At 43.7% G+C, this 106,851-nt stretch overlaps 1 protein-coding gene across 1 annotated transcript; it reads left to right on the plus strand.

Moving 5' to 3' along the window:
* The first annotated feature begins 1,225 nt into the window (after positions 1-1,225).
* Positions 1,226-84,756, plus strand: LOC141108510 (uncharacterized). The gene is made up of 11 exons (XM_073600181.1): positions 1,226-1,357; positions 24,666-24,946; positions 28,746-28,919; positions 31,206-31,363; positions 33,605-33,803; positions 38,645-38,741; positions 52,653-52,824; positions 54,112-54,261; positions 56,701-56,825; positions 58,825-58,923; positions 84,643-84,756. Exons 1-10 carry the CDS (start codon positions 1,352-1,354, stop codon positions 58,882-58,884), a joined length of 1,422 nt encoding a protein of 473 aa, XP_073456282.1. The 5' UTR covers positions 1,226-1,351; the 3' UTR covers positions 58,885-58,923; positions 84,643-84,756.
* The last annotated feature ends 22,095 nt before the right edge of the window (positions 84,757-106,851 follow it).

Raw genomic sequence — 106,851 nt, forward strand, 5'->3', positions numbered from 1 at the left:
TTTGGCTATGGGACAGGAAGTGGAGAGAAATCTTCCTAATGGGACACAGATGGCAAAAAAAAAAAAAAAAAAAAAATCTTACAGGGGTTATAACCCTCCCTTACTCTACACAAAATGAATAAACAGTACAATATTAATCTCTTTTGTGTTAATATGTGTTGTAAACGAAATAACATTTGCAATGTTAAAATGTAGCTAATAATGTTTGAGTGTGAGTCGGCTCTTTATGGCTTGTTTAGACTTGTCGTTGGGGAGGGTGGAAAATACTGTTGGGCTGCATTTTTACCTCCTCCCTTAGCTCTGGTTCAAACATGTCAAATCGGCATCAATTGCCGTCAATGGCACCATATTAATCGGTGTGATGCCACATCTGTGGCACTGCACCAATTACAAAAAGTAGTTTCTGTGCTACTTTTTGCGATTTCGGGCTGCGAAACCTGCACAGATGTCTCTGAAATCGCGGCCTAAATCGGGACTGACATGCAGGAGTGAAATAGCTGAACTCGGCTTCATTCCCGCAGTTAAGTGTGAACCTGGGCTCCGACCCCTTTCACACTGAGGACGTTTTCAGGCGTTTTAGCGTTTGAAATAGCCTTTAAAAAGTACCTGAAAACTGCCTCCCATTCTGTGCAATGAGTGCTTTAACACTGGGGCAGTGCGCTTGCGGGACGTTAAGAAAAAAGTCCTGCAAGCAGCATCTTTGGGGCGGCTTGGGAGCGCTATAAATAGCGCTCCCAAAACGCCCCTACCCATTGCAACAAATAGGCAGCGCTTCCAAAGCGCCTTAAAAGCTCTGCAAAAACTGGACTTTTTTAAAGACTTTTTTTAAAAATCCACCTCGCTAGCGGCCTTAAAGCGCCGCAAAAGCACAGCAAAAACAACCGGCGCTGTAGTGTGAAAGGGGTCTAAAACTGCAAAGGCAGTGGATGGGGGTGTTCAAATATCTCAACAAAAACTATCCCCCCTGTGGTGTTAAACAGCCAGTAGCAACACCATGTGCAACCCATTTAAGCGAATGGGGCCACCCCCACAATCATGTCCAATGAACGCAGTTGCGGAGCAGTAACGTAGTATTTACGAGGTCAAAATGTGTGGCAAGGAGGCAATATTTCACCCCCTGTCAAACGCCTCTGAAACTTTTTGGAGCTATTAAAAATCTTGCTGCACATCTAAATTTGATCTCGCTGTCATGTTCTTTCCTTGTGTTCCAGGTGCCCCAGTCCAACACGGTGTCTACAGATTTCCAGGTTTTTGTCTTGATCGTGAGAGCAGAGGACACACCTACATGTTATCAGGATTTGATTACTTCACCTGTGATCAGGTTGCTACCAAGAAATAGACATCAGAGGATATGAAGGTACATAGTGAGGCTTAAAGCTGGACACACACTATACAATTTTCTATGTTTTTCCTTCAGATTTACCAAAATCATATAATATGAGGTTAAACCTTAAGAGTTTCAATTTGTATGCCATCAGGCAGGCTCCTGCAAAACATGGTGTTTTGGTAAATCTGAAGGAAACCAGACAACAACAAAAGTTGTATGGGGTCTTAATCCATGCAAACCATGGTATGTGCATTGAAATGCACTTACGTTGGCATGCGTTTGTATTCTGTGTTGTGTCATGTTTTAGGATGTGCTGCAATACTTTTTTTTTTAATTATTATTATTTATTTATATTCTATTTAAACTGCTTTAAGCTTTATTTGTATGGGAAAGTTCAACTGACTGTTTTGACTCTTGTATTTATGTGCTTTGTGTCTCAAAAATTTAAATAGGGCATGTTGTTTATTATTATATACTGTAATGTGTGTGTATATAATATTATTATTATAATACAGGATTTATATAGCGCCGACAGTTTACGCAGCGCTTTACAACATTAGGGCAGACAGTACAATACAATACAGGAGGAATCAGAGGGCCCTGCTCATTAGAGCTTACAATGTGTGTGTGTGTGTGTGTCCGCCAATTTTCCACCAATATCCAATAGAATAAACGACGGGACACGTTCTCCAATGCAAAAATGTATCTTTATCTGATTGCTCTTCAAGGCATAACAATATAATACAGATACATTTTTGCATTGGAGAACGTGTCCCATCCTTTTTTATTTATAATATTTATAATATATACATACATTTTTTTTTTTTTCTCAGAGCAGTGTAGCGCACAACACTGGTATGAACTGCTCTTATTGAAATGCATTGCTTTTGCAATGGATGTGTGCTGCCATACATTGATCAGCACATGCCACAGTGGTGTGAATGGATCCTGCACATTGGCAGAAAAGTTGCCGCTTTTAAAGGCATCTGCCTTCCTCCCCCTCTTTCCTTCTTCTTTTTTTTTTTTTTTTTTATATGAATAGTGTAGGACCCACTGAAAATGAGGTGCAGTGGTGGGCTTAAGCATGGTATGGCCATATGATGTGATTAAGGCTGGGTTCACACCTATGCGAATTGGATGTGGATTTTCTCCGCATCCAACAAGCATAGCAGGAGAATGTGACTGGCTCCCTCTGGAGCCCCTTCACATATCGCCGCAGCAGGTCCGGTGTGTTTTGCACGAAAAACGTGTGCCTTTTTTTTTTTTTTTTTTTTTGGTCCGTTTCAGGTCCAAATTCAGTCCAAAATTCTGACTGAAATCGGACCTGAAACGGTGAACCAGCACACACCGGACCCCTGCTGTGTGATGGATGCGGCGATGGTGTGAACCAAGCCTAAATCCCCATATTTACTCATTAAGATTAGGTGCTTTTAAGCAGCCTTGAAAGATTTAATAGTTACTGCTCTTGTATTTTTGTATGTGTGCGCTATTCTCTGTGGTTATATATATCACACACACACAACTCTTAAAGCAGCTCTAGGTTATGTAATGGGCATATGCACTTGTGTCATTTTTACAGGTGTATTTAAGAGCAGAAAAAAAAAATGCCCCAAACCTGCATCCAGAAAGTATTTTATTTTTTATTTAACATAGTTTACGCTTCAGTGTGCAAAAAAATGTGTGCATACATCTGTAAATGAATTCTAGGGGGTAGAATAAATTAATATTCTAGCCAATAGTATGAGCTTGGTCTTTTGCGCTGGGAGTACACATTGAACACGTTAAAGACCCCATATTTTGTTGAAAAGCAGTGCTGTGGTTCTACTGCAGCTATACAACTGTTTGTGTTTTTTTTTTTTTTTTTTTTTTTTTTGGGGGGTGGTTAAGAGAGCGCTGCACATTTAGCCTAGGTTTCCACTATTGCGACCTGAAAGTCGTGCTTTTTTTTTTTTTTTTGCCGCAATTTTGATGAGACTTGAAGCATTGTTTGTGTATTCTTGAGGTCTATGGATCTCAAGTCACACCAAAGTAGTGCAGGGACTACTTTGAAGTTGCTGCGACTTGAAGCTGCACAGATATGAACGGTACTCATTGGAAATCATGGGGTACGACTTGCAAATCGCATGACAAGTCGCACTGGTGGAAACGTAGCCTTATGCCCCGTACACACGATCAGAAAATCGTACGGAAAATACCGCTTTCGAAGCGATCGTACGATAATCGGATCGTTAGTACAGAGCTTTCGAGAGCCGATCAGGACAGTTCATCCGATTAGCATTCTATCGGACATGCAGGAAATTTTTTTTTCGTACGATGCCAGATCGTACGATTTTCGTTTAATCAGTACAGCTATCGTTTCGAAAATGCAATACAAATGCACTACAACACATGACATCACTTCCGAATTTTATTTCTGTCGTGCGGGAATTTTCGTGACTTTAGTAAACTCATCAGATTCGATTTGAAATCAGCATGCAATAAAAAACGGACGATCATTCGTCCGATAATCTCATCGTGTGTATGGGGTATTAAAGTATAAAGTATACCATATACTCTACATGTGTATTGTGCTATGTTCGGGTCAGGCATCCAAGACCAGAGTAGAGCTCAAACACGCTATGAGTGAACCGTAAGATGCAATTGTAATGTGTCTCTGGGAAGTACAACAGAGGGCAGATAATATGCCCTCTCCATTATAAATGAGCCCTAACCTCTTGCGCACAGGTGCCAAAAACGGCACACTTTTAGACATTCAGGTGTGGGTTTTTTTCCCAATCTGAATGCAACCCAGAGCGGCACGGCCATTCAAACAGCTGGAAGAAGGAAGCTGTTCTAGCTTGCTGCTGGAGAGCTTTTTTTTTTTTTTTTTTTTAAGTGAAGTCTGTCATAATGTGCTAGTATGCAGTTCATACTAGCAAATTCTGACTAAACTGCCTGGGGGGCCCACATTTTTTTTTTTGTACCGCTTTAACAAACATTTTAGCGCTCCCCTTCTTCTGTTGTGAAAGGAAAGGGAGCATTGAATGTCTGTACATATAGGCAGAAAAGAGGATTGCAATAGACAGAGCCGGAGGGGGGGGGGGGTTAAAGTGCCAGTGGACAACAATAAATGTGGATTTTGTTTTGTGGGTATTGGGGGGGGGGGGGAGGGGAGGGGGTGTTTTTTTTCGTAGCAGAGTCCCGAGTCCCTTGAGGCCTAATGGGGACCTCCAGAGTCAGGGACAGCTGACATCCTTCTGTGCAGATTGGGTTACAAGGCATGGTGGGTGTACTGCAAGATGAAATGGTGGGCGCCAGACACTTTTTGAATATAAAAAGATTTGTCTCTTGAACAGAACTGGGGGGAGAGAGGGTTAGGGCCAGGACACCCTTAACCACTTCCCACCCAGCTTATAACAGATTGATGTCCGGGAAGTGGTTCTGTTATCCTGACTGGGCGTCATATGACGTGCAACAGGATAACATGCCGGCGTGCGCCCATCGCAGCGTGTCAGTCTGACACGCCGCATCTCTGATCATGATTAGAAGCCTCTAAAATAGGCTTCTTACCACGTGATCAGCTGTGACCAATCACAGCTGATCATCGCATGAACCAGGAAGTGCCGGTAAACTGCATTCCTCGGTTCGCGCTGACAGGGAGAGCCAATCAGCGTCTGTGCTGATAATTAGCACGCTGATTATCAGCACAGCCCTCTTAAAATGTACCCATAAGCTGCCAATAGGTGCCCAGTCAGTGCCCCATCATAACCCCCTGCCAGTGCCCACCACAGTGCCATTCAGTACCTGCCCAATCATTGCTGCCCATCAGTGCCATCTATCAGTGCTGCATATGAGTGCCACCTATCGGTGCCCATCAGTGCTGCATATCAGTGCCCATCAATTTTACATATCAGTGCCAATTGGTGCAACCTCATCAGTGCCCATCGGTGCCACCTCATCAGCGCCCGTCAGTGAAGGAGAAAACAAAATTTTATAACAGAAACAAAGAAAAACGTTTTTCATTTCAAAAATGTCGGTCTTTTTTTAGTTTGTTTAGCAAAAAATAAAAAACGTAGAGGTGAACAAATGCCACCAAAAGAAAGCTCTATTTGTGGGAAGAAAATGATAAAAATTTAGTTTGGGTACAGTGTTGTATGACCGTGCAATTGTCATTCAAAGTGCTACTGCACTGAAAGCTCAAACTTGTCCTGGGCAGGAAGGGGTGAAAGTGCCGGTATTGAAGTAGTTAAGTAGATGCAATGACAATTGGCAGACTCCGAGACTTCTAAAGACGTAGACAGTTATACAGGTGAAGGCCTCCAGCCGGACACCGCTTCTGTATAGGTAGGACCGCTGTCTCCTATGGCAACAATCTCGTGTAGCAGTTGCTAACGGTAGTTGTATTCAACTATTGGCAATACAAACAATTCTCCGCTTACTCCAGTCACTCACTGTGGGCCTTCACTCAACAAACTTCCAGTCTTTCACTAGACTTCAGATCCAACAGTCCCTGGATCCCCTGAGCTCTACCACTTTTAGCACTCAATATCTTCCTCAAGCGCCACCCCTGCTGACCTGCTAGGTCCCTGGCTTGGCACCCACTGATGCTCCGCAAGCGTCACCTCTGCTGCCCCGCTGGGTCCCTGGATTGGCACTCACTGAAATTTTCCCACCACCGTCCCCAGTTGGTGAGAAGACTGCTCTGGTACTGGCTTCAGCTTACTCACAGTGGTCTCTGGTAACGAGGTGGATGATCCCTTAGTGGTGACAGCTTCCCCTCTACCCCCGACCACAGGTGGTTCCCCGTCCGGCTGAACCGCTACTTCTCTTTTATTGATTTAAAAAAAAAAAATTATTGTAAAATCAGAAAAGTAACAATTGTACAGTAATCATGTCTTTGTATATATAGATTGAACACAGTACATTCAGCGATACGTAAACATGTTACATCATTAGAGCTCATGTGATGGTAATCATTTAAACCAAGGCTATATTCCTAACCAGTTACCAACCGGCCCATAGCCGAATGACGGCTGCAGGGCGGTTGGATAACTCTGGGAGGACATACTATGACGTCCTCCCAGAATTTCCCTCTCGTGCGCCCCCTGGGGCGCGCACCCGAACACATCCGTGACCGCCTGGTCCAGAGGACCCGGCGCATCACGGATCCCGGTAAATGGCCGCTGATCGCGGCCGTTTACCATGTGATCGCGCCGTCAAATGACGGCGCGATCACATGTAAACAGACCGGCGTCATCTGATGACGCTGGTTCCTCTCCTCCCCTCCTGTGTACCGATCGGTACACAGTGAGCGGGGAGGGGGATGGATGGATGTCTGCAGCGCTGTGGGCTGTATGTGTAGTGCCCACAGCGCTGCACAGAGACATCCATCCATCCATCCATCCATCCATGCTCAGCCATCCCTCACTACTATGCAATACCCCCACAATACTCTGCAATACCCCCACAATACTCTGCAATGCTGTGCAATACTCTGCAATACCCCCACAATACTCTGCAATGCTGTGCAATACTCTGCAATACCCCCACAATACTCTGCAATGCTGTGCAATACTCTGCAATGCCCCCACAATACTCTGCAATGCTGTGCAATACTCTGCAATGCCCCCACAATACTCTGCAATGCCCCCACAATACTCTGCAATGCCCCCACAATACTCTGCAATGCCCCCACAATACTCTGCAATGCCCCCACAATACTCTGCAATGCCCCCACAATACTCTGCAATGCCCCCACAATACACTGCAATGCCCCCACAATACACTGCAATGCCCCCACAATACTCTGCAATGCCCCCACAATACTCTGCAATGCCCCCGCCATACTCTGCCATGCCCCCGCCATACCCCGCCATACTCCGCAATACCCCGCCGTACCCCGCCGTACTCCCCCGTACTCCGCAATACCCCGCCATACCCTGCAATACCCCGCCATGCCATGCTCAGCTGTACTCGCCCTCTGTATGTGGCCAGGCTGTGGAAGTCTCACACATGTGGTATCGCCGTACTCAGGAGGAGTAGGAGAATCTATTTTGGGGTGTCATTTTTGGTATGTACATGCTATGTGTTAGAAATATTGTATAAATGGACAACTTTGTGTTAAAAAAAAAAAAAGCGTTTTAACCACTTCCCGCCCGCCGGCCGTCATACAACATCCTTGACTTTGTGCGGGGATATCTGAATGATGGTTGCAGCTACAGGCATCATTCAGATATCAGCTTTTTCAGCCGGCGATTCCCTACACCATGAGAATGATCATAGCAGCTGTTCCACTGCTTGATCGTTCTTACGGGAGGCGAGAGGGGATGACCCCCCCTCCCGCGCGTCTACCGACTCACCGCTACGATCGAAGCCAGGATCGTTTTTTTTTTTTTTTTTTTTTTAAATTTCAGGCTTCCCAGCCTAGAGGTGAGATGTGGGGTCTTATTGACCCCATATCTCACTGTAAAGAGGACCTGTCATGCCATATTCCTATTACAAGGATGTTTATATTCCTTGTAATAGGAATAAAAGTGATCAAAAATTTTTTTTTTGGAAAAAAGCATCAAACTAAAATAAAGTAAAATGAACAATAAAAAAAAAAAAAAAAAAAATTTTTAAAGCGCCCCTGTCCCTGTGTGCTCGCATGCAGAAGCGAACGCATACGTAAGTCCCGCCCACATATGAAAACGGCGTCGCCTATGGGGATTTTTGAGTAGCAAAGTTTGGCGCCATTCCACAAGCGCGTGCAATTTTGAAAGGTGACATGTTGGGTATCTATTTACTCGGCGTAACTTCATCTTTCACATTATGCAAAAACATTAGGCTAACTTTACTGTTTTGGTTTTTGTAAAGCACAAAACAGTTTTTTTTTCCAAAAAAAACGCGTTAAAAAAATTGCTGCGCAAATACCGTGCGAGATAAAAAGTTGCAACGACCGCCATTGTATTCTCTAGGGTCTTTGCTAAAAAAACATATATAATGTTTTGGGGTTCTATGTAATTTTCTAGCTAATAAATGATGATTTTTACATGTAGGAGAGAAATGTCAGAATTGCCCTGGGTGCTCCAGAACGCCTGAAGGTGCTCCCCTGCATGTTGGGCCTCTGTATGTGGCCGCGCTGTGTAAAAGTCTCACACATGTGGTATCACCGTACTCGGGAGTAATAGCAGAATGTGTTTTGGGGTGTAATTTGTGGTATGCATATGCGGTGTGTGAGAAATAACCTGCTAATATGACAATTTTGTGGGAAAAAAAAAAAAGTAAAAAAAAAACCTTGATTTTGCAAAGGATTGTGGGAAAAAATGACAACTTCAAAAAACTCACCATGCATCTTTCTAAATACCTTGGAATGTCTTCTTTCCAAAAAGGGGTCATTTGGGGGGTATTTGTACTTTTCTGGAATGTTGGGGTCTCAAGAAATTAGATAGGCCGTCAGTAATTCAGGTGTGATCAATTTTCAGATTCCAAATAGAGCAGTGATAAACAAATGAAGTGCTAGGTGATACACATACAGCCCTCTACAGTGCATGTGGATATAGCCAAGATAAATGATAGTCCCAAAATGCAGAGAATGCAAGGAAAAACAAAACAGTTCCTGGGTGTAGTTAGATACGAAAAACCACTATCAGCGGGCTACACAGCATTAATCATGCTCTGCTACTTCCTCACGCTCCTCCTCTTAATTCCCCCAATCACAGAAATACATTCATGGAATAAAAGAAATACATCATTGCGCAATGATCAGCATGAAAAGCATCAAAGGCACAGGTGGAACCACTCACATGTACTTCTATGATAACCAGCGCTTAAGAGCAGTCAGACGCTCACAGCGAGTTCCTCTCCTCCTACCGCATCCAGTGTGCTTCGTACAGACACATCAGATATTGTCACTGGCTCCTCCCGATGCGTTACGTCACATGTCACATTTGCCATCTGTTGTATCTTGTAAAGGGTTCAATGCTATGTTGAAGTCTCCTCCCAATACAATGCAACCTGAAGCAAAACTCTTCAGCTCGTCAACTATGTGTTGGCAAAAGGTGACTTGTGCAGAGTTGGGGAAATATACATTCGCCAATGCGATAGGGATCCCTGCCCAATGCCCCTTGAGGAACAGATATCTCACCTCTGTGTCTGCCTGTTGTTGAGATATGGTGAAATCTACGTTTTTGGTTTTTTTTGGTTTGTTTTTTTTTTTTTTTTTTAATGGAGTAGGATAGACTCCTTTTGACTTGGATGTGGGGTTTCTATAGCATGGAAGACGCGTGGGTAGTGTTTGTCGTGCAATTTTGGTACTGTACCTGTTTTGAAGTGCGTCTCCTGGAGAAATACTACAGCTGGTTTCGTTTTGTGGAGTTCTCTGAGTATCGAGATTCCTTTCTCTGGTGTGTTTAAAACCCTAACATTATGAGAGATCACAAAAGGGTGTTTATCAATCAATGAATAAGACATGGTTAATACCGTAAGAGATCTACCTTATTTAGTAGAGTAGTTTCAAGTTGTTCCTAGGCAATTGGAAAAGAGAGCAGAAATGAAAGGATAGAGGAAATAATAGAGAGGTAGTCTGGTGACACTCTCTCTAGGGAAGTATCACACAAATTGAGGTTCTAGAGCAGTGGTTCTCAACCTTTCTAATGCCGTGACCCCTTGATAAAATTTCCCAAGTTGTGGGGACCCCTAACAGTAAAATTATTTTCATAGTGTGGGTTGCCAGCACCCAAGGCAAGACAAGTCATTTGCGCCCCTAACCCACAGACATTTAGTGCCCCCCGATTCCCTTCCACTTGTACAGTATTGAAACCCCTTATGGTACATTTTAGGATGTACCACTCTTTCTCTTTGTTCTCCTTTCTTTCCCTTTTCGCTCTCTCTATCCTAATTTCTTGTTTTTTTTTCCCCATCTCTCTCTAGAGCCGTCTTTCTTGTTCTTTCTCTTATTCTTTCTCTCCCTTTTTCTTTGTTCATCCCCCTCTTTTCCTCTCCCTTCCATGTATTCTCTATTTATTTGGTGGAGGGTGGGGGAATGGGATGAGTGACAGTGCTGGCGGGGAGTTGGGATGAGTGGCAGTTCTGGTGGGGGGTGGGTTCAGTGGCAGCGCCGGGGGGAGTTCTGATCAGACAACTTAGGTGCTCTTGATCAAGGTAATCTGCTGATCTGAGAACTGTAGTGGGGACTTTTAATGGCAACTCTAATAACAGGTAGTGTTACTCACTTTGTCTCCGGCTTCACTGTATCTCCAGCTCTGTGGTGTCTCGTAGCCATGACACCTATGCCGAAATCAGTAGATAGGGTCTCCCCCAGCCCCTCCCACTTCACATTCCTCACCAGTCAGCTGATCCCTAGTCTCTGCCCCCCAACCATGCCGTGAACTGAATGGGTGGCTGCAAAGAGCCCGAGTGGGCGGCCGCAGGCTTCAGAGGCAGCCCTGCTGGGCAGCTGCAGGCTTCAGAGGCAGCCCTGCTGGGCGGCCGCAGGCTTCAGAGACAGCCCTGCTGGGCGGCCGCAGGCTTCAGAGACAGCCCTGCTGGGCGGCCGCAGGCTTCAGAGACAGCCCTGCTGGGCGGCCGCAGGCTTCAGAGACAGCCCTGCTGGGCGGCCGCAGGCTTCAGAGACAGCCCTGCTGGGCGGCCGCAGGCTTCAGAGACAGCCCTGCTGGGCGGCCGCAGGCTTCAGAGACAGCCCTGCTGGGCGGTGGCGAACAGGCTGTAAGAGTGGCGCGGGCTTCAGGAACAGCCCAGGATTTGGTGACCCCTGGCAAATCATCATTCGACTCCCGAGAGGGTCCCGACCCCCAGGTTGAGAACCACTGTTCTAGAGAATGTCTTCTGGTGTCAACTTCAAGGAGAAAACGAAATGGATTTGTGTTTGGTTATATGCCAATCAGAATCCACTGTTGGGAGCAGTGGGAGGTTATTGCCACAGGGATGGCTATAACGTAGATAACAGACCCTATTGCAACAAAAAGGGTGAGCAAAGCCTCCCGCGGCTTTGGGTAAAGCATTTGGAGTGAAAATTCATGCACCCCTTCCAGCCATTTAAGTGGTAACATGAGTCAAAAATGAAGCTCACATTAATAACTAGCTTTAGTGGAGTAATAGTCAGGGCTTTTTTTCAGCGGGAACACGGGGGAATGCAGTTCCGGCACCTCTTGGACTGACTGTATGTAATGGCAAGGGGGTGCTGTGATGTGCTGCAGGGTATTGATGCTCACTGCTGGGGATCTATTTTTGCAAGGGGGGTCTATTGTTGCTGGGGAGGTCTATTGTTGCTGGTGGGGGACCTATTGTTGCTGGGGGGGGGTCTTATGTTGCTGGGGGGTCAGTTGTTGCTGAAAGAGATCTACTGTTGGGGGAGGGGTCTATTGTTGATAGCAGCCAGAGAGACTATTAATGCTGGCTGTGCGGAGATCTGTTGATGCTGCTTGGAGTCTATTGTTGCTGGCGGGGAAATTTTGTTGTGGTTGGTCCATTGTTGTTAGGGTGATCTATTGTTGCTGGCTGCAGGGGATCTATTTTACTGCTTTTCTTGATATCATTACCAAATTCCATACAAATTACTTAGCACCTCAAAATGATACTTGGTTCTATATTGTCTAAAAGGGACGGTACTGGGAGGTGGGTAGGGGCAGAGAAAAGGAGTGACTCGGAAAGAGGGAGTTCCTGCATCTATTGTCTGAGAAAAAAAGCCGTGACTTTAGTATGCGTTCTCATTTGAGCACTTTAAAATGTATTTCTTATTTAAACTGTTCCTTTGGAGGTTTTTTTTTTTTTTTGATCAACTGATTCCTATCATAAGGGATGAACAACAACTCTTGCAAAAGCATGGGCCATGACAGGTCCTCTTTATGGAGAGATCTAGGGTGTAATAAAATCCCTTTGAGAGTATGGAGTTAGGATGTCTGACAAGGCTCTGTTATTTCTTAACTATTGTAAGTACCTACAGCGGTGTCGCAGTGAAGTTTTAACGTGGGGTCATGAGTTCGGATCCCTGCGATCTGCTAGTTTTGTTATGTGTGGTGCGATTACCATTTACATCCGTGTACGTGACTTAAGTATGCGTTCTCATTTGACCAAGAGAAATATATAAAAAAATTACCGCGCTTCCCTACACCCCCCAAGCTGCAGTCCTAATCCTCAGGTATAAGAATCAAGTAAGTAAAGCAATTAGGAGAACCGCGCTAAAGAATTACAAGGTTAAATAGACTCACGAATACCTCAAAAAAGGTGATACCCTCAACCTATAAATTTAAATTGCAAACCCAAAATGACAACACAGTATGAATGTGATACCCCGAATAATCAGAAAAATGTGTAAACACTTAATACAGATATATATAAAAAGTGACAGAAAAAATAGAGTCCGTGACTTTAAAATTAACTCTAAAAATCAACAGTCCTTATTGTAAAGAATCCACCGATAGTGATTGTAGACTTGTAATGAATGAAAACATCTCGTGAACAGAATCCACCACCTATACAAATATGTGTTTACCAGAGGTAAGCTTTAATAGAGCTTATGCCCGAAATCCACTCTGTGGGGACACCAACATGCTGAGATCGATGTTGGTGTCCCCACAGAGTGGATTTCGGGCATAAGCTCTATTAAAGCTTACCTCTGGTAAACACATATTTGTATAGGTGGTGGATTCTGTTCACGAGATGTTTTCATTCATTACAAGTCTACAATCACTATCGGTGGATTCTTTACAATAAGGACTGTTGATTTTTAGAGTTAATTTTAAAGTCACGGACTCTATTTTTTCTGTCACTTTTTATATATATCTGTATTAAGTGTTTACACATTTTTCTGATTATTCGGGGTATCACATTCATACTGTGTTGTCATTTTGGGTTTGCAATTTAAATTTATAGGTTGAGGGTATCACCTTTTTTGAGGTATTCGTGAGTCTATTTAACCTTGTAATTCTTTAGCGCGGTTCTCCTAATTGCTGTTCTCATTTGACCACTTTAAAATTTATTTCTTATGTAAACTGTTCCTTTGGAGGTTTTTTTTTTTTTGATCAACTGCATTCCTATCATAAGGAATGAACAACAACTCTTGCGAAAGCATGGGCCATAACAGGTCCTCTTTATGGAGCGATCTAGGGTGTAATAAAATCCCTTTAAGAGTAAGTAGTTAGGATGTCTGACAAGGGCCCATTTTTTCTGCCCTATTGTAAGTACCTACAGAGGTGGCGCAGTGGCTAAAGCACAGGCTCTGTTAACGTGGGGTTGTGAGTTCAAATCCCAGTACCGGCTTGATTTGATTCAAAAATTGGGTAAAGAAAATGACCTACCTGCCCAAGTATGAGGCTGATGATATGGGTGACATTGGTTGGCACCATAAGGGGACCTGCAACTTGGGGTGAGGTGATAGGAAGTGACTGGTAATAAGGGTGTGGAGATGGGAACTGATGGGGGAAGAGACTGGTAAAAAGGGCAAACAAAGTCTCACAACTGGTTGGGTAACTGCTGGACAGAGGAGTGGGCCAGAAGCTGTGTGGTTGGTAGAATGCTGACAGGGCACATCAGTGGGTATGGGAGTGCCCCAAAAAGGGGTGTGGTATAGGGGGATGCTGAAAATGGATGGGGGAGAGGGATTGGGGTGAAGGTACCTCAAGAGCACAGGTAGATAAGGGAATGCTGAAAGTGGGGTGCAGTGGGCAAGGAAGAGCAGAGTGCTTGTGGAAAGAAGGGAATTGGGGGGAGCAGGGATTCAAGTGGGGGGGGGGGGTAGATAAGGGAATGCAGAAAGTGGGGGGAAAGTGCTTGTGGGAAGACTGAGAAGAGGTTTGGGGGGGGGGGGAACAGGGGTTCAAGTGGGGGGGGGTGTAGATAAAGGAATGGTGGGCAAGGAAGAGCAAAGTGCTTGTGGAAAGGGGGGTGTGGGGATAGGGGTGGAGGAAAAACAAAAATAGGTTCTGCAAGGGAAACCTCCCTTGTGCTTTATCCATTAATGGCAGGGGATCTATTTTACTGCTTTTCTTGATATCATTACCAAATTCCATACAAATTACCTCAAAATGATAAGAAGATTGCTCTCCCTCTCATATTCTGGAGATCTGTCCCTGCTGTTGGTGTGTGAAGGGATCTGTTAGATCTGGGAGTCTCTGAGAGCAAAGCTGTCCCTTGCAAACACAGAAGGCTTCAGTGTTGACAAGTGACAGCGGGGAGGGGGAGAGCCAGAGGTGGCGGAATGGAGTTCTGGCTGCAAAACTGCATGTGAGGGCCACATTACAAGGCCCTGGGGGGCCGGATTTGGCCTGCGGTTCCTGTGTTTGACATGTGTTGCAGATGATCCAGCTCTAGCCGTACACATGTGTATGTATAGTATTATTTATTATTATTATTATTATTATTATTATTATTATTATTATTATTATGCATTGGCTGTTTGAAGTTGTAGAATACCAGGGTGAAGATGCAATTTGTTGATCAGAATGTAATGCAGGTGTCCAGACAGAGCTTCGACTTTTTTGGTGGAGGGGCCACTTTAGGACAAAAAGGCTTTGATGGAGCAACAAGGTGTAGGCTGGAACTCGCAAAACCTGATTCTGTCGGAAACCAGCTTAGTTTACTGCTACAACCCTAAACTTGGTTTCACTTTCTTCTACAGAACAGGCCACCTTGACCATTACCTGTGTGTAGCACTAACTCTCGGTGGAGCTGCTGGTTTAAATGGGGTTGTTACCTTCACTCTCGACACCCCTGCTTCACCGGCACCGGGTCTAGGGTTCCGTTGAGTTTACCTCTGGACGATAAAAGTACCAACACTTGAATACGTTTTCAATGCTTTATTGAACCAAGTAACGAAGGAAGTAGCAGGAAAGAGGCAGGAGGGAAGCTACAGGGAAGCTCAAATACCTTTCTTTAGGATTCTTGAGAATGTCCTTTAAAGTTGAATATTGTAATCAGATGCAATCCCCTTGTGGGACACAATCTTTGCTCGCCTGGATAGGCCTCTCTCACCTGCCTAGCAGCCAGTACGTAGCACGAACAAAAGTCTCTGCCACAGACTTGCTTGAAATAAATCTGTACAATCCTCTGCCACAGGATGTAATAAAATATGCGGTGAATGTCAGACACAGTACTTGGACCTCTAAGCCAACCCGGCAGTACTATGCTGTGAAACTACTTTAGGATACGTCCTCCAACCAAGTCACCAGGCCCCTCTCCAGACCAGCACTCTGCGTGATCCTTCCATGACGGGTCCTCCCTCCCCTGGGATCTTCTCGGTTGTCCAGCTTCTTCACTCTGGATAGACAGCTCAGGACCATTCCTCGGCTGCTGTGGTAGGCCCCAGACCTACTTCTGGGCCCACCCACGCGCCGCAGCGGCGCGGGCCTCCGAAACAGAGGACCACGAGGTAGCACTCTAACGCATACCTGTCGGCCAGGAGGGCCAGCAGGTGGCTGAAAACGAACCCCAAAACATGGCGTCTGTCCCATAAATACCCTCTCCCAGAATGCAACTCGGAGGACCACTTCCACCGAGTTGTCTCCGGGACAGAGGAGCACCCACACACCTCGACATGTTGCCTTTCCAACACTAGCCAATGGTCGCAGCGACACCCACCGTCTCAGTGTGGAACCACACGCAACGTCAGCCAAGCTGGAACAGAGGCAAATCTAACTCGCCTAACGAGCAAGTTACTAAATTTACCTATCAGTTGGTAGATCATAAATCTACCAGCGCTACATGTGTTTTTCCTGGATGTTTAAAACTGAATTCCAAACCAAAACTATTAAAGTTCTGATCTACACTACTTCCTTCAGTGCCATTTCCATTCCACCAGTGTCCTAGTAGCTTCTTAACAGAAGCATAAAGATAAAAAAAAAATTCCAAATGGAAAGCAGGAAGTTTTTCACATGGTCAAGTCAGAGGTGGCCACCAAGATCTTGGACCTCAAAAAAGGCCCACAAAGGTTCAACCCTTGTCCGACTCTACTGAATATGAAAGTGAAGAGTTGAGTCATTTTTACTTCAAGTAAACTTTTCCTGAGAGAGTCATGGAGGCTTCCATGTCTACTTCTTATTCTTTAGATACTAGTTTTCTGGGTACGTAGTTCATCTTCTTTGTTCAGCACTTTGTGACTCTAATGTGGAACAAATATGAAAATAAGGATGACTGACTTGACAGATAATACTTATTCCAGGTCAGTGACTCAGACCTTGCTGAACACATCTGGTCAGTGTGCTAGCCAAACAAATGGCACCTTCAAAAGAGGATCGGCAATGGTGGTCCACATGTGTCTCCCAGCTAAAGGCAATCAAATTTCCAATACTCCTATTGCAATCAGTACTGATACAGAATTTAAACATTGTCACCCACAACGGCCAATCATAAGTCAGCTATCATTTCTCTAGTTTGCAATGGAAAAATTTGGTTGGAATGTGATTGGAAACTCTCGTCCCCACCACCTTTCCTTCCTCTATATATCACAAATGGGCCCCCCTACATCTACACATTCAAGTTCCAGGTATTTAGAGTTCTGGTTTTCATAATAAAAACTATAAAAATCTAAATGAGGAACAAAATAAACCCACAGCAGTAAAAGCAAGGCTGTAGCTTTTCCCCGCTGCTAGACATATTAGGTGGTTGTCATAAATTTGGAGAAGTTGTCGACAGGTTAAGCACGACTTGGTTTAAATCCTGCACGGCTGCCTACAATGCATCAGCTCATGGGCTCGGGCGCTAAAAAATTCTCTCGCTGTAGATTAAAAATATATAAGGAAAAAAATGGTGTTTGTTATGCTTCTTTATAGCCTGCATGCCGGTTTGTCCAATCCCATATATAAATTTTTTTTTTTACTTTTTTGTCCAAAACTTTTCAGAGTTAAAAGTTTAAAATATGACGAGAGGATCCGCTGTCAGACTTTCAGTGACATAATACAAATTCTTCAGTCGGGTTTTATGTGAAGAGCCTGAAGGAATCTTGTATTCCTTGTTTCTTGACTGTTTGTCACTTACTTTACCCTACAGAAAACGTTGACCAATACAGAAAAAAAATGTCAGGCCGTATGCAATGGGCTCTGCTGGGCTACCTGACCCAATGCAGTCCTAATGGCAACGCAGAGACTGGGAACGATGAGCTGCCCCGGACTGAACTAGTTGCGTCCGCAGCCTGATGTAACCACTTGGTTGTGTGTACAGCCACAACATCTGCCAGCCTGTCATTGAATTGTACAGGCTGCTGGCCATGGCTGTATGCATGTGACCCCTGAGCACAGAAATAGGCTTAAAGTATGAACCCTCTCACCTTGTAAAGCAAACCATTCAGTTTGTATACATTTGTGTATACATATCAAAAATGTTACAAATACTTTTTTCCAGGGCTTTTTTTCAGCGGGAACGCGGGGGAATGCAGTTCCGGCACCTCTTGGACAGACTGCATGTAATGGCAAGGGGGTGCTGTGCTGTGCTGCAGGGTATTGATGTTCACTGCTGGGGATCTATTGTTGCTGGTGGGGGACCTATTGTTGCTGGGGGGTCAGTTGTTGCTGGAAGAGATCTACTGCTGGGGGAGGGGTCTATTGTTGATGGCAGCCAGACAGACTATTAATGCTGGCTTTGTGGAGATCTGTTGATGCTGCTGGGAGTCTATTGTTGCTGGCTGCAGGGGATCTATTTTACTGCTTTTCTTGATATCATTACCAAATTCCATACAAATTACTTAGCACCTTCAAATGATACTTGGTTCTATATTGTCTAAAAGGGACGGTACTGGGAGGTGGGTAGGGGCAGAGAAAAGGGGTGACTCGGAAAGAGAGAGTTCCTGCACCTATTGTCTGAGAAAAAAAGCCCTGGCAATTACCATTTACATCCGTTGGAAGTTTTTTTTTTTTTTTTTTTGATCAAAAAAGCCCTGGTAATAGTAATACGAGCCCAGAGTTTATCTAAGATCTGAGGGGTCTGTGAGGTTCAGTCACAGACTCCAACATATCAAAACTTTTATGGAAACTATTAAAACTACGTGGTATTGTATAAACTTTAGAAGCTTGAAATCGGTTAACTGTTGATATGCAATATCTCCAATTTAGATGTGTTGGGGATATAGTCATGTCAACGGTATAACTAACCCCCTAAGGGGGCATCACCTGATATGGTTCCACAGCTCAAACCAGGTGAACAAATGACCCGGTTTGACCTGAGTGGAACACACCGAAGGATCATTTGTTTCTCCGCCATGCAAGGCCCGGGTCATCCTAGCATGAAAAAAGATACATTTATGTTGCGTATACAATTATCAAATATATTTTGGATATAGAGGTACCAAACGTCTGGGGTCAGACCAGACTGTGAGGTTAGTGTTCTCTTCGGATTGCAGGGGGATCTGTGTTTTGTCTGCTGTAAAACAGTCATCATCATGTCATTCCGATTTTTGCCACAAGATGGTGCCCCGAAGTAAGGGATCGCTGTGTGGGGGAAAAAGAGTTATCACAGACATAGGACAAACCTGTGGGGAGCATGTTATCTCAAGGGGAAGGCAATAGCCATCACATCCATTAATGGAGGTGTTGAGATCTGCTGTTGAGCCTATTAATGTCAATGGCTGTGTGTCCTTTCCAGCATGGGACCTCTCACGGGGTGGCAAGGGGCATTGTAGGTCAGCTTAAAGACAGTGTATAGTTCATCAGTATGTTCTCAAGAAGATGGCGGTGAATAAGTGACCCTGGGCATCCCTGATACCAGCATCTGTTATAGAAGGTAAGATTGTAACAGAGGTACCGGAAGGCCAAAGTTTTATCCGCGTTTAAAGTTGGCAACTCCTCTACAGAGTGAGGTTGTAAATTCTGGTCTCCGTGTCAAAGTTCGTGTCCCCCATTATGCCAGTTTTTGTCGCTAAGGTGATATCCAAATGTTTCTCAGTCACTGTATAGACAAAACTATAGCACATGTGGGAAAAGCTCTGTGGCAAGTCTGGAGTCGAGTAGAATGCATGGAGAGATAAAGACATCATGGGTCGCCCTGTAGAATGAGAGCAGGATCGTATAGGCTGACATGGTGTTATCGATTGTCTATCCTACGATCCGTAACAAAAGAGGGCATAATATGAAGGAAGCTGTATTTCAAAACTCAGATGGTGTCTTGAGGTCTAAATCCTTTGTTGGAGTTGGGTGATTTGCTAAAGCTGGGACCTGGGTATTTGCTGAGCATTAATATCTTAGTGGAGGGGGTTTTGGAGGGTGATGATAGTGGAGTATGAGGAAGAGATGCTCCCTGTGACGGAACACGAAAATCCCTGTACCACTCCGGGAGGTCAATCAGAGGGAGTTGTAATTGATCACAAAAGGCCGGAATGTCTTGTGGCATCCTTGGGTAATATTGTTTGCCCAGGAATGTGGCGTTTAAGGTGAAAGGGAAGCGCCAGCGATATGGAATTCCTTTCTCTCTTAAGGCAGCAAGCATGGGACGCATGGCTCAACTTCAGCGTTCGACACAGTGGACCACAATACTCTATTCACCCGCCTCACAGAAGTAGCAGGAGTCACAGATGCAGATTTACCATGGTTCGCATCCTTTTTAGGAAATCGCTCACAGATAGTGAAACTAGGAGCCTTCACCTCTGAACCTTGCGCAATTTCTTATGGAGTCCCTCAAGGATCACTCTTGTCACCCGTGCTCTTCAACATTTACATCCGCCCACTTCTCAAAATCATCAGGAAATCGAACCTATGCTTCCACTCATACGCGGATGACACTCAACTCTACTTTCGCATCACCGGACAAAAAGACCAATATCAAGGACTAGAAAAATGCCTCTCATCGATTTGATGACTGGATGACCGCGAGTTCCCTCAAACTCAATGGATCCAAAACAGAGTTTCTTCTCCTCCACGCAAACCAAAATACAAAAACCAAGCTCCCATGGACACCACCCACCATCCTTGGACAGACCATCTGCCCAAGCACCAAAGCTAAAAGTCTCGGAGTCATCTTCCACTCAGCGATGTCAATGGATGCACAAATAGGATCGGTAGTCAGCGGATCTCACCATCTCCTCCGCCTGCTACGTAGACTCATCCCCTTCATTCCAGAAAAGGAGAAAGCAGTAGTAGTTGGAACCATCATCAACTCCCATCTCGACTACGCAAACTCCCTCTACATAGTTTACCTAAATACCAGATTCGACGCCTTCAAGTCATCCAAAACACGGCAGTGGTAATGGGAAAAAAACCCTGGGAATTCATCTCCCCATCGCTGAGGACCCTACATTGGCTAACCGTGAAGGATCGGATCACTTTCAAGACCCTCTGCCTCACCCACAAATGCACACAAGGAAATGCACCTCGAAATCCTCTGCGAGAAAATCAAACACTACACACCCAATCGCAGCCTCCGCTCAACCAACGAAAACCTCCTCCTCATTCCCAAGTTCCGCTACAAATCAAAAGGAGAACGACGATTCGCAGTCCAAGGACCTCGGCTATGGAACGCTCTACCCACTAACATCCGCATGGAAGAAAACAATTGGGCCTTCAGAAAAAAACTCAAGACCCACCTCTTCTAAATATACGGGACAACACAGGACGGATCAGCGCCTTGAGGTGATTCTGTTCGCATTTGTAGCGCTATACAAGTCTTTAATATATTCATTCATTCAACTATTTTGCAAGGTAATGTGGGAGAGATCCTGGAACAGGGAAATGGTATGCTCATTAAAGAGGATCTGATTGTTTCGCCTGGCTTTATTCAGGATCTCTTCTTTCAAACGGAAGCTGTGTAGACAGCATATGATATCTCTCGGGGATGGTGCGTCTGCTGGGCGAGGGTTCAAGGCCCTATGGGCCCTCACAAAATCAATGTCCGTGTCCTTAGGGCATTCAAGCAGCCCATTAAAAACTGCCTGCAGGGCCTGCTTAATTTGATTTGGTTTGATCTTCTCTGGGATCCCTCTCACCCTGATATTCTGCCTCCGACCCCTATTGTTCAGATCCTCCAGGTGTCTGCTAATAAGGATTAGGTGAGTGGCATGGGAAGAAACTGTGCATGTCAGTCTTTCAATAGCCCTGTCCCATTTGATTTCTGCCCTCTCTGTGTGGGAAAGGAGGTCTGATAGGACTAACAGATTCCCTTTGAGATCATTGATAGCGGATGAAAAAGTGTTTTTTGATATCCGCAGCTATCTTGGTCGTTTCTGACAGCTGCAGTGGGTGGTCTGAGTACTCTGGGTCCCTTAACGTTTCCTCGGAGGCCGACATGGAGTCCTCACTGTGTTCTGCCTCGTGTCCCAGCAGCGCCATCATGGCTGTGGAGCGGCCCCGAGTCCTGTGTGTTTGGAACTCAATGCTGCGCGATCCGGGTGTAGAATGTGAGCGGTGTTGTTTGATTGTTGTTATTTGATAGCAGCCCTGCCTAAACATCACGGTGCTACATCTTTATAGAGGTACAGAAAGATTTTTTATCATTTTATTTTCAGTCAGCCATATTGTATGTAGCGCCACCCCCGTTGGGCCACTAGGTATTGTTTGTCATCTTGTGCAGCCCTGACCTTGAGAACTTTCCAGCCCATCTGACACTCTAAGTTCAGACATGGTGTATACCCCTTTAAATGATACACAGACACAATGTAAACCTAGTCTTTCTGTATTAACCAAACAGCAGAAAGAGTGTATAAGAGCATCAATCAGCCAAATCCTGGGATAATACTCAACAACTGGTTGAATTGAACACTCAACATTCTGGTATATACAAAAAACAATAAGACAGTGAATAACAATACTCAAAGTATGAAGATGGAACAGACACTTAGCAATGGAATGGTCAAGGTGACATAGATGGATTATGCTGCTACTAAGAGGGAAAGGGCCGGTCTAATGTAACCCTAATCCTAATGAGAGATTGAACTGTAAAGGAACCAGTCCCACTTCCCTAAGTTTCCAGAGGAGGAGTAGCCCAAATGTTAGACCTGAAGTCTGTCTGTCTTCACCGGCAGCGTTGGAGCTTAAAGATGTGAAGAACAAAAGTGTCAATCACCAGCAGGGGAATGCTAGGTGTGGCAGGTTCTGTGACCATCCAGGATATGTTGTCTGCATGTAGTGCCCATGTGTTGTATGTTACTGACAAGCAGGGGAGGGTTTGGGCATGAGCCCACCCCCAGATCCTGATGACAGCTGGCACTCACACAGGAAGCAATGCAGGGCCTTTACATCGCTCAGCAGGGAGCTGGATGCTGTGGATCGGTCAGATGTGGATTCAGCGGTCTGGACTTTCATCTGCTGTGCAGTCTCCATATCGGCGAGGGGCACAGTGGGCCCTCGGTGTAGCCATGCATCGCAGGTCCTCTTGGGCAGGAACAACAGTGCCTCCTTAAGTTGTGGTAGGCCACAACTCCAGCAGCTGGGCAGCGAGACTGGAGCTCACTCAATCAGTCCCGGAGAATAGAGAGTGTGGGCCTGCTGAGAAACTCCTTTTTATAGCTCCTCCCATAATTCTCCCATGGAGAGGGTAGCTTGCTGGGAGATGTAGTTTGCAATGGGTTCAGCAATTCAGTAATGGCTGCGCAGAGGACTACAACTCCCACAATGCTTCTCTCAGGGCTCAGAAATGTGATGCAGATAATCAGAGTCCAGCACTAGGGGGAAACAGGAATAGCCTGCAGGGTTGGAGATAAAGTCTGCTACTTCATATTACAGTATTCTGCTCATGGCTACAACTGTATCACAGAATACTGGGCACAAATTATATGATAGGCATAGAGGACCTCTGGAGTTTAATGTATGAACACTTTCCCGCCCATTCCCGGCATTCCTTTTAAAAGGGTCTTTACACCCAGGGAGCATGTAGACCACCGACTCATGTGACCACCGTGATTGCCTATCATTACTGGAGCATGGAAGCTATTTCGACAGCTCAGTTACTGTGCTGGGAGTGTGCAATTACTGTGCTCTCCGTGCAGAAACCTCAACCACCCATGGGCACATATGTGAAGCATGTGGACAGCAAGGGAACCTACAAAACAGCCTTTCTGATACATTTCACCTCTAGGCCTTGCAGGTCCAAACCTGGAAAAAAGCCCTGTGAAATTTGTGCTTTCAATCAATGATGTTGAAGGAAGAGGCATAGACCAAGGGACTGACTAAAGCCATAGCAGACTGCATCTGTTCCGGGGTCAAGGGGGACCCAGCACTGTCTGGCTACGTAGCTGTAGCAGATAGAAAATAGGTTTGTATACAATAAATGTATTCAGTTTGTGTACCTCCTATATGATTGTTTTGAAAGCAAGACCCCCCCCCCCCTTTTCTGCTAGGTGGATGCATAAGAGCTAGGTGGTCCCTGAAAGCCCAAATATGGCCTCTGACCTTCCCCCATTCCCTCAAAATTGATTACCGACTCCTTGTAGTCACCACTGCGGGGGGTTTTCTTTTTTCCTTGTTTTATTTTTTGTACTGGCCTGTTCTGAAGGCTTAAGCCCGGTAATGCAAACCTGCAGGGTCCCCTTCATCATTGACTCTCCTCTTTGCTGGTCATTCATATAGGATGCATGCCACTCTGCACCGGTTTACTGTAAATCAGTGGTCTCTAAACAGCGGCCCGGGGACCAGATGTGGCCCTTTGCTTGCCTTTATCCAGCCCTTAGGGCACTATTCTTCCCACTGATAAAAAAGCACCATTCATTCCAATGATAAGGCACCATTCCTTCCACTGATACCAATAATAAGGCACCATTCCTTCCACTGACACCAACAGTGGGGCATAATGCCTACCACTGACACCAACAATGGGGCACTATTCTTTTTACTGACACCACTGATGGGGTACTAGTACTCCTGCTGACACAAAGGATGGAACACTATCCCTCCTACCAGTACCAACAATACCAAAGGGTCACTATTCCTTCTATAGAACACAGGTACTAAGTAATTTGTACTCCAACTGACCACCAAGCCTGAGAAATTGTTTACTCCCACAGATGTGGGGAATTTTCTATTCTCGTTGGTTACAGTCTGGCCCCCCTAAGGTATGAAGGACAGCAAACTGGCACTTTGTTTAGAAAGTTTGGAGACCCCTACTGTAAATGAAGGGCACCACAATGACTCCCTTCATAGGGCAGGGCCAGGATACTCTACATTCACTGTAGAGTCATTGGTCTTCTGTGTTGTGTAATTTTGGACATCGTTCAGCCATAAGCCTGGGAACATCTTGTGGTAAAATAAGATGGTTTTTGGGAGATGGCTCTGGATTGAAGGTGAGAACGGTAAATTAAAAACATTTAGCTCAGAGCTGGGCTTTAACATTTTTACTAGGGGTTTTCTTCACACATAGCTATGACTCTGGCACACAGATTTAAATGTAGGGTCTCAGGGTCAAGCTTTGGTTAACTTTTTTTTTTTTTTTTTTTCTTTTTTTTACACTTGAGGTGGCTGTTTGTGATAACCAGGAAACAATGGCTAATGCGGGTCACATAAAAATCCTGGTATTGTCAGCCTTTTTTCTGTGGAGTGTCAGGAGTGATCCAGATGCCAGCGTCATGGAGAAGGGGAAGACCCAGCTGCTGGCTCTTCAGAACTTTGCTCAGCACCCCCGCTATGGAGACTGCTGGCGTAGAGCCCTGCACAGGGTAGATGTGGGCTGCAAGCAGTTGAATGAAGAGGAGCAAAGCCGCATCGCTCTGGCATTCACTCACTGCCATCTAGAAAGGTAAAGACCCATCTATAAATAAAGTAGATGTGTTTAAAATTCCAAGACTTATACATGTGTATTAGAGCCGCATGATTCTGGAAAAAATGAGCCTCGTGGTTTTTTTGCTTAGAATGAAGATTATGATTCTTTCTTTCTTTCTTTCTTTCTTTCTTTCTTTCTTTCTTTCTTTCTTTCTTTCTTTCTTTCTTTCTTTCTTTCTTTCTTTCTTTCTTTCTTTCTTTCTTTCTTTCTTTCTTTCTTTCTTTCTTTCTTTCTTTCTTTCTTTCTTTCTTTCTTTCTTTCTTTCTTTCTTTCTTTCTTTCTTTCTTTCTTTCTTTCTTTCTTTCTTTCTCCTTTGCTTCAATCAAATTTAAAGAAGTGTAATGAAAAATAATGTAATGTGTTAAAGAAAGGAAAACAAAAAAACAGCAGGAAAATAATAATTAAATGGAGAAGGAGAATTAGGAGATAATAAGGCCGATTAGTGTAAATTAAAGGGGATGTAAACCTTGTGCTTTTTCACCTTCTGACAGTGACCGGTGTCTTGCCGAGAAAGTTCCCTCGGCGGATAAGGACCCCCCTGTACTGCGCAAGCGTTGCGCTTGCGCAGTACGAATGACTAGGAGCCGCCGAAAATAGCCGAAGAAGAAAATCTTCAATCAGCTGTACACGGCGCCTGCGCCCTGGGTCCATGTTCAAGCCCCACTATCCAAGTGGACCTAGAAGGAGAATAAAAAAGTGCCGAGCGCAGCGAGGCCGTGCCCGAAACGTGGTGAGCGAAACGAGCCCGCGAGGGGCCCTCTTACAGGCGCCGTGTACATCTGATTTCTTCTCTGTTTCGCTTCGGCTATTTCCGCCGGCTACTACTGCGCAGGCGCTGCGCCTGCGCAGTAGAGGGGGGTCCTTATCCGCCGAGAGGAACTTTCTCGGCAGAACACCGGCACCCCCCCTCCCCAGTGAACTCACCTGAGCCCGTTCGTTCCCTCGGCGGAGATGCGCTCTACCTCTCTGCCTGGAGTTCTCGGGTCTTGATTAGATAGATTGATAGCAGCGCAGCCATTGGCTTCCACTGCTGTTGATCAAATCCAATGACGCGGGGGGCGGGGCCGAGTCCGGCATTCTGTGCCTATGCATGCAAATGCTGGACTCGGGAGCGTGCCCGCAAGGTAACCCCCAGGCTGAGCGCTTCTCCTAGGGGGTTATCTGATGTGGGGAGGAGCCGCAAGAGCCACCAGGAGACCCCAGAAGATGAGGTTCGGGGCCACTCTGTTCAAAACGAACTGCACAGTGGAGGTAAATATGATATGTTTGTTATTTAAAAAAAACAAAAAAACGAAGGTTTACAATCACTTTAAGGGGTTAAACAGAGGAACAATTTGACAAAATCAGAAAAAAAAATGTATATTTTTTTTTACTTGACAAGGTCTGGGTCTGGGGCACATGTGACGCTGGCAACCAGCTCCCGCTGTGACACAGCAGGAGCCAATCGAGGCAGACAGAACGGCGGTCTGTCTATGTAAACAAGGTAGATTGCCGTTCTGTGACAAGGGAGAAGACCGAGATCTTGTGTTAAGCAGGAACACAGATCTCTGTCCTCTTACAGTACAAGCACACCCCCCCACAGTTAGAAAGCACTCCCTAGGAACACCTTTAACCCTTTGATCGCCCCTGATGTTAATGATGCTGCCAGAGCCATTAGTGCAGTGACAGTGCATATTATTTAGCATTAATCACTGTATTAATGTTGCGGGTTCCTTAGTGTCCAATTTGTCCGCCGCAATGTTGCAGTCCCGCTATAAGTCGCTGATCACCCCATTACTACTAAAATAAATGAATAAATATTCTATAAAAATATTCCATACTTTGTAGACCCTATAACTTTTGCGCAAACCAATCAATATACGCTTGTTGGGATTTTTTTAACCAAAAATATGTAGCAGAATACATATTGATCTAAACTGATAAAGAAATTTGATTTTTTACTTTATTTATTTTTCTTGGATGTGTTTTATAGCAGAAAGCAAAACACTTTTTTTTAAAAAAATTTTCAAAATTGTCGGTCTTTTTTGTTTTATAGCGCAAAAAAATAAAAACCGCGGAGGTAATCAAATACCACCAAATAAAGCTATGTGTGGGAAAAAGACATACATTTTATAATAGTGGACAATTTTTAATAGTGGTATAGGTCTCCACTATTTTTTGGTGTGCACCCCAAGGTGAGGTCTATCCCTTGCTCCCCCGGAGGTTGTGGTGGAAGTTTAAACCTTCAATTTTCATCTTCGCTTTCTCTCTTCACTCTGGAATTGGACTCGGTACTTTCTTTATGTGGACTTTGCAGACATTGTTTTATTATTTATATATATTTTTTGCACTATATGAATCCTTTTATATGGACTTTTTCCAATCGTATAATGTTTTTGGATGTTTATTAGGTAATTTTTTTTCACTCAGGTAATGTCATATGGACTTTGAATTATATATATCAGTATGATTTTTTTTTTTGGAAATTAATTTTTTCAAATAGCTCAACCTTTTTCTCTTTTTGCACCCATGATATGCATATTGCAGGCTCCTAGTTAAAAAAAAAAAATGCACATTTTCTTTATACCTGCAAAAAGATATGCATTTATTGTGGGGTGTTTGTGTTGTGTGTGTGTGTGTGTGTGTATTGTTTTTTTTTTTTTTTTTTATTACACAAAGGTGAACCTCTCCTTTTAAATGTATATCTAAGAAGCATTGAACTGTTTTTTTTTTCTTAACCTTTTTAACGTGGAGGAACCCTTGAAGTAAGACAAAACCAGAGAAAATTCCCAGCTCAACTCACCAACCAGTCAAATTAACCTGCTTACCCATCAAATTAACCTGTCCAACAGTATACGCTAAAAACAGGGGTTTAGCCTGCACACATTTGCAAACACTTGCGTAAGCTGCAGAGCCACTTTACAGCACCCTGTATTACCTGCAGTCCTAACCCTTGTAAATTTATGAGAGTCTCCACAGTGGGAGCATATGCATTCTAATGGGTAGCTAAGGGGCAGGGGGGCCTGGAGGTAGCCCAATCCTCCTTAAAGGTACAGGGGCACATTGGACACCAGTTATAGGTTGGGGCAGAAGCGGTCTGTTCGTGTTTGGAACCCTTGGAGTAACTTTTTGGCTTTAGGGAACCCCTGCTAATCATAAATTTACAGCTCACAGTACATTAGTGTGATGGTCAGTCAGAAGAATGCCTCTTGCATTGCAGTCATTGGTAACAATTACCCACTTACAGACAGCTAAAAAAAAACGATTATTGGTGTCAGTGGCTACCTGAGAGGCAGAAATCACATTTTGCTCAAGGAACCCCCAGCAACCTCTGACGGAACCCTGGTTGAGAATCCCAGCTCTAAAATATGAAGGTGAGGCTAGAATTGGAGGCGTTCTGGAATGTGAGATGTGTACCAATTATTTATACCAATAAAGTTCATGTTAGACCAAATTTATTGATCATTATGCTGTGTATGGCTTGTACCTGTTTCAAGATTTTGAGTGCCCAGAAGGTACAAAGCCTGTATATGGTCCCTCTGGTGGTTTCTTCGCTGGTCCCATGTCCGATTGGAGGTATAGGCAGACAGTCTGTAGGTCTGTGGCATTGCACCCACGATCTATTGATCATGGGAGCAATGCTTTACAGGCTCCTAACAAAAAAAAATGTATATTTTTGAACCTACAAAAAAAAGTAGTAGTTATTTATAATTTATTATTATTATTAGTTTAATATTCAATCTTTTTTTTTTTTTCAAGTATTCTGCTATTACAAGGAACATATATCTTCTTTCAGATCAGGGAGAGACTACCCAGCCTGTACAGAACGCAGCACTATCCGCCATTGTACACGTGGTATGGATTCGGTGGCTTTTAACACCTATACAGAGTTCTTTACCCATGCTCACAGTATTTGTTACTACCTACAGAATGAGCTGTGGCAGGAGAAGACCCAGGACATCATTCTCAGGTATGTGACCCAGCACTGTGATCTGGTATGATTAATTCTTCAGGATACAGTTGTGCCCGTGAAGCCCTATCATTTATCAAAACCTCTGGCAGACTTGCTATATAGTCATAATATCTTTTAAGATGGCGTGTTTCTGCAACATTGAGTAGACTGATTGTATAATTGTAGTAATTCTGTTACGATAAAAGATAGCCCTAGGCAATATTGTGTGTAGTTTAGGTGTTTTTCTTTTTTTAAGCCTACTACCCTGCTGAATAAGGATGCCCCTTAGGACTGATTTTAAATCCTTCCAATGGAGGGGTAGTGAAGAGGGATCAGAAAAACGATCTGTGAGAGTTTATGATGGTGATGGCTTGTAAGGTCATTTAGAAGTGAGCCATTCAGGCACAATGTCCATTCACAAGTCAGGGATGTGGAATGTATGGTGGAAACTGATCAGAGGTCAAATTGCACTATGGTTTCAAAAAAGCATTGAGGGTTCTGTTGCACCCTAGGGCATGTTGGTTCAGAAAAAGTAGTCCTATTCCTGCTAAGCCTGGTGGGTGCTAAAGAAGAAAGTGTAGTTTCTAGACTGTTATATCTACAAGTTGTTGCCTGAAGAGGATTATCTTCATTATATTTGGTTTGTTGGATTGGCAGAGCATTGGATTTCCATATGGAGGAATCTAGGGTAGGTTTTAAAATCAACACACTAACCTGTACCAGAAAATGTGTATTTTGCCAAGTAAAGTGTATAAAGCTTTAATAAAATCACATTCTATTTAAAAAAAAAAAAATAAAAAATTCAGGGTTTGTTGATCTTTCTTCCCTCTGGAGAGATTACTCCTCACTTTCTGTGTTGGTGTCACAACAGAAAGTGAGGTAAAAACTAGTTGAGTGTGACACCGCAACTAAAATTTGACAGGGATGGAACTTCTCCCCTTTTATATGAAAGTTTAGCTGGAGTTTAGCAGAGTACCCAAAGACATAGGGTGATTGTCACCTGATCTGTCTGATAATAAGACCTTCTTAGATGGGAAATAAGTGCCATGGATCGTGCTGATTTGGTCAGTCACTCCAGGCTGACTGACGTTGAATTACTCAGCAATTGGCCAATTTTAGCAAAGCTGCTGTTCAGAAAAGATGAACTGATGAATGAAGGTCTAAAAAGAGGCCTTTATGACAACTTCATCTCACTTCACAAGATGGCTGTAGCTCTATAAAGTAGGCACCCTGGGCATCTGCTCGCTAACTTTGTGTTACCTCCTTGGAGTTACACACAGTAGGCGAGGTTGAAAAAAGACACAAGTTCATCAAGTCCAATCCTATGTGTGTGATTTTATGTCAGGATTACATTGTGTATCCCTGTATGTTGTCATCGTTGAGGTGCTTATCTAATAGTTTTTATTTTATTAAATGCCTACCACTGAAACCCCTGCCTGTGGAAGAGAATTCCACATCCTAACTGCACTTACAGTAAAGAACTCTCTATGAAGTTTAAGGTTAAACCGCTTTTCTTCTGGTTTTAGTGAATGGCCGCATGTCTTATTAAATTCACTTTTATATCTATTGTGGGGTCAACAATATGGTATTTGTACATTGAAATCATATCTCCTCTCAAGCGTCTCTTGTCCAGAGAGAATAAGTTCAGTGCTCGTAACCTATCCTCATAACTAAGATCCTCCAGACCCTTTATTAGTTTTGTTGCCCTTCTGTGGACTCTGTCCAGTTTCAGCACATCCTTCCTGAGAACTGGTGCCCAGAACTGGACAGCAAACTCCAGGTGCGGCCGGACCAGAGTGCCCAAGAAACATCAAGCACTGCACTTTCCTAATCAATAACTGGCCTCTTCCGCTACTACCTCCTACCACCACCTTTCTATCAGCTACTAAACGAGGAGGGTTTGGCAACTCTGAAAATTAACTTGAGCATAGGGACCACTTTATTTTTGATCTTAAAATAAATCTATTGGCTCACCCTACCTTTTTAATGTCACTTCCAGATTTAGAAGGGTAGTCAGGTGTGCAGAAGTGAGACAGCTGTATGCATGTCTAGATTAACAACTCTTGCATTAAAATGTGTTTGACTGCTACAAACTAACCGTAATTTTTTTTTTTTGGCAAACTGACCTAAACTGAACATACTACAAACATGGAGAAGGGGCATGATATTTATTTACCCTGCAGGGCGAAAGAAATTGGTCTTCTTCCCTGCCCAAAACTTAAAATGAAATGGCATTTCTGTCCCAAAATTATGCTTTAAACAGAATTCTTCTCTGTAGTATATGAACATATTATCTGCCTTCAGGCTGACCGTCAACTCTGACAGTGTAGCTCGCCAACTGGAAGCTACAAATATAATGGCTGAAGAAATGATGCAGACACAAAATGCAACTCTGCAGTCTCAGGAGGAAATTTTACGCACTGGAAACCTTCTGAAGCAAACCCTGCAAGAATCCACCACTGGTGAGTCGCTGGGTATAAAATGCACTTGCATGCAGTGGGGTTTCAGCGAGAGATGGAAAGTGGGAATTAGCCCCTAGAGAAATGTATCTTGGTATATTCATAGGAACATTGGGAGCCTCTCCATAGTGTCTTTGCCTGCAATCTTCACCTGATCCCCAGAGTTTGCATGGGCCACTGGAAGCCTCTGCACTTAAATAAACTACATACACACCATTGATGGGATTATTTGGTTGTATCAGCAGAGCTGTCCAGAATCAAAAATTCCAACCTGCTGACTATGATATTGGCTTATCAGATTGTTACTTGTGATCAGTAATGTTACCAGCCCCACAAACCATGGAATGGAACATGCGCAGACGTTTGGAAACCCAGACAAGGTTTGAGTAAGAAAGTGATGAGCAAATTTGTCAAATACAGAGAATCCTATACTTTGTAAATACATGATCGTTTGTCTGGATTCCTAAATGGTATCAAACTGCTGCGCCATGACTTTGCATATCATAACAAATGTACAGTGCTTTGAAAAAGTATTCATACCCCTTTTGACATTTTCCAAATGTTGTCATGTTACAACCAAAAACCTAAATGGATTTTATTGGGATTTTACGTGATAGACCAACACAAAGTGGCACATAATTGTAAAATAATAAATGTTCAAATTTTTTTACAAATACCTGAAAAGTGTGGTGTGCATTTGTATTCAGCCCTCTTTTTACTCTGATACCCCTAACTAAAATCTAGTGGAACCAATTTCCTTCAGAAGTCACCTAAGTAGTAACTAGAGTCCACCTGTGTATCTGCTTAATCTTGGTATAAGCACTGCTCTTCTGTGAAGCCCTCAGAGGTTTGTTAGAGAACCTTAGTGAACAAGCAGCATTATGAAGTCCAAGGAACACACCAGACAGGTTAGGGATAAGGTTGTAGAGAAGTTTTAAAAGCAGTGTTAGGTTCTAAAAAACTATCCCAAGCTTGGAACATCTCATGGAGCACTGTTCCATCCATCATCCGAAAATGGAAAGAGTATGGCAAGACCGCAAACCTACCAAGACACGGCCGTCCATCTAAACTGACCTGCCGGGCAAGCAGACCAATAATCAGAGAAGCAGCCAAGAGGCCCATGTTAACTCTGGAGGAGCTGCAGAGATCCACAGATCAGGTGGGAGAATCTGTCCACAGGACAACTATTAGTCGTGCTCTCAACAAATCTGGCCTTAATGGAAGAGTGGCAAAAAGAAAGCCATTGTTGAAAGAAAGCCATAAGAAGTCCCGTTTGCAGTTTGCAAGAAGCCATGTGGGGGACACAGCAAACGTGTGGAAGAAGGCGCTCTGGTCAGATGAGACCAAAATTTAACTTTTTGGCCTAAAAGCAAAATGCTATGTGTGGTGGAAAACTAACACTGTACATCACCCTGAACACACCATCCCCACCGTGAAACATGGTGGCAGCATCATGTTGTGAGAATGCTTTTCTTCAGCAGGGGCAGGGAAGCTGGTCAGAGTTGATGGGAAGATGGATGGAGCCAAATACAGGGCAATCTTAGAAGAAAACATGTTGGTGTCTGCAAAAGACTTGAAATTGGGGCGGAGGTTCACCGTCCAGCAGGACAATGACCCTAAACAATACAGCCAGAGCTACAATAGAAACCAAATCAAAGCAGATTCATGGGTTAGAATGGCCCAGTCACTATCCAGACCTAAATCCAATTGAAAATTTGTGGCACGACTTAAATTGCTGTTCACAGACGCTCTCCATCCAATATGACAGAGCTTGAGATATTTTTGAAAGAAGAATGGGCAAAAATGTCACTCTAGATGTACTAAGATGGTGAGCCATCCCCAAAAAGACTTGCAGCTGTAAAAGATTGTTCTTCTTCAAAGGGGGGGGCGCTGAATACAAATGCACGCCACACTTTTCACACAGCCACACTTTTCACACATTTATTTGTAAAAAAATGATGAAAACCATTTATCATTTTCCTTCTACTTCACAATTTTGTGCCACTTTGTGTTGGTCTATCACATAAAATCCCAATAAAACACGTTTACGTTATTGGCTGTAACCTGACAAAATGTGGAAAATGTCAAGGGGTATGAATACGTTTTCACTACATACGTTTTTATAATCTACATATAATAATTTTATTTTTTCTATTTCGTAGTCTGACTGTAGCCCTTTTTTCTGAAATGCATTTTAGTGCTTTTCTCCAGCATTGTGAAATCATCTCCTCTTTTGTGCATTAGGGGTGAAGCAAGCTTTTGAGGAAATGCAGCAGTCTGCCAGCGAGCAGCGCCTGCTGTTCTCCGAAATCTTCAACCGCATCACCTACCTTCACCAGTTTGTTGTAGGGGAATCCAACACACTCTACTCCTTCATGTACAACCTGATGGGCTGTGCTGCTGCCTTCTTGCTGACCTCCACCCAAAGAACTTCCGGTGCCAGGTATGTCCACATCCAAGACTGTGCTTCTTTGCATAATAGTAGGGGGAGCAATTACTTTAAGTACCTGCTGCAAATGTACCTCCATTTAACTTTTTTACGGTATATGTGTAGCATCACCCCTGTAGGAGCTGCTAAGTAGATTGGCCAGATCCCTTTCCCAGTAGTTTCCTTGCAGCAAAACGCACAGTCCCAGTCACTCTTCAGGCTCAATAACCAGTCTAGGGGTATGCTTGGACAGGTGGTAGTTAATAGTCGGATACTCCAATGACTCTTAGTAACAGTTTGAAGACACTGAACTTTTTCTTGCAGAACTTGGAACCAAGTCCTTACACAAGTAAAGAATGGACTGGGCTTTGTAGTAGCAACTTAAGATTACTCTTTCTCTCTGGACTGTCCGAGCAGAGTCCTTTTTACTAAACATTAAATAGACTGAGCTCTTCAGGACACTAGGTCCTCTTTAAACACACTGACTTTAGCACAAGAGGGATGGCAACAGCACACATTGTCTAGGTTCTCTGCCACCAGGCTGTACTCACAAATGTCCTTGGAAACATTGGTTGCCTCCTTCCAATATCCTCAAGACACTTTCACCCTGTGGTACCAGGCTAGATAGCCCAACGAAGGCTTCGCAAATCCACAGGCGCATGGCAGAATGGCCTAGGAGGCCAACAGCCCTCATAGGCTGTGATCTCCTCAGGAAAAAAGACCAGGCTGCTCGAAGTCTTGAGTATTTATACAGACTCCCAGTTACCGTCTGGGCACCTCTCCCCAAGTATTGGCCAGAGCTGTATGAATATTCAGCTGCTGATTAGAATCTTCTTGCCCACTAACTTCCAGAACATTTTTGGACCAACCAGGGGGAAGCGGTCAGTTCTGCAGCCATTGAAACATAGAACAGGCCAGAACAATCAACAAGGCTTCACTGGTTACAGTGAGCCAAAACTAAATTTACCTAATCCTAGCACCTACAGTATCTCACAAAAGTGAGTAAACCCCTCACATTTTTGTAAATATTTTATCTTTTCATGTGACAACACTGAAGAAATGACACTTTGCTACAATGTAAAGTAGTGAGTGTACAGCTTGTATAACAGTGTAAATTTGCTGTCCCCTCAAAATAACTCAACACACAGCCATTAATGTCTAAACCGCTGGCAACAAAAGTGAGTACACCCCTAAGTGAAAATGTCCAAATTGGGTCCCATTAGTCATTTTCCCTCCCCGGTGTCATGTGACTCGTTAGTGTTACAATGTCTCAGGTGTGAATGGGGAGCAGGTGTGGTAAATTTGGTGTTCTCGCTCTCCCACTTGTCACTGGGAGTTCAACATGGCACCTCATAGCAAAGAACTCTCTGAGGATCTGAAAAAAATAATTGTTGCTGTACATAAAGATGGCCTAGGCTATAAGAAGATTGCCAAAACCCTGAAACTGAGCTGCAGCACGGTGGCCAAGACCATACAGCAATTTAATAGGACATGTTCCACTCAGAACAGGCCTAGCCATGGACCACCAAAGAAGTTGAGTGCACGTGCTCAGCGTCATATCCAGAGGTTCTCTTTGGAAAATAGATGTATGAGTGCTGCCAGCATTGCTGCAGAGGTTGAAGGGGTGGGGGGGTCAGCCTGTCAGTGCTCTGACCATACGCCGCACACTGCATCAAATTGGTCTGCATGGCTGTCATCCCAGAAGGAGGCCTCTTCTAAAGATGATGCACAAGAAAGCCCGCAACCAGCTTGCTGAAGACAAGCAGACTAAGGACATGGATTACTGGAACCATGTCCTGTGGTCTGATGAGACCAAGATAAACTTATTTGGTTCAGATGGTGTCAAGCGTGTGTGGCGGCAACCAGATGAGGAGTACAAAGACAAGTGTGTCTTGCCTACAGTCCAACATGGTGGTGGGAGTGTCATGGACTGGGGCTGCTTCAGTGCTTCTGGCACTGGGGAGCTACAGTTCATTGAGGGAACCATGAATGCCAACATGTACTGTGACATACTGAAGCAGAGCATGATCCCCTCCCTTCAGAGACTGGGCCGCAGGGCAGTATTCCAACATAACATACCCAAACACACCTCCAAGACGACCACTGCCTTGCTAAAGAAGCTGAGGGTAAAGGTGATGGACTGGCCAAGCATGTCTCCAGACCTAAACCCTATTGAGCATCTGTGGGGCATCCTCAAATGAAAGGTGGAGGAGCGCAAGGTCTCTAACATCTAACAGCTCTGTAATGTCGTCATGGAGGAATGGAAGAGGACTCCAGTGGCAACCTGTGAAGCTCTGGTGAATTCCATGCCCAAGAGGCTTAGGGCAGTGCTGGAAAATAATGATGGCCACACAAAATATTGACACTTTGGGCCCAATTTGGACATTTTCACTTAGGGGTGTTCTCACTTTTGTTGCCAGCGGTTTAGACATTAATGGCTGTGTGTTGAGTTATTTTGAGGGGACAGCACATTTACACTGTTATACAAGCTGTACACACACTACTTTACATTGTAGCAAAGTGTAATTTCTTCAGTGTTGTCACATGAAAAGATATAATAAAATGTTTATAAAAATGTGAGGGGTGTACTCACTTTTGTGAGATACTGTATTTAGGTGGGTGCTACACATGATATTGGTTTGCTATAACCCATACTAACTGCAACCAACCCACTTTCACTATTCTGACCACAAAATCTGCTGCAGTCCTGCCTGCTTATAAAGGTATTGCATGTAAATACCCTTCACATAATGTTGTTAATGAAAAAAGTTACTGGTAATTGATTAGTGGAATGCTTGGAGAAGAGTGTTAACATCATTCAGAAAGTCCTTGTCCAATCTGTGGTGGCTGTATTGGTTTTAATTTCTTCAGGCCAAAAAAATTTTAAGCAAGCAAAAGACCTGTTGATTCTGCCAAAAATGCAGCATTACTGTCTTTTCCTAGGAGTTGCATTAGAAGTAAAAGCAATCTTACCTTTCTTCTGTAAACTACTAATCTCCCCCTCCCCAATCCCCTATGTAAAGGAGATGAAACAAGGAATATATTCATACTCCAGCCTGGGTGGCAACCATGGCCTCTTCTATGGATATGAGTCAATGTAGCCACCCAGGAACATGAAGTGGTGTTGCCAGTATTACCAGGTAAAATAAAAGGGGGGGGACTAATGCAGCCACCTCCATAAGGACTGATGCAATATTATACTTTCTTTGGGCTTGATACACTTTTTAGAGGTGTCCCCTTTACCCCTTGTTTAAACGTTGAAGTATATTTACTTCTGTTATTCTGTTCTGTTACTGTTCTAATTTTTACATATTTGTCTTTAGACCAATTTGTGAGATTCCCTGCACTTCCTGCCCCAGAGACAGAATAGGAAGCAAGTGAAAATCTCAATGAGAGAATATTCTCTCCCTGACAGCTGTCTTAGGCCCCTTTTCACACGGGTGCCTCTGCTAAGCGGAATTCGCTTACTCAGAGGGGATCTCTCTGCAGACTGCATAGCAGAGTGGACATGGACACAGTCCCGCTCTCCTCTATGGGGCTATTAACAGACCACCTGTTCTTTTCCATCCGATCCGCCGGACAATAGGACCACCATCCGTCTGTTTTTGGCGGACCGGATCGGATGGCGGTGGGTATCATGACATCCGCCACTCCATAGAAGAGACTGGAGGGTTTGATCAGGTCCGTCTGAAAAACTGACAGGCAGACCTGATCGGACAGCTTGTGTAAAAGGGGCCTATTTCCAGGGAGAGCTATGACATTTTGCATCCCCTTTCCCTCTTTCTCATTGTGGCAGTGATCATCAGGACAAACAGTGGGGGTAAATCTCCTTAAAAGGCATACAGAGTAAAAAAAGCATAAAGACCTAATCCTTTCTCACTCTTATCCAAAAGTAGACTATAAAGCTTTGGCTGGAATTCTACGTTGAAGGCCAAAATGACTGTGTCTCTGCAAAGGGCACCCCAACCCATATATATAGGGCTTAACAGTTCCTCCCAGCAGTTCTCTTCTGCTCTGCAGCTGATGAAAATACCTGGCTCTTTTGGGTAGTGTAGTGACAAGGTCATCCAGTGCCCATGGCGAAGCTGGTAAACTGGGCTAAATTTTTACCTGATCTGGGGGCCCCCCAATAGTCTTCTGCAGCTGGGATCTATGATACTACAGAATGGGCAAAATAAATTTGGGCAGCCTGCATCCCCAGAGTGTCAGTGGACTGCACCTCCATCCCACTTGTGCAGACAATGGACCTAACCATTGGAGACATCGCTTCGCCTCCACTTGAGCTCCTAAAGTTAGGTAAGGCAGCCCCTGACAGCAAGACATGTCAGTAAAGGATGGGCAGGCTGAGTATATGCTCTCAGCTCAGTTAAATATGTTCTACGAGGTTGCAGCCTCATGACGTTGCCCCCCAGTACATAAAGACTCTGCACCCAGGGCAGCTGCTCCTCCTGCCAAGCATCCCACCTCCCCCTCCAGTGCAAGCACTGCTTCCTGGTAATGGGGGGCGTTTGATCTGCTTCCTTATGATGGTTCCCCAGCCCAGCAGCCAATTGCTAGGCCTTGGCACTGTCGCATGTCTACAGGAGTGATGTCAACACAGCCGGTTTTTAGCATCCACTAGGGATCGCAGGTAAGGAGAATATATGGGGGGTTATAGATGCTTTTTCAGAGAGACTGTCCCTTTTGACCTGCATGAGCAAAATTGTGCCTTAACGTGGTGGGATGGGCCACATGGTGGTCTCTGCATGCTGTTCTTGCTCCACTCCTCCACTCCATTCTATGTGGAGTCATCATTTTTAATGATAGATTTTCTGTTGCTGGATATATTGGTTCCTGATGTGATGCTCTTTCCACAGGCTGGTCCTGTTTACACTGGTTACTGCTAATGTCTATGTGGAGAGGACGATCTGTTCCTATATCTTGGGCAATACCCACCCTAGTTATGATCAGACGGTGAGTTCCTTGTTCCTAAAGCATGTAATATTTCATTTTAATGTAGGTTGAGGAGTAAATGAAAGTGGCTGGTGTGAGCAATAAAGTGTGTTTGTTTTTTGTGGTGTGTTTTTTGATTATTTGCAGTGAATATAAACCCAGAAATTTTGTGGTGGCCATTGATGACCTTCTCTAAAAAATACTAGCTGCTATGCTTATCAACTAGCTTCAGAACTTTTCAATTGTTGACCTAGGTTGAAAATAAAGGCGGAATACCAGTTTTATTTTTTAATCAGCATTGCAATATAAAAATAAGCATTAAAAGCAAACAGACAGCTGATCCAGCGCTTCTGGACAAATGACACTTTAAAACAATAAATAAATGAAATATGTGAGCTGCTGCTATAATAAACTATTACTGATAAAAAGCATGTATGTAATTCATAGGTTGAAGCAGCGCTTAAAGGTGATAAAGGTAAAGGTAAAGGTTTGGATAAAATCTATCCACTGTGCCTCCTATGGCTCTTCTCTCACCCACAGAGCTTGTACAGCTCACTTCTGACCGCTGGCAGAAGCGGATCCCTGCATTCCTGCCGCAATCGGAGTCGATCCACTAGCTCCGTCATCCACACGTGGCATTCCGCAGCACTCCCTGCCTGCACGAGGCCTTATGGGTGGGCTTGGGGACACCTGAATAAGGGCAGGAAATCAGGAATGGCGGTTAGCAAGGGTAAGCGGATTAAATTCCCACCGACCCAGGGGAGCCCCCAGGCAGTCTTAGAGGAAGCGGAGGAACACCGTGCCACCTGCAGTCTTCACAGGGCTTCACAAATAAGCCCAATGGAGTCGGCCGACTCCAGACCCCCCTGGCTAGCAGAAATGATGACGGCCACAGCCACCTATATATTAGTATTCCGCGCTCAGGACAGACACCAATACGAACTGCAGCCCCCCCCAGAAAAGGAAAACACCTAGGTGAAGTCCAAATGCTATAAACTATAAAAAAAATAGGGGATTGGCGCTGTTCACTGTTAAAATAATAGTAAAACCTCTCACCACAAGGGAAAAACTGTGTTACAAATCTGAGTAAATAAATTCGTGAAAAAACGGTGAAAAAGTATACTTCAATACGTATAATCCCATAAAATGGTATATATATATCCACGAATATGACTGAGGCTACCAATAAACATACAAACTACTTATAGTAAAAAACTAAAATATATACAGAAAATAGAAATGAAAAATAAATTAAAATATACAAGAATAACGAAAAAAAACAAAAAATAAAAAAAATGTATGTATATTAAAGGAGTGCCCTGAAAAACAATAAGTGATAAACAATCCAAATGGTGTTATACCAATTATGTGTTTTGGAATCTAAATTGTGATCATGCAAAAAGTGAAACAAAAAATTCTTTGTAAAAAATTTTTTGTGCATTTGGCGCCTCAGATGACGTCTTGATGACGAAACGCGTAAGGCGTGGCCACTTGGAATTTTATCCTGGTGGATGCCATTAAGATCACATTGGTGACACAAGTGGAGAGAAGTCGGTGAAGGGGACATCGATCGCTTGGACCATCGGATTCACGTCTATGTGCCTATTACCCCTGCAGGGGTTGGGCGTTCCGGTGAGTGGGGACACTAGTGGGGGTTCCATATAGGACGGTTCACACCAATCTCAACAGATACATCCAGAACCACTTGGGATGATCAGATTTCTGCACAAGGATTTTTTATATACACAGGACTATTTTTTTGATATATGCATCACACTTTTGATACTTTTGTAATTTTTTTGTATGCACGGACATTTTTTTGGAATTTTTTTAATTTTGTATGCACGGACTATCATCGCTGTTTTTTAGATTTTCTAATATTTTTTATTTTTTTACCATTGCTTAACTTGGTATGTGATCACAATTTCAGATTTTAAATGCACAAAACAATTTTTACAAAGAATTTTTTGTTTCACTTTTTGCATGATCACAATTTAGATTCCAAAACACATAATTGGTATAACACCATTTGGATTGTTTATCACTTATTGTTTTTCAGGGCACTCCTTTAATATACATAAATTTTTTTTTTTTTTCGTTATTCTTGTATATTTTAATTTATTTTTCATTTCTATTTTCTGTATATATTTTAGTTTTTTACTATAAGTAGTTCGTATGTTTATTGGTAGCCTCAGTCATATTCGTGGATATATATATACCATTTTATGGGATTATACGTATTGAAGTATACTTTTTCACCGTTTTTTCACGAATTTATTCAGATTTGTAACGCAGTTTTTCCCTTGTGGTGAGATGTTTTACTATTATTTTAACAGTGAACAGCGCCTATTTTTTATAGTTTTTAGGCCATAGCCACCTGCCAATCCACCCTCACAGCCAAAATTGAAGCAGTGCAGATGGATGTGGGTCTCCTGAGGCAGGATATGGATAAACTCTGCACCAGAGTGGCAGATACTGAGCAGAGAGTTAGCAACAGTGAAGACACCATTGCTGACCATGGCGCAGCACTCCACACGCTTCAAACTAAAGTGATGGCCCTGGAGTACGGAGCGGAGGATGCTGAAAATAGAAACAGACACAACAATCTCCGCATAGTGGGCCTGGCTGAGGCCTCCGGGAGCCCCCCCCCCCCCCGCGCAAACCTTCATTCTACGCCTCCTTAACTTCAGGGACAGAGACGAGATTCTCCGTGCATCCAGAGGGGTAGGAGACCTGCGTTATCAGAATAACAATCTGATGATTTTTCCTGATTATTCTATGGAAACCTAGAAGCTTAGAAAATCGTTTGACCATGTCAAGGCAGCTATGAGGGCGCACAATATTCGCTACAGTGTCCTCTTTCCTGCTCATCTGTGGGTTCAGGATGAAGAGTCGACCCCCCTTTTTCAACTCTCCCAGGGAGGCCTCCGCCTGGCTGGACTCGCTACCCCGGGACCGCTGATCAGGGGAATAGTACTTGAGTACCTGTTAACACCCCTAGAGATGTCATAGGTTTGGGCCTCGGCCTGTCAATTCTTCCAGCACAGCCCCTTGGAAGTAACTACTAGATCACTGCCTGTTGCAGTTGCACCTGTTGTGCCAAGTACACATGTTTGGGGCCGAATGCACCATGTAAGTGGGTTCGCCCCTCTGGTGTGGCTAAGAAAGTGCCCCTGGCAAAGACAAGGCCAGGAGATCCCTGCAACCGCTTGTTTTGTTATTCTTCCATATCCCTCTTTTCCTCAGGGTTGCAGGAAGTCTACCGGACATACCAATGCACCGATGGATTCTTATTTCCCTTTACTGCTGGGACTTTTTATTTGCCCTCGAAGTCTCCCTCTGACCTCTGGGTCCAGGCAGTGCATTTTCACAAGTGGCGGATGTCTCGGCCGTTGAAGAGCCGCTCATCTTTCTCCTTGACCCCCCCAGATACTGTCCGGAGTGGTGGGGATCGCCACTTGCACAGGACCCCCCTTTGCAGCCGGCGAGCTGATTATGTTTGGGTTGGATACCCGCCTCAGTTCTAGGGGGTTGGATGGGGAGGGGGGTGGGAAAGATTGCCCCAGCGAGGCTGTTATATGGTTTTTGTTTGTCTGTGTAAAAAAGATATGCTAATGTCATCTCTCTTTATTGCACTACAAATGTCAGCATTGCATTTTTGTTTTTACTGTCTCCTCCGAGTCCTGCAGGTAGTCCCAGGGTGGCTGCACCCTTCTAATCCTCTTAATGCTAACTAGATAGTTGATCATGCCGAACCTTAACATTTTGTCCTGGAACACCAGGGGTCTGAACTCCCCGGTCAAGAGGTCTCTGGTGTTTCAGTTCATTAATGCCTATAACCCCCATATTTGTATTCTACAAAAGACTCACTTAGTGGGCAGTAGAACTATGGCCCTTAAAAAGCCCTAGATTGGATACCATTACCACTCCACGTACTCTAATTTTGCAAGGGGCGTTGGCATACTGGTACATAAATCTATCCCCTTTAGACTACTGGATTTAGTGCTGGACTCGGAGGGCAGATATGTGCTCGTTCACGCTCAAGTCTGTTCAATGAAATGGGTTGTAGCGGATTTATATTTGCCTCCCCCAGCATCTTTGTCTCTTTTGAATCAGATCACCTCAAAAATCTCCACCTGGTCCCTGATCCTGACATGGATAGAATGTCTGTCTGCAAGTGGTAGTTCGCACTCAGGTCTGGAGGAATGGGCGGAGACATAAGGCCTGACAGATGTGTGGCGATGGAGGCATCCTCAAACTTGGGCCTACACCTGTCACTCTGCATCTCACTGCTCCTTCTCTAGGATTGACCTGGCTTATGCTGGAAGAGCGGCCTTGCCTAGAGCCACAGAAATTAAAATACTCCCTAGGGGTATATCTGACCATGCACCGCTGCTGCTGATCATGGACCTGTCCTCGGGCCCCCGGAGGCCACATTGTGGAGGCTCTCCAGGTTCTGGGTGTCAGATGAGGCGGTGGATGGACAGTTCAGGGAGGCACTTCGGGAGTTCTGGGTGACTAACCTGGGGTCGGCACCCGCGCTGGTAGTATGGGACTCTTTTAAAGCCTACACGCGGGGACAATATCAGTCCATTATTGCCAAAGTACATAGGGAAAGGAGGGCTGAACTGCACAGTGCAGAAAGGCAGGCGGGCCTGCAGGAAGCAAGATTTGTTAGATCAAGGGATCCCCAGGGCTATGTCAAATTACAGTCTCTGACTGGGGAGGTGCTGCGAATTCGTACCTCTCTCACTCAGAAACGAATGCTAGCCCAATCGCACCGTATTTTTGAGCAGGGAGAGAGGTCGGGGAAACTGCTGGCTTGGCTATCACAGGAGCAGGCGGGGGATTTGTGTATCTCACATACAGGGCCATAGTGGAGAGATTCTTTACACTCCTTATGAACTGGCCTCCTACCTAGATCCCACTGACTTTCCAGTTCTGACCTGGAAATACCATGACGCGCTTGGCGCACCCATTACGATAGTGGAAATTTTGAAGGCGCTTAAAACAATCCAATCGGGCAAGACTCCAGGCCCGGACGGTATACCGGTTGAATTTTACAAGCAGTATGCCAAGGAACTAGCTGTCAGACTGCACACTATGTTGCTAGAGGCACAAACGAAAGAGGAACTCCCGCCCTCCCTGAGCGACGCGGTAGTGGTGGTGATTCCTAAGCCTGGAAAGGACCCCTCCCTATGCTCCTCATACCATCCTATCTCATTGATAAATGTGGATGCGAAACTGTTGGCCGAAGTTCTGGCCAACAGGCTGAGCACAGTTATACTAGCATTAGTCCACCTGGACCAAACTGGGTTTATGTCTGGGAGAGGCACGGACATTAATATTAAGAGACTTTTCACACACATGGCCAGGGCCGATTCTGAATCGGCAGGCGTGGTGACCTCCCTTGATGCTGAAAAAGCATTTGATTCGGTGGAGTGGGGCTACCTCTGGGGGGTTCTTTCCAGGTTTGGATTTGGTTCTGGGTTCATGACCTGGCTCCGCATGCTCTATGCTGATCCGAGAGCCAGAGTCCACATGAATGGCTGCCTTTCGGATAGTTTCCCTCCAGGGAGAGGGGTTGTGAGTTCAAATCCCAGTACCGGCATGATTTGATTCAAAAATTAAATGACCTACCTGCCCAAGTATGAGGCTGATGATATGGGTGACATTGGTTGGCACCATAAGGGGACCTGCAACTTGGGGTGGGGTGATAGGAAGTGACTGGTAAAAAGGGTGTGGAGATGGGAACTGATGGGGGAAGTGACTGGTAAAAAGGGCAAGCAAAGTCTCACAATTGGTTGGGTAACTGCTGGACAGAGGAGTGGGCCAGAAGCTGCATGGTTGGGAGAATGCTGAACTGGGGTTTGGGAGACAGGGCACATCAGTGGGTATGGGAGGGCCCCAAAAAAGGAGTGCAGGATAGGGGGGATGCTGAAAATGGATGGGGGAGAGGGATTGGGGTGAAGGAGTCTCAAGAGCAAGGGTAGATAAGGGAATGCTGAAAGTGGGGTGCAGTGGGCAAGGAAGAGCTTGTGGAAAGAAGGGAATTGGGGGGAACAGGGGTTCAAGGGGGTGGGCGGTAGATAAGGGAATGCAGAAAGTGGGGGGGAAACTGCTTCTGGAAAGACTGAGAAGAGGATTGGGGGGGGGGGAGGGGTTCAAGGAGGGGGGTGTAGATAAAGGAATGGTGGGCAAGGACGGGAAAGGGGGGGGTGTGGGGTTAGGGGTGGAGGAATGACAAAAATGGGTCGAGGGAGGGGAACCTCCCTTGTGGTTTGTCCCTAAATAGCCCACCTCCTAATCTATTGCTGCAGGGAATCTATTTTACTGCTTTTCTTGATATCATTACCAAATGCCATACAAATTACCTCAAAATAATTGGTTCTATATTGTCTAAAAGGGACGGGTAGAAGGGAATTTGGGCGAGTAGGGGTTCAAGTGGGGGGGGGGGGGTAGATAAGGAAATGCAGAAAGTGGGGGGGGGGGGGTGCTTGTGGAAAGACTGAGAAGAGGATTGGGGGGGGGGGTGCAGATAAGGGAATGGTGGGCAAGGAAGAGCAAAGTGTTTGTGGAAAGGGGAAAGGGGGGGTGTGCGGATAGGGGTGGAGGAAAAACAAAAATGGGTTGCTGCTTTTCTTGATATCATTACCAAATGTCATACAAATTGGGGAGGTCGATTGTTGCTGGTGGGGGACCTATTGTTGCTGGGGGGGGGGGTCTTATGTTGCTGGGGGGTCAGTTGTTGCTGAAAGAGATCTACTGTTGGGGGAGGGGTCTATTGCTGATGGCAGCCAGACAGACTATTAATGCTGGGTGTGCGGAGATCTGTTGATGCTGCTGGGAGTCTATTGTTGCTGGCGGGGAAATTTTGTTGTGGTTGGTCCATTGTTGTTAGGGGGATCTATTGTTGCTGGCTGCAGGGGATCAATTTTACTGCTTTTCTTGATATCTTTACCAAATTCCATACAAATTACTTAGCACCTCAAAATGATACTTGGTTCTAGATTGTCTAAAAGGGACGGTACTGTGAGGTGGGTAGGGGCGAAGAAAAGGGGTGACTCGGAAAGGGGGAGTTCCTGCACCTATTGTCTGAGAAAAAAAGCCCTGTTCAGGAGTATGCGGTGTGCAGAGTTCAGGAGTATGCAGTGTACAGCACGCAGAGCTCAGGGGTGTGCTGTGCAGAGTTCAGGGCCCTATCTCTCCTTGCAAGAAGATTGTTCTCCCTCTCATATTCTGGAGATCTGTCCCTGCTGTTAGTGTGTGAAGGGAACTGTTAGATCTGGGAGTCTCTGAGAGCAAAGCTGTCCCTTGCAAACACAGAAGGCTTCAGTGTTGACAAGTGACAGCGGGGAGGGGGAGAGCCAGAGGTGGCGGAATGGAATTCTGGCTGCAAAACTGCATGTGAGGGCCACATTACAAGGCCCTGGGGGGCCGGATTTGGCCTGTGGTTCTTGTGTTTGACATGTGTTGCAGATGATCCAGCTATATCCGTACACATGTGTAGGTATAGTATTATCTATTATTATTATTATTATTATTATGCATTGGCTGTTTGAAGTTGTAGAATACCCAGGGTGAAGATGCAATTTGTTGATCAGAATATATGCAGGTGTCCAGACAGAGCTTCCACTTTTTTGGTGGAGGGCCACTTTAGGACAAAAAGGCTTTGATGGAGCAACAAGGTGTAGACTGGAACTCTCGAAACCTGATTCTGTCGGAAACCGGCTTAGTTTACTGCTACAACCCTAAACTTGGTTTCACTTTCTTCTACAGAACAGACCACCTTGACTATTACCTGTGTTTTTCTTCTCTATTAAAGTTCTGATCTACACTACTGGCTCTCCATTTCATCCCTTCCTTCAGTGCCATTTCCATTCCACCAGTGTCCTAGTAGCTTCTTAACAGGAGCATACAGATAAAAAAAAAATTCCAAATGGGAAGCAGGAAGTTTTTCACATGGTCAAGTCAGAGGTAGCCACCAAGATCTTGGACCTCAAAAAAGGCCCACAAAGGTTCAACCCTTGTCCGGCTCTACTGAATATGAAAGTGAAGAGTTGAGTCATTTTTACTTCAAGTAAACTTTTCCATGATTACCATTTACATCCGTGTACGTGACTTAAGTATGCATTCTCATTTGAGCACTTTAAAATGTATTTCTTATTTAAACTGTTCCTATGGAGGTTTTTTTTATTATCAACTGCATTCCTATCATAAGAGATGAACAACAACTCTTGCGAAAGCATGGGCCATGACAGGTCCTCTTTATGGAGAGATCTAGGGTGTAATAAAATCCCTTTGAGAGTATGGAGTTAGGATGTCTGACAAGGCTCCGTTATTTCTTAACTATTGTAAGTACCTACAGCGGTGGCGCAGTGGGTAAAGTGCCTGAAGTTTTAACGTGGGGTCATGAGTTTGAATCCCTGCCGTCTGCTAGTTTTGTTATGTGTGGTGCGATTACCATTTACATCCGTGTACGTGACTTAAGTATGCGTTCTCATTTGAGCACTTTAAAATGTATTTCTTATGTAAACTGTTCCTTTTTGGAGATTTTTTTTTTTGATCAACTGCATTCCTATCATAAGGGATGAACAACAACTCTTGCGAACGCAAAGGCCATGACAGGTCCTCTTTATGGAGTGATCTATGGTGTAATAAAATCCCTTTGAGAGTAAGTAGTTAGGATGTCTGACAAGGCCCCATTTTTTCTTCCCTATTGTAAGTACCTACAGAGGTGGCGCAGTGGCAAAAGCACAGGCTGTGTTAACGTGGGGTTGTGAGTTCAAATCCCAGTACCGGCTTGATTTGATTCAAAAATTGGGTAAAGAAAATGACCTACCTGCCCAAGTATGAGGCTGATGATATGGGTGACATTGGTTGGCACCATAAGGGGACCTGCAACTTGGGGTGGGGCGATAGGAAGTGACTGGTAAAAAGGGTGTGGAGATGGGAACTGATGGGGGAAGTGACTGCTAAAAAGGGCAAGAAAAGTCTCACAACTGGTTGGGTAACTGCTGGACAGAGGAGTGAGCCAGGAGCTTCATGGTTCTGAGAATGCTGAACTCGGGTTTGGGAGACAGGGCACATCAGTGGGTATGGGAAAGCCCCAAAAAGGGGTGTGCTGAGATGCTGAAAATGGGTGGAAGAGAGGGATTGGGGTGAAGGAACCTCAAGAGCACAGGTAGATAAGGGAATGCTGAAAGTGGGGTGCAGTGGGCAAGGAAGAGCAGAGTGTGTGTGTGTGGAAAGAAGGGAATTGGGGGGAGCAGGGGTTCAAGTGGGGGGGGGTGGTAGATAAGGGAATGCAGAAAGTGGGGGGAAAGTGCTTGTGGGAAGACTGAGAAGAGGATGTAGATAAAGGAATGGTGGGCCTAATCTATTTCTGCAGGGGATCTATTTTACTGCTTTTCTTGATATCATTACCAAATGCCATACAAATTACTTCAAAATGATTGGTTCTATATTGTCTAAAAGGGACGGTACTGGGAGGTGGGTAGGGGGCGGAGAAAAGGGGTGACTCGGAAAGGGGGACTTCCTGCACCTATTGTCTGAGAAAAAAAAAGCCCTGGTGGTAGGTATGGTGGAGGAGAAGGTGTCCCTCTATGCAGACGACACCCTGCTCTATCTTGCAGACACCTCCTGATCATTGCAGAGGGCTTTAGATTTATTTGAGAGGTTTTGTAGATTCTTGGGTATCCATATAAACTGGGGCAAGTCGGTCCTATTCCCACTACATTCTTCCTCTCCTAGGTTGGACACAGGCACCCCTCTCAAGTGGGTTGAGGAATTCACCTACTTGGGTATAAAGATTACGGGTATTACACGAGAATTCATAGAGAAGAATGTACAACCCCTTATGTCCCAACTAACGGCCAAATGTGCAGCATGGCGTACCCTTCCACTGACACCGGTGGGCAGAGTCAATCTCCTGAAAATGATTTTCCTTCCGAAATTTTTATATTTTTTTTTCCGCAACACCCCATCACATATACCCAAGGCCTTTTTTAGGCGTCTTGAGGGCGTTTTGACCACGTTTGTTTGGGCTGCGAGACCACCTAGAGTGACAAAGTGCATAACCTTCCCCTATCGGGTGGAAGTTTGGCGATGCCTAACTTCCTCATATACTACTGGGTGGCTGTCCTTGTCACGGTACGCTGGTGGTTCTCCCAGCCCAGGCAAAATCCGGCGGTGAGACTGGAGGCGGCTGTCCTGGGGTCCTACACGGCACTGAGCAATCTGGTGTTTCCGGGGAACAAAGCTCCCCACTCCCTGATGGCTCCCATGAAGACAACAATCAGGGTTTGGCAGGAGGCTAGAGCGATATACCACAAACCAAGCTGCATATCCCCACACACGCCAATTTGGGGGAATATCACACTTTCCCATCTATACGACATACCGGATCCATCCCAATGGGCTAAGTGGGGGATTACCACTCTAAACCATATTGTGCATTACGGGACGATTATGCCCTTCTCGGAACTGAAACGTCTATACTCATTGCCCAACTCTTTTGAATTCAGGTACTGGCAACTGAGACATGCTATGAGGGCTCAGTTTGCAGAAATGCTGACACTTGAACCTGACTCTATTGAATGCCTGCTGATCTCCAGTGTAATGGGGAAACCCCTCTCCACCCTTTATCTCTGATGGTAGCCCATGACAAAAAATCCACCCGTTCCCTAGATAAATGGAGGGAGGACATTCCAGCCCTGGGGGAGGAGGAATGGGAAGACTGTATCTACCTACATCCCAACTATGATAGCGGCTAAAGACAGGTTCATTCAACTAAAGTTAATTCACAGGGCGTACTACACCCCGCATAGAATGACCAGCATATACCTGCACCTTGAGCCCGGCTGTCCTAGATGTGCTACAGAGGTTGGGACATTCTGGCATATGGTTTGGGCATGTCCTAAAATCCGGACTTACTGGGAAGACGTAACCGGGAAATTGAGCGAACTGCAAGGGACACGAGTGCCAGCGGAAACTTTGGTGCTCCTATTGAGCTACCTGGGGGAGGTTGAAGGGGACAGGTACACCAAACTCTGTATCACCTTTTCACTGTTTTATGCCAGGAGGGAGATAATGCTGCATTGGAAATCAGCCAATCCCCCCACCCTTGAATCCTGGCAAAAGGCGGTCGATCTAGTATTACCTCTGTACAAACTTACCTATGAAAGTAGGCAATGTCCAGGTAAATTCGACAAGGTATGGTCAGCGTGGGTGGATATTGGGGGTAGGGGATCGGGGAGGGGTGGGACCGTGTGATGGATCTCCCCCCCGCCTCGCATAACCTTCCAACATGCTTATTAAAGAGTATCCCACATAGCGCTGGCATAATTCTGTTTGTCCCCCCCCCCCAGGCTTTGGCACCCTTTTTAGAATTGAGAGCAAGACAATGGGAAAATCATAGCTGGTAATTCACCCTGAATTAAAAAGATCTTATCGATTGCACCATGGATAATGGGATAGGATAATGACCTCAGGATGTAGATCACATCTATTGTTGTAATATGCTTGAACATGTATGAAAATATGTTGCTGACTATGATGTAATGCTAATTTGTCAATAAACATTTTTCTGTTAAAAAAAAAAAAAAAAAGCTGCATGGTTGTTTGTCTCCTCTTACCCATTCCCAAGAGGGGTGGAAAAATACCACTGTGGCCCTCGTGTAAAAGCCGCAGCTCTCAAAGCCGCTCTCACCATACCTTTTGGCCTCAGTGAAAGTATTAGACTTTACAATCACACTTAGTAGCATACACCTCCTTAAAGTGGAGGGCCACCCTGAAAAAAAAAAATCACCAAAAATCCTAAAAAAAAATAAATTTAAACTTACCTAAACCCTTGTTGCTAGGCAGTCTTCCTAATCTGCCTCTTCGTATTCCGCGGTGAGTTCTTCTCCTCGGTGAGCGGCCCCGTTGTCTTCTGGGAACTGTGTGTGTTCCCAGAACACCACGGGGCCATTCACAGAACGGAGCGCCGCTCGCGCATGCGCAGTAGGAAACTGGCAGTGAAGCCGCAAGGCTCCACTGCTTGTTTCCCTTTCCTAGGATGGCGGTGCCGGGACCCGAGAGCCGAGGGACGGGTCGGCCTCGGGTGGCCAACATCGTGGGCACCCAGGACAGGTAAGTACTTATTTAAAGTCAGCAGCTACAGTGTTAGTAGCTGCTGACTTTAATTTTTTTTTTTTTTTTTTAGGACGGAATCCCGCTTTAAGGCATAAAGTAAAAACTAAAGACGCAACTTTTTTTTTTCTTCCTCCTCTTACTGTTTGGGTGTAACCCAACATTTGGGATTTTCAGTGATAATGGTAATCATGATAAGTAGAGAGTCTCAATAACTGGGCTGCACAGCCATATAAACCTGACAGGCTTTCTAATCCCTTTCTAAAGTTTTGCCGCGTTGGTTATACTTTAATTTATATTTACACTGCAGCTGTGGCCCTGTGGTTGGGAACCCTTGCAGAGACTCTGGGCTATGGGCCCCAGATTGTGGGCTTTTGCCCCAAAGCGATGCCACTGTGCAGAGTAGACACGGACACAGTCCTGCTCTCCTCTATGGGGCTATCGGATGGAAACAGACCACCCATTCATTTCCATCCGATCCGCCGGACAATAGGACCACCATCCGTCTGTTTTTGGCGGACCGGATCGGATGGCGTTGGGTATCATGACATCCGCCACTCCATAGAAGAGACTGGAGGGTTCGATCAGGTCCGCCTGAAAAACCGAGACTGCAGCTCTGACCAAAGTTGAATAATGCCCTTGCTATAGGTGTGGGTAATTTACTTAACTCAGCAAGCCTGACCTGAATACTTCCAGAACGTTGCTAAGTAGCAGCGGCCCATCCATTATGGGTGCCCCCCCCCCCCCCCCCTCTCCTCGCCACCCACTATATGTAGTGGATGGATTCATGCATAGCATGAATTTATCCACTGCCGCCCCCTATTCATATGTCCGGCCCCTTTAAGGGCATCGGGCGCATTGATTACAGTGGCCGCCAGGGGTTTTTTTTCAACCGATTTTTAGAGCCGGGGGTGGCAGTTGTGCTAGTGCCCCCCCCAAAAAAAAACCCCACCAGCAGCCACTGTTAAGAGGCCTAGCTATTACTGTTTATCTCCACCATCCCTGAAACAAGCTCTTTCTCTGATCCAAATCGTCTTTCATGCACATTTTCTGCCCCGATACAGTAACTCAGAGTTTGAGAGCCCACTCCTTTGGTGAAGGTGAACTGTAATAGCTAGGCCTCTCTTTGCAATGTCCTGGGAATTTTCAGGTCGGGCTTCATGAGGAACGTAAATGGCCTACACCTATAGCAAGGGCATTTTTCACCTTTAGTCAGAGCTGCACAGTTTTTTTTTTTTTTTTTTATACTCTACAGACACCCCTTATCTGCATATGTAGTGTGTGTTTTTTTTTTTTTTTTGGTTTGGTAAAGGTGAACTAACACATTTAAGTCACATGAGGAGCAAGAAATTAATTTAGGTGGCCGCATTAGAGCATATCAGCAGTTATTCCCAAAACTTCTATAGCCATAAACTTCCAGGGAATAATTTGCATCCGCTCCTTTAACTGCAGAGTTGGGAAACGCTATGGGGGAGATTTACGAAAGCTGGTGCACACAAAATCTGGTGCAGCTATGCAAAGTAACCAATTGGCTTTTAGATTTTGTCAAAGTTTAATTGAACAAGCTGAAGTTAGAAGCTCATTGGTTACTATAAACTGCTGCACCAGATTCTGTGTGCACAAGCTTTAGTAAATATCCCCCCTTTGTGGCTTTGTCATCTCCATTCTCCCTCCATTGTGTATTTTGAAGGAAATCTATAGCTTTTTCAGTGTGGTGTGCATTTTTATTATTTATTTTTACTAAATGCTTTATTAGGACCTCCATAGAAGTCTATGTTCACTTCTCTGGCTGTTTCCCAGGAGAATGTTGCTTTCTGGATTGGAATAGCCCGCAAGATCTCCATTTCACTTGGTCTATTGGTCCTCCTCTACTTCTCTGTGACTTACCGTGATGTACAGCGACAGAGCCTGGAAGTGCTCCAGGGGCTGCAGGAAACAAAAGCTGAACTGCAGACTATTATACGGGAGGCAGGTATGTACTCTACCTCTCATTTACTCCATTTTTAATATTTCAGTAGCACTACTTGAATTGTGAAATAAAGTCTTCCTTGACTTCGGATTTATGGAAAAATGTACAAAGGTGCATTAGGGTGACATTTATGAATGGCATGCCACTAACGCTCGGTTACATGTGAAGGAATGTCAACCTTACAGCTGTGCAATGGTGTAAGCAAGCCATAAGGTTTAGCTCCTCTGCCAGGGTTTTTATTGCTATCTACCATCCCACAGCAGAGATTCCCATTTGTCACCTCCAGATATGAGAATTTCTTCTACAGAGGAACACAAAGTAAAAACACGCTAATTCTGTTAGTAGGGTTAGGAACCACTGTTAGAGGTGTGTGTGTGGTTTTTTTTATTTATTTATTTATTTTTTCACTATTTCCATCGAGAGAAGTCCTTGAAGGAAAAAGTGAAGAAAGGTCACCCCAATGGGGATATAGACCACAATAAAAACCTGAGTTTTGCAGAAACACACTACAGCTCATTTAACATGCTTTCCTATGGCTGTAGTTCACATCTGTGTATTTTATGGAAAGGTCCAGGGACTTGTTTTTTGGTTTCATAGACTTCAATGGATCAAAAGCGTGTATTGCAAAATGCACCTGCAATATGCAAACTGCAACCTGAATAGGTGTGAATCAGGCTTTAAAACGAAATGATGGACAGCAGTTAGTAGGACCTCTCCTCTCACCAGCTGTCAGGTGCACTATAAAATATTATGGACACCTGACCTTCACACCTACTATATGTCCAAAAGATATGGCCACCCCACCAGATTGGAGTTTGGTTAATCCCAGTGAAAGGTACTATTGGTGCTCCAGCATACAAAGATGTTTTAGATGATTGTGCCCTTTTAATATTTTGACAACACTTTGGAGAAGGTTAACTTATGTTCCAGCACAGGGGGCCCAGCTCCATAAAAATATGGTTTGAGGGCTAAGTACAGAGGAAATAGTGGCCTGCACAGAGCTTTGACCTCAACAGTGTAAATTGCAAGCTAGATCTTCACATTCAATGTCCGTATCTGACTTCCTAAAGGCTCTTAGGTCTGCTTTACCTGTATCCTTCCCAGGCAGAGTGGGCAAAAGATCCAGCTGCTCTACAGTACACGGTACACACTGTCTTTTTTTTTTTTTCTTGAGGTTTGTAAAGAGATCTTACAGGTTAATTCTAAACCTTTGTGCTATTATGGAATTTATACAAGTCAGAATTCTACTATCATAGAAACAGCTTGTTGTACATTCTGTGTCCTCTGCAGAGAAGTTGCTGAACAAACCCGAGTATTTTTCGGACAAGATTCTGATGAAGGAAGAGCTGTTTGGGGATTCTGGGATTCCAGATCCTTCATTTCTCAATGAGCTCCCTGTGAAGGGCAGTGTACTGGATTCAATATGCAGTGTACAGCTTGGTGAGTTTTGGCTTAATACTATTGTACTGTCCTTTCATAATTGGAAACCTGGTTCTGATCTCATATTTTGTTTTGACATCAAGGGGGAGATTTACTAAAACTGGAGCACTCAGAATCTGGTGCAGCCGTGCATGATAGCCAATCGGCTTTTAATTTCAGCTTGTTCAATTCAACTTTGACAAAAAAAAAACTGGAACCTGATTGGTTTCTATGCAGAGCTGCACAAGATTTGCAGTCTCCAGGGTTAGTAAATCAATTTCCAAAAGTCTACATGCAATCCTTTACTAATGGTGTGAGGGCCACATTGCAGGTGTTGAAGTCTCTCAATTTTTTTTCTTTTTTCCTGCCAAATGCTAGGTTTTTAGCTGATTTAACTGGAAATGGCATACAGTGTGTTCAGAGGCATACAATGTGTTCAGCGTTAGTAAGAGGTAGAGTCCCCAAAGGACTAAAAGCTCTTATTCATTGTGTATTCATTGACAGCTAGATAGACGTGAGCCATTTCCAGGTCTGTGTGACAGTGGCAGAGATGGCAGCACCAAATTTACCCACATCTAGTAACGACAGGCTTTGGGTTTGTGTCCGTGACATCACTTTTATAACATTTAGACACCGAAAACATTTAAAATTCATTGACAGTGTAATTGATCTGCAGTTGTCATTCTTTTGGCCTGCATTTGACCTGCTTCCAAAATTGCTGTAGACTTGTATGGTAACTCATCTGATGCTAAGAGAAGCCCATAAATACAGCCCCCAAATTTTGGAGGTGGCCCTGTGTAGTTGCAAACTCAAATAATAATTTGGCCCTTTCATTCATGGGGTGTCCTGGCATAGGTGAGTACCAGCCGCATCCCTTATCACAGTTATCCAGAGTGTATCTGAACAGGTCTGTTGGGATGCACTGGGACTGCACAGTAATATTTGGACCTTCTGCACAACTGCTGTACGATATATGGAGATAAGTCTGTGAGTATAGAAGTTATGTTAGTACATTATCTTTCCGAATGGATATTTCCAGGACACTAACTGCTTGCTGTTGGGAGGCAGTTGAGTGACTTTTGGCAGACCCTTAAGGGTGTTGCTAGGATCATGAAAGTTCTGCAGCCCACTTAAACGGAGAACCCTGTGAACGTATGGCGATGTCACACCTTACCTTTCACCCAGTTTGGGCTTCATTTGGATTGGACTTGTCAACTAAGTCAGTCATCCTGGTCATTAAACTACAATTCCGATAAACTTTGAGCGGACCTTACTGGTATCAGATAGAGACACAAATTTAAAATATTATAATTTTTATTGATATCAATATTTTAAAACATATTGGACCAAATGGTCCTAAGAAAAAAAGCACGAATTGGTACAATATATTAATACCTATGTGTAGATTCCATTCCTCATGGTAAGTCTAATGTCCTTCTCAGACTAAACATGTGTTACAAATTTCAGCAAAATGTAACCTAAAAATGTAGGTTTCTCAATGATTTAGTAAGTGATGGATCGGGTTTCCATAGCATTGGCAAGCTTTGCAGAGTCCACTTCCTCAGGATAGAACAGTATCGCAGTGATTGCAAGTCATATGTGTGGGCAGAACAGCCAGTGCAGGTATAAACTACTCCTGGGTGGGCATATGGACAAAGAGGAGACACAGCCAGGAACAGGACACGGCAAGTTGGGGTCCTTCCTTCCCTCAGCTCCTCGCACAGCAGATCGAGGGCCCTTCCTTCTCTCAGCTGTTCTCTCTGTGGGTTCTCATGATGTTTTTGCTCCACTGTCTACTCTCTTCTGTGTCGGAGCTCTGACAGAACAGTAGTGATAAAGTTGGGGCAGGTTCCTGGGTCTATAGATGCCCATGGGCTTACCATACACCTTGGTCCCAATTGTGGAAGCTCCTCTTTTTTACCTGGGTCCTATCAATCAGGTCTTTGTATTGTACTGCTAGGAATGTAACCCAACAATAAAAGATGTCTTCTTTGTTTTAGTAGTCCTTCACCCTCTCTCCTCTGCCTCCTATTTGGTGTATTGCCAGCAGTGCAGTCTGCACCTTGCTGCCAATTATCACATTTAATGAACAGTGAGGGCCCCAGGGTGTTCTTTTGTGCTTTAGCAAATATCCTCTAGCACCCAACCAGTAGACCGCTTGCCTAATGTGAACCAGCTCAGGGCAGCCTACACCATGCTCCCATAATCTTTCATCAGTTGGTTCTTTCAGTGGTTTTCACAACTCTGATCTCCTGCTCTCTGCTCCTCGCAAGCAGCAGAGAGCTCTGTAGTTGTCCCCTCTTTCCAGAGATGAGAGTGACCCAATGATCCTCCTGGTCGGTACATAGTTATAGCGAGGCATTATTTAATTTTGTGAGTAACCTCTAGAAATGGACCTGTGAATGTCAAAAGTGTAAAGTGCTTTTCTAATACACCTCACTCTCATTGTTCTCTGTACAGAGATACAGCAGGTGACCAGCACACCGAAGAGAAGAGCTCGCTCTCCATCCCGCAGTGGAGGACGAAGGAGGAGCAGCAGAATCGCGGAACCAGGGGTCTACAAAATTGAAGTCCCCCAACCAACAGTAAGTGAGGATTAGCCAACAAATTGTCATTGGGTTTCCCTATTGTTAGCGTTGCCCTTAGAGATGACAGACCAGGAAAAGAATATCTAAAGAGACCTGTGATTACAAAAATATTCCCTCTCGTACTAATAATCTCCTCCTAAAAATGCTAGTTGCCTGGCTGCCATAGTCATTCAGTTGCTGTCCTGGAGAAGGTATGCAGATCAGGCATTTTGCGCTTACTTGCTGCTTGTTTGTATCACGACAGCATAGGGTACATCATTTAGTTTACTTTGTATTTGTAGAAGTCCAGTAGTGACAAGCTGGGATACATCTGTTTTTCTGACTCTGCACCTCACTGCAATATCATAGATCTTGCTGTTGCATTTTGAGTATTGATTAGAAGCCAGCGATGAGAATTGAACATCCTTGATATGGCCACTGTAGGTGTGTGTGGTGTTGGGAACTCTGGAATGAAATACATGTACTAAAGGAAACCTGTTCTGAAAGAAACATGGGGCCTGCCGTGGCTTTGTGTTATCTGGACATTCTAGTTGCCAGCCTGTCATACTGATGGCAGTTAGGATCTTTAACCCGGAATAAGTTGAAGATTGGGAGTTCCTTGTGACTTTTCTGATCTGTGTGCTTGTTTACAGATCAGTGACTTGGATAGTATTTAAACCAAAGATCATCAAGATATCGTTTTGTAGGTGTTCAGCAATGGCAACCTCCATATAGTTCTCAGGACAGGTTTCTATTTAAAGGCCAGTTTTACCAAGAGAAATAGGAAGGTGACTAATGGCTGCTGCTCCTCTGAAAATACCAGCTGCCTGGCTCCCATGACACTTTTTAAAGCTGAATTTCAGGTATGGATTTTATTGTAAGCAGATATCACCTCTGGGGAAGCGGAGAACTACTCTAGTAGGCACCACTACTACAGTGATCAATGCCGTCTTGTGCCAAGCCTCCCCACCTCGTCTAGTCACTTTGAATTATTTGAGAACAATGCAAGGCATTCTATGAATGGCATCTGTGCTGAGTGAGCGCCCCCTGTGGTTACTATGCAGCAGGGCACAGGGACCTGAAGACTATGGCTATCGCTGTAGTAGCAGCACCTGCTACAGCGATCCTCTACTAATGCAGCAGTCCTACAGCTATAAAATATGAACACCTACGTTGATCCAGGTGCGCTAACATAACTGCAATAAGATCCATACCTGGAATTTGGCTTTAAAGTGATGCTAAAGGATCATTTTTAAAAAATTTTTTTAAATAACAAACTTGTCATACGTACCTCCACTGTGCAGCTCGTTTTGCACAGAGTGGCCCCGAACATCCATTTCTGGGGTCCCTCGGCTGTTCTTGCGGCTCCCCCCTGCATTAGATAACCCCCTTGAAAAAGCGCTCTCCCGATGGGGGTTACCTTGCGGGCCCGCTCCCGAGTCCAGCCTTCGGCGTCCATAGAGACCGAATGCAGGACTCGGCCACACCCCCCCCCGGCGCCCGCGTCATTGGATTTGATTGATGGCAGCGGGAGCCAATGGCTGCGCTGCTATCAATCTATCCAATCAAGAGCCGGGAACCCGTGGAAACAGGGACGGTGGGAACGCGCCAACCAAAATTCGGGGCTCAGGTAAGAAAAACAGGGGGCTAGGGGGCTGGTGATTGCAAGGTGTTTTTTCACCTTAATGCATAGGATGCATTAAGGTGAAAAAACACAAAGGTTTACAACCCCTTTAACAATTTCAGAGTTGCTACCATAGAACAGGTATTCTAATGAATTCTGCCCTCACTTGTTGCATGCTAGTTCCAGGTGTCAATCGCTAAATGCACCAAAGGCTGAAAATTTGAATTTTCAGATGTTGGCATTGGAAATTGCTGTATTTCTCTCAGTACATTTTTCAATAAAAAAACCCCAAAAAACTCTAGTTTAGGATCATTCAATTTTTCATGTCTATATGTGGAATAAGAGAAGCGGAGCTGGCTCCTAAAAATGCTTCTTTGTGTCTCTTCATTTCAGACTCCACGATACAACCTCCGCAGTAGCATGTTAATGAACAAGTCCTCATCTGCTTTGTAAATGTACCAGAGAATAGCCTGGCATGTCACTGCTGACAAGGTCATTGATTACTCACATTACATATTTTTAATTGTGTGAAATAAATGTGTTTTTGTAAACTTATATCATGACAACATAACATTTTTATATTGTAGTAAATAGTGATGAGTTGAACTTGCCTGGGTTTGTTTTGGGCAGGGTTCAGCAAACTTCAAAGAAGTTCAGATGCCAAATCCAAACCCCATTGAAATCAATGGGAGCTGAATGTGTCAAGTTAAAAATGTTCATTTTCTGGGCTAATAACGGGGGGGGGGGGGGGGGCTGCCCTAGAAAACCTTTTACCAATGAACAATAAATTCAGCCAGGAGTGTATGTGTGTGTATATGTATATATGTGTATGTGTGTGTGTGTATGTGTATATATGTATATATAAAATTAACAGTCCAGAGGATCGCTGCTCTTTAAATTCCTTTATTGAACCTAAGTTCAAACAATCCTTACATAATGTGTAAGTTCATTACATTTTTGGGCTCACAAGCAATGCTTCTTCAGACCAAACACACATCTAAAGTCAAAGTTTCACACATGGCTTAAAAACCATAATTTTACACATTTGGAATCAATTATGTGATTAGTAATCTATCAATTACAAATTGGATCCTTTTCTTATACATCCTTATATCACACATGGGGAAATGGTTAGCAAATCATAGAGCCCTCCCATATTTCAACAGAAGCCTTCAACTCGTTTAATCTGCCAAAAAGAAAACCTGTACACAATGTATCACTATCTGGCCATCACATCGAATGAATTATCACCTATCTAAACAAATATAAATCCAGATCTGTATTCAACCCTTTAGGGGCAATAGTATCAAGAAAATTAATCCAATGTACCTCTGGCTTTTTTAGAATGGATTCTTGGTTACCACCCCTCCTATTCTTATTAATTCCCTCCAGTACCATAAATTTTAATTTGGAAATTGAATGTCCTTTCTCCAAATAATGTCTTGCTAAAGGCAACTGTACCAATTTGTCTCTGATTGAATATTTGTGCCTTGCTATCCTATCTTTAACTTTCTGAATGGTCTCTCCTATGTAAAGTAACCCACATGGACATTTTATTGCATGTATTACATATGATGATTGGCAAGTGTAATAAACTTTGATTCTAATATCATACCCCTTATGTGGATGGGATATACTCTTGCCTTTTTATCATGGAGTTACATTGTATACACGATAGACATGGGTATGACCCTGTATTATGGGATTCTAAAAAGTTACTAATGGGCAAGGAGGGGTATCTTGGTCAGATCTGACCAATCCATCCCTTAGTGTTCTACCTTTTCTATATGAGGACAAGGGGGGAGCTTGGAATTCACTAATATTCAGATAATTCTTTCAATGTTTAAGGATATTATGGATACAAAGTGAATATGGATGATACTGTGACACAAATGGAATTCTCCTATCATTTCTATAGTGATGCCTTCTCTGCTAAATGTATACAGTGGGGACGGAAAGTATTCAGACCCCCTTACATTTTTCACTCTTTGTTATATTGCAGCCATTTGCTAAAATCATTTAAGTTCATTTTTTTCCTCATTATTGTACACACAGCACCCCATATTGACAGAAAAACACAGAATTGTTGACATTTTTGCACATTTATTAAAAAAGAAAAACTGAAATATCACATGGTCCTAAGTAATCAGACCCTTTGCTGTGACACTCATAATTTTAATTTAGGTGCTTTCCATTTCTTCTGATCATCCTTGAGATGGTTCTACACCTTCGAGTCCAGCTGTGTTTGATTATACTGACTGGACTTGATTAGGAAAGCCACACACCTGTCTATATAAGACCTTACAGCTCACAGTGCATGTCAGAGCAAATGAGAATCATGAAGTCAAAGGAACTGCCTGAAGAGCTCATAGACAGAATTGTGGCAAGCCACAGATCTGGCCAAGGTTACAAAAAAATTTCTGCTGCACTTAAGGTTCCTAAGATCACAGTGGCCTCCATAATCCTTAAATGGAAGATGTTTGGGATGACCAGGACCCTCCCTAGAGCTGGCCGTCCGGCCAAACTGAGCTATTGGGGGAGAAGAGCCTTGGTGAGAGAGGTAAAGAAGAACCCAAAGATCACTGTGGCTGAGCTCCAGAGATGCAGTCGGGAGATGGGAGAAAGTTGTAGAAAGTCAACCATCACTGCAGCCTTCTACCAGTTTGGGCTATATGGCAGAGTGGCCCGACTGAAGCCTCTCCTCAGTGCAAGACACATGAAAGCCCGCATGGAGTTTGCTAAAAAAAAAACACCTGAAGGACTCCAAGATGGTGAGAAATAAGATTCTCTGGTCTGATTAAATCAAGATAGAACTTTTTGGCCTTAATTCTAAGCGGTATGTGTGGAGAAAACCAGGCACTGCTCATCACCTGTCCAATACAGTCCCAACAGTGAAGCATGGTGGTGGCAGCATCATGCTATGGGGGTGTTTTTCAGCTGCAGGGACAGGACAACTGGTTGCAATTGAGGGAAAGATGAATGTGGCCAAGTACAGGGATATCCTAGACGAAAACCTTCTCCCGAGTGCTCAGGACCTCAGACTGGGCTGAAGGTTTACCGTCCAACAAGACAATGACCCTAAGCACATAGCTAAAATAACAAAGGAGTGGCTTTTCTTGAATGGCCCAGCCAAAGCCCTGACTTAAACCCAATTGAGCATCTCTGGAGAGACCTAAAAATGGCTGTTCAGCAACGTTTACCATCCAACATGACAGAACTGGAGAGGATCTGCAAGGAGGAATGGCAGAGGATCCCCAAATCCAGGTGTGAAAAACTTGTTGCATCTTTCCCAAAAAGACTCATGGCTGTATTAGATCAAAAGGGGCTTCTACTAAATACTGAGCAAAGGGTCTGAATACTAAGGACCATGTGATATTTCAGTTTTTCTTTTTTAATAAATGTGCAAAAATGTCAACAATTCTGTGTTTTTCTGTCAATATGGGGTGCTGTGTGTACATTGAGGAAAAAAATGAACTTAAATGATTTTTAGCAAATGGCTGCAATATAACAAAGAGTGAAAAATTTAAGGGGGTCTGAATACTTTCCATCCCCACTGTACGTTCCTTTTTTAACTAATGAAACTGGATAACCTCACAAGCCTGGTTTCCATTTCATTTAATCTTGCTTCACATTGTTGTGGATCACTAACGATTATTTTAACCCTATGCAGCTGGCTCCTAGGTATCGAATTAAACACCCCATGGGGGTGAAAACTCTGATAGTGTAATAACTGATTAAGCTCAGTACTTTTTATAAACAGATCACTCTCTATGTTCATACCATTTTCTTTATCGTACACCATGGGACACAGAGCACCATATTAATGACTATCTGGGTTATACGCTACCTTTAAGTGGTTGGACACTGGCAACCAATAGAAAGAAAGTTTTCCCCCATATAACCCCTCCCATACAGGAAGTACCTCAGTTTTTTTGCCACTGTCTTGAAGGTGATGGTCATGGCTGTTTGAAGCTCTTCAAAACTTAATGATGTTTTAGTAAAGGGCATTATGATCGGATCCATTCGGATTGCGTGAAGGCTAAAATGGATGGTACCTGAGCCTCATGGTAAGGAGAGAAGATTCCTTGAGGTTTTGCCTGTAATGCAGCCTTACGGCGTTGGACCCTGCGTAATGGAAACCTGTGCAGTGTTTGTCTTGACTAAGGTGCTTTCCTGCAGGGTGCTATACAGATCCAGGGGAGTGGACCCCAGATTAAAGGGGGACCCAGTCTCCTGCGGTCTTTTATGACAAAGCTTGCCGTGATGGGTGAAGATTGGACTCCTGTTATGTTCAGAGTCCTGCAGCCGGAATGGTAAGTCTGCATTTGTTTGCATTTGCTCTTTTTTTTTTTTTTTTTTTTTTTTTTTTAAAAAGAGAGAAATCTGACTGTTCTCCCGGTGGCCACTGGGAGCAGTGTGCCGTTTAACCACCTCAATACAGGGCATTTTCACCCCCTTCCTGCCCAAGCCATTTTTTAGCTTTTAGCGCTGTCGCACTTTGAATGAGACTTGCGCGGTCATGCAACACTGTACCCAAATGAAATTGTTATCTTTTTTTCGCCACAAATAGAGCTTTTTTTTGGTGGTATTTGATCACCTCTGCGGTTTTTATTTTTTGCGCTATAAACAAAACAAGACTGACAAGTTTGAAAAAAACACAATTTTTTTATTTTTGCTATAATAAATATCCAATTTTTTTTTTAAACAATTTTTTTCCTCAGTTTAGGCCAATATGTATTCTTCTACATATTCCTGGAAAAAAAAAAAAAAACGGAATAAGCATATATTGATTGGTTTGGGCAAAAGATATAGCGTCTACACAATAGGGGATAGATTTATAGCATTTTTATAATTTTTTTTTTTTTTTTTTTTTTAACTAGTAATGGCGGCGATCTGTGATATTTTTATTTTATTTTATTTTTTTATCATGACTGCGATATTGCGGTGGACATATCGGACACTTTTGACACATTTTTGAGACCATTCACATTTATACAGCGATCCATGCTATAAAAATGCACTGATTACTGTATAAATATGACTGGCAGGGTTAACACTAGAGGGTGATTCTAACTGTAGGGGGAGGTGACTAACAAGGGGAGGAGACTGATCAGTGTTCCTCTGTACTGAGAATACACCATCGGTCTCCTCTCCTCTGACAGGACGTGCATCTGTGTTTTTACATACACAGATCCATGGTCCTGCTGTGATCACGGGCAATCGCGGGGGCCTGTCGGACATCAAAGCCGCCGGGCACGCGCATCGGGTCCTCATTGACACGGCGGGCGAGTGCTGCTGGCAGCGCACGCACGCCCCCTGGTGGACCGGGTAGGCGAGGACGTCATATGACGCCCTCCGAGAACGAGAGCCGTGCCACCTGGCCGTCATAAGATGGGCGGCAAGCGGTTAATCATGCTATATACTCTTACTCATGTGGACTGCGGTTTATCCTCCAGCCACTAGAGGGTGCAGGCTCACTCAGTATGGCCTATTTTTATATAGGTAGGAAGTGGAAGGGCGGCCATGCCATGTGGCAACAGGATTAGTAGGCCTCTGGAGACATGGCAGCAGATACTAAGTGTGAGTACTTACTATGGGAGAACCATGTGAAGACAAGTTAAGATTTTATGTTTCATACTTACTGCTTATCCGGGGGGACTGTGCACCTGAAAGTTAAAACACCCCTGAATGGTTAGCAGTTCACTTTAAAGTGTTGACTGCTCTATAAGCAGGTGCAGCGTAGTATACATGCTTGCAATCTTGTTACTTAAATGCATGTTTAAATATACACGTTTGGGTAAATGTGGGCATAGCTCCAGTATAGTGCATACGTGCTTGGCTAGAGCCTGCAGGTCTAGTGTGGGGCCCAACTTCAGTTAAGCAGGTGCTTGCAAAACCTGCTGAAGCAGCACGGTTGCTAAAGACGCACGGTTGCTGGAATGCACGGTTGATAAAAACGCACGGAATGCATGATTGCACAAAGATGCATGTTTTTGTCATGTTTTGCATAAATATACATGGTTATACATGTTTGCATAGAGATACATGATCATGGTTGCACAAGAATGCATCTTTGCTTAAGCATGCATGGATGTACAAAGATGCATGTTTATTCGTGTTTGCAAAAATGTACATGTTTGCATTGAGATGCATGTTCAAGCATAGAATGCATAATCGCATAGAGATGCATGGTTATTTAATGCTTGCATAAAGATGCAGGTTTGGACATGTTTATATAAATGGACATTGATTATTCATGGTTGCATAAAGATGCATGGTCGCATAAAGATGCATGGTTAGACATGTTTGTATTGATATGCAGGATTTTACATAAAGTCACATAAAGATGCATGGTCGAATAGAAATGCTTGATTGCGTAAAGATGTTTGATTGCATAAAGATACATTATTATACATGTTTGCTTGAATATATACATGTTCACATAGGATACATGGGGAGTTGTTTGCGGAGGGCAGATCCACTTTGCACTGCGGGTGCACTTGGGGGTGCAGTCGTTCTGAATCTAGGAGGTAGATCTGAAATAAGGGGAAGCTCTGCTGATTTTGTCATCCAAACATGTGCAGGCTAAAATGCTGTTTTTTATTTTCCTTGCATATTCTCCATGGATCTCTGGTGACTTTACTTCCGAGTGCACTTGCGGTACACTTGTGGTGCGGGGTGGGTTTGCCCTTGGTGAATAACTCCCATGGTTGCACAAGAATACTTGATCACTTAGAGCTGCTTGATCACATAAAGCTGCTTGATCGCATAAGGATGCTTGATCATATAAAAATGTTGGATCTCATATAGATGCTGGATCATATAAAAAATACATGGTTGCATAAAGATGCATGTTTATACATGTCTACATAGATACATCTTGTATAAACAAGTTTCATAAATGCATGCTTGCTTATTGCGAGAATGCCTGTTTCCATGGGCACGTGTTGCATGAATGCGTGTATACAATGCACACTTTCATATTTTGCCAAAATGCATGTTTGCATGCACACATGCTTCCATAGAAGCATATTGCTTAAACACATGCTGGCATGTTTTCATTTGTACTGCATACACATGTTTATTACATTAAGCTGTTTACATATGTACTTGTTTTCTCCGGGACTATTTACCTATGTACTTATTTACATAGGACTACGTGCGTATGGGCCTATTTGCCAGGGTGTTGGTTGCCTGAGGTTACATCCGTATGAACGTATTGACCCTGTACTGCATACATGAATGCATGAATGGCAAGAGCACTTTTATACCTGCATGTTTGCATGCCTAGGTACTTGCATACCTAAGGGCTTGTATAGAGTTAAACCAACATTGGTTTAGGCCTGCATCCTTGGAGGACTGTTTATTGGGATACCAGTTAAACAGTTCCAAAAAGAAAAAAGAGAGGCAGCCGGGGGAAGCAGGAGCACAGCTCTCAGGTTCAGTGATCTGGCAGGTATCCACATCCCCTGATGGACAGTGGTTTCGGGTGCATCTGAACCACTGTGGTGCTTGGCATTGCAGTGTGTCCTGGCGCATTCATTTTTCATCAGACTGCGGCCACATCACCTTGTTCATGCCTGATCTCGGTTGATTGAAGCCTAAGCAGGATCAAGCCTGGTTCGTATACAGATGGGAGACTGCCTGGGGATACCAGATGCTGTAAGCTATTCCCCAACGGTGTGAGGGAAGCATCTGAGGCTGCTGGGTTTTTTGAGAGTATCTCAGGCCAGTAAGACTTAGGGCAGTCTCTGAGGTGGTTTGTTCCATCTTTTGCCAGCAGAAACCTGGTAGATTAAGGGCACCTCTTGGGTGGGGGTCTGTCACAGAGTCGTCAGTCTTTGCTTTACGTTTGCTCTTGGAGCAGAAGTAATGGGCTCATTATTGTGAGACAATTAAATGGTGGCAGTTCCGAAGTCAAATAGGAACATGACGTCTATTTTAAGATCTCAACCCACTGAACATCCTTCTGTTTTCATAAAGGTTAGACCAGTGGTTCTCAACTCCTGTCCTCAGGACCCACTAACAGGCCAGATTTTAAGTGTTACCTTGGGGAGATGCAGACTAGATTACTGCAATCACTGAGCAACAAATGATATCACCTGTGATGTATTTCAGTTATCTTGCAAACCTGACCTGTTGGTGGGTCCCGAGGACAGGAGATGAGAACCACTGGGTTAGACGATTCAGTGATGACCTATCTGCAAGAGGTAGGTTTCATGTGGCGGTTTGTTTCCAAGCTCATCAAGGATGCTCTTTACCTCAATCTTTGCTCAAGAAGCAGTCAATTCGAGGGGTTCCTTTGATATATTTCTACAGAAGGAAGCTGGGTTTGGGTCAAAGCACTTTCTCTACATGCAGCCCCTACGCCAGGTCTTGGTAGAGGTTCATTCTGTGTCGGGAACTTGAGGATCCAGGCATTGCTTTGCCAGAAGGCTCGGTTTCCGGCGTGTTGCAGAGCAAAGATGATGATTGATATTCTTCCTTTTTAGGAATCTGGAAGATAACCACTGATGCCAGTCTCTGTAAGTTGACTTAAGGCTGGCTACAGTTCAGTAGGCTTGATCTTCACAGGAGAAAATGCTGTCCAATAGCTGGTAATTATTTGGCCAGTATGCCTTGCTCTGGATTATAGGACAAACCTGTTGTAGGTTCAATCTGGTGGAAATGCCTTTGCAGGTCTGTCTGTCTATCAACCACCAGGGCGGCACCAGAGGTCATGCGACTCGGAGGTGTACCACATTCTGTCTGGGGCTGTACAAGTGCTGTCTCCATTACCAATACATATTCCAGGTATAGGATATTGGCAAGGGGAACTCTGCAGGGGAATCTACTAGATTCCAAGTTCTACAAAAGTTGGGACAGGTGTGTCCAAGACAAGAGTCCCACTGCCAATGGTGGTACATACACTGGTAATACCTTAAGGTCTGGTTCTCCCTTATTTGACGCTTTATCGTACATCACGGGACACAGAGCCACAGTAATTACTGTATGGGTTATATAGGCACCTTTAGGTGATGGACACTGGCACAACCTAGACAGGAAGTTTAGCTCTCTGTATAACCCCTCCCATTACTGGGAGTACCTCAGTTTTTTCGCCAGTGCCTTAGGTGTTGGGCACTAGTAAAGATGTGCTGTGCTGAGCTCCATGAGGCAAAATCTTGCTGGAGCAAGCCATGCACCCGGACCCATTCCAAGTGTCTTATCAGGCCGAATTTGATGGTACCCGGGCCTTGTGTCGGAAGAAACAAGGTTCTGCCTGTAACGCTTTTCTTTTTAGAGAGCTTGACCTGGGGATCCAGTGTTTGGTTTTTTTCAGCCACATTTTCCTGGCGGGGTGCTTTACAGGTCCAGGGGTGTGGAACTCCTGATAAAAAGGGGTCCCGACTCCTGAAGGTTTTTTAACGGAGCCCACCATGAGTGGTGAAGATTGGGTCTGTCTGGTTTACCACAGAACCCTGCAGCTGGATAAGGTAAGGGAGATTCCTAAGGAATTTTTCGAATTCTTGTGTTGTCATGCCTAAAGTCGCCACCAGGGGGCTGTCAAGAGCACATACCTGATTCCATGCTTGTCAGTCTCGCTCTGTGTCACAAGCTGCATGCTTCCTCCAGTCCAAGCCCCAGGTAGGATGTGGAAAGGGTTTTTTTTTTTCTCTTTTGACTGCCCCTCCCACCTTTTTTCCAGCAGGCAGAGGGAGCATGGGTCAGTAGGCGGTATCCCGCCATTATGGCGGTTCTCCTCTCCTCCACCCGGATTGGAGCCTGCTCGCGCGGTAAAACAGTCTCGTTTGAAAAAGATGAGGGGGGCACGGTTGGAGGAAAGGGCCGGGGGTCTTAACGCGGCATCAGCATGATTCTGCATCCACAATGCGGGCTGTGTAAAGCTATAAGGTGCACTTTTTGCAGGTGCATACAGGTGAAGGAGGGACACAGAGCAGATGGGTGGCATGTGAGTGTGGGTGACACAGGCATTCCCAGGGCACGTTTACTTAGCATCAGACTGAGCCTTGATAGCAGCAGCAGTTGCTGGACTATTTTGCTTAGCAGTGGGTGCATTTTCTGGTAGTACCTCTTCATTTGTGCTTGGCACTATGGGCAGAAGGGGAGGTACAAATACTCCAAAAAGCAGGGGCTCAAAGGGATCTCCCTCAGGCTCTGAGGACCCTCCCCCCCGAAAGACCTAGGGAGGCTGGTCAGAGCGAGCCATCGGGGTTGTCTGGGGCTGCAACTGCTTCTGGCATTTCAGCCCCTGTATATATTACTCAGGAGGTTTTCTCCTCAGGCATGATTGGATTGGAGGAAAGATTAGCGGCTTTAATTGCATCTTCACAGAGTAGAATAAAAACGCATTAGGTCCCCTTCTACCACCCAGGACCCTCAAACAGAGGAATAGTGGGAGAGGGAAGATGATTCTCCCTCAGGGGACCATGAAGAGACTGACTCCTCTTCCGAGGAATCAAGTGGGGAAGGACCTTCAGCTTCACAGGCTGAGAAATTGCTGGTGCAATTTCTTACTGAAATGGTCCGCTTCACATTTAAGTTACCCTTAACTGAGTCGGTTGAAAAACCCACTTTGGGTTCACTGAAGCCTCCTCAAGCTTTGCGTGCTTTTCCTGTCCATTCATTGCTGGAAAAGCTTATGTATTCGGATCACCCAGATAAGCATCCCCCAGATGAAGGCACGTATACCCTGTGCCGAAGACGCGTAGGGGAGGGGCAGGACGGAGCTTTCTACACACAGACAGGCAGAGGATTGAACACCGCACCGCACGCCACAGGATTCATCTGTATTGCATGTTTTGGATAGGATGGTGCACTGACGCACCCAAGCATTGTGAGTACCCTCCTGGAGGGATTGTTTTTAGGGCTTTTCAAATAAATTCCTGGCGGTATTATGCTATGAGTCTCCTTTCTTTCATATATGTCACCATTTGAGCGAGATACAGATCATCACCAGCATACCCTGTGTGAGCCCTGGAGTGGCTCTAATGCGTGTTTTGACACTGTTTAGCTACTGTGTCACACGCTCTAAGGTGAGCGCATTATCCATTTGGGGTCACTGGAGAGCACTGCAGCATGCCTTAATGTGCACATCTCATAAGAAGAGCATGAGGAATATTTAGCACTTTTTCAAAAAAAAACAGCATGAGGATTGCCTGCTATTTGTTTGGACACTATTGTGCACTTTGATTTATATACTCTTATGAATGGCTTGGACTGAGATATATTCATTTTGTATGAATTGGTTTCGGACACTTTATTTATCAAGTAGCACTTATATATTTTGTTTTTTTTTTTTTAATCATTTAAAGGATTTTTTTTTTTTTTTTCTCACATTTTTTTGCATGGTGCATGTTACCATTTTTCATATATTCAATTGTGGATTATAGTCACTTTCTTCACAAGTGTGTGACACTGTTTATAATTTATAATAATTTTTAATATTGTATAGATTTATTATATTCTTTGTTTCACGTATTTATAGCCTTTAGCGCATACACATATATTTATTTATTTTTGGCATATACACGGTATGGAACGTGGTTAGTGTGTGCAGCTGAATTAGGTTCATTTATTCACACTGAAGGCATTAACCCATTTGTGGCTCACAAGATTTTAGCACTATTTTTAGATATTTTTATATACTTTTTGTTTCAAATTCTACATGTGTCACAATACTACTATGCTTTAACCAACTGCTTTGGAAAATACGTTTATACACTATTGATACAATACTCCCCCCCCCCCCCCATTTTTTGATAGAATACGGAATAGTGTGCTCTTCTATTAACCTTGAAGAAGGATATACAAATGTCAAAAGTATTTCTTTTTGGCTTCCGAAACATGTCGGTGATTTAAGTCTAGCAGCTTTTCCCATTGAGATGTATCATTGTTTTTATCTCTTGTACATTTCTATTGATATATTTATTACTTTGTATTAATAAAGTGAATTTTTTTTATATATAATTTGGGTGTACCCTAATTTTGTACTTCCTCTGTGTCCGCACTATCCCTGGGGCCTATTTCTTCTCCATCAGATTCGGAAAACGGATGTTTTGTTTGTTTGTTTGTTTGTTTCAAGGTCCTAGAAAAAGATAGGCAGCATTGAAATTTGCTATTAATCAGTGGATTCGGCAAGTAATTTTTCAAGCTTATGGTTTGAAGAGGAAAGTTCCAACTTTTCAAATCAAAGCTCACTCAACAAGGGCTGTTAGTGCTTCGTGGGCAGTGCATCACCAAGCCTCCATGGCTCAAATCTGCAAGGCTGCAGCTTGGTCTTCAGTCCATACATTCACCAGATTCTATCACCTTTGGTCGTGGTTCCCCCCCCCCTCAGGTAGCATTGCTCTGGGACATCCCATACAGTAATTACTGTGGCTCTGCGTCCTGTGATTTTCTTGAAGTATATCATGGGACTCAGAGGTCCCTCACCTCTTTCTGATTACACATGTATTGCTTTGCTACAAAACTGAGGTACTCCCAGTAAGGGGAGGGGTTATATAGGGAGCTAAACTTCCTGTCTAGGGTGTGCCAGGGTCCATCACCTAAAGGTGCCTATATTTTACCCATACAGTAATTACTGTGGCTCCGTGTCCCGTGATGTACTCCAAGAAAAGGATTTTACAGGTAAGCTGTTATAAAAATCCTATTTTTTCCCTGTTTAGGATTCTGACACATCTGTTGCGAAGAATCCATAAGGTGGTAATACTGTTATTAGTGATACCGACTTAGCCCAGGGGGCCTTGGTACGCAGACATGGCAGGACTTGCGGGGGTTACTCCTTTGGACACTCCCATTCCAGCGGGACCTGATGGCCTTGAGTCCTGTATCTCAGCATTGTTGAGCCCCTGGAAGCCAGCTTTAGGGAACTTCAATTATAGAACTTGAAAATATTTTTTTTTCCCCTGGCTTGAAGCCAGGAAGTGGCCCACGCAGAAATGTGTGTGGGAGGTTTTCTCTTTCTTTCTCCAATCTGTAGAAGAAAGGAGTTTGGCCTTAAGTACCGTTAAGGGTCAGGGTTTGTCCCTATCCATTTTTTTTCCCAAGGTAACTTGGACAGTCCCATCTGTCAGGCCATTCTGGTGTGCTTGGGACTTGAATTGGTCTTTACTGTCCTTGCAAAGGCCACTTTTTGAACCAATCAGGAGATTCTGTTGGTCCTTTTATCTCAGAAGGTGGCTTCTTTGGTTGCTATCACTTCACGAAGTGGAGTGTCAGTATTGGTGGCTCTTTCATGCAAGGAGCCATTCTTGATCTCACATCACAAGGTGATGTTGCGTCCCCTTCCATTTTTATTGCTTAAAGTGGTTTCTAGTTTTTCACGTGAAACGTCTTGCCTTTTTTTATTTCTCCTAAATCGGCAGGAGAAAGATCGCTATCTACTCTAGAGGTAGTTTGGACGCTCAGGGTCGACTTGAATTTTCGTCACCAGGAATCCTGGTTGTGCTGCCAGAAGAGCAGGCGGCATCTAGGTCGAATATTTAGGAGTGGATCTGCCAGTTTATCAATGATGCCTATGGTTTGAATGGCAAAAAAACTCATTTTCCTGGGGAGAGATTCTCTACCAGGTGTGGGAGTATCTTGGTCCATCCAGCATCGGATGTCAGTGGCCCAGGGGTACAAGACCACTATTTGGTCTATACATCTACAGGGTTTTCACCAGGTTGATGTTAATCGCGTAGAAAATACTGCCTTTGCCCTCAGCGTATTACAAATAATGGAGAAGGTCCTCCTTTGGTGGCAGTTTCTATAATAGTGTCTCCCTCCCCTCAGGGGTATTGCTTTAGGACATCCTAGATGGTCATTATTATGGTGTCCTGTGATGTAGGATAAAGAAAAATGGATTTGTAATGCAGCTTAACTGTAAAATTCTTTTCTTGGAGTACATCACGGGACACAGAGGTCCCTCCCCTCTTTTCTGGGATCTTCATAGCTTGCTAGAAATACTGAGGTACTTCCTGTATGGGAGGGGTTATATGGAGGTAACTTTCTTTCTATTGGTTGCCAGTGTCCAAACACAAAGGTAGCATTTAACCCAGAGTCATTATTATGGTGCTCTGTGTCCCGTGATGTACTTCAAGAAAAGGATATTACAGGTAAACTGTATTAAAAATCCATTTATTTTCAACAATGTGTCCAAAACTGAAATGTACCTTTTTTGCTATACATTTCAGACCTGGGACTAAATAATTGATGTACTGATCAAACGATAAAAAGGTTCCAATGTCACCATCCCCCACTGCAAAAATATCAATAAATCTGAACCATCTGAGTGTTCAGTAAACATTATTATAAATAAATGAGGTCTCAATCATATTCCTAAATAGATTTGCGTACGTGGTTGTGACATTGGAACCCATTGCTACCCCTTTAACCACTGAGCCTCCTTCTGAGATTTGGTGTTTACAAGTTAAAAACAGTTTTTTGCTAGAAAATTACTTAGAAAAAAAATGTATATAATGTTCGGGGGTTCTAACACTCTAGAGAATAAAATAGCGGTCGTTACAATACTTTGTCACACTGTATTTGCGCAGCGGTCTGACAAGCGCCTTTTTTGAAAAAAAAAAACACACTTTTTAGAATTAAAAAATAAGACCACAGTGAAGTTAGCCCAATTTTTCTTTATATTGTGAAAGATAATGTTACACTGGGTAAATTAATACTCAACATGTCACGCTTCAAAATTGCACCCGCTCGTGGAATGGCGACAAACTTTTACCCTTAAAAATCTCCATAGGCAAAGTGTGTGGTTTGAACACCGTTTTCATATGTGGGCACTACTCACGTATGCATTCGCTTCTGCACACGAGCTTGGTGGGAGAGGGAGCGTTTAAAAAAAAAAAAAAAATTGTGTCACTTATATTCCTATTGCAAGGAATATAAACATCCCTTGTAATAGAAATAAAAGCATAGCAGGACCTCTTAAATTCATATTAAGGTCAAAAAGACCTCAGATCTCATATTTACACTAAAATGCAACAATCAAAAAAAAAATTGTCATTTGAAAAAAAAAAAAAAAAAAGGCCCTTTTTAAGAGCTATGGGCAGCAGTGACTTTTTGACGTCGCTTCCACCCTGCAATGATATGGAGACAGGTGGAGGCTATTTTTCCCCTCACTTGTCTCCATGTCTAGCCAGGAGAAGGTTCCGATTACCTCCATCACTACCGACGGCTCTGGTAAGTGGTAGAGGGCACCGGAGTACGGCCTATAAAAGTGATCTTGCGACGAATCCACCGCAGAGACCACTTTTATCTGAAAGCGGTCTGCCCGCTGAAGAAGAGGATACCAGGGTTATGGCAGCTATTCCTCTTCAAAGTACCGATGTAAAACTGCGGTGGGTAGTCTGTAAGTGGTTAAGCTGCATTAATAGGTCTTTTTAAACAAAAAATAGTTCTCATCAAGAACAATTTTAAGCAATGCAAGCAGAAAATCAATTTGTTTATCATTATAGCACTGTGACTGTATCAGCAGCCGCCGGTAGGCTTCCATCATACCCAGATCATGTGGAATAACCGTGTAAAGACTAGAAGAGTCAGGTCCCACTTCTATATTCCTAATTTTCTCTAGAGAATCACTAGTATCACGTAAATATGATCTGGTATTGATTAGGTCTAAATTGGACCATATATTTTAGTCGTAAAAAAAAGTGAAGCCAATCCTCGTCTGCTCGGCTTGTTATCAAACCGACCGACAAAGGGGGGGACAATTGTAATTATGGACACCCCGTGGTATGAAGCTGAGGTATTAAAACAGTTATCAGATATGCATACATATAAAGAGTTGGACTCTTGTCCTGTTTTTCAGGTTTAGTCTAAAATTTAAAAAAAAGTGGTATGGAGAGCTCTTAAAGATGGTATTATTGATAATGACACCCAGAAATGTTTAATATGTACTGTCACACCGGTAATGTGTATATATTATTAAAGATTCATAAGGACCTTTTGAATCCCCCGGGCTGTCCTTTAGTGTCTGGAACAGACTCAGTTACCACTCCATTAGTGCAATATTTGGATAGATGTTTCACTCCACTGTTAATACCAGATCATATTTACGTGATACTGAATTTTCTATAGAAGATTAGGAATATACAAGTGGGACCTGACTCTTATAGTCACTTGGGACAACTATAGTCTTTACACTTTTGTTCCACATGATCTGGGTATGGAAGCCTGCCAGAGGCTGCTGGCACAGTCACAGTGCTATAATGGTAAACAAATTGATTTTCTGCTTGCATTACTTCAAATTGTTCTTGAAGAGAACAATTTTTGTTTAGAGAGACCCATTATTTCCAGCTTAAAGGGGCAACGATGGCTTCCAATGTCGCAGCCCCGTACGCAAATATATTTCAGAATATGATTGAGGCCTTATTTAGAATAAAATGTTTACTGAACATTGTAAGGGGTGGTGTACGATAAAGAAAATGGTATGAACATAGAGAGTGATCTGTTTATAAAAAGTACTAAGCGTAATCAATTACACTATCAGAGTTTGCAACCCCATGGGGTGTTTAATTCAATACCTAGGAGCCAGCTGCATAGGATTAAAAGAATCAATAGTTTTCCACAACAATGTGAAGTAAGATTAAATAGAAACCAGGCGTGTTAAGCAAGGTTATCCAGTTTCATTAGTTAATCACTTACCAACCCACTGCCGTCATACTGCGGCAGGTCGGCATGATCCTGCAAGCCGTCGTAGCTATACGTCAGTTCCTTTAAGCGGGATAGCAGGCATGCGCGTGCCGCCGCACTCAGGCGGTGCCAATGTTCGTGACTGGCTGTCGCGATGACCGCTGGGCAAGAGTGGCAGAACAGGGCCATGTGTGTAAACACACAAATCCCTGTTCTGAGAGGAGATGCAGATCGTGAGTTCCTAATAGCTAGGAACCACAATCTGTCATTTCCTCTAGTCAGCCCCCTACAGTTAGAACACACACCTATGGAACCCATTTAACCTCTTGATCGCCCCTAGTGTTAACCCCCTTCCCTGCCAGTGACATTTATACAGTAATCAGTGCATTTTTATAACACTGATTGCTGCATAATTGTTAAGTTCCAAAAATGTGTCAAAAGTGCCCGCCTTAATGTTGCAGTCACAATGCAGATCGCCGCCATTACTAGAAAAAAGGAAATTATTATTAAAAATGCCATAAAACTACCCCCTATTTTGTAGACACTAAATCAATCAATACACTTATTGTGTTTTTTATTACCAAAAATATGTAGAATACAAATCGGCCTAAACTGAGAAAAAATAAGCTTTTATTGAAAAAATTGGAGATATTTATTATAGCAAAAACTAGAAAATATTGTATTTTTCAAAATGGTTACTTTTGTTTTTATAGCGCAAAAAATAAAAATGCCAGAGATGATCAAATACCACCAAAAGAAAGTTTTATTAGTGGGAAAAAAAGGACATCAATTTTGTTTGGGTGCAACATCGCATGACCACGCAATTGTCAGTTAAAGCGACGCAGTGCCGTATGGCAAAAAGTGCCTGGTCATTGAGCAGCCAAATCTTCCAGGGCTGAAGTGGTTAAAAAGGGACATATATATTTAGCAGAGAATAGGCATCACTATAGAAATGATAGGAGTATTCCATTTGTGTCACAGTATCATCCATATTCACTACGTATCCATAATATCCTTAAACATTGAGAGAATTATCCGCATATTAGTGAACTCCAAGCTCCCTCCTTATCCTCATACAGAAAAGGTAGAACACTAAGGGATCGATTGGTCAGATCTGACCAATATACCCCTCCTAGCTCATTGGTAACTTTTTTAGGATCCCGTAATACAGGGTCATACCCATGTCTATCATGTATACAATGTAACTCCATGATAAAAGGCAAGAGTATATCCCATCCACATAAGGGGTATGGTACAGTACATTACATTCATTTTCCTGATACTATTGCCCCTAAGGCAGTGGTCATCAACCCTGTCCTCAGGGCCCACTAACAGGCCAGGTTTGCAAGATCACTGAAATACATGACAGGTGATATAATTTGCTGCTCAGTGATTGTAGTATTCTAGTCTGCATCTCCCCAAGGTAATACATAAAACCTGGCCTGTTAGTGGGACCTGAGGACAGGGTTGATGACCACTGCCCTAAGGGGTTGAATACAGATCTGGATAAGCTTAGCAGAATCCGGCAATAGAATGATCTACTGCTTTATTTATACTGTAAACATGAACAAAGGAAGGTGGTGGCTTCAGAATCAGCTAGACACTTGCATTCTTTCATAAGAACCAATCACACACACGGCTCTGAACACGACCGTGTGCACACTCCCACTGCTACCAATGATATGAGCCGTACTCATGGTTCAGTGGGCTATAATTTTGTATGGTTATGCTATGGTTCCGATGTACGCAGACATGCTTACTAGGAGCGTTAATGCAGTCGCCATGAAGTGGCCAGTCTCTTGGTGAGGCATAAACGAACACTCTTTAAAATAGCAAACAGATCTGCCGTGTCCACAGGAAGGTTTCTGCAGCCAGTGGTCTTCCACCAACATCTGTATGTGGAAACACTTACATGAGCTTATTACAGCAAAACTGACACTGGGGGGACATCTAAAAAAAAAAAATAAATAAAAATTTCCACAACAGTCCCTCTTTGTCATATGCTCCCATGCATCCCTTGATAAATCTTGATCTTCTTACACCTGGAAATGAATTAGTCCTTAAAAAGGAAAACTGTTCTTCAGGAGGGAGGACTTAGATGAGGACATGAAGGCCGGTCGGTCTGGGATCCTCTGCCTCTTGTACGTGGGTTGGGCTTCAGGGCATCTCATCTCAGTGAGGAAGATGTGGTTATCTGCCCGGGCTCTGTTTACTCATCCAATCGGGCAACAGTAGCACCTCATCACAGCATCTATAAGGAATAGAAACAAAAATATGAGTATATATACCCCCCCCCACATCCCTCAACCATGATCCGCTGAAAACCCAAAGATTCCCAGACCCTTAAAAGGATTCCAAACTTCACTAGCTATAGGCTCTGGCTTTGCAGGGATCTAACCTTATCCATATGGGTCTGAACTTTGTTACTAGTATCCCCCGATCCAGATATATGAATTCGCAGAACCCCCCCTGATGCCAACAGATAATCATGGGCCATCTTTCAATGGAAGGGTCTTGATCTGCCGTTGTTCCTGTGGGATCTTCATTGTAGCTCCAACAGTTTTATTGAACATCCCATCCACACTGGATGAGAAATTGTGCAATCTTTTTCATAAGCTCAAGCCCCCACCCTATACAAGTAGGAAACCATGCCCAGACCTGGTCGTGGTTGGTGAACACTTACCTTCTAGCTATTCCTGCCATTCTTACCTTCTCTCGCACCATCAAATCCTCACAATCAGCCACGACATAAGATGCTGGGATGAGTTTCACCCGGACGCATGAACCTCTTGCATTAGGTGGAATTACCTTATAAGCTGTAGACCTGCAAAAGTACCAAACTAAAGTAGAAGCACACTTGTGGGCTACCTAGTTGTCCCGATAACCAAACTGGCAAGAACCAGAGCTATTGTTAAAACTAACTAATTTTACCCTCTAGAAATCTATTGTTAAGTTCTGTTGACAAGTGTCTGTTTGGAGTTTTTACTAGTTTGTCAAAACGTCTCATACCAATATGATCATGTATAGCATGTACCGTTTGTCATTGCTGGGGTACTAAAGCTCGGTGGAGATTCAGAGTAGACCCAGCTGTAATGATATCACGTACTGGACATGAAACGCTGTAGCTAGTTGCCATGTTTGGAACGTAGCCATCACAGCTTGGCTAACCGTGCAACATTACAGAAACATCTGAACTCCCTTATGTTAAGAATTCACAGCTTTTAACAATTTCTAAAAAAAAAGTTCTCAATAGAGAAAGCAGAAACAGGCTAGGTCAGTAAAAAACGGCTCATGTTGGACTGGCAGGATGTTCAGGCCTGTCGTAAAACTGTCATCCTCTCCATTCAGAGAACCAGCAGACATCGGTCGTAAATATCTGAATGCACATAAGTAGATAAAGATAAAAATGTCAGCATGTTTCATAACTTCCAAAGTAATAGCACAGCCATAACATGGACATAGTTTCCTCAGATAATTTCTAACATCCAGACACCCCTATGTCAGGTCATATGGGAAACCACTGGTACCCCATATTCCTCCTAAGTAGACTAGACACTAGAGATATGGCATGCTTAGATTTGTTTTGAAGCAAATCTCACACTGAACAAGAATATGGATATTTGGAGTCTGTTAACACTATAGATGCAGAGATATGAATATGTATCACAAAATCTATCTGGGCCATGGTTAGTAGTGTAGACACCTCCCAGCAACCAACCCCTAAACAAGATGAATAGACGATTGGTCACTGTCTCATCCTTTGATTTGACAGAAAAGAGGAGAAGCCAAGACAATGGTCAGTTCTCCTTTTACCATCCAAACAGGAACAAATGCCAAGTTTCAGAACCGATTACCTAGCTCATCGATCGAACTCTGATCAACCCTCGGACATTAATTGCAAGTATTCTTCCTTCCCGACCTTATTTCTTTGTGGCTGTATAGTGTATCTTTTGAAACATCTTTTTTCTCTAAATGTTTTATTTGCATCAACTTTGACCTTTTCATAACCTTCTCTCTAAAGCTCTTAATGCAAGCTATAAACGAACCTGCCTCTTAAAGGGCGCTACTGTTGTAGAGTAAGACCTCGGAGCAGACCTGTCTGTGGCAGTAGTGTGCATGTTGCAGACGCTTATTCTAAACTCATAGCTGGTATTGCTAAAATTACAAGTCTCCCCCGGCTCGGCCTTTTAAAAGGGGGGTGGTGGCAGTTAAAGGGTTAATTGCATAATTAGCCCAGTGACAATCGCTCTCAGGCTGCTCGCACAAAGATTGTGGTCCTGCAAGCTGGAAAATCTTTGTGCTGAGCGCAGCTGAGTGGGGCATTGTTACGCAAGTGACAGCGTGGTGTGAGGTTGGCCAGTCCTTCGTTAGCGAGGAGGGCAGGGATCTAAAACCTGTGTTCATCACACCAACAATTGATCCTGTTCGCTTTCTTAGCTAGTTGTAGAATACACCAAGCTAAAAATATAAACAAAGATGCTCCTCGTCCTTTTTTGTAGTCGAGCAGCTTCTTGAGGTGGCTGGCGTGGATCCAGTTGTCTCACCCCTCAAGCTTCTTTACAATGACCCAGTCACCTGACCAGAAAGAATGTAAACCAGTTATTGTGTCAGGGTCCAGGAGGGACTCATGAACTCTGGTGGACCTTTTGAAGTTCACGTAACAGTGACTGCACCTACCCCAACAGCTGCTGAGGAAAGTACAACCCTGTTTTCGGTTGACCTCTAAACAAACCTCATATGGCGATAACCCAGACATGTGGGAATGACTGGTCACTGCATAACCTGGGGTGTAATTCTGGAACCATTAACAAAAAGGTTCTTAGCATCTGTGATTGAAGCCTCCTTCACCAGACTACTGGGTGCTGATTCAAATTCCATCAATGACAGTCATGGAACATATCATCCTACTAGGTCACAAACTTGGTTAGAATAGGATTGTTTAGTATTTTGAAAACTGTCTCACCATTATCCCCCCCCCCCCCCATCTTCTTCATCATTACAAACTGGAAGAGACACAGGGTTTAGAATGGTGCAGAAACCCCCCCAAAAAAAACAAAAAAAACAATCGGCCTATTATACCTTTACCCTCTTTTAGGCATGTGTAATTCTGCATGTGTACAGCTATGTACATACACCTTCAGAAACTTACTGGACCTGAAAAGATACAAAGTTATTACACTATCCATCTTTAACCTGCAAAGAATGGCAAATACAGTATTCCTGTACATTGGTAAATTGTCGCAGACATTCCCCAAAACAGACAACGAAACCCTCTGTAACTTGGTTTCAAGTTCCTACAAAAATGCAACGGCTACGACACGTAGAAGGGCCTCCATGGCAGGTTCATTCATGTTACTATATACAATGAGACAAGACACGAGACAAATATTTAGATACAAACGTGAGGGAGATATTTCATAGTTTACGAAACAAAAACACAAAACCAGACGGAATACTGCCTTCACTCTTAGCAATAGAAAATATACAATGGGAAAAACACGAGAGCAGCTCCAAACTTTTCATGGGCCAGCCACACAAAGTTCAAAAACAGGCATGAGAATTTTAACCACAAAAGCGTGTACTACACATCAACCCACTCATTACAGATTTCTGAAGCCGCAGTTGAGCTACATCTAAGGTCTTTGCTGCCCAGAGCCTGGGTTTTAACTCAGTTATGAATTTCTCCCACCTCCCAGGCATCAAATGTCCCCTCCAGAGGGATACCCCAAGTAGTATCCTTGGACCACCTAAGTCATTGCCTTAAGGGGTTTAATAGCCTTTACCCCAAAACTAGACTTCATTTACTGTGTAGCGTCTGATTGTGGGAAGCCTCGCCTTCCTTCCCTTGCATGGACTGCTCATTTCCCATGGCGATTCAAATCAGCTTATAGTTTTACCCCTGCGTCCAGGGAAACCCTTGCACCCATTTAGGAGAATACCGCCCAATGCCTTCTACAGTGGATTGATGGACTACAAACACTATCTGGTCCAGTCCCCCCCACTAGAAACCCCAATTGAGGCATTTTTTAACTCTATGGCTTGTTGTCCCAACACTTGACACAGAACTACAGAGTACCTCTTACACTGCAATACCCATAATAACCACCAACTATTAACAATGCCAAATAGTTAACCACAGACACCCCCGAATTATGTCTCTACCCCTCGGTGTGTATGCATACACCAGTGTATTCGCTGTAGACCGTACACTGCAAAGCACACTTACGCCCACTTTCTCTAGAGAACAGTGTGGCTTCTCTGTACCTAGATGTTACAATAATGTGGATGCCTCCCATTTACTCTCTACCCAAAACTATTACAGTATACAACTTTGCAAAACTGGAATTAAATTTTAAAAACCAAAGTGATTTTGTCCTTCCAAACACAAGTCTTTGTCCACATGCTTGTTTCAAAAGACCCCTAGCTCCTCCCAGCAACTTCCTGTTGATACATCACATCCTGCAAAGAACTTCCTGTTGTCTGCTCAGCTCTATAAACCCATCTAACTGGTTTACTCATCAATGTACAGGGAGGTGGAGGAGCCTGGCTTCCCTGAACTTCATATTACACAAAAACTACCCCATCTGGGTTTAACATTTCTAAAAAACCTTTTGTCCAGGAAAAGGTGGAATAAACCCCCATATTGCAAATGGGAGGGGATCCCCCTTGACTCCCATATCCCCTGGGCATTCAGAACACTGAAACTCCTGCAAAGAGATGACTCAACCCCACTAAACACTGAAACCTGGCTCGAAAGCAGAGCAATTCCACCCAAAACACAATAGACATGAAATGGCAGTTGCAACAAATGAAAACCAGGCCACGACAACAGTGGTAGATGACATCTGGACTACAGCAAAAATAGCTGACAAAAGACGGGCCACGTGGTGACTACAACAAATTGGCCGATGAAAATCGCACCACGTGGTGAATACAACAAAATGGCCAATGACAATCAGACCACATGGTGACATTAACATGAAATGCAGTTGCTGATCCCGCCAAAACCAGCACAAACCAAAATTTCTTCACTAGAAAATCGAAATTTCTCCCCACAAAAACTGACAAACAATTCAGGCACCGAACACTTAACCATAGACAAACACTTTAGGCCACATCAACTAGGGCCCATAGGAGGCTTAAAACACATGCTCTCCAATCAAACACATCCGAAAATCCCAAAGTTACACAAAACACGGCTCAAACACACACTTGTTCACAAAGGTCATATACTTAAACTCTGGCATCAGCTTCCACAGGAACAAGACAAGAGACATACAAACAGCGATGATTGCATGCATGATCTTTTTATCTCAAAAGAATTCCCCCAGGCTATCGTCCAAAAAACTTGAGCCCATCCACAGGGCGTAGCCCTTTCAACAAACAGCTACTGGCTACCCCCCCCCCCCCCCCCTCAGCCACATAGCCACTTGAATATACGGCAGCCAAAAAGCAAGAACACAAAGTTCACTAAATCATTTGTAGGTGAAAAATAGCTACATTTATGGGGACATGTGTCTTGCATCAGTTAAATATACACAACTGGCTTGGTCCCATACATGGGTAATAACCACAATTCATACATTTCTATTTCTCATATGCATCACAAACTTATTACACAACATAGTTACACAGCCTAAGGTTCTTTGCCTAGCAGAACTTACCCCATACAGCGGACAGAAAATCAAGGCCCCGAGCACAGAACAGCAAAAATGTTCAAAAAACTTGAAGTATGGTGGTCTTGCCATAGGCTGGAATTTGCTGGCTCTGGATGTCTTTTCCCAGTCGAGGTCAGCTGAATTAGGAACAAAGAAAGTTCTCCCCTAAGGTGGACTTTAAAGGCGTAGTATATAGAGTATTTGTAGTACAAAAATTAATGTTTAGACATGAAAAATGGTACATATACAAATATAAAGCAATGGCATGTTTAAACAGTTTTGGATGTTAACATATTTACAACACATATGAAGTCCTCTTTGCACCCAACACGTTTCAGAGTATAATCTTTCTACTTCAGGGCTGTATGAGGAGGAAAATGCATCTATAATATAGTTAAGGAACAGTAAATTTCTAATAAAGAGTCTATAATCAAGTAAACAGGTTATATAAGAGGTTTACCTTGTTCACTTACATAGGTACTTGATAGCAAAAGGGTTTCAACATTCCATCATGTAACATTTAAAAACAAGAGAAGACATGTGGCAGTGAGCTGAGTCTGTGGATTTGCCAATATACAGTGTCTGGGTGTCAAAACCAGTTTAATGGGCTAGAGTATAAGGCTAGGGCTATAGTACTAGGGCTAGAAAGCCCCCAGAGAGGGTAAGAGCACTCCTCTCGCAGCAGAAAATTGGCCACTGGGATATACTGGGGCCCAGCCGGAAAACCCTCAAAGGACAGTTTAAATAGTAACCCCAAATGCAAACAGGGGTATAGTGATAAAATTACTCTATGTATAGACAGTTATACATTTCCCTCAATCTAAAACATGTAAATATGCCTGAATGTGATTGGTGTATACAGCCAAAACAGAGCAAGCCACAACAAATGGGGAGGAGACAGCAACTGCAGCGTATATAACAATAGTTTATTCATTGGAAATATCAGATAGTCCAATGTTCAAATAGTGTGTGTGACCAATTATCAAGGGCAATGGTAAATAGTGACTATATTCAAATATATTGTTAACTAAATAAATATATATATATATATATATATATATATATATATATATATATATATATATATATATATATATATATAACATTTAAGTACTAAAAGTAATTTGAAGACAGCCAAAGGTGATCGATATAGGGAGAGACGCATAGAAGATATATAGATCTACATGTCCATCCAAGATTGGATTAAAATCCTAGGTCCCATTGAATTAGGAAGATCTGTTGGCCTACCTGGCTCGCCAAAAAACTGTCCTGGAAATTTTAAGCTTCTCCTATAAGCAAATTATTTGCGCTTAAAAGAACCAATCATATTCACAAATTATGATGTTTTGGTTGTACCCCCCTCCAGGCAGAGGGGGTTCATCCAAAGAAATGTCCACTGTTTTGGAAAGATGTCCAATAATCTTAAATAGAAGTGATGACCACATATGCACAAAATGTAACAATCAAGCCCGGATCTAGGGGGTAGTAACTCTACTGAACACCTTTATGAAAAACTGGGCTATCAATTGCAAGCCAGATCCTCACTTCCGATATCCATTCCTGACCTTTCAATGGCTGTTTTGGCTGAAAGAGTACAACGTTCAGGAGGGGGTAACACTAATGGAAAGATCTCCAGTAAGCTTGTACAGAGGTGATAGACAAATAGCCTCAAACTGACCATAAAGAGAACGTCAGGCCCATGGAGCATTACACCTAAAGCTAAAATCTCTCTTTAGATCTGCTTTACCTGTATCCTTCCCAGGCAGAGTGGACAACAGCTCCACTACACGGTACACACTGTCTTTACTTGGTTTGTAAAGAGCTTATGGGTTCATTCTAAACCTCTGTGCTAATATGGAATTTATAGAAGTCAAAACTCTCCCATCATAGAAACAACTTATTGTACATTCTGTATCCTGTGCAGAGAACTTGAACAAACCTGCGTTTTTTGGACAAGATTCTGATGAAGGAAGATTTGTTTGATAAATGATCTGGAATCCCAGAATCCCCAATGAGCTCCCTGTGAAGGGCAGTGTACAGCTTGGTAAGTTGTGGCTTCATACTGTTGTACATTTCTTTCATAATTGGAAGCCTGGTTCTGATCTTTTATTTTGTTTTGACACCAAGGGGGAGACTTACTAAAACTAGAGCACTCGGAATCTGGTACAGCTGTGCATGGTAGCCAATCAGCTTTTAACTTCAGCTTGTTCAATTAAACTTGGACAAAAAAAACCTGGAACCTGATTGGTTTCTAGGCAGAGATGCACAAGATTTTGCTTTCTTCAGGGTTAGCAAATCAATTCCAAAAAGTCAACATGCAATCCTTTACTAATGCCCACATTGTAGATGTTGCTCTCATGAATTTATTTTTTGTGCTGCCAAATGTTAGGTTTTTAGTGGATTTCACTGAAAAAAAAAAGCATACAATAGTCATCTTACTAGAAATGTGCTTAATGCCCTTGTCTCCAGGCAGTAAGAGGTAGAGTCCCCAAAGGACTTCTATGCAAGATTAACTGACCAAACTACTAGCCAAATAAAAGCTTAGTGTATTCATGTTCAGCTAGATGTGAGCCATAGCCAGGTCTACGCGACAGTTTCAGAGATGGCAGCACCATCTTACACACATCTAGTAATGACAGGCTTTGTATTTGTGTCCATGACAGTTGATATCATTTAGACACCAAAATCATTTAAAATTCATTGACAGGTGTAATTAATCTGCAATTGACATTCTTTTGGCCTGCATTTGACCCGTTTCAAGCATTGCCATAGACTTGTATGGAAACTCATTTGATGCTAACAGAAGCCCATAAATACAGACCCCAAATTTCAGAGGGGCTCTGTGTAGCAAATGCCACACTAAAAAATTTGGCCTAGTCGTTCATGGGGTGTTCTGGCATAGGTGATTACCAGCCACATCCCTTATCACAGTCATCCAGAGTGTATCTGACCAGATCTGTTGGAGCGCACTAATATTTAGAGCTCCTGCGCAACTGCTGTAAGAGCCATGAAGATAAGCCTGTGAGCATAGAAGTTTTGTTAGTACATTATCTTTCTGACTGGGTATTTCTGTGACACTAATTGCTTGCTGTTGAGTGGCTTGTGGTAGACCCTTCAAGGGTGTTGCTAGGATCATGAAAGATCTGCAGCCCACTCAAGAAAACCCTGAACACATGCCCATGTCACACCTTGGCTTTTCCCCAATTTGGGCTTGGTTTCAATTGGACTCAATCAACCAAGTCAGTCATTCTGGTCAGAATACTACAACCGATAAACTGAGTGGACTTTACTGGTACTAGATGGTGACAAATTGAAATGATAATTTTTATTGATAAGTATTTATTGATACACTAGACCAGTGGTTCTCAACCTTCTAGTACTGTGACCCCTTGATAAAATTTCCCAAGTTGTGGGGACCCCTAACACTAAAATTATTTTCATAGTGGGTTGTCAGCACCCAAGGCAAAACAATTTGCACCCCTAACCCACAGACATTTAGCGCTCCTTGAGTCCCTTCCACCTGTACAGTATTAAAACACCTTATGGTACATTTTAGGATGTACCACCCTCTTTGTTCTCCTTTCTTTCCCTTTTATTTACTCTATCCTAATTTCTTGTCTCCCCCCCCCCCCCCCTCTATGTAATCTTTATTTTTATTCCTTCTTTTATGCCTTGGGGGGTGGGGGGGAATGGGATGAGTGGCAGTGCTGGGGGGAGTTCTGATCAGGCAACTTAGGTGCTCTTGATCAAGGTCATCTGCTGATCTGAGAACTGTAGTGGGGACTTTTAATGGCAAATCTAATCACAGGGAGTGTTACTCACTGTGTCTCCGGCTTCACTGTCTCCAGCTCTGTGGTGTCTCGCAGCAGTGACACCTATGCCGAAATCAGGAGATAGGGTCTCCTCCAGCCTCCCACTTCACACTCACCAGTCAGCCGACCTCTAGTCTCTGCCCCCAGCCATGCCGTGAACTGAATGAGCAACTGGGAAGAGGCAAATTGTCATTTGACCCGAGGGGGTCCCGACCCCCAGGTTGAGAACCACTGCACTAGACCAAGTGTTCTAAACAATGCAATGGAATTTGAGTGCAGGCTGGAAATTGCAATCTGGGTGCCAAAGCTGTGGTGTCCTCATCCACCAGAAGACAGTATAGTCAGACAGCTGGCAACTCCATAATTCTCAAGTATTTTATTTTACCATAACAATAAGTACACAGACAGTGGCAGATGCATTTTATCGCAAAGCCTTGTTCACAGCACACATGTGAAAAAAAGAAAAAATAAATAAATTATATATATATATAGCCTGAAGGTGGTGATTGGTTTTCAGGGTCCTGTACACAGCTAGGCTCCCAAAAAATCTCACATGTGGTATCCCCGTACTCAGAAGCAGCAGAATGTATTTTAGGGTGTAATTTAACATATGTCCATGTCATGTTTGAGCAGTAGATCATTTAGTGACAACTTTGTGCAAAAAAAGTGTAATTTTCCAGAAAAATGTGACTATATGAAATATTCCATGGACTCAACATGCCTATCAGCAAATAGCTTGGGGTGTCTACTTTCCAAAATGGGGTCATTGGGGGGGTTAACTGTCCTGGCATGTTATGCACAACATTTAGAAGTTTATGTCATATCACCCACTCTAACCATTTGAAGACAAAGCCCTTTCTGACACTTTGTTTACATGAAAACATTTTTGCAAGAAAATTACTTTGAACCCCCAAACATTACATATTTTTTTAAAGCAAAGGCCCTACAGATTAAAATGGTGGGTGTTGCATTTTTTTTCCACACAGTATTTGCGCATCGATTTTTCAAATGCAATTTTTTGGGAAAAAACACACTAAGTTTAATGCATTAAAACACACTATATTGCTTAAAATTTTTGATGAAATAAAGATGATCTTATGCAGAGTACATGGATACAAAACACGACATGCTTTAAAATTGCGCACAAATGTGCAGCGGCGACAAACTACATACATTTTTAAAAGCCTTTACAGGTTACCACTTTAGATTTACAGAGGAGGTCTAATGCTAAAATTACTGCCCTTGATCTGACCTTCGCGGCGATACCTCACATGCATGGTGCAATTGCTGTTTACATTTGACGCCAGACCGACGCTTTCGTTCGCCTTTGCGCGAGAGCAGGGGGGACAGGGGTGGTTTTTTTTTCTTTTTTTTGCTTTTTTATCTTATTTTTAAACTGTTCCTTTCATTTTTTTTTTTTAAATCATTTTCATTGTTATCTCAGGGAATGTAAATATCCCCTATGATAGCAATAGGTAGTGACAGGTACTCTTGAAAAAAATGAGGTCTATTAGACCCTAGATCTCTCCTCTGCCCTCAAAGCATCTGACCACACCAAGATCGGTGTGATAACCTTTTCCCAATTTCCCAATGACGCTGTTTACATCCGGCGAAATCTAAGTCATGATATGCTCGTAGCTTCCGGTTTCTTAGGCCATAGAGATGATTGGAGCCATTCTGATCTCTGCTCTATGGTCAGCTGGCCGAATCACCGGCTGCATTCTCAGGTTCCCTGTTGGGACAGGAGAGCCAGAGAAAAACATGGAAGACGGTTTGGGGGGCATTCCCTCCCACTGCTTGTAACAGCAGTCTAGAGGCCAATTAGCCACTAGGATTGCTTTTACATGAAAGCCGACCGCTGGCTGAAAAGAATGATACCAAGATGATCCCTAAACCTGCAGGCATCATTCTGGTATAAGCACTCAAAGTCCAGCAACATACCAGTACGTTGATGGTCCTTGTTGGGCATATATTGTAATCTTTTATTTTCATGCAGCATGTGGGCTGAACGAAAAAAAGATTGATTGGTGGGTCTGCCCACCATTAGAATACCTCCCTTCATCCACCCACTTCTAATGATGGGCATATATGCACAGTTTATATATGCCGAAGCATGGGGGCATCCTCCCGCAAAAGGTAGGAGCAAAATCGCTCCTCTGCCCACTGCTGCCCCCACGCTTCGGCATATATGCTGAAGTATAACTGTGGTGGTGAAATCACCGCCGACAGCGCTGGAGTCACGCCTTATGTATCGTGGGAGCAAACGCTGTTGCTGTCAAGATAAATAAATCTGCACTGCAACTGAATGGCGTACCTGCTAAGCAAATGATGGTTAATAAAACAAAGTAACATTACAGTATAACAGTAAGACTTACCATACCTGCAAAGCAAATACAAAAAATACATAGTAAAAAATAAAACATTCCAATTTTAGATTTACAGAGGTCTACTGCTAAAATCACTAACCTCGATCTGACCTTTGCGGTGATACCTCACATGCATGCCTCCAATTGCTGTTTACATATGACACCAGATCGATGCATTCGCCTTTGCACGTGAGCACAGGGGTGCTTTTTTTATTTTGCTTTTTTATTATATTTTTAAACTGTAACTTTCATTTTTTATCATTGTTATCTCAGGGAATGTAAATATCCCCTATGATAGCAATAGGTAGTGACAGGTACTCTTGAAAAAAATTGGGGTCTATTAGACCCTAGATAACTCCTCTGCCCTCAAAGCATCTGACCACACCAAGATCAGTGTGATAAAATGCTTTGCCAATTTCCCAATGGCGCTGTTTATATCCGGCGAAACCTAAGTCATGAAATGCTCGTAGCTTCAGGTTTCTTAGGCCATAGAGGTGATTGGAGCCATTCTGGTCTCTTATCAGCTCAATGGTCAGCTGGCGGAACCCCCGGCTGCATTCTTGGGTTCCCTGTTGGGACAGGAGAGCCCTGGAAGACAGTGGGGGGGGGGGGACATTCCTTTCCACTGCTTGTAAAAGTCTAATTAGCCACTAGGATTGCTTTTACATGAAAGCCGACCACTGGCTGAAAAGATACCAAGATGATACCTAAACCTGCAGGCATCATTCTGGTATATTCACTCAAAGTCCAGCAACATACCAATACGTTGCTGGTCCTTGTTGGGCATACATTGTAATGTTTTTTTTCATGCAGACTGTGGGCTTGACGAAAGAGATTGATCGGTGGGTATGCCCACCATTAGAACACCACCCTTCAACCACCCACTTCTAATGATGGGCATACATACACCATTTTTTTTTTTTTTTTAACTGTGGTGGTGAAATCACTTACAGCGCTGGAGTCGATGATTTACGTATCGTGGGGGCAAACGCTGTCAAGATAAATTAATCAGTGCTGCAGATGAATGGCATACCTGCTAAGCAAACGATGGTTAACAATAAAACATACATTACAGTATAACAGTAAGACTTACCATACCTGCAAAGCAAATACAATAAAACATAGTAAAAAACATTGCAATCTGTGCCTAAAAAAAATTATATTGGGGCAATCTGCCCCTAATTTTAGGAGCAAATCGCTTCACCCTTGCCTCCATGCTGTGGCATATATGCTTTTTTTTTTAGCTGGTGGTGAAATCACCTCTGACCGCTCTGGAGTCACGACTTTATGTAACATGGGAGCAAACGCTGTTGATGTCAAGATAAATAAACCCGTGCTGCAGCTGAATGGCGTACCTGCTAAGCAAATGATGGTTAACAGTAAAACATTACAGTATAACATACCTGCAAAGCAAATACAATAAAACATAGTAAAAATAAAACAGAACGATATAGAATAGTGAGCAAACAGTAGAGCATACAGTAGAGAGCGAACATAGGAGAATAGAGTAGAAAAATAAAACCACAACTATTTTTTGGCCATTTTATATTTTGTGTCGTGCAAGTGCCCTAAAAGTCTTGAAATTAAGACTTCCTTCGATAAAGTTCTTTCAAAATAAACTGATAAAGCCACCACTTGGGTCTTCAGGGTGCTGGCTGCCAGTCCCTTCTCCATCCCCTCATGGAGAAATTCTAGAACCGATACAAAACCTGGAGGCCCTTAAAACGCACCAGGAATTACATTTTTTCCAGACTTGCAGGTATATGGCCCGAGTGACCTTGTACTGGAACGAAGTGTCTTTACCACTTTATCGGACAGTCCCTTTGCCTTCAAGAGGTCTTCAGAAACCAAGCAGTTAGCTGTAGATAGTCCGCTTCTGGATGGTTAAATATCCCCTGCGTTAGTAGGTCCTTTCTGGATGGTAGCTTCCATGGAGGTTCTGTGGCCAAATTTAATAGAGCCGCGAACCAAGGCCTTTTTGGCCAGAAGGGAGTGACCAGGATCAGATTGATCTTCTCTGAATTTCCTTAGGACCAGTGGTATCAAAGGAAAGTGGGGGGGAGCGTAGCACTGCTGGTAATGCCACGGATGGGCAAAGGTATCTATGCCTACTGCTTGGTCTGTGGAGAAAGAAGAATTTGCATACTTTTAAATTCTGTTGGCTGGCAAACAGATCTATTTGAGGTTGCCCCCAAGCTTTGGAGACGATCAAGAAAACTTCTTGTTTCAGACCCCATTCTGCTTCCACCAGCCTCCTACTTAGTAGATCTGCTAGTAGATTTTAGAGATCCCTTCAGGTGGACTGCTGACAATGAGGCCACATTCTGTTCCACCCAGGTAAGCAGCTGACTGGCCAACTCTAGGAGTCGTCCTGCTCCTGGTTCCTCCTTGCTTCAGTATATTGGCTACTGCAGTTGTATTGCCTGAAAGAACCTGAACAAGATGGCCCCTTACTACACATTGAAAGGCTAGGAGACCGAGAAAAATTGCCCTCAGTTCCAGCCAATTTGAGGATTTTTGGGCTTCCGACTTGGACCAGACCCCCTGAGAAGTCTGACCATCCAGGTGGGCTCCCCAGCCCCAAGAACTCACATCCATTAGACGCTTCAGGGGAAAGACCCAAGAAAGACCTTTTGTTAGGTTGGATAGATTCCTCCACCAGAGCGCCCTCTTTACATTTGAGGAAAGCTTGATCTGTTTCTCTAGTGCAGGGGTCTCTAATTGGCAGCCCTCCAGCTGTTGCAAAACTACAAGTCCCATCATGCTTCTGCCTGTGGGGGTCATGCTTGTAACTGTCAGCCTTGCAATGCCTCATGGGACTTGTAGTTTTGCAACAGCTGGAGGGCCACCAGTTTGACACCTCTGCTCTAGTGGCTCCTGGTGTGACCAACTGCACAAGAGGTTTAACTGGAGGGATCTGGAATGTAATCTGCCCCACTGAATGGCAGGAGTTGATGCTGTAAAGGCCTAAGGCTGCCATAGCTGACAGGTTGTTTTGAACCAGTTTTACCATTGATTGGATCTTCTCCCTTTTTTCCTGTGGTAGAAAAACTTTTTGAAGCAGCGAGTTTATGGTATATCTCCTGTGAGGGTTCCAGATTTGACTTTCCGAGATTTAGGAGCCACCCTAAGTTCCTGAGGTGTGCTTGGGACACCTGGAGATTTGACAGGACTTGTTCTTTGGAATCTGCAAAGAACAGGTCTTCGATAGGGGACAACTGAAATCCCTCTCAACTTCAGGAGGTTCCAGAGCTTCCGCCATTATTTTTTTATCCTGGCGGAGGATGAAAATCCAAACGGCAGAGCTCTGAATTGGAGGTGCCAGACTGAGGTCCCCCAGATCTAGGGTCAGATGTAGAAAGTGTTGAGAAGCCAGATTTATCAGAACATGTAGATAAGCATCCCTTAGATCTAGGGATGCCATGAAACAGTCTGGTGTCAGAAAATTCGTAATTTAAAAAATGTTAACCTTCCTGAAATGCTTGTACCGAATTGATTTGTTCAAGATCTTTAAGTTCACAATCAGTCAATACTTCCCTGAAGGCTTCTTCACCTAGAAAATATGGGAGTAGAAGCCTTGGCCCTCCTGACTTTTTGGAACCTGGATACTCACTTTTTGTTGAATCAGATCCTGCAGCAGGCTCGTCATTGCAGAAGCTTTTTCCCAATCTCTTGGTAGGGCTGTAACATAGAATCTGCTCGGGGGTGGCTGAGAATTCCAGCTTGTATCCCTGAGTTATGATGCTTTTCACGAACAGACTTGGGAATGTCTTGTTCCACTGTAGGTGAAAAGCAGACAATCTTCCCCCTACTGGGGTGAGACTCACTTGTTTTTGGAGGGCTGATCGGGGGGGATCTGAAAAGAACTCCACCACTTCCCTTACCCCTTTGGGAGACCCAATGGCTCTTAAGGTCTTGCTCCTTACTTTTATGGGGCTGTTGAACAGCATGAAAATTCTTTTTAATCGGCTGTTTCTTCTTAGAAGGGAAAGTTTTCTTGTCTGTCCTGTCCAAGACTGTTTCAAGGTCTGGACCAGAAAGCAGGTCACCCAAAAAAAGGTAAGCTACACAGCTTAACCTTGGACGCTGTGTCACCAAGACCAGGTCTTCAGCCAAATCGCACATCTGGCTGAATTCACCAGGACTGATGACCTTGCTGCCAATTTGACTGATTCAGCAGATGCATCAGCCATATACTTAACTGATTTTAATATTAAAGAAAGACTCCAGCAGATCCTTCCACAATGTGCCTGCTTCAACGTGGCTTTTCAGCTTCTCCACCCAGCATTCCAGGTACGTTGCCACAACCATGGAAGCCATAGCAGGTTTGAGGCTGACTGATGTGGAATCCTAGGCTTTTTTCATGAGAGAGTCTGCCTTTTTATCCATCGCATCCTTCAGCACCCCCATGTCCTTGAACGCAAGGTCTGTGTGTCGGGAAACCTGCAAAAAGGCAGCATATACCCGCAGTTACTTATTCCAAACCTCAGACTCTATCTTCAATGGGAAACCTTCTCCTAAGGGTCTTGGAAAAGAACAGGCCTCTCAGTGTCCTTCCACACTGTCTGATAGAACCCTATCGACTGGAAACACTGATTAGTGTCATCCATACCCTGGTACATTTTGTCGTGGACTGACAGTTGCATCTTTTCCTTCTGAATTTCAAGGGTAGTGTAGATTGCTCTTAAGAGGTCATTCAGTCCTCAGCCTCCCCTGGTCTGGACGAGTATGCCCTTGGATTAGATGGTGAATGCTGGGGCTCAACCTGAGCTGCTGGGTTCTGTATCAACATGGACTTGACAGAACTTAGCAAGTCTGTAAGTTCCCGTAATGAAGAGAAGTCCTTGTATTGCTGGGACGTTTCTTCCTCAACCAGGTCCTTAATACAGGATCTGCACATTGCCTTCTGCCATGAATCTCTAAGGGGGTTCTTGCAAGAAGGACATTTCCATTGACTTGGTGGATTTGTGTGTTTAAACTTCCCTAATGCTTTTTCCTAACATGGGAAAAACCGGAGTTAGACTTACCGGTAACTTTTTCTAGGAGTCTTCCAGGACAGCCTCTGAGACATAGGGCTCTTCCCCACGGGACAGGAAACATGTATACCCAATTAGTTAAAAGGTGGTCCTCCAGGCCTCCCTCTCCAGTTTAAGCAACTATCGGAAGGCTCTGAAAGACACTAAAACATCAGTACATACCTCCAACACCAGTTGCTAGAAAAACACCGTTTGGGAAACCAGGCTGTCCTGGAAGACTCCTAGAAAAAGTTACCGGTAAGTCTAATTCCGGTTTTCTCCTTTCGTCTTCCAGGACAGCCTCTGAAATAAGCAAGAAACTTACTTTGTCAGGGCGGGACCATTGCCTGGAGGACCTTTCGTCCAAATGTCTGTTCTTTATCAGGCAATAAATCTAGACGGTAATGCCTTGCAAACGTAAAGTAGCTGGACCACGTTGCTGCCTTGCAGATGCCCATGAAACAGACTGCCCTGGTGGATTGTGCCTTAACCAATGGTACTTGCATCCCTTCTGACAAGCCTTTATAATCACCAATCTTATCCATCTAGCAATGGAAGATTTAGACGCCTTATAACCCTTGCGGGCTCCCGCAAACTTAACAGAGAATCCGACCTCCTGAAGCTACTCGAGGCTTCTAAATAAAATAAGACTTCTTTTAACATCTAATAAACTCAAAGACCCTAACTCATCTGTCTGAGGAAGAAAATGTCAGTAAGACAATGTCCTGCATTCTATGAAAGGTGGATACTACCTTAGGGAGGAAACTAGGGTCAGTCCTAAGAACGATCCTATCCTGGAAAGTGCAACAACTATAGCAGCCAATCAGCAACTGACCCATGTGGTTTTACAGCAGTCATGTGATTGTTTGCTATAAGGGTATTACATATTATACTGTTTATTAAATAAGCCCCAATTATCACTGAACTATTAATTCAACAATCCCCGCTAAAAAAATTCAATCGATAACCGATGGCAAAGGGGGGAGGGGGAGGCATGCTTGCCACCCATCCCCGATGGGAGGCATGCTTGCCACCCATCCCCGATGGGAGGCATGCTTGCCACCCATCCCCGATGGGAGGCATGCTTGCCACCCATCCCCGATGGGAGGCATGCTTGCCACCCATCCCCGATGGGAGGCATGCTTGCCACCCATCCCCGATGGGAGGCATGCTTGCCACCCATCCCCGATGGGAGGCATGCTTGCCACCCATCCCCGATGGGAGGCATGCTTGCCACCCATCCCCGATGGCAGGCATGCTTGCCACCCATCCCCGATGGCAGGCATGCTTGCCACCCATCCCCGATGGCAGGCATGCTTGCCACCCATCCCCGATGGCAGGCATGCTTGCCACCCATCCCCGATGGCAGGCATGCTTGCCACCCATCCCCGATGGCAGGCATGCTTGCCACCCATCCCCGATGGCAAAGGGGGGGGGAGGGGGAGGCATGCTTGCCACCCATCCCCAATGGCAAAGGGGGGGGGGGAGGAGGGGGAGGCATGCTTGCCACCCATCCCCAATGGCAAAGGGGGGGGGGGGGGGGAGGCATGCTTGCCACCCATCCCCAATGGCAAAGGGGGGGGGGGAGGCATGCTTGCCACTCACTAGCAATGGCAAAGGGATGCAATCTTCCTATTCAATACCAGTGGATTGGTTTTAGCAGAGTTCCCTGGAGTTAAAAGATGAGTCTATGTAGTGCAAGAGCTTGCCTGTATGAACACAAACCATTAAAGCAGGCCTATGCATAACACAATTGATAGTAAATCTGAGATTATACATTTACATTGTAACTGTATTTGTCACATTTAGTGCAGGGGAAAAAAAAGTTTAAACTGTAGCTATATTAACATTGCAAATATAATAAAACACAACTTACCAAACCAACATGGCAGCAGCAAGCCATGTGCTCACACCTATAGGCCAAAAGGGAGACTGTTTCACAAGTGGGCGTATTTATATGTAAAGCAGCCTTTTTATTTTTCACCCAACTTTATTTGTGACAGTACCAAACTGACAAAGCTAACCAACGCTCAAAAAAAATTTAAAATAACTATTCTTCTTTTGCAATCAGGGTTGGGATGTGTTGCTGATCCTGGACAGCTGCAGAGAAGGAGAAATAATATAAAGTAAAAAAAAGAAAACTGCATGGTGGATTAGGAAGTTAAAGGTCGCCTGACACATCCACACCTCTTCAACTTTAACCTCTTATTGCCCAGATTCAGTGTTGCTTTTGCATTGCACAGCAAAACTTGCCTAAGGTTGTTGTTTGATGGTCTACGGAAGAAAAAAAAAGGTTTGTCACTTTTATTTGGGCAAGTTTAGCAATCAAATTAGACAAATAGGTTTATTCAATAGTGTATTAAGGCCCGTTCACATCTGTGTGTTGTGAAACGTACATTTTTAGTGCTTTTTTAATGTGCTGTGTTCAAATTCAGTGCAACGCATAATGCATTTTTCATGTGATTTCTTCCATGGTCCCCTGGGAAAAATGGACATGTGACTCAAAAAACGCACACAAAAAAAGCATGTTGCTTTTTCATGTGTTAACATTGACTATAATGAGAGGTGTATTTTTGATGCATTTTTTCACAAAACGCACTAAAGATGCAGCACACAGGACTTCTCAAAAGGACAGCCCACAGATTCACATCTGATACATAGTATTTAAAGGGGATATGCACCTCTGGCACACTGGGAAGCTACCAAAGCGCTGCAAAAGCGCACAAATGTGAACGGACCTTAACCTATAGAATCAAGTCATACCGAGTTCTCTTTAGTAACCTGAAATGTGATTGGTTGGTATGGGCTACTACATGGCTGCCAAGCATCCCAGATCATGTGGGACAGCCCAGGGATTGTGGACGCTGTTTGAAAAGGTCCACATCCTGCAGGGTGTTTTTATCCTCTCAACACTGATGATATGGGACTTATTTTGCTTCTGTTGACACCATCAATACAGTTTATTTTCCTCCCATTCATGCCAGTGATGGAGCTTATTCTCTCCCCACTCACACCAATGATGGAGCTTATTCTCTCCTCACTCACACCAATGATGGAGCTTATTCTATCCTCACTCACACCAATGATGGAGCTTATTCTATCCTCACTCACACCAATGATGGGGCTTATTCTATCCTCACACCAATGATGGGGCTTATTCTATCCTCACACCAATGATGGGGCTTATTCTATCCTCACTCACACCAATGATGGGGCTTATTCTATCCTCGCTCACACCAATGATGGGGCTTATTCTATCCTCACACCAATGATGGGGCTTATTCTATCCCCACTCACACCAATGATGGAGCTTATTCTATCCCCCCTCACACCAATGATGGGGCTTAGTCTATCCCCCCTCACACCAATGATGGGGCTTATTCTATCCCCACTCACACCAATGATGGAGCTTATTCTATCCTCACTCACACCAGTGATGGAGCTTATTCTCTCCCCACTCACACCAATGATGGGGCTCATGCAGCCGTTCCCCCTTTTTTTTTTTTTAAACCATTTTTAGCAGCTGATGTAATCACTGCTGAGTACGCAGCTTCTTTTTTTCTATTCCTTGCCTATGCTTCAGTGTAAGCTGGTGCCACGACCTCTGTCCCAGGTCTTAGGGTGGCTGCTTTCTCTTGCAGAAGCTTATGGAGCCACTCTTGTACGTAGGGGCTACAATGTGCGCATCAATAGAAACACCCAGCCCCATAGACCAGGAGTCTCCAAACTATGGCCCTCCAGTTTTTCAAGAACTACAATTCCCATCATGCCTAGTCATGCCTCTGAATGTCAGAGTTTTACAAAGCCTCATGGGATGTGTAGTTCTGAAACAGCTGGAGCGGCGTAGTTTGAAGATCCCTGCCAAGGCACTCCCCTGCTCCTCCCCACGTGTATTTATATATTGTGGGTGGTCAGCTTCAAGTTCACTTCAAGTGGAGAGTTCGCAGAGAGGTAATCCAGCGTGTGTAAGGTTAAGGGAGCAAACAGAAACAGATTTTATGTGATAGACCAGTAATGGTGAACCTCTTTGAGCCTGAGTGCCCAAACTCCAACACAAAACCAACTTATTAATTTCAAAGTGCCAACACTGAATTAAACCTGCTAGTGGTTCCGTACAGAGGATGGGACTGATCACCCCTTTAAGTGAGCCCCAAGCAACCAAAAACATACGATTCTGCCCAGAAAAAAACTTTTGTGCTTTTTCAAACAACGGAACTCAGGTGTGGGCTGGGCCCATTGACAGTAATGGGGTTCTTCATCATGGTTGGTGCGTTTCATGAATCACACAATCAATATACTATATATATGGACACTGGGGCCCTACATCCAAGATGGAAATGGTAATTACCTGTTGGTAAAAAAAGTGGTTTCTACTGATGTCCCAATGGTGTCCTCCAAGGCAAAGCACTGTGGATACAGGCTGCCTGGGGACCTAAATATGGCACTGGATGCACGTACGCGGCTCAGGAGATTACCGCGCATGCACAGGGGGGCTCCAGGACCAACCGAGCCTGGAGGGCATGGCGCCGCCCCAACAGCATGTGGGGTGGCGCCATGCATTCCAAGTCCACCGGCGCACGCGCGTGGCTCCATCAGTCCACAAGCAGATTCCCCCCCCAGAAGAGAGGCTCTATCTGGCACCGATAATGCCAATCACAGGGGGCCCCCCATGCGCTAGGTGGAGACCATCCCCCGATCCCCAGGTAACCAGCTAAGCAAAGGCAAAATAATCACAGCCCTTTGTAAGGAAAATCGTGTGACATTATGCACTGATACATAAAGAGAAACACATTGATATGCAGAGATATGGAGGCATATAAAAAAATCCAGAGGCTCGGCTGCCGGGGGGTAGTGATCCAGGTGACTTGGCTTGCGTGCCATAGGTTCGCCATCGCTGTGATAGACCAACACAGAGTGGCACATAATTGTGAAGTGGAAGAAAAATTATAAATGGTTCAACATTTTTTACAAATATATATCAGAAAAGTATGGCGTGCTTTTGTATTCAGCCCCCCTGAGTCAATACTTTGTAAAACCACCTTTCGCTGCAATTACCAGCTTTGCACATCTAGAAAGTGAAATTTTTGCCCATTGTTCTTTCTAAAATAGCTCAAGCTCTGTCAGATGGAGAGCGTCTGTGAACAGCAATTTTCAAGTCTTGCCACTCTCTATTGGATTTAGGTCTGGACTTTGACTGGGCAATTCTAACACATAAATATGCTTTGATCTAAAACATTACATTGTAGCTCCGGCTGTTTTTTTAGGGTCGTTATCCTGCTGGAAGATGAACTTCTGCCCCAGTCTCAAGTCTTTTTCAGACTCTAACAGATTCTCTTCTAAGATTGCCCTGTATTTGGCTCCATCCACCTTCCAATAAACTCTGACCAGCTTCCCTGTCCTTGCCGAAGAAAAGCATCCCCACAACATGATGCTGCCACCACCATGTTTCACAGTGGGAATGGTGTTTTCCTGGTGATGTGCAGTGATTGTTTTCCATCACACATAGGATTTTGCTTTTAGGCCAAAAAAGTAAAATTTTGGTCTCATCTGACCAGAGCACCTTCTTCCACATGTTTGCTGTGTTCCTCACATGGCTTCTCGCAAACTGCAAACAGGACTTCTTATGACTTTCTTTCAACAATGTCTTTCTTCTTGCCACTTTTCCATAAAGGCCAGATTTGTGAAGTACACGACTAATAGTTGTCTTGTGGACAGATTCTCCCACCTGAGCTGTGGATCTCTCTAGCTCCTCCAGAGTTACCATGAGCCTCTTGGCTGCTTCTCTGATTAATGCTCTGCTTGCCCGGCCTGTCAGTTTAGGTGGACGGCCATGTCTTGGTAGGTTTGCAGTTGTGCCAAACTCTTTCCATTTTCAGATGCTGGATTGAACAGTGCTCCATGAGATGTTAAAAGCTTGGGATAGTTTTTTTTATAACCTACCCAGCTTTAAACTTCTCCACAACTTTATCCCTGACCTGTTTGGTGTGTTCCTTGGCCTTCATGATGCTGTTTGTTCATTAAGGTTCTCTAACAAACCTCTGAGGGCTTCACAGAACAGCTGTATTTTATACTGAGATTAAATTACATACAGGTGCACTCTATTTACTAATTAGGTGACTTCTGAAGGCTATTGGTTCTACTAGATTTTAGTTAGGGGTAGCAGAGTAAAAGGAGCTGAATTCAAAGGCACGCCACACTTTCCACATATTTATTTGTAAAAAATATTGAAATAATTTTCCTTCCACTTCACAATTATGTGCCACTTTGTGTTGGTCTATCACATAAAATCCCAATAAAATGCATTTACATTTTTGGTTGTAACATGACAAAATGTGAAAAATTTCAAGGGGTATGAATACTTTTTCAAGGCACTGTAGATAGGCTGCAGAATAGCGTTGATGTGGGCTAAGAATCTCATCCATCATCGGCTGGAATGTGGAATCTGCTGTGGTGTGTGCCTCTATTAGGCCTCTGCTATACAGATTGTTAATCCTCTGATGGCCGGAGCACCAGGACTAAGCGTCCATCTTAGTCAGAGGTTAGGACATTGTCAATTCTTGCTTTTACCAAGAGTACATCTATAGGGTTACAGTGTGAAAGCACCTCTGACAAAGACCAATTTTTCTGCGCCTGTTACTTCTTCTATCCGATGCCTGCGATAAAGACACCAGAATTTATCCAAAAAAAACTCTAATCTTGTTCCCAGTGCACTACATTGTTGCCACATCATACAGACTGGCTCCCCAAGCCATTGTTTACAAAATAAAGTAAGGCGGCAGGGAAAATGTAAATTTTTTGGCCTTATAAATGCAATTATTGCTGCAGCAGCTTTTATACACACTAAGGGGACCCCCCCCCCCCCCCCCCCCCCAGGCACTTTATTAAAATGAATTTTTCTTTTTTATTGCTGTTTCTCATTTTTATGCTTTCCCTTTAAGCATCAGTAAATCACTGCTCATTTAAAAATGAAGTTTTTTACAGAGTTTTTTTTCAGTGATATATGGTGCAGGGTGAGTACACGGATTGAAAACTGGCTACAAGGGCGTGTTCAGAGGGTGGTGATAAATGGGGAGTACTCAGAATGGTCAGGGGGGGGCAGTGGGGTTCCCCAGGGTTCTGTGCTGGGACCAATCCTGTTTAATTTGTTCATAAATGACCTGGGGGATGGGGTAAACAGTTCAATCTCTGTATTTGCGGACGATACTAAGCTAAGCAGGGCAATAACTTATCTGCAGGATGTGGAAACCTTGTAAAAAGATCTGAACAAATTAATGGGGTGGGCAACTACATGACAAATGAGGTTCAAAGCAGAAAAATTTAAAATAATGCATTTGGGTGGCAAAAATATGAATGCAATCTATACACTGGGGGGAGAACCTCTAGGGAAATCTAGGATAAAAAAGGACCTTTGGGTCCTAGTAGACGATAGGCTCAGCAATGGCATGCAATGCCAAGCTGCTGCTAACAAAGCAAACAGAATATTGGCATGCATTAAAAAGGGGATTAATTCCAGAGATAAAACAATAATTCTCCCACTCTATAAGACTCTGGTCTGGCCTCACCTGGAGTATGCTGTCCAGTTCTGGGCACCAGTGCTCAGGAAGGGTGTACTGGAAATGGAGCAAGTAGAAAGAAGGGCAACAAAGCTAATAAAGGGTCTGGAGGATCTTAGTTATGAGGAAATGTTGCGAGCACTGAACTTAATCTCTCTGGAGAAGAAAGGGGATATGATTTCAATTTACAAATACTGTACTGGTGACCCCACAATAGGGATAAAACTTTTTCGCGGAAGGGAGTTTAACAAGACTCGTGGCCACTCAACCCTTTCATGACTAAGCCTATTTTTGAAATTTGGTGTTTACAAGTTAAAATCCGTATTTTTTGCTAGAAAATGACTTAGAACCCCCAAACATTATATATATTTTTTTAGCAGAGAATCTAGAGAATAAAATGGCGATTGTTGCAATATTTTTTATCACACGGTATTTGTGCAGCGGTGTTTTAAACGCACATTTTTGGAAAAGTGACACTTTCATGAATTTTAAAAAATCCAAACAGTAAAGTTACCCCAATTTTTTTGTATAATGTGAAAGATGATGTTATGCCGAGTAAATAGATACCAAACATGTCACCCTTTATAATTGCACGCACTCGTGGAATGGCGACGAACTACGGTACCTTTGAATTTCCATAGGCGACGCTAGAATTATTGCTCTCGCTCTGACGATCGCGGCGATACCTCACATGTGTGGTTTGAACACCGTTTACATATGCGGGCGCGACTTCCGTATGCGTTTTCTTCGCTGCGCGAGCTCGCGGGGACAGGGGCACTTTAAAATTTTTTTTTCTTTTTTAATTTATTTTATTTATTTTTGTACTTTAGAAATTGTGTTTAAATTTTTTTTTTACTTTTATTGCTGTCACAAGCAATGTAAACATCCCTTGTGACAGTAATATGTGGTGACAGGTACTCTTTATGGAGGGATGGGGGGTCTAAAAGACCCCCCATGCCTCCTTTACACTTCAAAGTATTCAGATCGCCGAAAACGGCGATTCTGAATACTGTGTACTTTTTTAAATTCGGCGCCATTGGCAGCCGAGTAAACGGGAAGTGACGTCGTGACGTCGCTTCCGCGTTTACAACAAGAAGGCTGGAACGAAGCCGCTCTTAGCTTCGTTCCAGTCCGCCCCCAGCCGCCGAAGGCAGCCGAACGGACACCGGGCCTCCCGATCGCACGGGAGGCCCGGTAACAGCGGCGGGAGGCGGCGGGAGGGGGGGGATGTCCCCTCCCGCTCCTCCGGTATAACAGCCGAGCGGCTTTTAGCCGCATCGGTTGTTATACACGGGTAGCCGATCGCCCGCTGTAAACAACGGTACCGGGATGATGCCTGCAGCTGCGGGCATCATTCCGGTATAACCCCGGAAAACCGAGTACGCATATCTGCGTACGGTCGGCGGGAAGGGGTTAAAATTAGAAGAAAAGAGGTTTAACCTTAAACTACGTAGAGGGTACTTTGCTGTAAGAGCGGCAAGGATGTGAAATTCCCTTCCACAGGCAGTGGTGTCAGCGGGGGGCATCGATAGTTTCAAGAAACTATTAGATAAGCACCTGAACGACCACAACATAGAGGGGATATACAAGGTAATACTGACATATAATCACACACATAGGTTGGACTTGATGTACTAGTGTCTTTTTTCAACCTCACCTACTATAAGTACCTTCCACTGTAGCGCTACTACAAATCGGTTGATATGCATATGATCAATGCTGCTAGGTTATGCATTCCAGTACATTGGAGATCCACAGACCCTCTGTCACTGAAGGAGTGGCTCCAGCGTATTGACCACATAGCTGAGATGGAGGAGCTGATCCATATCACTCTTGATAAATTTTCCAAGTACTCTGATATATGGACGCTCTGGACAACCTTTTGAGGTTCCCGTTCATATCAAGATCAACATCAGACTGCCAATTGATATTCGATTACACCAACACAACTGAAAATCGCGATAGGCACGGGTCAAATGCTCATTAGAGTTTCTCTATGTTTGCCATACTCTTACTGTGGGGTCCACATGGTATGAGACCCTATTCTTATCCATTGGAAGATATTGCTAATAACTTGTCTTTTCTGATATATCGTTCTCCATTTACATGACTGTGCAATGTATGTGGCATTTCTCTTTTGTGTTTATTGTACTGCTTTCAAAAAACATTCAATAAAATGTTTATGCAAAAAAAAAGAAAAGAATAAAAATAAATAAATAAACAATGACTTAGAATAACTATAGAACTAACTTAGAGAGTCAAGCAATGGCAGCACCTATACATCTATTGAGTCAATATGGGCTCAGAAGGAAGATCACACTCATTATTAGAGGCTAGGGATGAGCTCGATGTTCGGGTCGAACATAAGTTCAACTGGAATATCCGGTGTTCGCCCGTTCGCAGAACAGCGGACATTATGGGGCGTTTGCGGGAAATGCAAGCGCCGCGGAACGCCCCATAATGCGAGATCGCAGTGCATTGCTGTATGATGATTGGCCAAAGCATGCACCTGACCTGCATGCTTTGGCCAATCCCAGCGCCCTCTGCTAAGAGAGTCATAATTGGCCAAAGGTAGGGCGCCTTTGGCCAATCATGGCTCAGGGGGACTAAGTCCACGCCCCACACTATATAAGGTTAGTGTTGTGTGTAGTGTTGTTGGACGGAGAGATAGTGTGATTTAGATTAAGCAGGCAGGTTATTCAGTTAGTGGCGGTGTATTTGATATATATATATATATATATATATATATATATATATATATATATATATATATATATATACTGTAAGTCTAATATATATACTTTGCAGCATCCAGTGTAGCCTATATCTACAGTGCATACCATGGTGTGCTATTTCTAATATACTTCAGGTGGTGTAGTATGTGTGTATATATGTGTATGTGTGTGTGTATATATATATATATATATATATATATATATATATATATATATGTATGTATATGTGTGTGTAAATATATATACACACACACACACACATATTACATATATATTACAGTCAGGTCCATAAATATTGGGGACATCGATACAATTCTAATCTTTTTGTCTCTATACACCACCACAATGGATTTGAATTGAAACAAACAAGATGTGCTTTAATTTGAGGGTATTTACATCCAAATCGGGTGACCGGTGTAGGAATTACAACAGTTTGTATATGTGCCTCCCACTTTATAAGGGACCAAAAGTAATAGGACAGATTAACAATCTTCCATCAAACTTTCACTTTTTAATACTTGGTTGCAAATCTTTTGCAGTCAATTACACCCTGAAGTCTGGAACACATAGACATCACCAGACGCTGGGTTTCATCCCTGGTAATGCTCTGCCAGGCCTCTACTGCAACTGTCTTCAGTTCCTGCTTGTTCTTGGGGCATTTTCCTTTCAGTTTTGTCTTCAGTAAGTGAAATACATGCTCAATCGGATTCAGGTCAGGTGATTGATTTGGCCATTGCATAACATTCCACTTCTTTCCCTTAAAAAACTCTTTGGTTGCTTTCGCAGTATGCTTCGGGTCATTGTCCATCTGCACTGTGAAGCGCCGTCCAATGAGTTCTGAAGCATTCTGCTAAATATGAGCAGTTAATATTGCCCGAAACACTTCAGAATTCATCCTGCTGCTTTTGTCAGCCGTCACGTCATCAATAAATACAAGAGAACCAGTTCCATTGGCAGCCACACATTGGTTGACCTTGGTCTCATCTGTCCATAGGATTTTGTTCCAGAACTGTGAAGGCTTTTTTAGATGTTGTTTGGCAAACTCTAATCTGGCCTTCCTGTTTTTGAGGCTCACCAATGGTTTACATCTTGTGGTGAACCCTCTGTATTCACTCTGGTGAAGTCTTTTCTTGATTGTTGACTTTGACACACATACATCTACCTCCTGGAGAGTGTTCTTGATCTGGCCACCTGTTGTGAAGGGTGTTTTCTTCACTAGGGAAAGAATTCTTCGATCATCCACCACAGTTGTTTTCCGTGGTCTTCCGGGTCTTTTGGTGTTGCTGAGCTCACCAGTGCGTTCTTTCTTTTCAAGGATGTTCCAAACAGTTGATTTGGCCACACCTAATGTTTTTGCTATCTCTCTGATAGGTTTGTTTTGTTTTTTTTTAGCCTAATAATGGCTTGCGTCACTGATAGTGACAGCTCTTTGGATCTCATATGGAGAGTTGACAGCAACAGATTCCAAATTCAAATGGCACACTTGAAATTAACTCTGGACCTTTTATCTGCTCCTTGTAAATGGGACAAAGAGGAATAACACAAACCTGGCCATGGAACAGCTGAGCAGCAAATTGTCCCATTTCTTTTAGTCCCTTAAAAAGTGGGAGGCACATATACAAACTGTTGTAATTCCTACACCGTTCACCTGTTTTGGATGTAAATACCCTCAAATTAAAGCTGAAAGTCTGCAGTTAAAGCACATCTTGTTTCATTTCAAATCCATTGTGGTGGTGTATAGAGCCAAAAAGATTAGAATTGTGTCGATGTCCCAATATTTATGGACCTGGCTGTATGTACAGACAGTCTAGTGTGTGTGTGTGTGTGTGTGTATATATATATATATATATATATATATATATATATATATATATATATATATATATATATATATACACACAGTGGGGACGGAAAGTATTCGGACACCCTTAAATATTTCACTCTTTGTTATATTGCAGCCATTTGCTATAATCATTTAAGTTCTTTTTTTTCCTCATTAATGTACACACAGCACCCCATATTGACAGAAAAACACAGAATTGTTGACATTTTTGCAGATTTATTAAAAAAGAAAAACTGAAATATCACATGGTCCTAAGTATTCAGACCCTTTGCTCAATATATAGTAGAAGCACCCTTTTGATTTAATACAGCCATGAGTCTTTTTGGGAAAGATGCAACAAGTTTTTCACACCTGGATTTGGGGATCCTCTGCGATTCCTCCTTGCAGATCCTCTCCAGTTCTGTCAGGTTGGATGGTAAATGTTGGTGGACAGCCATTTTTAGGTCTCTCTGTTGCTATCTGAAAACTGACTGTGTCACAGGCACATCAAACGTAGAAAAAACACCAACCATTTGGGTACTACATGTCTAACAAGGCATTTAACATCCAACCACTCAGCTTGTTGGCAAGAGCACCTAAAAGCCACACAAATGGGGCACATCTGTCTCTCCTCCTTCTTACCCACTTCAGTCTGCCCCTGCCCCGAGTCATTACCTTTCAGCAGCCTCCACTGATAGGGATGATGGTATAGCACAGGGTGTCCAAGGTCCTAGCAGCTCATCTACCAGCAGCACACCATCAGCTGTAGACTGTAGCCGGCAAATTTCTCTGCCCCATCTTCTGCAGCGGAAAAAAAAATACAGTCCCTG

Source organism: Aquarana catesbeiana, linkage group LG09 (assembly GCF_042186555.1).
Source record: "Aquarana catesbeiana isolate 2022-GZ linkage group LG09, ASM4218655v1, whole genome shotgun sequence".
Lineage (NCBI taxonomy): Eukaryota > Metazoa > Chordata > Amphibia > Anura > Ranidae > Aquarana > Aquarana catesbeiana.

Coding starts and splice junctions, on each gene's coding strand:
- LOC141108510 (XM_073600181.1), top strand. Junction 31,364..33,604: donor CCTGCAAGAATCCACCACTG/GTGAGTCGCTGG, acceptor TTTGTGCATTAG/GGGTGAAGCAAGCTTTTGAG. Junction 38,742..52,652: donor ACCCTAGTTATGATCAGACG/GTGAGTTCCTTG, acceptor GCTGTTTCCCAG/GAGAATGTTGCTTTCTGGAT.